This window comes from Aythya fuligula, chromosome 26 (genome assembly GCF_009819795.1).
Source record: "Aythya fuligula isolate bAytFul2 chromosome 26, bAytFul2.pri, whole genome shotgun sequence".
NCBI classification, from domain to species: Eukaryota; Metazoa; Chordata; class Aves; order Anseriformes; family Anatidae; genus Aythya; species Aythya fuligula.
The window spans coordinates 4,791,852-4,913,747 of NC_045584.1; the positions used below are offsets into that span (position 1 = coordinate 4,791,852).

Genomic DNA, 121,896 nt, shown 5'->3' on the forward strand with positions numbered 1-121,896 from the left:
ACTGGGCGGAAACACCCCCGCACCGTGGCCAGATCCAGCCCAGGAAAGCCTCTGGGGGCTTCCCAGACATGCCCAGGCCGTAAATCTCCTTCCACAGACTGCTTGCTCACCCTATTATTCCACCTGCCTGCTGCTTTGATCCAACCCCATGGGAAAATGCAGCATCCCTGTCCCCATCCCAGTCCCTGTCCCCATCCCGGTCCAGGAAAACCCCAAATCTTCCCCTGTGCCCAGCAGCCAAGAAAGGAAAAAAGTGTTCTTAGATGGGGGCTCCCCCCTCTCCCCAGGGTCCACAGGGACAGACGCAGCCCCCAGTAGAGCACCCACCAGCCACAAGCCCCCCGGCACCCATCCAGTGCCGGCAGCACCCATGGGTAGGTGCCCAGGGCAGGCAGGATGAAGGGGGGTTCAAGGGGAGAAGAATAGGGAAAAAGCAGAAGGAGAGGCTGTGCCACACTCCCCCAGGCTCCCCCGTACCTGCACCGATCCTGCCCGTGGCCCTGCTGCCAGCTGTGGCTGCCACTGCCCTGCCCACCGGGGCCGTGGGACAGCCCCCGCCACACCTCCGGTGCTGGGCTCCCTGGGGACCCGCCTGGCCCTGGCACAGATCCAGTCTGCACAGCTTGGCCCCAGCACCTCCTGCTCCAGGGAAGCGTCAGCACCCTCCAAACCACAGCCGAGGATGCAAGGGCAAAGCACGGGGGTGTTCGGGCAGCGAGCATGCAGGGGGGGCAGGATGGCACTGGACTGGGGAGACTGGTTTCACTGGGAGTGCCCCAGTCCCTCCGAGACCCCAGGTTTGGCACCGGCTCCACTGCTCCATGAAGAGTGGGGAAGAAGCAGGGGCCAGGCATGACCCTGGGGGTGGGAGGTGGAGTTTCAGATCCCTGGAAGAGGGGAGAGGATAAAAATCAGCTCTCTGGGGCAGCTCAGTAGCACCAACCCCAGAGAGCATCCCCGAGGGGAGAGCCAGTCCCATAGATCTCATGCCCCCACCCCTCCCCCTGCCCCACACGTGTCTCCCACCACACTCCTCCTGCATCACCAACATCCTTGAAGCCTCATCCTGGGGCTGGGGCTGGTTCTCCAGCACACCAACAGAAATACCCCACTGTGGTGGTCCTACATTAGCCATCATTAGATTAATTGCTCGCTGCAATTAACCACAGAAACCTGGAGGTGATTAAGCAAGTGCTAGGCTAGCAGTCCATAAAGCATTTATAGTGCAGCCACGAATAACTTGTCTGAGGTCCATAAACAACACATCCACACTGTCCCTGTGTCCCCATATCCCTGCCGTGCACTGGGTGACACAGCCCGGCACCCAGCCTGCGTGGCCAGGGCTAATTTGGGTGCATCCCTGTCTGGGGTGACATAAACCCATCCCGATGCTCCTCACCTGCTGGAAAGGGAGGGGAAAGGCTCACCAAATGACTGCTGTGAGCTGAGCCAAATTAACAGCTTATTGTCATTTCCCACCCAAATTTGGTGAGTATCATCACGCAGCATTTAGAAATAAAACCACGGGGCTGTCCCGGTGCTGCAAAAAAACAGGTCAGGCACCATAGCAGTGGGCAGGGAAGTGGCGGTGAGCGTCTGGCACCACTCCGGCATGGTGCAGGGCCGGTGATTCACACTTCCTAGGAGCTGCTCCGCTCTCAGACCTCTTCTCCCAGCCCCTCTGTGCGGGCACAGCCTGGCCCCTTCCCAGCACCGCTGACTGAATGCAGTGAGGCAACCCCAGCGTGATTCATGCTCCGTGCCAACAGGGTTTGCTGAGCTTGGGGGTGAAGCCATGCTGCATAAAACCATGGGTGAGCGTGCCTGGCCATGCCTTCCCGTGTTACACGTGCTGTTTAACACACCCCAGCACAGCAGCATCCTCTTGCCCCCCCCAAGGCTGCTCTCCTGCCTGAGCGAGGCTGGCGATGGGCACGGTCCCTGAGCTGCTTGGACTGGGCCCCATGGGGAAGGAACACAGCAGCAGCCGGCAGGAGGGGAAATTGTGGTTGGGTGTTGCAAAAAGCATCAGTTTCAGGAGCATTCTGAGGGGCAATCTCCATCCTTGGAGGTGCTCAACCCTCGATGAGATGCAGCTGGCCCAGCCAGGAGAGATTTTGGGCAGTTCTGCAGCCCTGAACATTCACCACTAGCACATAACCAGCCTCTCTCCACAATCAGGAAGGAATTTCTCCCTTCCTGCCCCCCAGGCCTATCACTTGCCTTCGCACCCGCTCTCACCAGCAGCTCCTCCTGCATCGCAGCCATTTCTGGTGGCTCCCAAGGCCCTGGAGCAGCACCCAAGACAAAATTCAGCATTTCAGCCCTTTTCTGCAGTCCCCCATCTGCTGCCCTGTCCCTGCCACTCTCCTTTCACCCCAGGACTCTCTCATTTGCCCACGCGCTGACTGCACTGCATGGCCCCGCTCCGAAGCAACCTCCCTGTGACAGCTCCCTGCTTGCTCTCTTAACCCCACCCAAAAAAATCTGCATTTTTCCCCCCCATGCAGCCTCCCTTTCTCACCGGCTCAAGGCTCAGAGCTGGCGCTCCCACCTGCAGCTCAGCACCAGGGCGCACACAGCTCCGGAGACCCAAAAGAGCCACTGCTGGGACAGGCCAGTGGCCACGGGGACATGGTGGGGACAAGCCTGTCCCTAAGCCTCCGCGTCCCCCCCAGTTTTCACCCTTGCTTCCAGCCGCAGTGGGCAGAATCCAGAGGTAGGAAAGGGCTTTCCACATCCTGCCCTGACACCCTCTGCAGGGACACGTGGCAGGTGATTTCGCGCCACCACGGGCACCAATAGCGCCGAGGGACAACAGCCGAGGTCACCCTAGTAACAGCAGCTGGCAAAGATGACATTTTTACCAATCAATCACTCCCTGCAATTAGCTGGACCCCCCCCCCAGAAGCAATTAAGCAAGTGCTGGGAGGCTGCGCACAGCGCAGTGCTGGGGTACAGGGACACCCGTGCGCTGCGGTCACCCTCCCGGTGCGTCCCCCCCACTGGGCACAGGGGACCCCCCATCCCCAGGGCTGCCCTGCAGTGGCAGTAACCCGTGCCTGGGCAGAGGGGAGCTGAAGCTTCAAGCCTTGTTCTTACCTTCACTCGTGGTTGCCTCGGGCAGACTGAGCAGCTCCGGGTGCACTTCTCCAAACGGCTGAGCAGCTGCCAGGCCCCGTTTGCACGGAGAAAATAATTTAGGGAAGTTCCCCTGTGGCACAGGGGTTGTTCCTCAGCCTAGAACAGCCTCAAGTCAGCACCTGCCCAGGCTCTGGTTAACGCAGATCCTGCCCCAAACTTCAGTTCTGATTCAACCCCCAGCAGCTGTGCCCATGGGGGCCGTCACCGTGTGATGGCATCGCGGCACCGGCCCTGGGCACGGCTGCGTCCAGCCCCCGCCACGGCCCTCCAGAGTTTGAGGGCACCGGGGCTGCCCCATGCAGGGCGGTGGCAGGAGCACGCGACACCTGCGGCACCCAGCAACCGCCTGCACCACCCAAAATCTCCCCCTCAAACCTGCACAACCTGTCGGCAGCACCCTCCTTCCGGCACGGTGCCCGCACCCTCCTCTTCCTCCTCCTCCTCCACTCCCGGCCACAGCAACAGCAGGGCAGGAGGTGACCCGGTTCCTCGGCCACCACCAGCCCCTGCTGCCCCGATCCCTGCAGTGACATCGGTGTCACCCTACCTGGCTCTGGATTTAGGGCTGAGAACAGGGACCCCTGTGCCTGGGCACTGCAGGGCACTTTGGGGGGTCCGGGCCATACGGGGGTGACTGTCCCCACGCAGACCTGCACCACGAGCTGTGACACTGGAGAGCTGGAGCCAGGAGAGTCCTGGCAAATCTGGGCCCCAGAGCTCCCGGGGAAAGCAGGAAAATCCATTTATTGAGCTGCGGGAGAGGAGAGGCTGCAGCATCGGCCCAAAGCCCCCCCCAGGCCATACCCCCAGCCCTTGGGGAGGGGACACGGGGGAGCAGGACTGGGGTTGTCACTGCCCTTCCTGCCCCCACAACCCCACTTTGGCCCTGTTTGAGCCCTATTTAAGAGGCAGCAGCAGCCACCCCCCCACACCCCCTTGCACCAAAGGCTGGATTCAGGATTTGGGTCTCTTCCTCTGTAAAGGGATTTGTAGGAGTGGCCCTGAGCAGGTGTCACTGTCACCACCCAGGCTCTTCTGTGCCTCAGTTTCCCCAGCACCATCCCCACCTCCTCCACCTTCTGGCTACAGAGGCAAAGCTCCCCCAAAGAGCAAAAAATAGCAAGACCGACCCTCACTCTGTGGTTTCTTTGGGTCATGAACAGTTCTGGCAGTGTCCCCTGGGGCACACGGCCTTCCAGGGAAAGATGAGGTGGTTGAGACCAACAGGACAGCCATCAAACACACACCTGCACCACCAGTGTCCGTCTGTCCAACTGCACATCCATCTGCATGCCCGAGGCTGGGTGAGCTGTGCTTTCCTGGGACCAGCGCTCTTGCAGCCCTAAAATCCTGCTTGGCTCCAACTTTTGCAGTTTCCCCAAGGTGAGACTCGGCCCCTTCCATCCGCTGAGCTCCGTAACAGCAGCTCCGGGCACCACAGGGAGTTCCCCTTGGGGCCGATGACGGGGCTCACCCCAAGGCATCCGTCCCCTTCCAGCCCCCCCCCCCCCAGGTGTCCTTCAGGAGGGGGACATCACAGAGGGACAGAGACCCCATATGGGATCACACCAGAGGAGGAGACACCAGAGCTCAGCACCTCACAGGCCCATAGAGGTGGCTGAGAACACGGCTGAGCCGTGACTTTGACAGCATCCTAAGTAACCGCTGCCATCGCCAAGCCATCACCAGCACGTTAAATAAAACACATTGCCAGTGAGGTCATCTAATAGCCTATTATTTTTTTATTTGAACTTTTTACCTTCACCTCTTCCTCCGTGCTGAATCAGCTCCTTCACTTGGCACTTTAATTCCTGCCCCATTTGTGAGATTGATAGGGGCTCTCCCGAGGAGCTTGGTCAGGCGGCAAGAGCAGCAGGGCAGGCGCCAGCTCCCCGGGCTCTCGCCCCAGCTCGGGGGCAGAGGTGGGATCTGGGACCTGCCCCGCTCGGGGCTCCACGGGCACCACCTCGTCTCGGGCACCACCTCGCAGCCCCAGGGGCGCCCGGACTTCTGCAGCAGCCGAGGGGCAGGGATCGCTCAGAGCCACAAAGCTTGTAAAAGGATGGCAGAGCCACATCGGGAGGACATGGAGGGAGTGACGGTGGCATCAGGTTCAAGGGATGCTCCAGGGAAGCCTGTCCAAGCTCCCCCACCTCTGGGCTGGCTCCAGCTTCCCTCCCAGCCCAGCTGCAGGTAAAGCAGAGCCAGACTCAGGAGCATGCATCTAGTCAACACCCTTTTATTAAAAACAATTACAAAAAAAGTTACAGGTTACAATATTTATATACAACCCAAAAACCTCTCACCAACCACAAACCTATTTTACAGTGTTACAGCGCCCAGGGGTGTGGGGGTTCAGGGGCTGCCCATCATCACGCTACGGGGAGGCAGTGACAGCACACGCGGCTCTGACACTTGCTCTGACCCACACCAGCAGCGCTCGTCTCCTTTCCCACTAACGTGCCATGGAAGGGGCAACCTCCCCCCATGGCATCCCACCCTGAAAGCCTCATTTTAGGGCATCTCAGCTGAACCGTGGGTAGACAAAGGGGAAATGACCGCGAGCCCTCCTGCCTGCACTGCGCTGCAGAGACACTCTGCCTTCCCCGAGCCCAGACGCTGGGATAAAGCTGGGGAAACGGCTCCCCAGCAGGACGCAGAGCACGTCCTCGTCAGGAACAAGGGTGCTGGCTCTGCTGGGGAAGGCAGCTGCTTGGGAAGAGGGGAGCTGGGCCTGCATGCCCGGTACCTGGGGAACCTGGAGGCTTTGAAATCAGTGGGCTGCTACAGACAGGCACCATCGCTGTGGCCAGGGGTGAAGATAAACGCGGGGATAAACCAGGGAAAGAGGCAAAAGCAGGAAAAAAGCTTCCTTCCCTGGTAAAGAAGCTCTGAACTGTCCCTCTGTCTCTCCCATGGCCTGGACAGAGACAGCATCGTTCCCTGCAACTCGCAGCCTGCAAGGGCAGCCAGATGTGACACGGCCTGCAAAGCTCTGGGGAAGCAGCAGGAGCTGCATGGCCTCTGCTTTGGGCAAAGAAGAGGCTGGGATGCCAAGCCACTGCCCACCAGTGGAAACAGAGCAGGGATCCCAGCAACAGGAGCTGGAGGCATCCCACCTGTATGCAAAGGGACCACAGCAGCCAGCGCTGGGAACAGATGCTGTCCTGGGAGGGGATGGGGCGATCGCTGCTCTCACACCTGCTGTCACAGTGCTGAAAGACCTCACCTACCAGGGAAATCAGCGCTGTTGTCCGCCACGAAAACATTTAAGCCTTGGCAGAGAGAGACTGCCAGCACCTCTGAGTCTGCCCAAGCTGCTGCAAGCACAGCAGACACTCAAGAATTGCTTTTGTCAGGGGAGCCAGACAGACAACAAGTGGCTCTTCTGCTCTCATTAAAACTCCCAACATGTAAACTAGTTTAAAAGAGTATTTTCACCTATTGCTTTTGGTCTGACCTGCATCAAGTCCCTGCTATCAGGGACAGACTGGTGAGTAGCTCTGCACACCTGTAGATTGTTGGGGCCATGGAGTACAGTCTTAGCTGTCCCCACGTCCCCCCAGAACTTTGATCCCTACACACGAGCTCGCGGGGGATGCTCTGGAAGCTCAGGGTGAGAGGGAGGACGGCTCATCCTGACCTGCAAAGCTGCAGCGCCTGCTTTCACTGCTGTCCTCCTCTGCACAGCTCCTGCCCTGGAAGGCTGCACGTCCCTCCTGGGCACAGTGAGCCCAGCTCATCACAGCCCCGCTGTCCCTCACCTCCCTGAGGTCCGGGCAAGGTCTGAGGCTTGTGACTTCTCCCTCGTCCAGCTCCTGCAGAACCGGGACGCCAGCACTCACCGATCACCTGGGTCACAGCAGCTGGGCACAACCCTGACCCAGGCTCGTTCCTCAGACCTGCTGCTCCACACACGCTCTCTGGAGCTGCCTCCCTCTCTCGCAGCTCTTTCTCCTCCACGGTGGGTCTGCATTAGGATCTCTTTCAAGATGGCTTGGTCCTCTGCTCTCTCCACACCTCGCTCGCCATTCACACACCAGCTACATAATCCACTCACTTCACAGCTTCCTGCCAAACCTTATTCCATTTCCCTCCCTCTCCAAACCCTGCAGGAAGCTAACTGCTTTGAAGTACAGAGGCAATTTAAGTTACATTTGAAAAAAAATAAAAATCTACCTTTAACTGAACCAGAAAGATCCTTCTGCATGTATCCAACCTACCTCTAAAAGCTTCTCCTAAGAAACAAGGAGTTCTCTCTGGTCGTGCTACTCAAAACCACCTTGCCATGCCTACAAGGCAACTGCTGTACCACAGAGAACCCCTCGGGCAGAGTAAAGAGGATCTGAGAGCCACTACCTGGACACAGGGACCGGCAAGCAGTGAGCTGGTGCCGTTCAGCTGCACCAGCAGCAGTCCTTAAGTCCTGTAGATACCTGCAAGTGCACGGGGAGTCTGGGGTAGCATGCTGCTGCGTACAGGTGGACAGTGTAACTCTGAGCATTTATTGCACTGCTTCAAAGAGGTGGAGGAGGAACAGGAGAGAGAGAAAGCGCAAGTCATCGTTTCACTTTAGCATCTTCTTTGATCTTCCAGACCATCAGCTCCATGCAAGCTCTGGCATCCTCGCTGGAGTCGTGCCCTTCCACTGGGGACAGAAAGACAAGGACAGCAGTTACGTCCCCTGCTGCACGGGGCTGCTGGCAGCACAAAGCCCAGAGGAAGGTTTCCCCAGAGCGGGTCCTGCCCAACACGGCCGGCCCAGCTGCTCACTGCCCTTCGCCACAGCAGGCACAAGTGCATCTGTGATCGCTGTAAACTACAGATGCATTTGGAAGTGGAAGAGTTTTCACTAAACACACTTTTGCTGGACTTCAGCCTTGCACCATTCTCGTTTAATTAAGGGCTGAAGTGCTGCTACTCTGTAGGCCCCGAGGCTACTGGCCAGTGAGGCCTCAAGCTGCCCAGCAGTATGGCTACAGCGTGCTTGGTGAAGGCTGAAGGGAACACTCCATGCTTCAAACGGAAAGGTCAGTCCCACTTTGCCAGAAAGATCACAACATGGCCTTGACAGAGCTGCCTCTGGCCCTCTCACCCCAGTCCCCTGGTCCCCTCTTAGGGCAGACAGGGAAGAAGCAAGTGCTGCTGGCCCTCAGACCAGGGTTCAAACAAACTGGCAGGGCATGCACACGCTGGCCAATTAACAGCTACAGGCAGGCACTGCACAGAGGGAAGTTCAGGAGCAAGAGAACAGGGCCGGGGGAGAGCAGGGAGGGAGGCAGGTCCAAGGAACTGCATCCAGGGGGGACGGGATGGCAAACCCTCACTCTCAGCTCCGCCTCAGCCTCACCGTTGTCCTGGATGATGCGCTTGAGGTAGTCTGCCATCAGCGTCCGGAGAGCCCGTTTGTAAGGTAAACCCAGCCGGTGGGGAAAGACAATCGCAGTATCCACCACTGTGCCATGGATAAGCTGGAGAGGGAACAGGAAAGAAACGTGTTTATTTTCCCAATCCCACAGGGATGGGCGCTCCTCAGGATTAACCACGCTAACGCAACCTTCCGGTCAGCCTTCCAGGCCCTGCGCAATGCCCTGCCGAGCTGCAACACAACCAGTTCTGCAAGAGGCTCTGGCTGAATCAAAGATGACTCCCCCTTAAAGGCTGCGTGCAAACCAGCTTCCCAGTGCTCTGCCAGCCAATGTACGTGCCCTCAAAGGCCTGCCTACCCACGCGTTCAAAACAGCAGAAATTCAGGGCTGCTTCAGTTCACGCAACTCAAATTCAGGACAGGTTACTCCTTAATACCCTGGCCTGGAGAAGCTGGCAGACCTCCAAGGTTGTCTTTTGCAATGAAAAAGCCAAGGAACCAGTTGACCCCACAATGCTTGTTACTACGCTTGTAGCCTTCCAACTGGTTCTCAAGATGTGAACCGAAGCAGGAAGGATGTCCAAATGGTACCCAGTCCATTGTGTATCACACTGCTTCTAGAGGAAAGGCTTAATCTTCAAGGTGCACACCCGCCTGAAAATTTCCAGTCTGTCAGCAATGAAGGTCAACAGGAAGTTTTTAACCAGCACAGCTGAGCAAGGCTGTAATGGGACAAGTACATCTTGTACTCCTGGGCATACAAATATACAGTAGATGGGAGGGAGGCCCTGGGCAGCCCCATGTTCAGGTCCAACTGCCTGGGGCACGCAGGGAAGACAAGAGGCTTTCTGTCCTCTAGGGTACGAAGTGTCATCACTCATCACGCTTCGCGAGGAACTGAGGATGCTGAACAGGTCAACACACTGCCTTACGCTGCACTTTGGGTGCCAGTGGAAGACCTAAAACCCACATCTGACAGACACCATAAACATACAGTAAGCTGATTTTTTTTTTTAATATGAATTTCTTACTCTCAGGCTAAGACAAGATTAATCCTCTGTTGACCAAAAACGTACGCTCAGTGACAGCTAAAGGAACCTGCATGCAAGCAGTTCCACATAACGAGTACAGGAGCAAAACACGAGGTCCAAGAGATAAATTTATATGCCTGACCAAAAGAAAGCTCTATAAGGCTCAGCACAGCGTGACTCAGACAGGACCCCGATAATCCAGTCTCCTCATCTGCCTCAACTCTTCCTAGGCACCAGCTAATGTTGCGTGACAATTCCTAACTTCGTCATTAATAGTTTCATAGCCCAGCTCCATAAATGCCTGAAAACAGCTGCAGTTTAACAGAAACAACCTGCTACGCTCTTTGGAGTGTAAAACTGCCAACATTATGGATAATCTCTCCTAGACTGCAGTCAAGTTTGGCACCCACCCAGGCACAATGATAATTACTTATGTAGATCAGGAAGACTGAGGAAACGGGATAATATAGCTTTAAATAAAAATTGAAATGCTATCACCATTTGGAGCTTGCCATGGCCATTAGCGAGATGTCGACTTTACTGCCACAGCCTTCAAACATTATGACTTGACATGCCACTGCCTGTCACACTCTGCTATATTGCTCTTGGGTTCGTTCTCTTGGCAGCGTCTGCGATGCTAAGAGAAAATCATGCTTCTAAGAGGCCAACAGTCATTTTGTACTGATAAAACTGTAAATAATTTTTTTTATGATGATGACGAACTCTCTTAGAGGCTGGGATAAAGGGTGCCATGGAGAGGTAAAGCGCTTTGCAGACATTAAAACCCCCTGCTTCCAAACCACTGCCGTGAGTTGGCAGCTCCAACTTCTTCATCAAAGAAGCTGCATGACAAAGAACGGCTGGAGGAAATTCTGGCTTGTGAGCACAGACTGAAGCCTTGGCTCCTGCCAGCCACATGCTTTCTCGGTGACCCTAGCCAAACCCCCTGGGACCCGTGTTCAGAAGGCAGCCCTCCCTCCAGGACAGCAGAGATGGCTGAGAGATGCACAGAGCAGGCTGACGCAGGCCAGGCAGGAAACAAGACTGCTGAAAGGTCAAAATAGCTTGATCAGAATAATGCCACAAATCACAGCAAACAAGGCTGAGAACCTCAAGGACAGTTTACAGTTAAAAGAAAAAAGGCAGTTATCTCCAGTGCAGAGGCAGAGAGACTTGTCCTGTTCCTCCAGCAGTTACTGTGGACATCCAGAGGGCACAGGAGACCCCTGAGCCTACCCTGCTCATGCCCTGATCCTGGCTGAGCACACCTTCAGGCCAGTCAAAGGATGCTGACACCACTGGAGGATACTTGACTATGTACACAGGTGAACAGCAAATGATTCCAGATCAGTCTTTCCAGCCAGCCCTGATCTACTCACCCCTCCCAGTCACCCCAGAGATCTGTCCCCCAGGGCAGCACCAGTCACTAAAAGCTGGGGGGAGATCAGAAGTGATGCACACACCCCACTCCTCTACTCTTCCGTCTTCCCACTGCCTCAGAGACAAGAGAGACCCATTGTGTCCTCCAGGTTCTTCCTACAAAAACACTTCCTAAATTAAAAGATGACATGTAACAGTCACCAGGGTGGGAAAGAACCAGAGAGAGATGCAAACACAAGACATGCGAATTACCTTTAGTGCAAATAAATCGCTTTCCAAGCTGTGCCCTATCAATATGGTATCTGCACTGAACATGTTCAATAGGACGGCTTGGACATCCCGCAGGGTGATACTAGTGTTCTCCAGGTCCTCTTCTGTCACACCTGAGAATCTGCAGTGTAAGAGCAGAGAGGAGGGCTTCCTTCACCAAAGGAACACCTCAAGACCCAAAAAAAGTTCCAGCTGTTAGGAAGTAGGGCTCACTGGAGTTTCAACAAGTTCTTCCAGAAATTCCTCCTAAGTTCTTGATGCTGACCACAGAGCTCTAACCCAAGGAAGGCTGTCCTTACCTGGTGTTATAGTCCACCACCTTGGTGTCCGGTTTGACGAAGGTGTCATAAACCACTTTCAGGTCAGAGTTGATCACAGTTACTCTTGTCAACTCCAGTCCTTGCTTAGTGTAGCACTGCAAGTGACAAAGCAGACATGACGACAAATGCATGCCGACCACAGCATGGTACCTACAGGACTGTTCACCAAAGCACTGCAGATCCCAAAATGCAGTTGGTCCTTTGCAGCAAAGCCAGCCAACAATCGCTGCTCAATACAGGCCAACTAGCTACTGCTTTTCAAAGTTAGATGTGGTCCCCAAATGAAGCACACAATGCCCCGACTAATTAAATCTACATTTCAATTAGCTCTTATTAATGTAAATGTCTGTGGTTTAGAGTCCACAGCAGGAAGGAAAGAAGATGGTAGGGAAAGAGTTGCCCTTCAGACACAGCCTTCCTCAAAAAGCATCATTTTGCTTGTGCATTGCCCCTCTGATTAGGAACCCACCATTTCACAGTCTAATGCGTAGATTCCGGGGTAACCATCAGTCGTAGGCAACTTCTCAAAAGTCTTCACAAAGCCATCAAGGTTCTCTTTCCGCCCGTCATGGACATGTTGCTTAAAGGAAAAAAAAGGAAAATGATTTGTTGATGGAAGGGACAAGAAACCCAAAACTCCATTTCAACAGAACCACTCACTTGAACAAAACAAAATTTTAAATAATTTATAAAGGCTAACAAGAAATAAGACTTGCCTACTAGTTGGTCTGAGAAGTCCACCACAAAAGCAATGTAGCAGCCATGTGTGAACCCAATTCCAAAGTAGGATCAGAACTAGAGGCACTGTATTAACAGTTCACTTAGTAGCAATGCATCACATATCTAAGGACTAGAATCATAGAATCATAGAATCATAGAATATCCTGAGTTGGAAGGGACCCTTAAGGATCATCAAGTCCAACTCTTGACACCGCACAGGTCTACCCAAAAGTTCAGACCATGTGCCTAAGTTCACAGTCCAATCTCTTCTTAAATTCAGACAGGCTCGGTGCAGTGACCACTTCCCTGGGGAGCCTGTTCCAGTGTGCAACCACCCTCTCTGTGAAGAACCCCCTCCTGACGTCCAGCCTAAATTTCCCCTGCCTCAGCTTAACCCCGTTCCCGCGGGTCCTGTCACTGGTGTTAATGGAGAAAAGGTCTCCTGCCTCTCGATACCCCCTTACGAGGAAGTTGTAGACTGTGATGAGGTCTCCCCTCAGCCTCCTCTTCTCCAGGCTGAACAGGCCCAGTGACCTCAGCCGTTCCTCGTACGTCTTCCCCTCAAGGCCTTTCACCATCTTCGTAGTCCTCCTCTGGACACTTTCCAACAGTTTCATGTCCTTTTTATACTGTGGTGCCCAGAACTGCACACAGTACTCGAGGTGAGGCCGCACCAGCGCAGAGTAGAGCGGGACAATCACCTCCCTTGACCTACTAGCGATGCCGTTCTTGATGCACCCCAGGACACGGTTGGCCCTCCTGGCTGCCAGGGCACACTGCTGGCTCATATTCAACTTGCTGTCTACCACGACCCCCAGATCCCTCTCTTCTAGGCTGCTCTCCAGCGTCTCATCGCCCAGTCTGTACGTGCAGCCAGGGTTTCCCCGTCCCAGGTGCAGGACCCGGCACTTGCTCTTATTGAACTTCATGCGGTTGGTGATCGCCCAGCTCTCCAACCTGTCCAGATCCCTCTGCAAGGCCTTTACGCCCTCATTTGAGTCCACAACTCCTCCAAGTTTGGTGTCATCAGCAAACTTGCTCAAAATACCCTCTATTCCTACATCCAGATCGTTTATAAAAATATTGAAAAGTACCGGCCCTAAAATGGAGCCTTGAGGGACCCCACTGGTGACCGCCCAAAGACGGACTAGGAGATGGCCGTCTCAGGTAGCTTCCAACGTTCAATTCAGAGTAGAATTACTCAGAAAGGCTCACTCAGTGGTCTTACATGGATCTACTCCAGCTGCTGGTTTCTGGATTTGCCTGTGACTGAGACATGCCCAGCTGCAGGATTCTAATGTCAAACATTGCTCTCTGAGCTTTAGTATCAAGTGTATCACAGCCCACAGATGACACGAGAAGCTAGTGTAATGAAGCAGCAGAAAATGTCAGTGTGTACAGACAAATAAGAGCCACTATATTCCAAAACCAGACAGTTCACAAACATGAGCTTACTGCCTTACCAGCACTTGAGGCAAAAAATGGAAACCATTTCCAGCCTCTCCTCATCATCCCCAGCTAAAGCTCTAGAGTCAACAATATTCAGCGCAGAAAAGCTCCCCAAGCTAGCAGGAAAACTCAGGGAGTGTTTCCATGAGTGGCATAAGCCAACGCAAGACTAAGCCACTGTTGCAAGAGGCACTCCCACTCTCCTTTCCTCCACAGCCACAGACCCCACCCTGCCTGCCCTGGTAGTATTCAGTCAGCCTCAAAGCCTTCTTCTCTGGGGTGTTTTGAAGTGGATCATTGCACTGAGCCAGTTACCTTCATCACTGTGCCTGCAAGGAAGCAGGAACACAGAGGGCAAAGCAGAGGTGGTGACTGCCCACTAGCATGGTTTTAGGTCAAATTAAATTGCTGCACCACACCCAGAGGTGACATGCTCTCTCCCTTAGTTCCCAGTGGTTTCCTTTGTTTAAGTTTTGTTTATCCCTCAATCTCAACATATTTGTGCATAATCACAGCAGTCTGCATCCAGCCTCCGTCATGCTTCTGACAAATCTCACCCTACAAGGAATCAGTCTGCACATGGCATCATCTCAGAACAGAAAGGCTAGAGGACAAACCCAGGCAGTTGTAGAACTGAAATATGTAGGCAGAGCAGGGATTTACATAATTTCCTTCACCAGTCATTACTGTGGGTAATACAGTACATAATAATAAAACCAGCCAGAGTAGAGAGAACTGCATCATTTGAAGTTAACCAGGCGGCTGGGCCAATACCGAGCCTGACCTCTCCCTGCATCCAAAGCCAGCACTGCTCAAAGGCTGCATGGTTCAATTCCCAGGAGCAAGAGGCCACACTTGTCAATTCTGCATCTATGCCCATGACTCTGATTGTTTTGCTAAAGAAATGAGTAGAACAGACTACCAGGCCAACAAATAGTAAAAATTCTCTCCCATTCAGCTTGATCCTATCCCTTCTCTGCTATGCAACATAACTGAGCAGTGAAGGAAAAACAAATGAGGTGTTTTCCTACAACAGCTGATGTTCTACAACTGTCCAATTCTTCCTCGCTGAGAAGGAAGCAGAAAAGTTGTTTTGTTTTTTCAGATCCAAGAAAGAAGCGAGCAGACTCAGCTGTCACAAAGAACAGAGCAGCTCGACTGGTCCGCTCCTGAGGAGCTGTAGCTCCATGCACAGCTCCACCCTGCCACCTCCTGCCACAGGCGCTAACTGCAGCATGATCCAAACACGCACATCCCAAATGCGTTTGGAAGGAAAAGGCACAGCAATGCTTTTCTAACCAGCTATGTGCCCAGTTACTTAGAATAGTTTATAATAAATATTTGCTATTTTCAATGCCTTCAAAGCTGAAAGACGCTGTGCTCCCCAGTAGCCCAAACATCCCCAAATCCCATTGCATATTCTCATCCTGAGCAGACTGGGGACTCTGACCTTAAATTTACCAAAAAATTCATCTGGATGAAAAAAGCAAGAAAGCCAGAATGTAGTGATCTGTAGCAGCACAACTAGGAGGCAGATGTGAAAGGATGCCTGAGCCCTGGAGCACTGGCAGCATGCTTCATTGAGTAAGAGGCTATTAGAGAAATTGTATGTTTCTTAAAAGGCCATGAGGTTTTATGGTCTACAACAGCCACGTAAAAACATGCAGAGAAGTCATGTTTTTATAGCCCCATCAATTTCTCCCGACTTCCCTGCTGGATGTTTTTTTGGAACACTGATTAAAAAAGAGATCCTGATATCAAATGAAAAAGAAATAGGAGAAGCAGCCACATGCCTGATCCCATCCATGCTTCAGACTGGGCAGGACAGGCTTTTAGAGTTCATGTGCTGACAGTTCTAGTTCTGCCCATCTTGATAAGCCTTAAATTTTGCCCCAGAATTCACTTCCTAGTTCTAGCTTTTGGCCAGAATAACGATGGCACACACCTCTCCAGAACTCTGCTGGCTCTGTATCACCTGAGCACTTTCAAACAGCAAGACAATAAGATGCCCTACAATAAATAGCTGTGGGAGCCCCTTCTACTGGACATGACCCTTTTAGATCATTTGGTTCTAAACCATCTCTCTCTGCATGGCAGCTGCAAAATGTAAAAATGCCACTGAAACAAGTGACCAGGAGAATCCCTAGACCTTGGGCAGAGGCCAGAGACAGATTGTTCCCTTCAGTCAATGGATTGAGAACGAGGGGTGCCTGGCTGTTGCGCAAGGAAACAAGAAAAAGCACCTGTACAAAGGTATCCCAGACATCATTCAGCTCGACCAAAGGGCCAAAGCTCAATTCCTGAGCAGGTTTTAGATTCTGCTTTCTACTGATGTGATCCTTTCCCCACCCTCCTCAAGAGGAAGCAATATTTATGGGTTACAACACACTCCTTGGGAAGGTTCCTCCCCTTAATAAAACAAAGGACGTGTAATAAATGGAAAACTAAGAGAGGATTTGGCCTACAGCAGAAGATACCTTAGCACAGGCATCTAAGAATAAAATAAAAAAAAATGGGAAAAAAGGTTTGGCCACTGTTGTCAAGGCCCTGAGCATGCTTCTTAAAAGGAATTTCCTTTTTTCTCGCTTTTTCAGTGTTTCCCTAAAGAAGACTATATCCAAGTTTTTGCTGGGCAACTTAACCCGCTGTCATTTGCTTAGAAAAAGTGCTTACATCTTGCTTAGAAAAATGTTAAAAAATTTGCATCTGCAAAATAGAAACCACTTCAACTCCAAACATTTGAGATTCTTCCTTCTTGCCAAACACTGAATTTTCTTACCTTTGCATAGCAAAAGGCATTTAAGAAGTACTTGCTTTTTCTCCCCAGGGGAACCCACCATTCTTCTAAAGGCTCACACAGCCACCACCATTGCAAGCAGAGGACAAATGTCATTGAGAATAAAAAGGTGTTGCTCAATAACTTACTTTAGCAACCTGGCAGCCTGGTGAACCCACAGCTCCTGAGCAGCAGCTGTAATGAGTTTCCCATCCACCTGGCACTGAAAGAGCAAGAGTTAAGAGTCAGAGAGAAGAGACCTAAACTTCAGCTGACAAGTGCAGAGATGTCCTGAATGAACACAGCAACAATAATTTGCAAGCAAAGGGGAAAAAATAGAGATTCATAAGTCTCTCATATTTAAACTGCAGAAGCCACCTACCAGCAATAACACATATGAGCAAAGCAGTTTGACTTATTTAACCAGCACAGCTGATTCACTGATCATGGATGCATTAGCAGAAAACTACAGAGTTCCAATTAGGCTACTATCTTGCTGCAAATGAGTTTAACCAAGACCGGTAAACTCACTCAGGCAGCAGAGGTCTATTGTTCCTAAGTCTCCTAAAAGAATGATCTTTGAAAATGTACAAGATGGTTTGTGCCTTTTACCTTTTTTTTTTTTTTTTTTTTTTTTTTTTTTTACACCAAAAAGATGAACCACCTCAGTTCCAGACACGTTTTCGTATTTTAGGGACTGTACCGCTGCTCCCCAGCAGCTCTTTACAAGGCTATGCCACCCAGTGACAAAACTAGGAACTGCCACAATCTGCGAGCGTGACAAGTCCCAAAGCCACAAAATGTTTCGCAGCAACTCCAATCCAACACAGACTCTGTTTTCAGATCTAGAGTATGTCTAACACGTAACCAAGCCCTCTTTGAAGAGATGTACCTCTCTGCTTGCGTAGCCTTCCCCAGTGATGGACACACTCCTCCTTGCGAATGCAGTTTCCAGAGGCTGAGACCATGTACTCAGTGCCACAGCGACAACAAATCCTGCAGGAGGCTTTAAGAGAAGAAAGAAGTAAGGGTCAGGCCTCTCTAAGTCCTGTTCCCGCTAAACGTGGCCAAAGCACAGGGAAATCAATCTCATTTAAAGCCCCAAACACTGCTGAAATCGGCAAACAACAGTTCCTGTTAAGGGATGGTAAATTTCTTTTCAAACTCTCACAAAGACAAAGCAATCCCTTTGAAAATGGCAGTCTTAATCATAGAATCAAAGAACATCCTGAGTTGGAAGGGACTCATAACTCCTGGGTCCCCAAAGGACCACCCAAGAATCAGACCATGTTCCTGAGAGCAATGTCCAAACGCTTCTTGAGCTCCAGCAGGCTCGGGGCTGTGCCCACTGCCCTGGGCAGCCTGTCCCTGTGCCCAATCACCTCTGGGTGCAGAACCTTTCCCTAACACCCAGCCTGACCCTCCCCTGTCCCAGCTCCATCCCTCGGGTCCTGTCGCTGTCCGCAGAGAGCAGAGCTCAGCACCTGCCCCTCCGCTCCCCTCATGAGGGAGCTGCAGGCCGCCATGAGGCCTCCCCTCAGCCTGCCCTGCTCTGGGCTGAACAAACCAAGGGACCTCAGCTGCTCATCACGTCTTCCCCATCTTTGTAGCCCTCTTTTGGACACATGCTAACAATTTTATAACTTTCTTCACCCAAAACTGCACATAGTTGCAGCATTTACTCCAAATCACTTCTCAGAGGCAAACATAAAACTCCCTGCTGGTCTCGGTGTGCGGCTCCAACTCTGACTGTTCACATTTGCTTTGCTGTTTCTCCATCCACAGCAAATTATGTTGTTATTTTATGGTTATTTTAAGAAACAGGAGAAGTCATTCTTCGGACATAGGAGCTAACGAGGCCTGGTTTCCAGGGGGTCTGTGACTTGACACTTCCAAGTGACATTCGAGTTCTTCCTGGGCACAGCTCTTCTGCAAGGGTTCCCTGGTATTTAAAATAGGAAACACTTACAGCACAGCCTGGCCCTCCAAGAGGCAGTCAGGGACTTCTCCATCCTGTCCCCTGTGCCCTCAGTAACGACAAAAATTCAGAGACAGGAGATGCAGAAAAACACAGAAAAGGAGCTGACTGTCACACACCTGCTCTCCTAGCAATTCCCTGAGTTCCAGTGTGAGCATTTAAACTGCTAACACATTGTCAGGTCCCTGACAGCTTGGCATAACACCAGTCCAGTCCATTTTCATCCACTGACCACAGTCACAGCATCAGCAGACTGACAAGAGATTTTTTCAAACAAGAACAAACTCAAAGATCAAAACGCATCTGCAGAAAACTACAGATGAAGAACCAGCAACACAGTCTTGGATCCCCTAATGGAGCTGGCTGGGTAACCGAAGAAAAGGGCTCTAACAAATACAGTACTTAACAGTGTTAATGCAAGAGAGCTTTCGTACAGGTTGCTTCAGCAACCATGGGACAAATGTAGACACAAGGTGTTAACACGGATGAGCACTTAACACACTTTAGCAAGGTCTCTCCAAAGAGATGCTCGGAGGAGTGTGGCAAAGCACCTTAAAACATACCACAAGTACACATTTTATCCCTACTGCACCACAGTCTGCTCTATTCAGCATTTGAGAAGCATAAAACCTACCACAGGATACCAAAAAATTCAAGGAGGGGAGGACCCTACCCTTTTCCAGAGGAAACCTGAGGGATTGTTTTGTCCAGCTGCAAAAAGGGCTGTTGGAAACTACTTTGCACAATGCCATCAAGTGACCAAGCCAACACCTGCGTGGTCCAAACCAGCACAGCACAGCCCACTGCAAAACCAGCCTGGCTCTGGTTCAGTCACTATCACACCATAACAGCAATTTGTACGCAGAGACCCCAAAGAATCCTTCCCCTGGGAGAGGGAAGCATCACCAGATACTGAACAGGAGCTTCTCTACGCATTTCCCTGCGCCAGCAGCAGCCAACCTCCTGGCTGGTGTAATGTGCCTGGGGTTTGTCTAAGTCCTGAAGCCTGCACTGAGTGAGCAACTGCAAAACGTGCCCTCACAGGGGATGGCCAAAGGCAACTTGCTGAGGGAGACAACCTGACCGACTCAGTCTTCGGCAGCGATTAGAAACCTCAGAGCCCCACACACCAGAAACTATAAACCTTGTGGCAAAACTAACATTCTCGTGGCATGCTAACTGAAGAAACTCATCCTTCAGAAAAGCAGCAGGCTCCTGCAGCCATGCTCCTCTCCTCCACAGCCGGCTGGCCTGCACATGTCTCAGCCAAGGAGACCCATCACAACAAGAGCACCATGCTGAAACCAGTAAAGTCTTTATGCAAAAAGACCAGTTGCAAGCAGGACAGGCATCTTCACCTGTAATGTATCTAGCAAAGACTGCAGAATGAAATAGCCGGCAGAGCTTACAGTCAGTGGTTTTCTTCTCCTCTGCTGTGAAGAGGATGGCACGTCCTGGCTTCTCTGGGTGAGGCATTGGGTAACCATTTTCCTTTAGCTGCTCCTCGGTCATGAGATATTCCTTCAGTCGCCGGTACAAGGCAGCTCCTGCACGTTTCAAAGACAATGCTGAAGCCAAACCACAGAAACGGGTGCTGTTTCTCTTACTATTTTCTGCTTTGTCAAGCCACCTGGCAGAAACTCCCTCTATTTTCAACTTGCTTTCACTGCCTTTGTTCAGTATCGAGAGGGAAATAGGTATGGGGTTGCACTTTTCACATCTGGTCATCGGTGTACAAGCTTATTATTAACTTCTCCAACAACCAGCATTAGGTTAGTAAGTCTGGAAGACGCAACTGAAACAGAATTCTTCCACAGGGCCCACCTTCAGGCCTTCTTGTTAAAATGGGGGAAGTCTCACTCTAGTAATGTTTAAAATGCTTCAACAGATCATTTGTAACACAGCCCAAAGAATACCCCTCAAAAGCCACCCACAGTGAGCTAAAAAATTCCTTATCAGAAGCTTCTTCCCGCTGTTGATTTTATTTTTTCGTTCCATAGAATAATTATAACTTCTTGCACTCTGCTCAATATCTCTTCTTTCACTGCTATGCTAAACTCTTCCAATATTGCCGTGCACCCTTTGATGTTGTTTAGCTGAGCTATACAAGCCCTTTTAAGCTTTCTTCATGTCAATTCCTTCTGCTCTGTGGCATCTCCATCTCTTCTCTGATCTCCTCAACAATTTGCCTGTATCTCTTGGCAACCTGAATACCCATAACCGATTTGACCCCACGTAAATAATGCTCATGGCACAATCCTTTGGCTGTGATATGACCTTACTATGACATTCCTCAATGTGAAAATGAGCCCTGCAGAGCAGATGGAGATATCAGCATGTTTGTCTTGAATGTGACAGACACGTTGTAAAGTACTCCTTCAGGGCAAGAAAATTAAAGTAAAATCCAGACAGAAGAAAGCCTAAAAGTCAGCAATATCCAAAACACAAGAGGCAGTTCTGAACAGCTATTGATGCTACATCAAAGCCACATGGAGTACATCAGTGAACTCAGCCCAAAGCAGGGAAAGCAAGGAAGGTGCTAATCGGTGTGGCATATCGTTTACTGAGCAAGTCTGCAGCACCGTACCGCAGCTGGGTAATAACTCATAACATTATCCACAGATAAATCACAGCACTTCATACATCAGCAAGATCCTGCTCTACCCAGTCAGTCTGTTATACCTCCAGCTACAATTGACAGGTTACAACCTCATGGGAGCAGGGTCTTACCTGTTAAATCCTCTGCTCTCAAGCTCCCTGACCGGTTTAGGGTAAAGCTGGTCTTCGCAGCAAGCTTCCCACCCAGCACAGCTTCATGGGACACCACTTTCTTGTTACTTGTCTCTGCAGTGAGAAGAGGGAAGAAGCAAAACAGGACAGAGATCAAGTACCCAGGTGTAATCCTGGAAGAATAAGAGAATTCAGTCCTAGAGTTTGGGGCACTACACATGGGCAAAAGGAGAACTGCATTTATCTTCTTGAATTCTTGCTCTGCTCCAGAAATTGGTACACGTACAGTGGTGGCCTATTCCTAGCATTTCATTCCAGCGCTACAGGGACCTTTCTTTTCACACTGTTAGCCAACAGCAACTTTTTAAGGACATACAAGGACATTTTTACAGTTTCCCCAGAGACTTAGGGAGCTCTACCTGCTTACTCTGCACACCGAGCCCCCAGACAAAGAGAGGACTGAACACAGAAGCAACTCGACCCAGTCAGGTGCTGCACGGTGGGATCATCCATCCCCAGCGAGCAGCTTTGTTGTTAGGTCCCCGCAGACCACACTCCCACACTGAATCTTTCAACTTGCTTTAGAAAGGCCTTCTGAGCTCTAGAATATGCTCAGCACATCAGATAATGGCAGATAGGTGTTTTTTACTAATCATTAACTGGCAGCCCTCTCCTAAAGGCCAGCCTCCCAAGTTCAGCCGCTCTGACTAATGGCCATGAAGGTAATGAAGACAGAGGGGAGAAAAAGGAAGAGACCAGGAAAAAAAAAATCACAAGAACAGCACAAATTGATTGTTTAATGTACCCTCTCGAGAGCCAATAATGAAATGTCTTAACCCTCTTCGTTTCTCTCTTGAAGCTTAATGTGTGTAACAGATTTCTGTGGTGATGGACGAGTCTATCACTTTGAAGGCATCATGTGAAAGTTACTCCATTAGCGGGGCTTTTCATTTTAAAGAACTTGTGCTAAAAAAAAAAATCCATGTGGCATTATCTCCATTTAGGCTCAGACAGCCAACAAAGCATTGCAGGACTTGCCTCTTGAAGGCCCATTAAAGCTTGCCAGACTATAAAAAGCTAACTGGAGTTGTTTGCCTTTCAGCATAATGCTTCTGAGAAATGGGTCTGTCTTTTCAACAAGTTCCTCTCCGTGGCTTCTAATCCAAGCAGGGCTCCAATTATTAAACCACAAGCGTGGTACGTACTGTTCGTACTGGACGGGGAATTGGGCACTAGACTTCGGAGCTTCTTTAAGGTGTTCACTGCCACATTCAGGTAGATGTTGCGACTGGTGCTGCGTTCATAAGCTACCTTCTCTTCTGCCAGAGCCTGCAAACAATGCAATTCATTACCACTCTTTCCACTGCTGCTTTTGGAGAAAAGAAACATTGCATCTTAAAACACAGAATCCAAGTAAAATAGCAAAAAAAAAAAAAAATAGTGTCAAGTAATAAACTGGAGCACGGTACAAATATATCCTGGTTCTTGGGCCTGCTTAGGTGAGTCAGAGAAAAAACACATTTTGAACTAAGCACTGGAAACATTTTCACGCTAAATCTTCCCTGACAGGTTAACACAGCAGTTCTGGAACTGCCTTGGAAAGGCTGTTTTCCTCGCTTCAGTGGCAGCACAAGGGAAAAGCAAAGCTCCAAAATGCTCTAGAAAAAGAAGACTGGCAAACAACCACTCCTTGAGTGCAATAGGAACATCGTCCCTAAGGAGCAGTGAAAGTGAAATAACACAAAACGTCCTCTTAGCATTTTTTTCGGCTACAAAACATGTTGTGATGTCCCATATTTAACCAATGAACATTAATGCCAAAGTTTTCTAATAAAACACGTGAGATTCTCAACTCTGCTTTTGGAAATCCTACTGTAATATTCCCTACTGTTAAAAGGCTCCTTAAATGCTGCACAGCTCATAAGCAGCAACTTTTGCCAATTACATCTATCTTACATCTACTGCGTGCTCAGATTCCTGGAGGTGTTTGCTATTCTACTAGAGCAAAGGGACTTTTGTCTACCTTGAACATAACATGCATCCCCCTAAGCCCCTCTTCTGGGCTCATTAAAAACAGCATGCATGCTCTCCTAATGAAGAGAAAGATGGTTTTTTTCTACTGGAAACCTCCACTGGAATTTTATCTTCTGTTGTCCAGTCTGGAATTATTTAGTGCCTGTCTCCTCTACAGACACGCGTGGATAGGAGAGTTTTCTGGGTTTGCTGCAATTCTGGAAGGTTTTGGCCAACGCAGAGGACTTTACACTCTACTGCAGATTTTATTCATAAGAAGCAAGCACCGGTACAGACCTTGTCAAATGCTTCCTGGGAGGAGGAACAGAATTTCAAGCACTCATCAATGAAGAGATTGAGGTATCTTTGACGAATGTTTGTTGGGACTTTAGCACCAAATTCTGTGGGAATAACAGGCCTCTGTAAGCTGGTGCTCTAGAGATGAGACAGAGAGAGAAAGAGGCTATTCGGGGTTCCAGAAGCATGTTGCTTCAAGACTGACATTTTCTGTTATGTTACTAACAGCAGCATGACTTTCTTTCTCAAAACCTGCTCAAAGCTGAGCATAACATGCAGCATTTTGGTTCTAAAAACACTGCTTGAAGCTTTTGTGCTCCCCCACCCCCCTTCAATATTTGAACTACTTCAAAAAGCAACCACATTTCTTTATGCAACTCATCCAGCAGCCCAGGAGTCCCAGCAGCATTAGTCACAACACAACATTTGCATACACAAGCATCCCAGGCCATGAAAATGACGACATTTCCATTAAGAGAGTCAAGATTAGCACAGTACCAAGCACCACAATTTGAGCTGAAGGCATGAACACACACCACCAGTTAAGTGCATGACAAACATGTTTTTTCTTGCCAGTACTCTAGTCGTAACAAGAGAACAGAGGCTCACTTCTGGCAGGCTGGCAGCCAGCTAAGTCATCACGCTTTCTATGGGATTCCTGTAACTTTTCTGAAGTGTTTTTGTCTTCCTTTTTACTGCCAGTCATGATGTTCCTGAAAGGATTTTCCCTTGCATGACACGTTCTTTGTGTACAAAAACTGCATGTTGCAATGAGCTATGACCTACCACTGTAGTTTTCCCATTTAACACCAGTTTATCTTCCAGATTACACACTCTACCTCTTTTTTTTTTTTTTTTGAGAAGAAACTGTATGTTCACCTCTAAAGCACCCAATTGTTTTGTCAATTTTTCTTCACCCCACCCAGGAGACGTACATTAACTAAACCACCTGCTGCAAGCTGTAATAAACATAGCTCTAAGGAAGATTCAGGCCTGCTCAAAGGGGAGCAACAGGACGTAGCTCAACGGGAAGAGTGCTCGTTTTCTTCATGAGTCTTCTGCTTCCATTTATCTCTTTCTATTCCTTTATCTTGTTTAAACCTGTTCAAGGGGTTTGGTCCTTTTCATTATATATGTACAAACATTTTCTCAGCCTCTAACATGACACTCTTAAGAACCTCTGTAACAATGGCAAGTATTTTATGCTTTCAGTTCTTTTATTTTTCTTTAGCTTCAGCTTACACGTCGCTATCAAAAGTATGCTAAGGTTGGGCTGGTATCAAAAAAAAAGGGGAGAGAAAGAGAGAGAGCTTTTTCCCCATATATTAACTTCAGCATGAAGTTTACACGATCACATTTTAACTACAGATGTTACTGTGGGACATTATTCATAAACACCTTCCTGAGTCTGACCCACAAAGGCTGGGAGGGCCTTTAATCCAGCCACGCCATTCGAACACGAGACTCCAACTCCCTGATACAAACAGCTACAAACCTAGCCAGACAGCACAACAGAAGACTCAAACTGAAAATGAGCGATCAATATTCAAAGAGATCAGAGCAGCACTTAAGTATTTCTATCTTTCTAAGCTCCTACCCCTCAAGTGTTTAATTTTTTATACAATGCTATCGAGGAAAACCACAGGAAGAGAGAAACCCATTTAATCAACCTAATCAAATCACCACTTCTCAGAGTGCTAAGTTTGGAACAGCATGGTTAAACATAGCACTCTCAATGGGGAATGACCAGAATAGAAGCTGCAAAGGCAGATGTCATATCTCTTTTACCTGTAAGGAGGGAATGTGAGCTATCCTTTTCTGCACAGTGGTGCTGGTGGTCTTTGAAGCCATCCCAGCTAAGGTGCAAGACTTCAGAGAAAGGGTGGGTGCTTCAGAGTCATTGGAAGGTGTGACACTCCTGCCAGCAACAGCCTTCTTGCTGCTCACGAGGCCTGCAAGGAACAGAAAACATATTTAAGTAGAAATCCTACCACTAGGCATCAAGTTGTGATCATGAACTTACTGTGCTGCAAGCTGAGATTTTCAAATGGAAACCTCCCAAGGGATAAAAATCGGGTAATTTTACCTCCTTCCAGGCAAGGATGAAGGAACCTTCTGCCAGGAAACATGCCTTGTTTTTTTGTTGTTGTTGTTTTGGGGCAACTGAGTCAGTCGAGTTTAAAGAGTTAACCCTGTCACCTACGATGCACTACCTGCCCATCAGGTCAGTGCTGAGGCCTTCCGACCACAAAGGGATGCTGATGAGCATAAATTAGTACTTCCCTCTGCGGAAGCACAAATGAGGAGCAAACACACTCCAAAGATGAAACAGGAAAGAGATGCACACTTAGCCTGTTGCTTTTCAGAAAAGGACAGCACTTGTCAGTGGAAAGGCCTTCCACTGGTCCCCAAAAGCAACAATTAAAATTGTGGCTAGTACTACACCTCTTCTGATAGTTTAGCATCTGTATCCTGGGAAAAATTTAAGCAGAAGGCGGTGCCTTTTCAACAGCAGGGAGGACAGGATAGGGATCACAAGTATTGCTGCTGGCTTACTTTGTTTGACTGCTGCAGAAATGGCTACATTTGGCACGTGAGCAATCCTCCTCTTTTCTCCTGGCAAAGAGAGAGACGCCTTTTGAACTGCCACAGCCAGCTGCGCTGCCTGCTGCTGAGCCAGCTGGATCCTCTGGTAGCAGACCTCCTGAGCGGTGGGTGGACGGTACGGCCGGACTACGGGCTTGCTCGGGACCTCTGCCTGCACAGACAAAAAGGTTTCTACAGCCACCAGTCCCCACCCTTTAGCTTTCATCCACCCAAGCAAGGTCTCTATTCCCTGACCCTTCTATGTTAGCAAATACGGGTTTTTGAGAGAAGACCCCAGCCATCTCCCAGAACAACTTAGTCACCCACCAAAGTGCAGCATTAATGAGTTGCCCTCTGGCAAGACCTCTCATCGCTGTGGGATCTTCCTAAATCAGTAGGTGGTATTTGAATTGCTTGTTTAATGGCCAGGGTGCCTGTTCTCCATCACGGTGCCTAGCCCACTTCTGGGCTCCATGGCCACTCTCAGCTCTACATCTCACACTGGAAAAATCAATCTGGCCCCGTGCTCCTGAGCACCCCTGTGCGCTTCTTTACTTTACACTGTGAGGAAAAAGCAGCCAACTATTCTTTCCTCTTTGCTACACGATGGGAGAGGTTTGCAGCTCACTCCCTCTCCTCCTTCACTGTCTTCCCCACGCTGAATTACCAGTGTCATCCACCCTTGCAGCAGTTCCCCACCTCCCAACAGCTTTGTTTTAACACTCCAGTTCCTATAGCTAGCTACAAGCTGCACATGCGCGCATTTATGGGATCAGACCACTACATAAACTGAGCGCTGAATTTTGAGCAGCCTCTGCCCCTGCCTGCTTGTGAAGGCATTTCACCCTGCAGCCGTTACTGGCACAACCCCATTACACATGTATTTCCTTTGATGTCCAAATTCAGGTTGCAGGAAAGGTGCCAAACATTATGTCAACAAAGAGAGAGAAGTTTTCTGGTAGCAGAAATACAAGAGAAGCAGCAGTAGTACAAACTTCCCCATGTTACTTAACAACCTCTCAGGTCTGAGCAGTGGGCCTTCCCTCCTGAAACGCCTTCAGGGAACAGCGCGCCTGCTCAGCCCGCGTGTACCACGGCATTTCCGAGACCACAAATCGGGGGCAAGCTGGCTCCTCCTGCATTCCTGGCCTCTGATGCTGACAACAGCTTCTGGAAACCAAACTGAGCGCAGCCAGCCATTAAATGATAATTACAGACTTCCTAGCAGGACAGGACACTCATTTTCTGCCTCACCTTCAATTCCTTTGACCCACCATTCCCCCCTGAAAATTAAACTCAAACGCAGGCAGAACAGAATCACAGAACAGCTTGGGTTGGAAAGGACCTCAAAGAACATGTAATTCCCACCTCCCTGCCGTGGGCAGGGACACCAGCTCGGCTCCCTCCCCTTCAGGCTGCTCAGTTTTTGAGCTATAAATCACAAGCAAGGCTGAGCAAATATTAAACTTGGAGGGACGTGGCAAAGCACGAGCCTCAACTCTGCACGCAAAAGCAGCACTTCGAGTCTTGCAGCACCTCCTGAACAGACTTGGCAGCAGCAGCGCTGAGCTGAGATACTCCAGGGCAGGCACGTCCTGGTGCATGTGCACAGCAGCTGCTGCTGAGCACACCAGATCGGCTCTGTTTGCCCATGCAATGACTGCACTGGTGCTCACATCTTTGGAAAGCGTTTTGGGATCAGTTGTCACATTAAGAAAATGTATTTAAAGATTTGTACATGTCTAAAAGGCACCCATTTGCAATAAATATTTGAGTTAATGAATTTCCAACCCATTTGTTTCAGTCTCTTATCTCTTCACTTGGAAGAAAGGGTCCTTATCAAAGCACATAGACTGGCTGAAGATATGTAGTTAAATAAACAGCATTGTATTGACCTCAGGGCTTCAAGTTATTAAAAGCAAAGAAACCTTTTTCAGGCAGAGCAGAAAGGAAGAACAATTAATTTGGGCTTCCCAACTCAAATCAGTGCTTAAGCTTCCGTTCTTATCCTGCTGGAACATAAAACTGACTATCTGTACTCAGCACCTGGAGGGAAACACATTAAACCCTCAGAGAAAAAACATGAATTAAAATCCCAGTGAGAAAGAAAGAAAAAAAATCAGAATATCTTTTTTTTTTTCTCCTCTGTACTTAAACTATTTTCACAATTGCAAAAGAACGGTATCAAACAAGACCCTGTTGGTATCTTTCTTGAATCTGAACAGATATAAATGTAGTAAAGGTTTTCAACATCTGACAAGATTCTTACAGCTATCTTTTAGTTCCACGAGATAAGAAGTACTATCAGACTCAGACTGACCTTGTGTAGATTTAATTATTTAATCTTAATGATTGAATAAAGTTATACTGTAGAAAAATGAATTCCCCCAACGAGTTACAAGGTGCACTTACTCTTCCTCAGCTTGTACTTGTTTTTATGAGAGCTCATGAGAGTTCTGCTGCTGTTTGTAGCAGATGCCTAACCATGTTTTTCAGAAATAAGAAAGGGGAAGAAAGACATCTGATGTAAGAGGATTCCAGTGCAAACAGTTCGTACGCTACCATCACAGTGGGGGGGTTGAAACTATATGATCTTTCATGTCCCTTCCAACCCAAGCTGTTGTACAAATCTGGGACTACACCCTTTTCCAGTGTCATAACAGGACAGAAAATCCTCACTTTAGACATCTAAACTTTTGCTCCTGAGAGCTGCACTTACATTTCCTTGTTTGACAAGATGAGAGATCCTTCTTTTTTGGCCAGGAAATAAGGTAGTTAAATTATCTTCTGTTTTTTCTTCACTTACTTCCTCTTTCGACAGCTGGAAAACAAAACAACAAGCTTCCAAAATTGAACAGACTCGAAGATCCCTCCCAAAAAGAGCTGAAAAGCCTCCTTTTGGGCTAACAGAAAGACCTTGCAGGTGGCAGGTGAAAACAACACGTGGTCAGCTGCCGAACTACAGAAATAAGACTTGTTTGGAAGCCCGGAGCCGCCAGTGAAGCCAAGGAACAACAGCACCACTGCTCCCACCCGGGCAGCCGGCCGTGAGCTGGGCAGCTCTGGCACCACGCAGCACAGCCCCTGCCTGCCCCAGAGACAGGAGCTCCCTTCCCTGCCAGCCGCTCACACCTCACCTTTCACAGCATGCTTAAAATCCAGGATGTTTTGTTGCTTAGTTTTGGGGGTGGCTTTTTTTTTTTTTTTTTTTGAAGAACTTCTGAGCTGACTCATTTTCCCGTGGCACAGCGTGCTCCCGGAGCAGGTCCTGAAAGTGTGCCCAACACCAAACCACCCTGCTCTCACGCCACGTTTAGGGGAACCCTTCTCTGCAGTTTTATCTGTGGCCATATCCACAGAACGACTGCGGTGACAAATGCCCAGGTGATAGGTCTGAATGGCCAGAAACCCAGGAGGACGTCAGAGCACCTCTCTAGCTAAAGCAACTTCTGAGCTAACGTCTCCGGCTTACCCCCAGGGGAGAAGAGAAAGAACAAACAAAAAACAAACTTTAACATCTTCTTTGGATTTGACTGGGCTGTTCATTTATATAAACACACTTCACGGGTTTATTTCTCAAAACTCTAGCTGCTCTCCTCTCAATCTCGCTTTCAGTTTTCCAGTGCAGCCTCTGGGGAGGCTCTGAGCCGAGGCAAGGCCGGCAGCCCTCCAAAAATCAGGGACAGAGCCGAGGGCGGCTTCGGGATGAGCTCAGGCACCTCAGCAGAGCTGTGCTCGTCACCACGAGGGCATCCTGCAGGACTCACGCTGAATCACTTAGCTCTCGAGGAACTTGCTAGGCCTGTCAGTTCGGTCGCATCCCGAACAAACTCACAAAGTTATCCTTCCAAGTGGAAAAGTACCACGCTGCTCGTAGGGACCTTCCCTCCAGACTAGCACACGTGGCTGAGACCAGACCACAGGGGCTCCAGCTACAAATGATTCAGGAAACAAAACCAAATCCCCAAATCCCCAGTGACCGGTGCCCCCCTCCCAAAAAGCAGCAGGGAAGCAGGTAACCACCAGCAAGCACCCCCCCAAAGAGCACCTCCCCACTGCAGCACGTGTTCCTCCCCTCCAGAAGAGCACAAAATTAAGCTTTGGTGCAGGAATATAGGGAAACAGGCGTGGAAAGGCTGGTTGAAATGGGAAACGCAGGTGGCTGCTGACAGCTGGGCATTGCCACCAGATGCCCGGAATAACTGCTCGAAGAGTACCGCAGCCCCCGGGTCGGTGCTTTCTGAATCCAGCCCATTTCGAGTCTTCTCACATTTGGAAAGCCCTAAATGAATAACTGTTTCCCCTCTATAGATGGCGTGCCCTTAAAATATTCTCGCTTAAGTTGGGCAATTTGAAGAAACAAATCCAAAAATAAAGCTCTCTTTCCTAGCTGAGAATTACCCTGAACTGAAAAAGAAGAGCAGCTGAATTTTAAACAAGCAAAATCGAGTAATGCTGATAGCTCGGAAGAAAATTGTTGTAGTAAGAACTGCTTTATACTAAGGCACTTCGTATTAGTGTAAAAAAGGTCTTTAGCAGTCAGCAGGACAGAAGAAGCTTGAGTGCTTCAGCTTCTCCCCTCCCCACGCCGCAGATCCCAGCTCACTTCATCCTCCACATCCAGAGTCGTGGCTGGGAGAATTTTGTTCACGGCCACTTCACCCACCCAACTACCAAAAGCCTCAAAACCAGCAAGTTTCTGATGTCGTTTTCAGAGAGAATAAAACTCAACAAACAAACCCACTGGGAGAAATAGGTTTTCAGCCACGCAGTCGTGTGGCTCCTGCTGCAGTCTCCCTGCCCCTCTTCCAGATCAATGACCCCAAAGGGAACCTTGCTGGGCTTGAAGGGCTCTGAACTGGAACTCACTGGAAGCCCCGGTGGAGTCCCAGTACCCCCACTATCTTTTGGATGCGGGACAGATGCAACTGAAGCTGCTGAGCCATTCCTAGTCACTTGGAAGCACTCGTCCTTCTGTGCCCCGTGTCCCCCAGCACATCCCCTGCCTTTGCCAGCTGCCCCCATTGAGCCTCCTGGGGGACACAGCTGGCTCAGCCACCTCGGTACCTGCGGGCTGCAGGCAGATGTGCCAGCTGATAACACTCGAAACACATCTGGGCTGTGTGCTCAACAGAGCCAAATTTGTCACTTTTCTTTTTTTAAAGCTCTTTTCACTCCAACTCCACGAACACCTGCTGTGCGTGCAAGCACAACCAGAAAACCTGGGCTCGACAGCAAGTCCCAGCCCTGCCCGTGCCCCCCCAGGACGGAGACTTTGCTCTTGCTGCCCGGCTGAACTCGGATGTCAGAAGATGAAGGATGAGTTTTGTCTGCTCCTACTTCCATCTCTCAGAGGCTGGCCGAGGATCGCTGCCAGCAGCTGCTTTCCAGCCTTTTTTACTTGCTCAGTTCTGTTTTAAACCTTGGCAAGTGAGGGCTCCCCATCCTCTGGGGACCACCTCACAATGACAGAAACCTTTTTAGGTAAAGGCTGTCTTTTTACCTCCTTCTTCCAAAACCCCCTTCTACCTTTTGAAGCAGTTTTAAAGCTAATTTCTTACTTACAGCCTCTGTGAGGTACCCAGAGATCCCGACACAGTAACTGCAGCACGCATTTAGAGCAGGGAGCAGCGGTTTGGGGAGTCTGAAGCCCAAAGCTTCTTCTCCAGCCAGCCACAGATCTTAGGCCAAATGGAGACAGAAGCACCTGACAACCCTGAAAGGTAAAGGCCTCCCACACAAAGGGCAGTTGAATCCTTACATTTCCCAATGGCCTTCAATCCAGCAGGTAAATTCAGGTGCAAGTTCTTCAAAGCATTCATTCAGGACAAGGATGAGATTCGTCCAACATATGGAATCTCCCTCCGTAGCCCTCTTCAGCTACTTGAAATAAGCAACACCACTAAACTAAACCATAATCCTCTCCCATTTAGATATGAGACAACCAAGCATTACCTGCTTCCCCAGCCTCCCCTTGTCTTCAGTTTTCACATCTGTAGATTCATTAAAAATCCTGAGACACTCTTCCATTGGGTCTGACTCTAAGTCCAAGTCTTTCTCAAGGACGGAATAATCAATGTCATCGGATGTTGAGGAAGAAGATGACGACTTTGACAATTTAGACCGTTTCACTTTCTTTGTCCCTTCATTTTCACTCTGAGAGCTTGAACCACAGTCATCACCATCCGAATCTGAGCTCACGTCAAGTAAAGTGGATGCCATCGGTTTGCCTTTGTCATCATCGTCCCCACTCTCATCTCCAAACAGATCAACGTGACTCAGGCTCTGCTGCTTCCGACTCTTCTTCGGCTCTCCTTTTTCTGCAGAGCTGACCTTTTCTTTCTTTCGTTCCAGTGCTGGGGTCTTGGTCCCTTTGTCTTTGTTTTTACGACCAGAGGTTTCCTTACCATTTTTCACATCGGCCGTTTTCAGTTTGGAATCTTTCTTGCTGCTGCCCAGCTTTTCCGTGCTAGAGCCTTTGGTGACACCCTCACTCTTGCTTTTCCCCGAACTACTGCTGGCAGACTTGGATTTGTCTTTCTTAAGCCCATCCACTTTTTCTGACTTCTGTTTTTCAGATTTCTTTAAATTCCCATCAGTTTTCACTTTGATGCTTTTATCTTTGCAGTTTTTCTCCTCGTTCTTTGTTTTTAATTTTTCTTCCTTCTTGAGTATTTTGTCTTTTTCCATATTTTTACTTTTCTCTTTCTTACCAACCTCGCTGAGGCTAGGCACTTTACTAACATCTGATTTCCTCCTCTTTGTTTTGTCTTTCAAGTCTTTGTTTTTATTTTCAGTTTCCTGGTCATTCCTACCAGAACACGATTTCACTGCTTTTGCATTCTTGTCTGATAAGTTTTTGGCAAGGTTTTTCTGTGAACCTGAAAGGTCCTCCATGCCATACTGTGCTGCCATTTCTTTGCTATCCTGAGAAGCAAAGTCGTCCAGTCTGGTGCTCCGCTCTTTGCTGGAGATTCCATCATTTGATTCACTTTCAGAACCAGCTTTTGACTGTGAACTAACAGAAGTTGGCTTATATTCTGCATCAGCCTCATCTTCAGAGGAGGAGAACCTGGCATAGACTTCATATTCATCAGGTATTTCACACAGCTTCTTTCTTGAAGGAGAGTAAGACTCCTCATAACTAGGGACCCTACCTCTTTTAGACCCCTTTGACTCCTTTGTTGTAGCTTTGCTCAGAAGCCTGGCTGAGTAGTTTGAAAGTGGGTCATATTCCAAGTCTGTAGAAGGCTTAGAGTCATCGATCACGTATTTATTGTTAGTAACAGTGCTACTGTATTTTTTACTCTGTGCTACGGCCTTGGGAACATATTCCAGTGAGCTACCTTTAGATCGCGCAGTATCCAAAGTATATTTACTTGACTGGCTAGCAGCAGCGAGAGGAGTAGGATTGTAGTCTGGGTTATTATTAAAGTTGTAGCTACCTGGATTATACTCTAAGGAGGTAAATGAATCATTTTGTGTCACAGCAGTTGACACAGGTGCTTTGGAAATGAGCGAGGAGGCCTCTGAAGCACTGAGCTCCTTTGTCGTTTCCAGCAGCTCCTCATACTTTTTCTGTTCTCTCTCAACTTCATTTTTGACTGCCTCGATGGCCTTGTTGACCAGCTCCAGCTCCAGAATGCCAGGTGGCATGTCTGTAACGTCTCCCAGAGCATCATCCTCCGCCTCCAGCGAGGGCCTTGGAAGCTCTGGGTTGTAGGGATCATAGCCCCGTTCTGTAAAAGAGAAGGGAAAAATAACTTATCTGAACTGCTGGCAGTAAAACTTTCTCTGCAGTAAATTTTGAAAAGGTCTTTTCTACGGTTTACTCTCATCAAAACCCAATACTGACAGACAATACAGAGAGCCGTGCTCTCCCTACTACACAATACACATTTGATAGTGAAAGCCACCAGTGACATTCCCCAGCCAGTGGCAGGTACATGGCTAGACGAGGTTCCCCAAACTTCCTGGGCCTTAAGGACCGCAGATCTGTTAACAAAGTGCTGTTATTACTCATGGAAAAGCTCTGTAAGTGAAATATTCTTTGGGGCATTAAAGGATAATCACTGTATTAGGACCAAGAGGAGCCGAGTATGCGCAGAATTATCTGCTTAATTCAATGAAGTGAGCAAAGAAGGACAGAGGATTCCAGTACGAGAACTGGGGATTAGGTTCTCATTTATCGATGGCAATGCCCAAAGCTCACTGAAAAGCCTCCAATATTCCTCGAAGCTCAGCGTTTCTCACAGCAGCAGCAGGAAAACGAGTCTTACTTGGACCGACAAATCAAGTGCTGATACAAAGAAAAAAAATGCAGGTACAGAGGGGACACCAGAACTCAACGGCCAAGATCCACCACCGAGATGTGCAGGTTAAACACTCCCGTTTCCCTTTTCACACGAGCCCTTAGGCATTCTGCCTTACCCAGGCACTTCCAGGACTGCAAGCCGCGGGTACCAGAGCACACAGCAGCTCCGCAGTCACCGCTCATCACCAGGCCTGCCACGCACCTGCTGTTTTCTCTTTTACTGACGAGCAGAGAAGAGCTGCTGAGAAAGGATCCACCCCTCGGTGTTCTGGTGTCCCTTGCGAGCTTGTTTATCGAAGTGGCAGTGACTCTGCCTTCAAAGGAAGTGCGGCAGAACCCAGCAGGTCAGAAACTCCCCGCATAGCTTCACGAGTTCCCAATGCCTGGAGAGCAAATTGCACTCCCCTTCTCCCCCCTATCTCTTTTTCCCCTCGCCAATCTCTCCTTGCTCTCATGATTTTGCTGCCCTCCGCTCCCCTCCTGCAGCCCCCAGCTCTCTCCCCCGTGCGGGGTGGCTAACCCCACGCCGAACGTCACAACCCCTTGCAAGAAAGCTGAGCTGTCAGCTGGGACAGCGCTGCACCCAGGGCACACATTTCCATAGCAATTAGGTGATCAGCAAGCAACCACCATGGGGTATTAGAGTGGTATTAGCAGAAGCTCTCGCAGGAATTCCCAATTACCACTTGATTCAGGAATATGGCACGGGCTGCTTACCCCTGTGCATATCTAAGAAACAAATAAAAGCTCTACATCACAACAAGTCTCACGAAACCCTGACGGTCATCTGAAATACTTGATGCTTTATAGTGAAAGCAAAGTGCATTTCAGAAGAAAAACAGAAGAGCTTGCTCACGTTCAGAAAGCTAGAGCTCTGCAGGATGAAACCCATTGTGTTTGCATGTGGCTGGCTCAGCAAGGACAGCAAAAAAAATAAAATAATAATAATACCACAACAGGAATTGGGGTGTGCACCAGGCATCTAGTTTCGTCTCTGCTATGGGCTAAAAATTGGGCTGCAGTATGTCCTATTGTCATAGCACAGGTTTATTGCTTACAATCAACAATAAAACACAAAATGCAGACCACCCCACGGCAAGAAGCTCTAAAAGCTAAAGCTGTCACCCTAAACTAGCAGCCGCAGCTACCTCTGTTCTGGCTGACTAAGGACTATGGAGAGAGCACAGAAGAAAATGCTGAAGAGGGGGCTCCCCTGAAGCCCCAGAGGCCAGGACACGCTCTGGCCCTTCCAACCCCAGCTCCACAGCAGAGCTTTCAGCAAGCAACAGCCCACCCTAGGGAACTAGCCTGAAAATGCTAAAGCAACCCATCCATGGGATGACTTACACCTGGAGGGGCTGTTAAAGCTCGTCCTGCAACGTTCTTCTTGACGAGGAGATGGAAGCAGCTCACAGGTATAAATGCTCTCTGTGCTCCACCACGCTGTCCCAAACTTTCCCACCTACCTTTCCAACTTGTGGTGAAAAGGAAGGGCTGGAGCATCTCATGTCAATGTGCAGAGCAACTGGAATCTGCCTGCCACAGGACAGGCAGGGGAGTAACTTCACCTGGAAGGAACCCAGCAATGAAGTTGTCTGCATTTAGCCAGTTATCGGCAGCTAACTACTGCTTTTTGACTTTGAACAGTTTGCAACACCAGTTTTATCACAGTGCCTGAGTGCTACTATTCCAGAACATTGTGTTCCTTGCTAGAAAGACAGTAGTAAAACTGGCTCACCAACATGAATATGTAAAAGAACTGAACAATAAACAGCGTGATGAAAGATAGGAAAAAACCCTCTCAGGTCTAACAGGGATGAGAGAATGTCTTCCAACAGCCAGAATTAACAGTGTTTACAGGAGTTGTTTCTACCACTCTCACAAGACTGAGGCTTTTCCTGATTTTTTTTTTTGACAGCTCAGCTCCCTTTGACAGTAAAAAAAAAAAAAAAAAAAAAAAAAAAAAAAAAAAAAAAAAGAGAGAGAGAGAGAGAGAACAGTAGAGACCAGGTTAAAATAAAGGCTCTGGTTTCATAAAATACTTTCCACCCCCTTGGGTTTGCAAAGTTCTTTTTGCAAGCCAATTAGCTCCTGGTTGAGCAGGGACTGGGCAACCACCGCAGGTTGTGATCACCTTCCAAGTGACAGCCAGAGCTGGGCTCAGGACCAGGAAGGTGGGAAAAAGGAGCGAGGCAGTGTATTTGTATAACCACCCACTGCAAAGCGCTTTACAACCAAGACACAAAGAGGATTCCCAAAGCACAGTCCTCACAGGCACCGTGGACTGAACTCTTCCTTTCCTCCTGGCTCAGTTGTGCAGGGATCTGAAACCACCACCTCCACCTGCTCTGCGGAGGAGGAACTGCTCCCTGCTGTCCCCATTGCAACACCCTGCACAAATCCCCAGGAACACACTCACTGCCTGGGGAGAGAGGGAGGGACAAGGTGGCAACCCTGAACGTCTCAGGGGATGGATGACACACGGCAGGCAGAGCAATACCCGGAGCCTGCTGAGAAGAAACCATGAAGAAACACGGACAAGAGAAAAACAGGAACAAAAGTAGATGCAAACAGCATCGTCACTGAGGCAAGCATATATAAACAGAACATCAAAGTAGTTAGGTATAAATATTAGCTTTGTCAGCTAAATATCAGCTGACAAAGAACTGGGAGCCCTCCAGACCCCCACTTCATTTCCCACCAGCTGTTCCGTGGTAGACCAGCGCAGTGACGTCTGGAGGAAGCAGCTCTGACCCCTCGCTCAGGGTGGGGACCTGAAGTTTAGTGAAAGAGTTGTTAGAGGAGCAACAGAGAGCCTGGTAATTTGTTCAGTGTTAAGTATTTGGTGCCCTGTAAACAAAGGTGAGAACGCAGTCTGGATCTAACGATTTGCTCACAAAACAAACAAACAAACAAAAAGAAAAACTACTCTATGAACAGCATTTTCTCCACACAGAAAGCAAAAACTGTTTTAAATATGTCAGAATACAGAGAAAGTCAAAGACAATCTGACTCTGGTGCCCTGAGAGGGAAGCATGCCCAGCAGAACGGCTCGGTACATAAATGAGAATAAACACCACCAGCACAGCTGCATCCCTGCCAGGAACTCTCCCAACCAAACTAAACTAGAGGTCAGCTGCAATTGCTTTCCTGCTGTACCCCGACATACATCAGGATACGTCCCTACATCAGGTTTTCCAAACAAACTGGCTGATTCTGTCATTCATCTAGGGTATAAAACTCACACCTTGTCTTTCAGTGGAACAACCAGGTGTAAAAACACATTACAAACTCTGAGAATGCCAGCGGGCTTTGAGATACCGTCATGAAAGAGCTCTTTTGTAGGTGTGTAGGAGGCCTGATGGATTACCCCAGCCACGCTGATCAAAGGCTACCTTTTCCATGAAAGCCACTTGTGTAAGCGGGCCCCACAGCACTAATCAGGACCGTCACCTTTGGCCACGATGCATTTGCAGATAATGTGGAAACGCACGCAGAAGGAAATTCTGTACATATGGAAAGCCACACAGACATCCAGGCAGGTCCCCAAAGTCAGAGGGATTAAAAACGCTATCTGAAATCAGGCCACCTTTTTAAGATGCTTAATTACACTCCTGGGAAGCCAGGAGAGGAAAGGGCTGGGGGGAGGGCTGAGCCTCATGCTGCACAGGCAGGCAGCCCCGCACGCACAGCCCTTCCCGCAGCCAGGGTGCACACTCAGAGGAGTTTTCACCGGGTTTTGCATTTATTGCTTTCCGTTCCGAACACTAATAGATCCACATGGTCACAGTAAGGAAAATTACTAAAAATTGAACTCTGTTGTTCTTGCTGTTCCGATACACGCGATGCCTGCTGCAGAGAAATGAGTAAGTGAGAAGCACTTTGCAAAACGACTTTTTGGAGGATGTAGAACTGAGAGTCTGCACTCTCCTGAGAGTCACGAGATAATGAGCCTTGCGATGACAGCTCCTTGTAGGACTGGGAGCTGAACTGTGATCGGGACACTCTAAAATGCAAACTATTTTAATAAATTAATGTACCTCAGAAATACGGAATAGTCCCTCTGAGACACAGGAAGGTGAAGTTAACATCAACACTATAAAAACCAAGTTATTAAGAATTTACATAGCACCTCGGGGAACAATTTATTTAAACCAGACGACAGCTTTAGAAGACACCGAAACGAATCACATTAAAATCACCTGGTTTGGCAAAGAGTACGCAGAAGCATAAAAGAAGATCCTTCTGTAAACCCAGGGTTGCTTGTTTCCCCAGATATGGCTGTTTTGGTGCTAGAAAACGAGGCCTCTGTTCTGAGGCAGGGGGGTTCTTACAGACCTCCTCCAGGCCAGCGACTCCTTGCTGTGCCCTGGCCCTTCTGGGCCTTGCAGCCAGCGAAGGCAGCAAACAAAGGCTGGCATCACAGGGAGAATTGGAGGCATCCAGTACAAGGTCACCTGTTTGATGTGAAAACTTATTTTACAGTGAATCATTCTGCAGAAAAATACGTCTTTTTTATTTTTTTTTTTTTTTAAACCAAGCACCCTGGCAGAGCGCATATTTCAGATGCTTTAAATACATAAGAGCCCGAAAGTACAACGTGTGCCAGTCACTGCAAGCCTGCAGGTTTGGGGAGAGGAGCGAAGCTCGGCACGCACGTGGGCCGCGGACAACAACGCCTTCACTCCGGACACATCACCAGCCGGAGCTGCTGAGCAGCAGCAGCTGCTGCTAAACGAAACAGAGATGAAAATTAGAAGCGTTCACATCGATGGCAATCCCGATCTCAAAACGGACAAACTGGCACAGGCCAGACAGCAAACACTGCCCGTCACCCATCTCCCTGAGTCACTGGGAGCTGGCGACAAAAGGTGCATTCAACAGGAGATGGGGAAGGTGGAAACTGTTGGGAGACCTCCTTGGAAAAAATATATATATATATTTTATTTTAATGTTGTCTGAACAGCCTTGTTAGCTTAACAGCTTGCCTGTGTTTACCGTGCCGGTACTTAGCAAACGGCCAACCTCTACGATTACAGAAAAATTATCACCGTTGGAAAATTATTTAAAGCTTTTCATCCTCAGCCTCCCAGAAAAGACAGTAGTTTCACAAGAACAAAACGTTTCAAAAGAGCTTTGCCAGCAGGCCGAGCTTTTGCTATTCTTCGCTATTAAGCGGTGCAAAAGAAATGGCAGTTTTTTGGCGCAGACCTCATTTGCAAGTACCCATAGCAAATTTTCAACAATTAACAATATCCAACTACTTGGAAATAATTAATGTTGAAATTTAAAATAGCACATTTCAAACAAGTATTCAGAGTAAACGGGCTGGGAGGGCAGGTGAGAGGAACTAAGAGAAATGTTTATTCCTCTTTCAACATAAACACGGTCCTAATGATTTCTCACGCCTTCTCTCTAAATATTAGCTTTAGTTATTAACATTAAATAATAAAAATGTAGGTAACTTTGTACCAGTCTACGGAGAGCAGGGTAGGAGAGGTATTATTGCCAGTCCAGTCAAAGCTGGCCTCTCCCCGTGCGCCCCACTCCCTGCGTCTGTTACTCCGTACGAGGGATCGATGCCAGAGCTACAAACTTATTATGAACCCAAGCGATCATTTCTTCAGTAGAAAAAAAGGAAGCAAACACAAGAAAAGAAAGTCTTATATTAGCAAGGCCGAAAAAAGGTTGAACAGTCATCCATCACGCTGTGGTATTTTTAAACCAGCTCGTGACAAAGCCCGGGGATGGTTTCACCAGATGGTGCCAGCCTCCGAAGGGCCGTCTCAGTGCACCGAGCTGGCCGGAGGTCCCACGACCAGCATCGGGACGGGTGGCTCATGCCAGGGGGTCGAGAGCAGCTGGGGACGATGGTCCCAGCACACGCAGCAGCACGCTGCCGAGCAGAGAGGAGGCGCAGCACGGCCGTGTCAAAGCTGAGCCAGCGGCACTCACTGCGGTGGCGCGCTCGCACCAGGAGGGACACGGTGGGGCACGGCGTGCACGGCAGCCCGCAAGGCAGGACGCAGCTCCTGCTTTCATTCAAGAAAATGCGACTGTGCAGAGATTTGCCTGCAGTGCAGCAGAATATGGCACCAGGTAGGTCCTCATGCCTACTGCGGGTGATGCTGCAGCCTCCTGACAGCCTCGCCGGCAGTCCCGGAGGAAGTCTGGGACCTCCACTGCTTGCCCCGGTGACGGCAGCTAACTCTAGGATGCAGAAGCCAGAACAGGATACTCTGGTCTATGCAAAAGCCATCGCTCACGCTCCTCTACTGCCGCAGTGATTTACAGTGCCGTCCGCTCGGGTGCTACAACAGGCAAAGAGCACCAGAGGCACGTCGATATCTGTGCTAAACGGAACGTTTTCCGAAGGGGAAACAGCACGCCAGCACGTTTCTCCCCTAGCCTCGGACAGAACTCGAGCAGTAAGCAGTGTGTTACCAGGGCTGGCACCCGAAGTATCGCGATTGTTCCCCGGGCTGCACCCGACCGGCAGCGCGGCACCATGCGGGCTCGAAGGCGTCTCGCTGCTTTAAAACCAACGGGACACGAATCTGGACAGCATTCAGGTTCTTTGGAGAACTTTCCATTCCCCTTCTCATTTTTGCTTTAAAGTTAGTTCTCAATATGCAAGAAAAGTTGAAATTCTATTTGGAAAATAAAAAAATAACAGACTTCTTCTGTTTCCGATAAAGAGACAGACCGGAAAATATTTCCACCTCTCTTGTACAAGCACAAGGTACAAATAAGCATCTGCTTCACTATTTCAACAGCAGAGCAACTCTCCTTTCAAAGAATGAAGAGAAAAAGAAATACCTCCAAGTATTCCGGTGACCAGCATGGTCACAAGCAGTAATTCTACCCCTGACCCTCCACTCCCTCCATTTTCCAGCCTTTCTCTGACTTGCTCAAGATAAGTTATCGTCTCAGCACCTCTCTTACTTCTTTAACTATTTCAAGGGAAGAACTCCCATTTAAGAGAAAAAAAGAAAAAAAAAAAAAAAGAAAAAAAAACCTATTTCAATACAGTCACAACTGGACGCTTTGAAAAACAAAGTGAAAAACTAAAGAAAAAAACCTTTTAGGCTATACAACATTTAAAAGCTTCAGCTGTGACCTACAAAGAGCTAACACCAAAATATAAACTGGTTTTAAAACCCGTCCAGCTTTAGTTACCTCAAAAGCCTAAATTAAAACTCTGCAGCTCCTTTACGACGCCGACACCTGTGGCTCCCCGGGCTCTTTTAGCCAACACACTCCCTGGTTCTCAGCACGAATCCTCTCTCAATACAAAGGCAAGCTCTCACCGGGAAACTAAAATCCTCGTGCAAGCAAACTTGCCAGAGCAAGGCTGAGTTTTTGCATAGTCTGTAGATTTTAAACACAAGCACAATGCCAAGGAGCGAGGTCTCATGTTAAATGAATGGCTAACAGGGGAAGCCTCTCTGGAGAAGTCGCCTCTCCGGCAGGTGCTTCACATCCTGCAACCCACACAAAACCCAAGTTCACTTCCCAGGATGTCCAAAACTTCAAAGAATTACCTGAGCTCCCCGCGGTTAATAGGTATTGCAGATATTTGTTCATGCTGTACTCGAGGCTTTGAATATCTGCCTGGCACAGCTGAGGCTCCGGCACAGGCTTATGGCACACCACGCTGACCATGTGCTGACACAGCACTTTCTGGGCTGCAGAGATAATTAGGGCAGGACTTCCCACCCCAAAGTCCCGCCTTCACCCTCATTTACTCCAAAGTCAGATTGGTTTTTACTCGAGTTTCTGCAGGGGCTTTTTGACTCTTTCTTTCTTTCCTAGTACTGTGACTGTCACCCTGGGGACTTCGTGGCATCTCCTTCCCCCCCCCCTCCTACCGTACAAGTCACTTTTTACTCTGTTTAAGCAACACAAGGTGGCAAGCAGGGTGCTTTCCCAAGCTGCCGGCTTGGGGTAGTGCTGAGCAGCCCCACAGGGCCGCCCTGAGCCCAACACCACCCCCGTGCTCCCAGTGGGGAAGGAGCTGTGGGGCAGGGAGCGGGCCTGGCACGTCTCCTCGCCGCGTGCCGGGCTGTGCCCAGCGCTGCTGCCTCTCTGGGTGCCGGCACGTCCCAGCCGCTTCGCCCACCATGGGGCTCCCACGGAGAGGTTTGGGAGATCCGGGATTTAGAATCTGGCTTTGTGCTTCTCCAGCACTAAGGCAGCACCACAGCGCTTGACTCGATGAATGAAACCAGAGGAAGTGTTTAAATGTCAAGGAAGGTATTTCATGCTGGAGAAATAAATCCTTCAGGATTTCCCGTCAGCGCGCAGAGGGGAGCCCGGGGAGTTTGCAAACCCCGGTGCCTCCGGGAGGCCCCTGCACCTTTATCGTTCACCATCCTTCTGGTTTTGTGAGGCCGCTGCACCTCCAGCATTCACCACCCTTCTGGTTCTGCTCCCACCTCCCCGCTGCTGCTTTCCACGCTGGACAGGGGAAGAGCTGAGCACAGCTCATGGCCAAGGGGACGCCGCTGAGCAGCTCTGCCCCCTGTAGCTGCCCTTCCGAGTCAGCAGCATTGCCCCACAAAAACCCCACACAAAATCGCAGCACGCAGAGCAGCTGTGCCTGCCCGCAAAGTTAACCTGCCCCAAGCACAGTTCAGTAAATTACAAGAGATCTCCCACTGCTGGAAGGCTGTCGCTCGGATTTACATGAGAAGACCCGTCCTGACCTCACCAAGTGGGTTTTTTCTTCTTCATTTCAGAACTCTTAGAAAACACCCACCAGCAACAATCTGGTAATTACTGTCCTAAACGCAACCGAGGAAAAACCTTAGCGAGGTCCCCACACAACCCGCGAGGGTGCACCCGGCCCTGAACCACACGACCTCTCCTCAGAAACACCGAACGCTGTCGGCAGCTTGCCCCACTTCTGCTCGTTCCATTTCCCTTTTAGCAAACGTACCAACAACAGCGCTTTCCTACAAGAAGCTGATCTCACACAGCCACCACAGGAAGGAAAACACGTTACAGACTTGTCATCCTTCACGCGGCACCAACCTGCACGGCGCGATACGTGGCACCGGGGCACTCACAGGGCACAGAGGCTGCTCCCACCCAGCAGCGCTGGGGTCGTCACGCAGCCCCACGTCGCGCTGAACAAGGCTCCTGACACCTGGAGACTCTTCTACGGCCTCGGTCCTACAGCGACGCGTGGGCTGAGGATGGTTAAAGTCAGGTTTTAAAGCTTACAGAGCCACTTTAGGTTTTATCAAGCATCATTTTGCACAGCATGTCACATACAAGCCATGGCCACCCCGTACAGTTGTATTTTTTTGGCTGAAGGGAGAGCTGCAGTGTCTCGCTGCACCGGTGGCAGGACCAACAGAACCCAGGAGACGAGCCCAGGGACTTGTCAGCACCTGACAGGAACCAGACGGCGTTGGTACAGCACCTCGCTTGGGGGCTGGGTGGCATAAATCACCCGGAGGGGAAAAGCTCTGTAGGACAGTGCCACAGAAACCTGCCCGGACACCTTTCGAAGGTGCCATCCAGAGCTGATCTGCAGAGCTTTGCCCATCCGGATGGCAAATCTGCACAAGGAAAGCTTTGGGTCATAGGGGAGGGCTGCCACGCGCTCGTCACCACGCGCTGCTCGAGGCTCAAGTGCTTCAGGGCAGGGTGCTGAAAGCCTCGCTCCCCCACCAGGATCAGAGCAAAGAGAAACTGGCACCTCCAGACCCAGCTGCTGCTTTCTGCTCTGCGCTCAGAACGCATCCACCTCTCAAGCATCTCCTGCCAGCTACTTCCAAAGCCACCAAACCAGAGCTGGGTTTCCTTCGGATGTTTGTGAAGAGATGCATTCTGCTTCTTTCATGTCTTTCGGCATACTCAGGACCTAGACTTTAAAGAGAGACCCATTTTTCTCCTCCACAGCTCTTGAAGAGACGCTTTTAGGACTGAAGGCAGTTCTCCCCTCCTACTTAGGCAGCACGCTTTCAAGGCACTTCACACACATTCAATAATCTTTTCATCCCGCTCTGAAGCAGGTGGGTTTCAGTCATTTGGTAGATGGAAAAAGCACTTCAGCCAAGTCAGGATTAGAATTTACAACCCCCGGGTTCCCAGCCCTGCACAGGCTCACGTCCCGTCTCTCAGCCCACCACCAGCACCGTGGAAATCCCACGGCGCTGAGGCCTCAGCTCCCAGCCAGTACTGCATTTCCACGAGCCTCGGGGAGCCACAGCCACCTGCAAAGACACGGGAACAGGCTTCACACGAAGCACTCGCACAGCTCAAAGCCCCACTCAGCCGTGCCCCGTGCACCACTCTCGTCGCACCGCTGCCCTCCTCACCTGCCAAGTTTGCATTTACCGAGCTGCTTTTGGAGGGGAAGGAAAGTGAACACCTGCCCCATGCAAACAGCAGCACAAAGGGGGCAGCGAGCTCCGTCCTCCCGCTGGAGATGGTCCCCACCAGGCACAGAGGCCCCTTCACTGCTCTCTCAGCACTGCAGAAGAAACGAGGATCACCTACTGCCAACACCACGCTCCTCAGGAAGTCTGCAACAGCAACAAGGAGGTGGGGGACAGGGCTGCACCCCACTAATTCCTCTCCTCCCCTCCTCTCCGCTCCCCCCAGCACACGTCCCCAGCCTCCTCCACCACAGCCGATCCCCTCCCCAGTTTTCAAAAGCTACTTCAAAGCCCCAGAAGTCCTACTAGGAGTTTTGGGGTTGTTGCCAGTCCTAAGGTGATCCTCAAACATCAAAGTGAGCACCAGCCTCGAATCAATATGCTTCGCAGGCCGGTTCTTTAGATGTTCTTTTTTTTTTTTTTTTTTTTCTAGGCTCTATCCCAGAAAACACAGATCTACACTGGAACTCTTGGTGCAGGAACCACCTGTTTGGCAAAAAAAAAAAAAAAAAAAAAAGGAAAAAAAAAGTTTTTAAAGCTCATGTATTAAGCATTGCAATTAAATAGGTCAAAAATGCCTGTTATGAGGCTGCTTTAAAACCAGACAGGCAGCTTCGCTGACCAGGAGCAACTTGTGCTGGATGGAGAGCCTGCTTGCAAGAAGATGGTTGCCTGCTTGCAGCTACACTACTGCACCCTCTAGTGTAAGTCTCCAGCACATCCTTCCAGGCTCGGTGGCTTCAGCAGAAGGGCAGGAGCACCGCATCTGAAGCCATCAGATGAAGCTAAGCCTTGGCACTGCTTAAAAATAACAGCAGAAGCATCCTCTGCTCCCACAGACGCTCCAGCACCTTACACAGCACCCTTCTAAAGGTCAGCGCTCTGCAGCGGGTTCCTCGCGTATTTTCCATTTCTCAGTCTAAATTAACACAAAAAAAAGACCGAAGTCCAGCTCTAGGTGGAGGCAGAACGTGCAGGGCCGTGGCTGTGACAGCCGCGCAGAGATGCCAAGGGGCTGGGGATGAGGCAGAGCAGGCACCGAGAGGCAGACACTTCACCTGAGAAAACTAAACCACTACAGCTTTTATTTTTCAAAAAGCTGAAGCTTCTCTAAGAGCCATAACACAACCAACAAACCTCTCTCCCTCCCTAAAACACGGACTTCTCCTGGGTCACCAATGGAGCCGAGCCAGGCCCAGCAGGAGCAGGACCGGGATCACTTCTACCAGCAGCTCCGCTCCCGCTCAGCTCTCACGTGAACGCTTTCGACCACCATCAGAAGCTGCACAAACTGTCCAGGTGCCATGAAAGGTTTTGCTAGACACCAACCTTTGCTTCCCCATTTTGTAAGCAAAAACTTGAAGCTTTTCAAAAAGCAAAACCAGCACCAGGTTTATTTAGTACAGCAGCAGCTGTTTCAGGTGGGAGCCCAAAACGGGCAAACCTTGCTCTCAAACTGACAGTCTGCAGATATTTAAAGGCACTGAAAGGTAACTGAAACATTAAGCACACCTAAAGGGCCCCACAGAGCTTTTCAAATTCAACAGAGCACTGAAAGAGGCAGGAGTTTTTGGTTTTATAATAGTGTATGTGTCTGACTGTGACTGCCTTGAACATGCTTATTTATTTTTAATTTGACAACTGTCGTGGTAAGACGAGCTGGTGATCAGGGGACACACAGAATTATTAATTTCTCAAGTTTACGAATAAGCCAACATAAAGCAAGCATAATTTAAAAAAAAAAAAAATAAGCTGTGGTTTATTTTGACAACTTTGGCCTGAGGTCATTAGACCACACACACGAGCACGTATGGCCTAGCAGAATAACCGCTTTACCAAGAAGAAAGCGAGCAGCAGCCTTCTGGGGGGAAGAACGAAGGCTTTCCTCTGCCAGTAGAATAAGCAGACCAGCAAATAATGACTAAGTAAAATGACGAGAGCTGCTGGAAGAACCGAGCAGAACAACAGCAATCCTTCCCGTAGCCAAGCTTCTTTCTGAGAGAGCTGGCGTTGCTCCACGCCTCGCTGAAGTCCTGCTGGGGCTTCCCGCAGCCCCACCGGCAGGACCAGCAGCTGCTGGCGCGGCTCCTGCATCACCTCCAGGCCCACAGACAGCACGGCAGGTCAGAAGGCCGCCCCAACAGCTCACTGCTGTGTGAGTTTGGCTGCCTGGGGGCACAGGGAAAGGGCTGAGCACAGAGCTGTCCTCCAGCAGCCTGGCGACAGGAGGAGGCTGTCCTCGGGCGATCGGTTATTGCAGGAAGCTGCTCCCCACCTCACGGTCGGGAGGTGCCTGCAGGATCCTGCCGGTGACCAGGGGATGGTTTGGGTTGGAAGGGATCCTCGAAGATCACGGCCTTCTCCAGAGCAGGGGGCTCAGAATCACAGCACGGCTGAGGCTGGAGGGGGGCCTCTGAGGATCAGCCAGGCCAGAGCACCCAGAGCACGTCACGCAGGACGCCACCCAGGTGGGTTTTGGCCATCTCCAGAGAAGGAGCCTCCAGCACAGCCACTCTGGGCAGCCTGTCCCAGCGCTCTGTCCCCTTCACAGCACAGAAGTGCCCCCTCGTAACCAGCCGGAGCCTCCCGTGCTTCAGTTTGTGCCCGCTGCCTCTCGTCCTGTCACCGGGCACAAACCGCAGAGCCCGGCTCCATCCTCTTGCACCCTCCCATACCGACTGAGGAGATCGAAGCCCTGGGCTCACCCTCTCCAAGGATCACGGAATCATTACGGTTGGAAAAGGCCCCCAATATCACCAGCTCCAACCCCCGAGCCGTGTCGCCAAGCACCTCGCCCAGCCCCTCCTCGAGCACCCCCAGTGCCGGTGACCCCAGCAGCTCCCCGGGCTCTGTCCCAGCACTGCCAGCGATGTCTCCCCGCTCCCAGCCGGGCCCCCCTCGAGGCCGTTCCCTCTGCTGCGGGCAGAGCCCGGCCCCAGCTCCCCACAGCCCCCAGGGAGCGGGGAGGGCCCCCTGAGCCTGCTGCAGCCCCAGCCCCCCTCAGCTCCCTCACCACAGGGCCCGTGCGGAGCCTCCCCCCTCCCCTCACCTCACGAGGCCAGACCCCCCCCCCCCCGAGGCCCGGTTTCTCTCCGCACACCGAGCGGCCCCGGGGGCTCCCCCTCCCCCCGGGGCGGCGCAGTTTTGTGCCCGGGGAGGCCCCGGGGAGGCCCCGGGCCGGCAGAAGGGAGGCGGGGAGGGGGACGAAGGCCGCGGCCGGGGCCGTACCTGCGCCGTGGCCCAACGCGGCGGCGGCGGCGGCCGCACCGGGGGCTCCGCAGCGCGCCGCCACCGGGGGGTGTCGGAAATGGCAGTAGGGCCGGCGGCAGGGGGGGCCCCCGGCCGGCCCCGACCCCCCGGAGCCGAGGAAGGGGCAGTCGATGCCGCGGAAGTAGCCGCTGGAGCGCAGCATGGCGGCACCGGGCGGCTCCGGGCCCCGCGCTCCCGCCTCAGCGCCCCGGGCCCGCCGCCATCTTGGGAGCGCCGCGGCCCGGCCCGCGAGGTCCCCCCCGCGAAGCCGCTGCCAGCACCGGGCTGCCCGCGGCGCGCCTGAGCGGGAGGGGACGGGAAATGGCGGGCGGGGCCCCGGCGGGAAGGGGGGCGGGGGGAAAATGGCGGCCGGGCCGCGTGAGGCGGGGAGGGCGCGGGAGGGCTGGGGGCCGTCCGCTGAGGACCGTGGGGGTCTGCGGCTCCCTCAGGACGGGAGCGGGGCGCTGCTCGCTGGGGACAGCGGCAGGGCGAGGACGGGGAAGGGGCGGGGCGGGTGTCGGGGCACCCAGAGGTGCTCGGGCACGGAGCTGCTGCAGTTCAGGGAGCGTTGGGACGCGGCTCTCGGCCGCGCGGTGCGGTTCTGGGGTGGTCCTTTGGGGTCCCAGGGGTTGTGCCCGGTGATCCCAGCTCCCCGCAGCCCCCAAAACGGCCTCGGCTTTGAGGTCTTGGAGGAGGGAGCCTGCCCGCATCCCGCCCTGGGACCGCTGCATCCCCAGCAAAGGAGGCCGGGCTGGGACAACAGCAAGAAACGAAGCAAGAAATGAAGGGATTTCCAGGAGAAATCCCACCAGGTGTAGGCAGGAGCCACAGCTCAGAGACGAGGGATGAACCAGGAGAGTCTCGTCCCATGTGAAAGCGAGGACAGGAGACAGGGTGGAAAGTACTGGGGAGGTGCAGGGAGCCAGCTGGATGACTTAGAGAAAGGTACTCAGCTGGTGGGAGGAGGAATTCATGGCCCCAAGGAAGGACAAATGAAGGATGACAGAATTTATGTTTCATAGGCATCTTAAAGAAACAAAAAAACTTTTATTTTCAATGATCCTTCCTGTATGTTACCCCCCCCCACCCAGTATCCCAGCAGAGCAAACCCAGAGGCTGAAGGTGAGGGAGGAACCCACCTCCTGCTGCTGCCCAAAGCACGGGGAGAATTGAGCAAGAGACCAGTGCCCCAGCACTGCCAGGGCTTTGGAAAACCTGAATGATCAATGAAAAGCATCGCTAAAGCTCCTCCCAGCAGAAGGAAGCACACGTGCACTACCACATACCTCATTCCCTTTCAGACTCTTCAGTTACAGTCAAAAAACGTGGGGTTGAGATTTTCCAGAAGTTTAGCACAGATGGTTCATTTAGAAAATGATTTCTGACCCCCAAACCTGGTTATTTTTGGCAGCAAGGAATCCTTTCTGGTAATCCCCATCCCTTGCTGCTGGAGCAAGTGGCACTCATTAGGAAAAGTCACACAAGCACATGTGGGCTGAGGGCTCCTCTCAGCACTGCTTCAGACAAACACAACAACTGCATAGACATATTTTTTAAACCAGGAGGGTGGAAACACCGGGGGATAGCAGCTTGCCTCGGGCAGAAACATGCCACCAACACAAAGTGCTTTACGAGGTACCAGGCAGTGCTCACACCAAGCATCCCCACGCACACTCCTGCCAGCCAGCTCTCTGCCTCCCACGAGCACTAAAAAAGAAAGCTGTTCTTCCCCCCCCCCCCCAAAGAAAAAGACAGCATTTTTATTTTTATGAGAAAGAAATTTATTTTATATAACATCAGCTCTAATAGAGAAGACCATATAGGAACATCGCATATGCAGACACACTGAATAATGTTGTTTCCCTGCCTTATAATTCTTGCCCCAAGTTTACTCAACTCAGAAGCTGACAAAATAATATAAAATACTATAAGGTAAACCATTTCTGCCCAGACCTGCAGGATCCCATGTGGAAAAACTACCCCAAATCGATTCAGGCTGTCTCTTCCCTCACTTGTGTACGTGATGGTGCTGGTTCAGCTCCTCTGAGTGCGCAAACGCTGCAGTCAGACCAGGTACAGGGAAACGGGCACTCGCCTTCAGGGCAGAGGGAGAGGGGGGCAAGCACCTTTTGGGGGGGTTCAGCACCCCAGAAGAGTTCCTCCAACGCTGCTGAGGGATTCCCAGATCAACTACTGGGTTCCCAAGAGTGACCCCATCTCCCCCCCCAGTGCTCCCACCTCTTCACAAAATACCCTGATTTGATTTAATTTAAATAAGGAACAGGGCTGGGACAGACAGACCTATGTGTGTGCCAGCTTTTAAACTGAAAGCCTTGCTGCAAAACTAGAAGTACTGGCTTAAAAATGACACGTGAAGGGGTTTCACACCTTTTCACTACCCTTTTTCTCAAGGAAGGTTGCTGCTTGCATTTTCCCAATCCCATTTCAACCCTCTTTTAAAAAAGAGTGTACTGCAAAGCTGCGAGCCTCGAGCCCTGTAAGACATGCCCTGCAGAGGAAAAAGCTGCCAAAAAGCCATCCCTGGCTCTCCAAATCCCCCCTTTTCTATTTTCCTGGCTTGGCCCAGGGGATTTGCAGGGGAGGCCAAGGCACCGGGCAGCCTCCGCAGCCACGCCACCTCCAGGGAAAAGAGATGGGGTGCACAGGGTGCCCACAAATGACTCAGCACCTACTGGGATGGGAAGAGGGAACCTGGGTGCCAGAGCTGCACCCTCCAATTTGGGCTCCCCAAACTCAGTCCCAGGTTTTCATCCCATTACAAAGCCTGGGCTGCCCCGTTGTGGGGATGGCGCGGGGTCAGCCCTGCCAGTGGGGCCTCGGGACGAGCCTCCCCAGGCCACCGGGGCCAGGTCCCCCCCTGGAACCCAGTCCCAGTCCTCTGCCACACTCAGCCCCACAGCATGGGGCTGGACCATGGGTGCCAGCACCCAAAACACCTCCCGCAAGGAGAGGGTCTCTGGGGCCCCAGCAGGCACTTGGTCCCCCGTTTCCACCCTATTTCTTACCCAAAATAATCTCATTTTCAGGAGCAGAGTGAATTTTGTGAAGTTTTTGAGGGAAAAAGACCAAAAAAGTATCAAACAGAAATCTTCGTATTTTGGTCACTGAATGCTTCTCGTGTTGCAGATCTCCATGTGTCGCATGTTACTGCATGTCACCACAAACATGTAACTGCCAGGGCAGGTTTCTGCTCCACATCGCAAGTTTGTCACCTTTTCTCCACATCCACATGAAAAATTCCCTGTTGTCCCAACGCAGGCCCTGACACCCAGTGAAATGTGTCACCAAAGACTTTATAAAGTTTAAAAAATAAAAATTAAAAAAGAAGAAGAAGAAAATAAAAAAATAATAATAATAAAAGGCGATTTCTCAGAGCTGCTAAAACTTCCTCCTGCAGGGTCGTCTCTTCGCAGGGACCAGCTTTTCGGTGTGTGGGGCGATGCCTGTCCCGTCCCCCCCATCCTGGCACCCCCCGCCCTGCATCCCCCCAACCCCAGGGGTGCTCCAGCCCCCCAAGGACGCCCCCAGCCCTTCAGGAGATTCTCCAGCCCCCAGGGTGCTCCCAGCCCCGCCGGCTCCCTGGTCCCGCATGCACCGTGTCCAGGCATCGTCGCGGCAGGGCTGTGGCAGCCCGTGGGCCTCCCTTCACCGTCCCAGCCTCCAGGCATCGCTCAGGCATAGGATGACAAAGGGAAGCTCACAGGGGGCGAGGGGCCACCGGCCCCGCAATCCTCCAGGGATGGGACGCGCTCCTGCAGAGGGAGGAGAGAAGTGAGCCGGGAGGGGAGGAAAGCAGGCAGGAGCCTTGGGGAGCCGATGGATCCCCAAACCCATGGCCATGGGAAGCAGCAACCAGCCCATGGCCAGTGCCAGCCAACGGCCCCAGCGCTGCTTCTACCCGGGGGGCGGTTTGGGGTGCGGGCAGGGGGACGCGCACATGGGCAGTGCCGTGTGCCGGGGGTGTAACCTCAATGTGTGGGTGTGCACGGAGGGGGTGAGGAGTGTGCCTCTGAAAAAGGCAGCGTGGGGACTGTGTGTGTGTGTGTGTGTGCCACTGTGCTCACCTGCCTGTGCACACACGGATGCATGTGCACACGTCTGCAGGCACACAGAGCACACACGTGAGTGTGCCCAGCTGTGCGGGTACCCCCCATGGGTGCACACCCGCAGAGGCCCGGCCCAGGCACAACCCGCCACAGGGGGACCCCAGGGACCCCCCAGACCCCACCAGCCCCTGCAGCGTGGGCTGGGGGTGCCTGGGCTGCACCCCGAGCTCCCTCCTGCCCAGGACATGATGCTGTCGCCGCCGCCTCTCCCCAGGGCCAGTCTCCGCTCCAGGATGCTCGCAGCAGCGCTGCTGCCCTGGGGCAGGTGGGCCCTGCTCCCCCAGAGCCACCGCTGTCCCCATCCCCTGCTGTCCCCGCCAGCCCCCAGCTCGCTGCCTCACTCACCTGGTGGGGCAGAGCCAGGCGCTGCTGCCAGAGCATTGTGTCCTCTCCTCTCCTCGTCCTTCCCTTCCCTTTCCCCTTCCCTCCATCTTAGCCGGCGCCGCGCAGAGCCCCTCGCCCCGGCTTCCCTGCTCCAACGCCCTCCTGAGTCCCCAGCCCCAGCGCAGATGGGACCCTTCCCCGCTGCCCTTTTATACCGTCTTTGTTCATATGACAAGCACGTGAAAAACCAGAGCAGAGCTTGGAAAAAAGCTCCTTAAGACGCTTGAATTCAGTTTCCTGGATCCCATGACTGAGCTCGGGCTGTGAGCGGGGTCTCATGACTGTGGCACACAGGCCCCGGCCATCAAAAGGCTCCTTTATGTCCCAAAAGACTTAAACCCCTCTTGGCCGGTCACTCAGCGAGCCACAGGTCCTCCGTACCCAGCCTGGGCCACAGCCCCATCGGCACCGGCATCGTGCCCCTGCCAGGGGCACCCCAGCGGGGCCATCCTTGTCCCCCGAGGAGCTTCAAGGTATCCGGGGTGTCCCCTCCCACAGCCACTGCACACACAGGTACAGACACACACACAGGTACAGACACACAGATGTACACACGAGTACAGACACACACGTGTACAGATGTACACACTCCCCAGCCCAGCTGTGTGCCCGTGACTGCAGCAATGGGAGCAGGAGCTGCATTTGCTTCCAGGCTGGGGGCTTCCAGGTGGCCCAGGGGGACCCCTGCCCTGTCCCCTCTTCTGTGCTGAGGTGGCAGGAGGGAACCTGGGCACTTGGAGGCCTGACTCTGCCCTTTGCCTCCTCCACACTCTGCAGGTTTTGGCTGGGTCCCCCAGCAGCACCCCTGGGCACCAGACCCCGTCCCACCACTTCCCTCCCCTCGCGGTGTTCCCAACCTGCGGCACCAGCAGCAGGGACAGAAGTGACATCCCAGTGGTTCCCAGCCCAGTGTGGCCCCAGTGGTGGGGGACACCGGGCCCAGGACCCCTGAGGTGGGTCTGGCTCAGGCATTCTGGGGTCTCTGCAGCTCCCTCCTTGGGCCTGTGTAAGGACCGAGCCCTCTCGACCAGGACCAGCAAAGGGTCCGGCCCCAGAAAGCCCCAATCTCAACCCACAGGGGAGCCCCCACTGGGTCTAAACTTTATGGATTGAGCTGAACTTTTCTGCCTTTTTGCTTTTTTCTTAACTGAGATGCAGTAAATACAACCGCAGGCTGCCCTCATGTCCCCCCAAACCCCACCGCCAGCTGCGAGACGTCCCGCCAGCGATGCAGAGCCGCTCCAAAGCATCTGCGGCTCAACAGGAAACAGGCGGCAGTAAGAGGATAAAAATACACCCGGTGTGAACAAAATGCCTCTGTGCTGGGATTAGGGCACTGTGGGCTGCTCCAGCCCCGCTAATCGGGGTTGGGGCTGGTGGCACTGCCGGGTGCTGGGGGCAGCGGGGCTGGGCGACCGCAGTGGCTTCCAGTACACGTGTGAGCCCGAGGCTGTTGCAGCCACACAGCGAGGTGAAGGCTGGGGGATGCTCAGGGAGAGCCCGGGCATCCCAGCTGCCAAAATCCCCCAGAAGGGGAGAGACAACCTGAAGCTGCCCCCCAAATCCTCCTCTAGTGCCTGCAGAGTCCCACTGCCAAGGAAGGGTCCCCCCACCTCCATGGCACTGCAGAGGGGTCGTGGCTTTGGATGCCACAGGGGTGCTGGGGGCAGCCAAGGGGTGTGTGGGGAGCAGGGCCCCCTGTACCCTCCGTCCCAAACAATGGGGGCATTTGAGTGCTCCGAGTGTGGGCTCACAGCAAGGCCCCACCACGAGGCCCCTCTGAGTGCAGCTTAAGGAGATTATCGCTCCTCACATGAGCGACAGAAGGGGACAGGAGGGGGACAGGGACACAGCAGGGAAATGGCACCCAGGAGGCCCCCGAGTCCCCGCTGGCAGCAGAAGAGCCCGAGCGGTGCGTTGTGGTTTGAGCCAGCGACGAGGGATGTGCAGGAACACCCTCAGCCACTTCCACCAGCTCATCCCGAGGTGATCTCAGAGCAGGCTCGCACCCCAAAAGCACAAACCTGAGTGCCATGTCCTTGTGTGGGGCAAAACAGCCCCATCCCCAGGCAGGAGGGAGGGGGACATCCCACACACCCATTCCCATGGCCAGTGCACACCCCCGCAGCCCCTCGCTGTACCTGGAATCAGAGGGGTCCCCGTGCAGTCAGCGGCACGGCTGGGAGCAGAGCCCGTCACAAACAAGATTTGCCCCCGCTTTCCCTCACAGACCTGAGGGTGGTCCCAGGAAGGGGTCCACAACAGCCCCCCACCCTGGGGACACGTCCAGGCACAACCCAGGTGAGGCATCGGCTGCTGGGGAAAGGAGAGGGGCTGGAACCGTGAGGCTGGGGCAGGGGGAGCAGCCCCAGGAGGCCCCAGAAGGGTGCACACAGGTAAAATGTTAAACCTCAGCTCTTTATTTGGTGCCCGGTTTCCTCACCCCGCTCCCCGAGGGAACTGAGAGCGAGGGGCAGGGGAGAAGTGTCAGAGGGGGAGACCTGAACGCAGGGAACACTCCGAGAAGGCAGAGCAGGGCCAGAGCTGAGGGGGCAAGGCAGAGGGCACCCCTCCATGCATCCTCAGCCTCCCCTGGGGAGGCAGCTCTGTCCAGCCAGAGCCAAGCACCAGGCACCCTGCTGCCATCACCAGCTCCAGTCCCAGAAGCTCCCTCGGGAGCAGGAGCTGCCACCTCCTCCGTCCTGCAGCGGGGCACACAGCACGTAGCGACGCTGGAGCGGGGGGGACAGGCACCCGCCCTGCTGCTGCCTCCGGCCCAGCCCCTCTCCAACTCGCCTTATTGCTATAGTCAGAGCAGCAGAGCAGCCAGGAGTAATCGGAGAGTTTGTTGTTTTAGGAGAGGGGACAAGGACGTGTCCGAAGCCGAGGATTCGCCATCAGGAGGGTGGGCTCTCGTCTGGCCAGGGAGGGGGGAAGGAGCGAGCTGCCGTCTCTTGCCAGCCCGGCCGGTGGTGCCAGCAGCGCCGGGGCTGACGCAGGGAGGGAGGAGAGCTGAGCCCACGTCCCGCAGGAAACGTGCCGTCTGCTCAAGCCACCTCCCGAGGCTGAGGCTGGACAAACTCACTGCACCTCCAGCAGAAGGGACCGGGGGGCGCTGGGAGAACGGACGTGCACGCAGAAACCCCCACCCCGCCCCGCTCCCTGCCCCGCAGCTAGTTGCGTTGGCTGGCCAGCTCCTGGGAGATGAATTTCCGAAGGCGCTCGAGGTACTGGCTGTACAGTTCAATGTCATTGTGCCCGGCCCCATCCACCCACAGCGGCTCCACGGCCTTGGGGCAGCGTTCAAAGAGCGCCAGGCCATGGGAGAAGTCGATGACTTCGTCCTCCGTGCCGTGGATGATGAGGACGGGAGAGGTGATTTTGGAGATCTTCTCAATGCTGTCAAGAAGGGGGGTGGGGAAGAGACAAGAGACAGGGTAAGCACAAGGATCAAGGCACCCCTGTTCCTTCTGTCCCCTGAAACAGCCCCTCAGGGAAAGGCACCAGGAAATGCTCTCTGATCACAGCAGAGTGCAGGGATGCGGAGCCGCTGCTAACGCTCCGGGACAAGATCCCCGCCAGCGTGACAGCTGAGGACCAGACAGCAGTGACAACAGCCCCACGGGACCCAGGCAGGGCTGAGGGAAACCACTCTGGGACAGCGGGATCCTGCAGCGGGATCGGCTGTGCCGTGCTGCAGGGCAGGGAAGTGAGGCTGTTCTCAGCCTGGCCCCCGAGGCCCAGAACACAAAGGCCGAGCGAGGCCGTCGGGACGTGGAGCGTGGGCTGGTGGCTCCCAGCCACAGCTTCCAGCTCAGGGACAGTCCCTCGGGCCCCGCTGGCCTGGCTGCAAGGAAGAGGCAAAGCAAGAGCTTGTTCTGCCTGGAAACACCACCCCAGCCCTCCTCAGAGCAGGGGAAGGAGCCCAAAATACTGCCCTTGAGGGAGAGACAGGTCCCAGAGACCCCGCAGGGACTTGCGATATGCAGCAAGGAGCCAGGGGGATGGCCCCAGTGCTGACGGGCAAAGATACTGGGACAGGGTGGCTGGGAGGGGATGCCACCAGGGGATGTGGGGTGGACACACGGCGTGGTCCTCAGGAGGTGGCACAGCAACTGCGGAAAGGGTCACCAATCCCCCTGAGGGGCCTAAATGCAAGGCAGGAGGATCCTGATGGACACGTTTAGGGCTATCCTAGGAAACGGGTCCCCAATTCTCCCCATAACCCCTTTGTGGCCAGGGCTGGTGTTGAGGACAGAGCTGGTCCGGGCACTGCCCCTCCCGAGGCAAACCCGTGCCCCAGTCCCTCGCCCTCAGGCCACCTACTTGGGGAAGGCATCGAACCAGTAGGTCTTCTTGGTCTCGGGGAAGGCGACTCTCATGCCAGAGGTGAGCGGGGAGTGGAGCACGATGGCAGCGCACTCGTAGCGGGAAGCCAGATCAACCGTGGGCACGGTGCCGATGCTTTGTCCATACAAAATGATGTTCTCTGGGCTGATCCCGTACCTAGGAGAGGGGAGGGCAGGTCAGTGCCCACGCGGCAGGCAGCGGAGTCACGTCGCCAGAAGCCGCCTGCTCTGGCCACAGCACACACAGGGTGCGAAACGAGGGAAGGCTGCGGGGCCAGCCCCAACTCCTCCAGGCTGTGCCCAAAGCAGCTGCCCTGCATCCCCAGCTGCCTGCTAATGCTGTAGCAATTAGCGCTAATTAAGAGCTGCACACAGCTTCCCCAGCTGGAGCACCAACCCGGGGATAATCCTGTCTGGGAGGTGGAGGGGCTGTCCCCACCACGGACCCAGAGCTGCCTGGGCTGAGCAGCCGGGTGAGCTGTGGGGGTGTCAGGGCTCAGCCTCGCTGGCAGCAGGATGCAGGGGGGGGTCACAGCCCCCCAGGGCAGCAGCCAGACCTCGGGCAAGCTGCAAGCCAGGCCCAGCTCCCACCAGGGCTTGGCACAGGCACGGCAGAGCACGGCCTGTGCCAGCAGTGGGAACCACTGCATCCCTGTGAGCCTCAAGGCAGCCACCCAGAGCAAGGCCAGACCCCGCAGCATCCCCACAGCTCTGGGTGCCCCCGCCCGCAGGCTTTCCGCTCCCCCCTCTCCCATTCCAAGCAGCCTGGGCCCCTCTCAAGGAGATTTCCTGTTTTCCACAGCTCCAGCCCGCAGGGTTTTCCTGGCGGCCTCGGCAGCTGCACGTACCCCCACCAGGGACACCTCAGCGCTCGTCACCGCAGCGCGGCGGTGGCAGACGGCGATCACAGGCCGCCCACGCGCACCGGGGAGCCTGGAGACACGGCGCAAGCACGGTGCTAAACCCAGCGCCCTGCACTGCCTCCCGTCCCGAGCCCGCTTCATCCTGCCCTCCCCGGCCCCGCTCACCGCGTCCGCAGCGCCTGCCACGCGGCGTCGATGTCGGAGTAGAGGTTCCTCTCCGAGGGCTTGCCCGTGCTGGCGCCGTAGCCCGAGTAGTCGTAGGAGAAGATGTTGCAGTTGATGCGGGTGCCCAGCCCGATGTAGAAGCTGCTCATCTGCCCCAGGTCCACGGCGTTGCCGTGCGAGAAGAGCACCGTGTACCTGCAGCGCCGGGGCGAGACGGGCACGGAGGGTTAATTGGGGACGCTGCTGGGGTGCCCAGGACACCCCCTGTGGAGACCGAAAGCCAAACCCCAGCACCCAGAGGGCCACAAGAAGGTCCCTGCGACAGCCCCGGCCCAAGCCCAGAGACGCCCCTGACCTCCCTCACCGCCTGGGGCTCGCTACCAGTGGAAACAGGCAGCCCACGGGCAGGATGCTTTTGTTGAAGTTTTTGAGCCTATTTTTGGTAGAAAGCTCAGGATTTGGGGCCATTTGCCCAATGGGGATTTAAAGTAAGGATTCTGACAGCAGCTTTTTTTCTCTCCTGAGCCTGGCAAGATACCAGACCTTGGGAGAGAAGTGAATTGTGGGAGTGACAAGACGCAAAAAATTTCCACCATAAGGGGAAAAACAATGTTAATCATAAAAATTAACACTAATAGCGTGCTGATGGAAGCCCAGCTCTCTCCTGCTGGGGGGGAGACTCCTTGCTGAGCCCTCGCAGCCAGTGAGGGATGCCTGCGGCCAGGTCAGACCCTCACATCCCAGCCCAACCACCCCGGTTTGGCTCCTCTGAGCAACGCCCGATGGCCGGTGACCTTGCCAGGGCAGGAGCAGGGGGACAAACAGCACAACGGCACGGAGAGGAGAGCAAGGGCAGGACGCAAGGCCTCTCTTCTGCTTTTAGATGATTGAGCAACAACGAGCTCCCGTTTGGCTTTGCACCCTCCAGACCGGGCTGTGAGCACTTAAACTTAGCGGCCTCACGTCGGGGGGCAGCACACAGCACACCTCAGTGCTGCCACGCCAGCAGCCAAGGCTCCCCAGGGAATCCAACCCCTCCACCCAGGAATGGAAACTAAAAAAAAGATAAAAAATGCTTGAAATCCACCAGAGCTAAACCATGGCAACAGAGGGCTCGGGGAGCCCCAGGAACCAGGCGTGCTGCTCAGCCCGAGCCACTGGGTGCTGGAGGAGCAGCCCCGACGTGGGGACAAAGCCGGCCCCGGCCCCTTCCCTGCAGCCCCGCGCCGAGCGCCACTTCCGCGGGCTGGGGGGACGGCGCCAAAGCCCGGATGCGCAGGCAGAGCAATCCTGCCGCCGGCTTCCTCCCTCTGGGGACCTGCGAGATGACGGGGCTGGAGCAGACATCCCCGCGAGGCAGCCACCCCACCTGAACCCGCCCCGCAGCCCCGCGGTGCCACCAGCTCGGGGAGCAGCTGCCACGCGCCCAGCCCGGCCGGGGGGTCTCCATCCCCACCCCACGTCCGCGCTGCCCCCCGCCAGCTGTCCAAGCGGATCCCAGGAAGCTGCTGTGAATTCCTGGAGGCCCTGCCCGAGGCGTTTGGCTCTGCCGCCTGCAGGGAGACCCCCAGCCCCTCGGCAGCTCCATGAGGGGGAGGTGTGGGGGGCTGACCCCAGGCCATCAGAAATGGCCACTGTGCACGGACAGGGGCATCACGAGCACAGTCACGTCCTCCCTCCCCGATGGAGCAACTGCACATCGAGCTCTTCCCAGCTCACGGACGTGCAGGGCAACGTGGGGCAGGTCGTGCCTAAATCCCTCCTGGCTTTCACCCCTATTGCTCTTCTCTTTGCAAAATCAAACATGCCCAGCAAATTAGACCAAACGTGCAAACAGCCTGCAAACAGCACGCTGACGCCCTGCTCTCAGTGCAATCCTCACGCCGAGGCTGGGCACGCACCCAGAGCGTTGTGTCAGCGGCGTGACATCAGGAGGACACCTCTTTCTGCCTAGGGAACGCCAGCATCCAGGAGGGGACGCCGAGGTCCCCGTGGCCTTCGGCTGTGCCTCGACTCGCTCCCTCGACCTGCTCAGTGCCATTCCCAGTTCAGCCACAAGCCAAACAGGTTCTGAGAGCTGAGCTCACCCGTGCCGTCAGATGCCTCCGAAGCCCCGCGGCAGGGCCAGCTCCCTCGGCAAGGCGCCGGGTCAGGCTGGGGCAGGGAGGCTGCCACCTGAGCAGGACGGCCCCGAGCCCTCCAGCACCGCCGCAGCCCAATGTCCATCGGGCTGGGGTCAGACCGACGGCAGCTCCAGGCCGGCACCTCCACCACCACTCACCTGGCGCCCGGCACGCAGCGGACGTACATGCAGCCGATGCGGTTCCCTCGGCTGCTCTTGGTGACAAACACCTCGATGTTGTCCAGCTCCCGCTGGGAGTACTGGAAATCCGCCCGGTCCTTCAAGTGCAGCTTCCACCGCCCCGCGGCGCCGCCTCGCAGGGACCCGGTGCTGGTGCTGCCGACGGGCTCTGGCTCGGGGACCACGGCGTAGGTGGGCTCCGGGGGCAGGAAGGCCAGCTTGGCGGCGATGCGGCTGGGGCACGGGGGGCAGCAGAAGAGGCAGCAGAGCTGGCTGATCGACAGCCCGTTCATGACGGCGGCTTGGAAGCCGAGCGTGCCGGCAGCGAGGGAGGATGCGAGCTGGACAGGGGCTGGCGGCGGCCGGCAGAGGCCCCGTCCTCGTCACAGCTGCCAGCAGCACGGGGCGGCCGGCAGTCCTTGGAGCGCCGTGGGTATGGGGGGGGCGGCCGCCATCCGTCTGTCCGCTGGCAGCCTGCAGGAGGGACAGACAGACAGCAGTGAGGGGCTCGCGGTGCGCTCACACACAACCACAACCAAACCCGGCCCCCATGAGCCCCTCACCCACACAGCGCACCACCACGTGTAACACCCTCCTGCCCCGCGCTGGTGCTGAGCCCCCCGCACCCAAAACCCCCCCCCCCCCCCCCCGGTGCTTTCTGAGCATCCCCCATCGCACACCGCAACCCCCGCAGGGATCTGCGGCGTCCTCGCGCCAGCCCACGCCGGGGAGGCGAGGACAGGAGGCCAGCAGCGCGGGATCGCACGCCTGGTGCCACGAAGGACGCGGTCCCTTGGTGTCCTCCCCGGGTGCTGGCACGCGTGTGTGGCTGGAGGGCAAAACTCCTGAATAAAGCAGGGAAAGAAGGGGGGGAAAGCAACTATTTTCTGCAAGTTCGGGCACAGGCTTGCGGCTGAGGAATGTCAAAGCAGCCCACACCCCGAGGAATTCGCTCCATCTGCTTCCGAAGGGCTGGGAAAGAGGAGGAAAGGGTGGAGGGGGTGGCTGCAGCCTGGGGGGGGAGGCACACACGGAAATATTCGGAGGAGAAGGACGCCGCTGCCTGGAGCCCCGCGCTGGGAGCTGGACTCGGGTCCCCCCCATCCTGCACACCGCAGCCCCACGCTGGGCACGCCGCGGGGGGGGTGCTGAGCACCTCGGTGGCCACCAACGGGGGGTGCCCGGTGGCCACGCAGGCAGGCGGCGGCGCCCACGGCCGTGCCCTCACCTGTGTCACCACAGCTGGGGGGGGGGACACGCTGTGCCCGGGGTCGTGGGGGGGGGGGGGGGGGGGGGGGGGGGCCTGTGAGGTGGCCGCAGACGCAGCCGGACCCCCCCCAACCCCGCGTGGTGCTGCGGGGGGGCTGGGAAGGCCCTGAGCAGGACCCGGCCCCGCACCCCCAGCCCCCCCCGTGCCCTCTCCCCACACAGCCCCCAGGCTGAGGGGGGAAAATGGGGAGGGGGGGGAGGGGGCTGTCACTGGGCCCCCGGCTTCTCCTGGAGCACGCAGCGGCCCCGGGCCCCCCGGTAACCCCCAGGGCCCCCCCTTGAACCCCAGGGCCCCCCCTCAGCCCCACGACCCCCCCCCTTCAGCCCCTGAGCCCCCCCCTCAGCTCCAGGCCCCCCCCTCAAGTCCCCCCCGGCCCCCGCTACCTGCACACGCCAGGGCTCCGCCGCAGCGCAGGCCGGGCTCCAGGCTCCAGGCTCCAGGCTCCGGGCTCGGCTCAGCCCAGCTCGGGGCTCCCCCCGGGGCCGCCTCCTCCGGGCCGGGCGAGCTCGGGCCGGGCCGGCCGCTGCGGGCCGCCGAGGCGGGGGCGGCGCTGCATGGCGGCCCGCCCCCCTTCCCGGCCCCGCCCGCCGCCGCCACTGCCGCCGCCGCCGCGCGGCGGAAGTGACGCCCCCGCCCCGCCCACGCCGCCCGCGCGCCCGTTGCCAGGGCAGCGCCGCGCGCCCGCGCTGCAACCGCGGCGTGCAACCGGGGCTGTGCTGCCAGCGGGCTGCGTGCAAGCGGTTCCTGCAGCCGCTGCGGTGCAACCGGGCTGCGTGCAAACACTGCGTGCAACCGGCCTGCAGTGCAGCTGCTGCATGCAGCCAGGCTGCGTGCAACCGCTGTGTGCAAACGCTGCACGCAACCGAGCTGCAGTGCAACCACTGCGTTGCTGCATTTCTCCCTGCAGGGCTCACGCCTTCCCAGTGCCGCACGGTTGCTTCCCCGCAGCAGTTGCAGGGCCCCCCCTGGACGTTGCACTGTCCTGTCCCTCGTGGGGGTGCTGCACACCCCGCTGCTTGTGCTGCAGTAGGGAGGCCCTGGCAAGATGGGGTTGCGCCCCACAGAGCGTGCAGGGAGGGGTCCTGCCATTCCTGGGCACCATGCAGGCAAAGGGTGCTCCTGGGGCCAAGAAACCAACCCTGGGGGTTTCCTCGCAGCGTGTGGCCTCGTCCCCAGACTGCAGCATCACCCAGGACCCCGTCTCCAAGCCCCGCAGCACGAGGCCCTGCACAACCCCGCTGCTTCTACCAGGGCTGCTGCTTGAACCGCCCCCCACTTGCTGCTGGAGGTGGAGAAACTGAGGCACGGCGTGTCGAGGGCAGGCACACGGCCACGGTGCCCCCACTGCCCCAAAGAGCCCCGAGCCACCCCAGGTGGAACCCCCCGCCCACAGAGAATCTCGCACAGCATCCAAGCAAATGAGGCCGTATTCGTATTCATAGATCCGGGCTCGTACTTTCTACACGGAAGGAAATAGAAAAAGGGAGGTGGGGGGAAGCTGGTGTCTGCCCTGCTGCCCCAGGGCCTTCCCTGTCCCCTCCACAGCCGCGTTCCCTCCCCAGGGGCACACAAACTTTGTGCAAATGTGACCCGAGGGGTGGTGGCGATACCTGGTGCTTGGTGCAGGCAGGGGAGCCAAGCTGTGCTTCCCCCCGCCCACTGTCAGGCCCTTCTGAGATCTCCACACCGCACTGAGATCTGTGAAATTCTGAAATCTCCACACGCACAAATGAGGCAGGATTCCCGTGGGGCTCACTCAGTGCCAAGGCTCGTTCCCAACCAGCACGACACCAAACCCCAGGGCACGGAGCCAGGCTGGCAGCCCTGACACATCCCAGCACTAAAACGTGCCACCGCTCACACGCCCTGGTAAAGTAAAACCTGAGGAAAACGTTGGCAAGGGGCAGCTGAAGCGGGGCAGAGGCTGCTGTTGCCCCTGGGACCCATCAGGATGTCAGTGCTGGTGAGACAGCTGGAAGCTGGCAGTCCCAGCCCCACTTTCCCCAAAAGCGGAGCCCTGGGGTCCCCCCTGCCGCTTCCTTGCCCCCCCCCCCGAACCCTCTGTGTGTGTTTTGGTGTTCCCCAGATGCTGCCATGTGTGGTTCTGAGCTCCCCAGAGCCCCCTGGGTGCCCTTCTGTGTTCCCCAGGGCTCTCCACGTGCTTTCTGGAAAGCCCCGGAGCCTCTCTATGCACTTCTGGGCACCCCAGAACCCTCCCTGTGACTTTGTGCCTGCCCCAGAGCCCTCTGCATGCCCTTCCCCACGTGGAGCAGTGCTTGCTTCCACGTCCTGACCTGTGGCTGGAGGGTGTCTGTGTCACGGCAAGCCACAAAATAACTTTACTGTGCCACACTCTGCAGCTTAAGGATGCAGTTGCTTCAACAACAGCTTCTGAAAGGGAAGGGAGGGGTTTAGGAGGCATTAAACTACAGAATCCGCTTTTCTGCGTCTGAGACCAAACACCGCTCGGCGGGCAGGGGTGGGACGGCTGCTGGGAACCCTCAGCTTCCCCTTCTGCGTCCTGCAAGAGCAGACGGTGGGGCAGAGGGAGGGAAGTCCGGGGGCAGCTCAGGGGCTCCAGCCACGAGTCCCGGGCAGTTTGCAGGGCCCGGAGCCGCGGGCTGGAGGGACGGGCTGGCTGAGCGCTGCTGCCTGTGCCCACGCGCTGCCCCGGCAGAAGATGAGCGCCAAGGTGGCACGTGGAGCACGGGAGGGCCGTCATCCTCGTGGGAGCTGGGCAGAAATGGATTGGCTGAGCCCTGCAGGACTGCGGGGAGAGGAGGAACACCATGCTTCTGCCAAGGAGGTGCAAGGAGCCACCCTGCCCAGGTGCTGGTTTGTGTGTGCTGCTGGATCCCCATGTCCACTGGTGGGGCTGGGAGGAGGAGGGAGGCCGGGAGGCCGGGGGGAGCACCAGGCCACCAGGCTGTAGTTCGCGCCGCTCAGCCCCGTTCACAGCTTCTGGATCTTCTCAGCTACGACAACGGGGTTCTCCTTCCGGATCTTCTCAGCGGCTTCTGCCTTGTAGTCATAGGGGCAGGCGTGCATGTCTGAGTACCGGTGAATGGCACAGAACAGGTTCCCGCAGCGGCAGTCAAAGCCTGTGGGGAAGAAGAGCAGAGACAAAACCACATCAGTCACCACCCAGCAGGGTCCAGCCCTCTCCTGCTACACCGTGAAGCTCCCGTAACGCAGAAAGAGGAGGCCGAGCCAGTGAGGGGGGGTCTGTGTCCTCCCTGGGTGAAAGGGAGCTGGGGTAGGGCACGATCTTGGGCCACAGTTTTGGTCTCTTCTGGTTGAGCCGCTCTCAGGGCTGCTGTGAGCACACACGTGCTCCGGGCAGGGCCAGCTGTCACAGCAGTGGGAAAAGCTCCCCAAGCAGCTGCTCTCCTCCTTCCCCAGGGACAAGGAATATGCAGGAGACTGCAGAGAGCCTGATTTCTAGCCCAGGCCGTGAGCAGGCAGCCGCAGCCGAGCCCTCCAGAGCATCACAGCAGCAGCACCTGGACTGGCCAGCAGTGAGGTGGCGAGCAGCAAAACCTTGACCTCATCAGCATCACTTTCAAGCTGTTTAGGCCTTCAAAGTTTGTAATTTAGTCACTTCACTTAGACACAGTGCTGTCCAGAAGTGCGACCGTTATCACAGCACATGGGGAAACTGAGGCACTGAGAAGGGAAGGGATTTGCTTCAGCACAGATCAGCTCCCCACTGTGCCAGCAGTGAACCACGCTCTCCCTTGTAGCAACTACAGGCTGCACAGATCCTAAACACAAGGCTATGAGGTGCCAGTTTACACCTACTTGAGAAAACTCGTTTTATCCTAAATGCCTTGAATTCTCAGGAGTTTCCTGCAAGTTGATTCCTACAGGAGAAGTGACTTCTGAGCCTGAAGCTCTTAAGGAAACACCCATCCAGGAAATCTCTCCTCCCTGCAGATCTGAAGGGTAGGCACAGCCACAAAATAACTTCATTATGCCGTACTCTGCAGCTTGAGGATGCAGTTGCTTCAACAACAGCTTCTCAAAAGGAAGGAAAGGGTTTAGGGGGCACTAAAACTACAGAATCCACTTTCCTACATCTAACACCAAACATTGCCTTCCCTGCAGTCCCAGCCTTATAAACCTGCACTTATTCTATGACAGTGCCCTCAAATCTCCAAGCTCTGAAGTGCCAGGTGCTGGACAAACCTTCTGGGCCAGACTCTGCCAAAGCAGCTTACATCAATGAAAGCACAAGTGCAAGTGCAGCTGCTGACTGCTGAACGCACTAAGGAGGCTAAAGAGGAGAGAGCTCTGCTAGAACAGCGTGACCTGCACGGCGCTAAGGTTAACTTCTGCCAGGGAAAACTAAATGCCAAGAGTCAGTTTAGGGGAATTATGTTTTTATTAACAAATTGCAGGCAAGTTAACTGCTTCACCAATTTTCTTCCAGGGCCAGTTTTCCCAGTGATTCTACAATTGATACCAGCCACCCGACACCACTGCAGTACCTCTTGCTATTTGGCTTTACAGGCTCAATGCTCAGCGCCACCCTGCTCTAAGAAAGCTAATGGCACAAGTCAAGCAACTTGAACAAATAGGATGAGTCCTAGAGTGAGATTTTCAGTTTGACTCTAACTCCCTTCATATCAGTATCACCAAGGTTTTACTGCTGATTTGAATAGGAGCAGAATCAGATCGACAGCGAGCACTGCCTTTGCTTCTGCAAACAGCTTTTGCCAAGCAGCAGAAATAACCCCACAGACACTGCTCCATCCAGTTCTGCAACCCAGAATTCAAGGGCTGGCAGGGAAACTGTGACGAGCGTCAGATTCCCCACGCTACTGCCAGGGACAGCTCTGTTTGCAGATCAGAGTCCTCTTCCCACCTGCCCTATGGCACCACGTCTTGCAGATGTGAAATACTTTTGGGAGGGGTACCTCCAAGCACTGACCCGTGCCAGTCCTCTGAACTCAGGCAGCATCACAGCACGAAGTGATCTATTTGCGGGGCTACAAAACCCAACTGCTGAGGCTGCAGGCAGGTTTCCTCACAGTCAGGGTCTTACCAGTCAGCCCTATCTTCTTCCGGCACGTGAAGCAGCGATTCTTTTTCTGTTTTGGCTTTTCTGAAGATGTCTTGCTCTCAGCTGTGTTCTGAGATGTTTCGAGGAGAGTACCTGAAACAAAGACAAGGGTTTTGTTACCTGTCTTGATGAACTACACCACACATTCATTTTATTCCTGTAGCCACTTGATTCTGGGTCTGTGCCAGACAAACACCTCCACCTGCATATTCTGGCCTCGACAGTTAACAGCCTGCAGACATCGAACCCCTAACTGAGGTTTGTCTTCTTCCACAGACAGAGATCTGTGTGCCCCACGCAGCTTCACGTTCTTTCTCAGTTCCCTAAGTCCAAGACTCAGAAACACCACCAAGATATTAAGGTTTAGCTAAGGCATACATAGGGTAACGTGACGCTATTTAGCTCATGCTGAGAAAAGGTAATGCTAAGTAGAATTACCTGGTGCTTGCTGTGGGTTAAGAATGCACACAGACAGTCAGCTTAGCTGATGTTCAGTAATACAAGTGCACATCTGAGCCTGGAGTTAATCTTTGTTTTAAAAAAAAAAAAAAAAATTAACCCCTTGTAAGTACTAGTAATTATTTTTGTTGACTCTTATGTAAGTGTTCCTCGTATGTAGGTCTCAGAATGCTTTGCACAGATACTCATCACTGTCTCTAATCTACCAAAAGGAAAACTGAGCTCTGAAAGCCAGATTGTTAAAGGTCACTGATGCTTAGCAGGATTTCCTACAGCACCTAAGCAGGCTAGAGTCAACAGGAGGGAGGAGCTCCAGCTGCTAGAAGATACACACCTGCAGCGCACACGGCACTGAAAACCAGGCTAAGGAGACCAACAGAGGCAGAGACAGCTTTGTGGATCTGACCCTAAACAACTTTCTAGTAACCCCACAACCAGATGAGGGACAGGCTCTTTCAAGTCTCTCTTTGACTGAACAGTCTCTCACCTGCCTGTTGTAAACTGTCTCCTGGGCTTGCAAGCAAGGGATTACCAAACAAAAACTGCACAATCACACGCAGTGACTGGAGTCTTTGTTGCTTTTTTTTAAAAACAGCTAACAACCCTGTGTTGTTTTCTTTTAAGCTTTGTACACAAGCAAACTGTCAGTTTTAGCTAAAGGTGGGTGCCTCCAATGCAATGTCGCTTGGTCACAGCTGTGCTGCAGCATGAAGTCTTGCCTTGTAACAGATCAACCAGAGGATGTGTCCTGCTGGCCAGTGACACCCACACTGCTCTACCACTTCCCCGTATCCTCTCTGCAAACAGACTGACAGCGTTACATCCCTCTGAGGAGCAGGGATGCCTCCGATCACACAGCACGATGCTTGGGCCACCGGCTGCCCTTGGCCACCATCACAAACACTGCTCCAGGGTCTCAGCTCCTCTCCCAGCACTACACTGGATCCATCTCTGCTCCTCCCTCGAGAGCTGGCACAGCCCTGCAGCGTGCAGCTGACAGCAGCCATGCAGCAGGCTGTGGGACGCTCTGGGCTTCCTGCCATTCACTAAGATAGGCGTCATGGAAGATGATCCTCCTGCCAGCAAGCTGAGGGCTGGCAGACACTCAGCTCTCAGCCCACGAAGCAATCTCTCGGCCTGCCCTCAGGGGCAGTGTTTTCTCTCCCTGTTACCTTCACTGCCAGTGGCTAACAACCGTCCCCTGGCCAGTGTTGTGCTTGCTGCTGAAAATGACTTGCTAGATTGGTGTCAACTTGTGCAAGGCCAAACCAATCAGTCTACCTGATGAGGAAGATGCTGATGTGCCTTCCTCTGTCTTGATGAACCCTTCCGTCTCGCTGCTGTTTTCTTCTCTGGATATGCTCATGGCTGTCATCTGATGGGTCACAGGAGTCTGAGCACTGGGAGCATTTGCAACGAACAAACCATAGAGCAAACACAAATATTTTTCTTGATGAACAGTTAGGCGGGAGAGATCTTCAGCTCATAAACTTAGTTTCATTATACTTGGAGGGAGCTCAGGAGTACAGTAGGCCACATGCCCTTGAGACTTGGGATCAAAGTTTTTTATAGGCACAAATATGTGATAATCTCTGTTTCCTTTTCTACCCCACTGTATCTCAAAGCCAAGGTAGCAGCCCCAAAAACAAGACCAAGGCCATGGAAACAGAGTTATGAGTCATGACTGTAATGTAATGGGAGAGCTCAAAAAAGTAGTAGTAGTGTCTTCCTTCCTATCAAATATGACTGAGGTCCCTAATTCTGCTCTCACAGCTCCCAGACTGGATCATCACCAGGTGCCTTCACTTAGGACTGAGTTGAAACCGAGCAGTTTAACATAGCTAGTGATGGACACAGAGCACTGGCTGTAAGAGAACCAGTTTACTCCGGGATTTTAATTTACTACTGACCTCTGGTACCTGACTTTGAACCAGTAATCATCGTCAGGAACATCTCAGTCCTCCAGTTAAACCAGGGTCACAGTGACCTGTGTTTGATCCAGCCTGTTTTACAGATTTCTTTGGCCATGCAAAGGATGAGAGCCCACCCCTTGTGTCCCAGGGTTGGTTTGTATCACGGCTGTAGAGACCCCCCCAGACTACGCCCCTACCTGGCTTTCACATCCTCAGGTGTGGAGTCTCCTTCTGCATGCTGCCCTGCAATCGAGTCTGCTGCCATGGGGCTGCTGTTGGGACCACTGGCTGCTGAGAAACAAGATCACAATCTCAGAAAAGTTTTAGAAATGTTAGCAAGTTCCTCAGGTGCTAGGAGAAAGCAGGATGGAGCATTTCCAGCAGGCTTAAACCTCCTGCTCTCTACCAGGAGCTGGCAGGGCACAGCCAGGTTGGGATCACTCCCAGCTCCCCTATTCTTACACTCTCCCCTCCAAATTTGTGTGTAGGTCTCTGTGGGGACAGAACACCAGGCCAAATAGACCTCACCATGACCCGGTGCAGCTATTCTTACACTAGATCAGGAATGGCTCCTTAATCAGGATCAGAGCAACCTTCTGAAACGAGCTGCTCATCTTCCTGAGAGCCAAAGACCTCACTTATGGAGATCTGCTCAGCTCCTCAGGATCTGTTAGCTCCTTTTACGAGGGGTGAGTGTATATTTGCAGCAGTTATATGCTGTGTACCTTCCACTACTGTGTGTTTTTTTAACATCTGGTACAATCTGACTTCAGCCACCCATGACACCTCTGGCACTCTTTGATTTCCCTTCTTTTCCTTCAGCATTGCAAAGCAAATGCCACATCAGCAGCAGAATTCTCCTATGAGTATAAATAGAAGAGTTGTAGTACCAACATCCCTCCAATCCAGTGTTACTTCTCTTAAGTATAAGAACCAGATCCCTCTCTGCTGAAAAGAACTGGCCTCAATAGAACCGTGTTGGTTTATGTCATTCAAGGATCTAAACCAGGGTGTTTAGAAAAACCCTTTGTGATTAATCCTCTGTCAGCAAGAGCTGATATACATTTTGAGTGGGTAATTCAAGCAATGCCATTACTACGCTCAGGAACAAAACTAGAGATCTCCAGAAGGCATTTCTCACTGGTGTTGTGAAGTCAGTACAGGGGGCATCTGCACAGACTCTCAGCAAGAAAAAACCCTGCTGCTGATGCTAAGAGCACCCCTTCTGTGTGCCTAGTTTCTTCCCAACTCACTGATATGTCAGCTGTGCTTAGATGCCAGAAACAAAGCTTTTATTTCATTGGTTTTGCCTATCAAGCTTGTTGAGAAAATTATGCAAACTCAAAAAGGCCAAATAAAATCCTGTTTGTTTGGAGGGACCAAACAAATGGTTTGGAGGGTCATGGTTTCCAGCAGTCACCACAGAACTCAGGAGGAAGGTTATAGTTATAAATCTGGGCCACTGTTAGGGCAAGTGAAGTTTTACAGTTTACTGGAAGGTGCTGACTGAGACGGGGTTTCACAAACAGCTGGGTCTGGGAAGAGAACAACCAACCCTCTTACAAGGAACAGAGTTTTTTGGGGGTCAATCTGCCGGTGACTAATACCAGTATCAAGCTCTAACACAGTTTGCATCCAGGCACTTATTTAAGATAGATTTCTGGGACAAAAATGCTCTACCTGATGGGCTTATCCGGTCACTGCTCTGTTGCCTCTGCAGAAATTCCTTATAGCAAATGGAGCACATCCCATTGGTTCGGGGGCTGCCATAAAATCCACAGCCAGTGGTGCACAGCAGAGGCACCTGGGTTTGATTCGTCTCTTGAGCCATTCTTTCTCCCTCAAGACACCAAGCTAAAAACAGGAATGAAAATGAGACAGCTGTTACGGTCAAAGAACTAGTTCATTGTATACTGCAGCTGATCAGGAAGGAGCACAAAGGATCCCAAGAGTCTGGTTCCTGCATGCACACAACAATGCAATCCGAGCCCCCTGAGCTAAAGATACAGAGGGCTTGTAAGCAGCGACAGAATACACAACTCTGCTGCCACAAAGCCTGAAAAGTCAACAGGAGTCCCTCCGAACCACAGAGCTTGCTAAACTCTCTGTAAGATACACACATAAGGCCTGGACGATCCGCTCTCAAATGTAGCAAGTGCCATCACAGCATGACTAATGACTCCTGCAAACACCGGAGCAACAAATACAGGTCAAACGGCCAGCATCCAGGTTAATTAGTTACAGTCTGCGCTCAGCACCATTCATTTTCACGACCAGACAGTTTTAGTTTTTTAATTCTCAGGAAGATGATGCAAGTGATTCAAAAGAAACCTACTGACTCTCAAGTCTGACATATTAAAAGCGTTTCCTGACATATGCTGCTGGATAAGGAGAACCAGAGGTTTCTATATTTAGGCTGGAAATAAGAATAAGGCTTCTTTCCATCAATAAGGTGCGGTTCTGGAACACCTCCCTAAGAGGAACAATAGAAACCGTGATCCTACTTTCAAAATGAATCTTACTCTCTGCATCCCATGCTGTTGCCTACATACCCAGGAGCTGACCCCTTCCAGCCACACGTGGCACAGCATTTATATGGCCAGACTGCACTGCACTCTCTAAACCGTAAGCAGTAACTCCCAGCAATAAATAAAAATAAAAACAAATTCAGATGGAACAAAGAGATATAAAACATAAAACATCATCAGTAGCTGGAATTATGCACTGTTCTGCAGGCAAGATCCTGCTTCCAGGGTAGCACCGAGCAGTGCCCCAGCACTACAGATTTACACCAGACAAAAAGGAGCACAGCACCCAGCCCGAGTGGCAGGACGAGTTCTTTCAGCTGGGTGCCGGAGCTCTGCAGCAAGGATTTCCCCCTTCCGTCATCCGCATTTCCTCAGGAAGCAGAGCAGAGCCAGCTTCCCCGGCCTGGTCCCTTTGTGTGAACAACGTGGCCGTGGCCTGTCCAGCTTTGGCACAGGACAAGGGACGTGGACGTTCACAGGTGGCTCTCGCTTGGGAGTGCCCTAGCAAACACGAGGCGCTGCTCTGGGGAGCTCCCAGCAGCGTGCCTCCTTCTCCCAGCACAGCAGACACACAAAGCATCCACAGCTTCACAACTAACTCGGCCACTTTCTTTCACGCACCCACAAAACTTGCTCTGCAAAAGGAATAAGGTGACGGGATCACGAAATAACAACCCCCAGGAGCGCTCCTGTGGGAAGGAAGTGAATCAGCTCTGCTTTGTTCCTCCTTGTCCTCAGCTGTGCGATAGGAATCTCAGCTCTGCAACTGGGGTTTCCTTTGCAGAGCTCAGACCAGTGTTCCCGTTACCAGACCTGGGGTTCCTCAATTCAGACCAACCTCTCCTTCAGCACAAGCAGCCGCAGGAGCCTCCTCCGCACTCAGCTCCCCTGGCCAGGCTGCACAAAGGTTGTGGTTAGCACAGAGCAAACCTGAAAGGCTGAATCGCTGTGACTGCAACCAGGTGGCAACCACCACCACTCACAGAATGATTTTCATAAGTTGTTTCTAATTTTGAGTGACCCTAGAGACAGAAGTAGAGGATTGCTGCTACATTTGACAAGTTTAGCTACCCCTCAGCAGGCTGCCTTACCTAGCCATCCACGGGCAGCCCGCAGATGGTCACAAGCAGCACGTAGCCTTCCTGCAAAACCCACTGAAATACAGAACCCGAGGGGAGATCTGACCTCTTCCCCTTTTGCTGCTCCGTCCACGAGCCAGCCCCAGGCAGCCTGGAGGCGGCACCAGCTCAAGGCCGTCAGAAGCCAGGGCTAACACCGCTCCTGGGCCACCCAAAGCCCCCGTCCACTCACCCACCGGGCCTCCCGTCCGCCGCTCCGCTCAGAGAGGCGCCCCGAGGAAGCCGCCCCGCAGCTGAGCCGCTCCCTGCTCCAAGGCCAAGGCCGCCCCGAGCTGCCCGTGCGGGGCCGAGACCCCCACCTGAAAGAGAAACCCCAAACCCGAGTCACGGCCACGGCGCTCGGGACCCCTCCGGGACCCCAGCAGCTGCCGTTGGCGCGGGGCCCGCCGCGGGGAGGCCCCGCAGGGCGCTGTGGAGCCCCCGCGGCCTCGCCGGCCCGGGGGGTGGGCAGGGCAGGGCGGGGGGAGGCCCTCCCCGGAGCTCGCCCTCAGCCGGGGCCGGGCGCCCGCTCCCGGCTCGCCGCAGAAATCGAGGCCGAGGCTTCGCGGCCTACGCGGAGGCTGCGGGCAGGGCCGGGCCGGGCCGCACTCACCGGCGGAGGCGGGCGGCCGCCGGGCCGGGCCGGGCCGGGCAGGGCCGGGCCGGGCCGGGCCGGGGGCGGCCGCCGGGAGGCTCAGGCGGGCGGCGGGCAGGGCGGGCGGCCGCGAAACATGGCGGGCGCGGCGGAGGGACCGCGGCCCCCGAGCGCCCTCCCCCGGGGAGGGCCCGACCGGGCGGGACGGGACGGGACGGGGAGACGGGGCCGGAGGGGAGGGCTGGGGACCCCCGGGCACCGGGCTGGGGCCCCCCGGTTATCGGTTTGGGGACCTCCTGGCACCGGGCGTGGGTGATGCCCGCTATAGGGAAGGGCCCTGGGGCCGCCCCATCGGCACCCCGTTGCTCTGGCTGTGAGGGTCTGGGAAGCCCTGCTTCAGGGGCTGGTAGCGGGGCGATGGTTGGAGCAGGTGGTCTTGGAGGGCTTTTCCAGCCCTAATGATTCTGTGATGCAGTTGGACACAGACTATAGGAGAAGGGACTGGGACCTCTGTGCCCTAAAGCTATAGGGGCCAGGGCACAGCTGATGGCGCCCCAGCTGTAGGGGGAGAGCTGGGAGTGGGGAGCCCGCTGCACATCAACATTGTTAACACAAAGTTAATTCAGAGATCATTTAGTCCCAAACAGGCCGTGTCGCTGCTGCTTCACAGACAGACAGGGATGTCGGGGTGCTCTGAGGCCCAGCATGATGCTGCAGAGCCACGCTTCCATTGCACAGGGAGGCACAGGCCGTGGACCTGCCAGCCCCGGCAGCGGCTGCAATCAACCCCTCGGAGTTTGCCAGCCGCCACCTCCCACGTTTTGTTCTGCTTCGTCAGCAGAATGAAAAAGCAGCGGAGTAGGAGAGCTCTTCCCTCTGCAGGCACTGGGCAATGGTGGTCGAACCGCTCCTTAGTGAACTATGCAGAGCCGAGTTCTGGAGGTTTCCAGCTGGAAGGCAGGCTGTGCAGGCTGCAGATCATCCCTGCTGCTCTTCTCTGAACCTTTTTTTTTTCTTTTTTTTTTTTTTTTTTTTCTTAAACTCTGCTTGGGTATTGTCACGACATCTCACTATAAGGCTGGTCCATCTGTGAGCTGGTGCCCAAGGTGCAGCCTCCTCCCTAGCCATGCTCTTGTGTTCATGACTTTGTGGGTGCCTCCTGCAAATGACTGGACTTGGAAAAAGTGCCAGGCAGGGCGTTTGGGCAAGCAGTGGGGAGCAAAACCCCTGAGAAATCACCATTAAGGTCAGCTGCTGCCCAAAAGGCTGGTTGTCTTCCCTGTCCCAGGGGCTACAAAAATGTTAGTGGGTTATGTGGGCACTGGCACAGTGTTACTGCATTTCTTCAGTTAACCAAAGCCAGGCTTTGCCCTGGGGATGCTCTTGGGGCTCCGGGCACCCAGGAAACCTTAAGGGGCTGTTTCCTGCATCTGTGGGTACAGTTTGATTTTTTTTTTTTTTTTTAAGGGCTGAATAAGTCACGCTTTGTCCCTCATCTGCCTGTGCAAGCATTCCCAGCCATGTCCTGGGGTGCACCCCCCTGGACCCACACTGGCGTTGGGGTCTGCACAAGCATGAATCGAGCAGCCCCAGGCACCGACACGAGAGCAAGGGGCTGCGCCGGTTCCCTCCAGGAGCTGCTGGGGCTGCTGGAAGATGCTGGAGCGAGCAGCAAGTCTAGCAGCCGCCACCCCCTTCCTGGGACAGATTAGGGTGGGGGGCACCCGGGGCAGCACCCCGAGCCCCCACAGCTGCTGGGGGACCCGGGAAGAGGCCGAGGCCGAGGCAGAGGCCACGGCGAGGGCGTGCTGGCCACCAGGTGGCACCAGGCTCCCACGGAAAGGTGGGCACCCACGCACGGACACAGCCCCCACCCTCTCACCCCCTCCATCTCCCCTCCTGCCCTCAACCAACCCCCCCCAGCCCCCTGCTTCCAGCCTGGGGTGGAAGCAGGGGCCCCAAGGAGGGTGTAGGGGCACCTGGCCAGAGGGACAAGGGCAGAGAGCAAGGGGCATGGTGAGCAGAGCTGTTACATATTTCCTCATGATGCTATTTTCATATTCAAGGCCGCAGGGGGCTCCTGGTTGACCCAGCCTGGACCTGTCCCCTCCCTGCTCCTCTCTCCCCTCGTCCCCTGACCCGCTGTGGTCACCGCTGCGGCACCAACGGCACGGGGACACGCTGCTGGAGCATCACCCCCTGCCTGGCACTGCTGCTGTCTCTGCCCGCTGTCGGGTGGCATCAGCCCCCTCCAAGGCCAGTCTCGGGGTTACCTAATGACTGCGCAGAGCACAGAAATGTCACTCCACCTAAGGGAGCAAGGCGTGCAGGGAGGGGAGGGCTGGGAGAGACGGGGTGGCAGAATCGAGGAGCAAAAGAGTATCGATTTCTAGCCAATTATCACTGTTATCAAAGCAGCACAATGAAAGGACGAGGACAAATTTCCAATACCCAGCCTGCCTCTCTGAGGCCAGAAGCTCGGCTGCACAGCACACATAAGCACACACGCAAGCACTTACGTCTGCACATGTACGTGCTTGTAGCACACGCATGTGCGCGCGCACACACACACACACACACACTGTGCACGTATCCTCCGCTCGGCAGCATCTGCTGAGCTTGTTTTCCCAGCAGAGTTAATCTCCCCAGCCTGCTCCACTGCCTTGGCTTTCGGTGCTGCCAGGATGTGCCTCCATCTGGCTCCTGCTGAGCGCGGGGAGGGCGCGGGGCTCTGGGGATGGTGGCAAAGCTCTGCCCCATGAGGAGCCCGGGCCGTGGGACCGTGCCCCTTTCTTATCCCCAGGCTGCTCTGTGCAGCTTTCTCCCTCCTCCTCCCCGCTGCCCGCAGCTGGGTGCAGCCCTGCTGCACCCCAGGGCTCTCCCAGGCTGTCAGCTGAATGCTTGCCCTGCAGAGGTTTGGTTTCTCATCCCTCGCAGGATGGTTGTGGGGGTAACACAGCTCTGAATTATGTTGCTCTCATCTTGTTGGTGGCAGGCGGTGTTTGGGAGCAGCGGAGATGCCCGTGGGGACCAGAGCCTGGCTCAAAAAGCATGCAAGAGACCGGTGCAACACCACGTAACGCACAGGAGAATCCATGCAGAGTGTGCTGGGAGATCTGCTGGGGATTCTGCGTGTTCCTTTCTGGCACTGCTGCTTCCCAAAGCAAGGAGCAGGACCCAAACCTTCACCACCCACCCCAGACACTGCCACCACCTCCTCCACAGCCCCGCTGCCCAGGCTCTGATCTCGCACAGCTAACACATTGACCCAGAGCTGTGCTAGCCCCTCACCGCAACGTCCCGCGCTCCCTGCCAGCATGACACACATCTGGGGAAGAAGAAAGGTGTGGGGGGCATAAAAATCCTTTTAATAGGCTCAGTGGGTTAGAAACCCCCTTGCAATTACCACCTTCTCCTTGTCCGGTGCGTACAAAGGACTCGGTGGGGTGCCGGGCATGTTCCTGACAAACCCAGCGCAGCGGCGGGAGCTGGGAGGAAAGAGCAGACGCGGGAGCCCTTTCAGACTCTGCTATTTGGTTGCAAACTGCTTAATTTCCTGAACAGAATGATATTTTTGTTGTTGTTGTTGTTTTGATGGAAGGACGGCACTTTTTTGGCATGTTACAATCCCAGGGCTATTCATCCGTCGCCACAGCAACGAGCTCCATCAATGGCCATCCGAGATTGCGGATGATTAGAGACAACATGTAAAAGGTGGAAGATGCTGGGCACCTCGCAAACCTCATCTTCCCAAATGACTCGAATTATCCTCATTATTTCTCCCCGGCCAATTCTCTCCCCAGTCCACAGGAGACGTCGCCGTTATATAAACACGGGAAGAGCGGCGTTACGAGGGCTGGTGGAGGAGCAGGGAACGGTCTTTTCTGGTGGGGGCTGACCTGGAAAACTTGAGACATGGAGAATGAGACCCAGCAAGATGCTCAGGGAGCTGCGAGCAGCTTCTTGTGCCCAGGGTGGGCATTGATGGGGGCTATGGAGAAGCAAGGTTGCTCCCAGAGCATTACAGGGAGCCACAGCCCTCACTGCAACACCACTGCCTGTTTTGGGGATAAAACAGGGGGAAATGGGTCGCTGGAGTCTGGAGCATCCCGGCAGAGGGGCTTCCCGTGGTAGTGGTGTCCACGGGGCTGCGCCAAAGCGCGGCAGCCATGAAACTTTAATGCAGCCTGAAATATTCATGGAGCTTTCAACGCCGACACAGAAATCGCACTAAATGGCCTGAATATTTCATGGGTGGCTCCGCGTCGGGATGCTGGGGGGGTTCCTCAGCAGGGGACACCAGGGCCCCGCCGCAGCCCTGCACAGCCGTGGCCGGGCTGTGTCCCACACCGGCACTTGGCACCTCCCTTGGGTGGCAGGAGGGTGCCTGGCACCCACAGCGGAGGGGTGCAGCCCAGACACGCTTCGCCCTCCCCGAAGAATCTTTCACAACCTCCCCGCCCCAACACTGGTGGGTGCAGCTGGCCCCGACCCCACATGGGGCCACGCGGTGGCCTGGAAGGTGACTGCAGGTGAAGCTGGAGGGGTGGCTGGGATCCAGGTCAGATCTCCATCGCCTCTGGGAGCCTGGGAGCTCCCAGCCCGTGTCACCCGATACCTGCTCCCAACCGCATCGCTCAGGTCACCCGAGGTCCCCAAACCCCACAGCCACGGGGGGCAGCGAGGACACGGGGCTCTGGCTGTCATGGGAGGATGGGGCACGGGTGGGATCCCGATCCCCACGCAGGGACAGCTCCCGAGCCCCGAGCATGCTGCAGGGCAAGGCAGGAGCCGCGTCCTGCTCTGATCCCCTCTCTGTAAAGCTGCTGGGGCCCAATGCTGTCACCTCCAGGGGCATGAGGGACACCTTGGGGGCAGGGGCTGAGGGGAACATTCCTGCTCCCGGAGAGTGAATCCTGCACCGTCTGCCCACCCCACAGGCTGAGGACCCAGCTGCTGCTGCAGCTCTGCCACCGCCATCCCCCCCGCGCAGTGTCACATTGGATGTGAGAGGCTGACACCTCCGGGCTGTGACACCCGTGACATTGCGGGCACGTCCGCAGCCGATCGATCCCCGCCACATCCTGGAGCCCCTGCTCGGGGAGCAGCACCCGGTCCAAACCCCCAGCTAGGATGCTGACCCTGAGCTCCCGCCGTGCTCCCTATTTTGGGTGACATCGGCTCGCTGGGGGCACCCCTTCAGCACCGCAGTCCCCTACGTCCCCATCCCGTGTTTAGGGCTTCATGATGCAGGCCAGCAGCCGGTGCCTGCCTTCATCCCGCATCCTCAGAGGAGGAGGATGGGGACGCACCTGCGAGGGCAGAACTGAGTGACGGGGACGGAGAGGACCTCGCCCTGCAGTGCAGGGTGGGAGAAGGAGTTAATTCCTACACCGAAAAGCTCTTTGCCGGCATCTCGTCTCTAATGGAAGAGTCATGTCGGATTAGCGGGCGGCGGGCGAGGCGCCGCACGAGCGCCCTGCTTGCCGCAGCCGGCGTGGGGAGAGGCCGGGGAAGCCATGCGGAATGGCAGATCTGGGCCACTGTGCCAGCGCCGGCGGGGCTGCGCCACGCCGGGGACCTCCCGCTCCTCCTGTCCCCCCCGGCCGGCTGCGAGGGTGTGGGGCTTGGGCGAGCTTTTGTTCCCCATTGCGCTCCCGGGCTTGGTTGCTGCTGCCTCCCATCCTTCTGCAGTACCTGTCCTTCTGCAGCATCCATCCTTTCCTGGCACCCATCCTTCCCCGGCACCCATCTGTCCCCAGCACCTACCCATCCCCAGCACATCCTTCCCCAGCACCCATCCTTCTGCTGCACCCAGCTGTCCCCAGCACACCGACTTTGCAGTGTCCTCGCAGAGACCAAGGCTGGTTTTCCTCTCTTCCTTCCAGCCTGAACAATAATGGGGTTCACAGGAAAGGAAACCCCAAGCCCTGGTGGCCCCAGGGGCCATCTCTGCATCTCTCTCTGCGGTTCGGCGCACCGCTCACCGCTGCAATCCAATAACAGTGCCCGGGTGGCAGAAAGTGGGTCAGGCACATTGGACACCATGTGCTTCGCCTCCCCGTTCACACTCCTTATCGCAGCCCTGACGGTAAATAAACCAGCCGGTCTCCCCAGCAACCCGCGCTGTGCCGGGAGCGGAGTCCAAGGCGAGCCCAGCCAGCCGGGACCGAGCGGATGAGCGGGGACAATCGCAGGGCAAAAACCCTGAGCCCTTTGGCACGGCGTGGGGATCGGGCTCTGCACCACAGCCAGGAGTCCCTGCAGCCACCCCAGTGCCCACATCGCTCCGTCCGACACCCACCACTGGGTCCCAGTAGGGCTGGAGGGGTTTGAGACCCATTTCTGGGTGCGAGGCGGGCTCTGCAAAGGGCACTGCGTTCCCCAGAGCCACTCACTGGTTCAGGTAAAAACCAAGATGGGAAAACTCCGGAAAACTGCAATATTTCAAAACTGGTAAAAGCCCTCAATATACTGCTTTGTGATGGGACGTTTTAACCGATTCAGGGGGGATGCTCCCCCAGCTGAGCTCCTTGGAAGGGCTGCACCCATGGGCCCTGCCTGTTTGGGGAATCTTTAGGGCAACGAGGAGCCCACATGGCTCTTTCCCCACTCCCTACCAGAGGAAGCAATGTCTGAAAGCACCCCAGCATCCCTGACCCACTGACCCACAAAACCAAGCCCTCCCGGAGGGGCTGAGCGAGGGGCCGTGCCCCGATGCCCCCGCTGAGCATCCCCCCCGTGGGCAGCCCCAGTGGTCACCGGCCAGGCTGCCCCCCTGGCATCCCCCGCCCCACAAGACAAGCTGCTCAAAGATCAGCCCTTTGTTTTGTGCTTTCATATTATTTAATTCTCCTCTCCTCACTTGCACTTCAGGGGCAGTGGCTAAGCCCTGGGTTTTGCTAAGCTGGGATCGTATTAAAAGAACAGAGAGGAAAAGAGTTTCTCGTGATAAGCTGCTTGCGGTAACGGAGATGGATTTAAGGAAACTGCTCCCGTAGCAATATTATTGCCCAAATGCACCCAGAAAACGTGAAGCATCCAGGGGATGCGGGCAGGGAGCAGGGACGGCCCCAGGCTCATCCCAAGCAGGGGGACCAGGATCAGCCCCAGTTCCCACCGGGGCTGGGACCGGGGCCGGGGGCACGCCTGGGGCTGGGGCTGAGCCCGTTTGCTGGAGGCAGCGGGTGGCTCACCTGGGCTCCGGCGATATTAAGAGCTAAGTCCCCGGGCACGGCTTTTTCCAGAGTGGCAGCCAAAAAGGTGCTTACGGGGCCGCGGACGGAGGCTGCCAAGCCCTAATTAGAGGCGCTCAGCAGTGCAGTGTGCTAATACGCAACCTTTCGCCTCTGGAGGCTGGGATTTAAACCGCAGCAAAGGGGATGTGAGCACTGGAGCTGTTTGGTACAAGAAGGTGGAAACGTCCCTTCCCTCCCCAAACTGCTGCTGGGACTGGCTGGGGGGGGAAACATTGCAAACCGGGAGCTGCTGGCACTCCCTGGCTGGTTGGTGCTCAGCGTCCCCAAAATCACACCACAACCATGCAGCAGGGCCCCCAGATACACCCCCAGCCCTCCTTGGCAGGGAAAAGAAGGTGGAGGGGGCTGAAAACGGAACGAGCCCCCGCGTTCCTCCCTGCCTTGCCCAGCTCTTTCATTCTCCCTCTCTCCGCATTAACGCGTTAACTTTGGCCAGAAGCTTTTCCCACTGACCTACTGATCTTTCCTATTTTGGTCCCTGGAATTAAGGGATTGCTGGGATTAACTCACGCTAAAGCCTCCCGATCGGCTCTGGTGCGGGACACGCGGGTACCAACATAGCAGGCAGCTCTGCTGTGGGGAGGAGAAAGCCCAAAGGTGGCCGATGCTGCAGGCAGTGCCCGTGCATAGCCACCCTCAACCCCTCTAGCCCCTTTTCCTCCCATCCCTGGGTTTTCCCAGTTTTTTGTTTTGTTTTATTTTTTCTTTTTTCCTCCTCCTTTCCACCTGCAGACAGAGCTGCAGCAGCTCTGGAGCCTCTTCCCCCTGAACCACCCAGTTCCCAGACACAGCTCAGGCAGCCAGGAGGGAGCTCTTGGCCAAAAATTTGCCAGTTTGTGGCCAGTATGGAAATTCCCCCAAACACAGGCTGTCCGCCTCGGGGAACAGCCCCAAGGTGTCCCCATCCCGTGTCCCCTCGCTGCTTGTCCCCGGTGCAGGGACCAGGTCCCCATGTGTGCCTCCTGTGGTGGCAGGTCCCCAGGTCCCCGCTCGCTCGCCGCGGCATCACGTGAAACCTGCAAATTTTGTGGCTGGTGCTCGGAAGTTCAAAAAGATGGAGGTGGGGGGGGAGCAGGAACAAAACTGCTTTGAAGGTATCTGGAGATTAACTCAAGGCCAAGACGGAGGCACGGAGACTTTTACAGCAAAACCTCATTAACTGTGAGAGCAGGAGGGGGCTGGGGGGAGCAGGGAAATCTTCTAAGCAAGAGGAGAAATGTTTGATTCAGCAGAAACAAGTGGGAAAAAAGCCCCCTCGCATCCCCTCCTCTCCTCTTTTATCTGTCTCGGGAGGATCAGGGTGGAATATGCAATCTGCCCCTTTTCTCTTTCCTGTTTATCTCCTAATTACGACGCTGGAGATTCAGCGGTGCCGGGCGGGGGCTGTGCTGCCCGAGCTGGGGGGCGAGAGCCCAGGGGGGGCACCCTGGCACCGCATCCCCTCCGGGGCCGGCAGGAGCAGCATCACTCCTGCCACGAGCTGCATCGGGGCTCTGCGGGTTGGACGCAGCGTCCCACCAGGAGCGATGCTCCGATGCTCCGAGCGATGCCCGGGTGCAGGAAACATCACCCAGGGAGACGGGGGCCAGGAGGACCGGAGGCGATAACATCGGCGGCGGCGAGGGCTGCCGGGAGCCAGCGCCGGCTCCTCCGGAGTGAAAACAAAGCGGCGCCGCAGCGGTCTCCCGGCACCTCGGCCCACTAACCTACTTTGGGCATCGCCGCGCCGTGGGGACGGGGATGGGGACAGAGACTGGGACCAGAAGGGGCTGCAGCATCCCAAGCCTCGGCCACGCGCTGCCGTGTCCCCAGCACGGGGACGCGAGGGGACGTGGCCTGGCCGAGCGGTGGGGTGAGCCCCTAATGAAGGCTCAGCGGGCACTAATTGCTCAGGGCCCCCCTTAGGGTGCTGGGTGAGGCCAGGCGCCCCTTCCTTGGCCCACTGGTGGCTCTGCCTTCTAATTAGTCTCGTTATACTGCATCGCTGCTGATTAAGGGCCAGGTAATTGCTCCGGTGTTGGATGTCCCTTATAGCCACGCCGGTGCGGGTATTGCATAAGCGGCGGGCGTTACGTGAGCGGGTCAGGCCAGCCGGGGGGCTCCAGTTACACCCTGGCCCCGGATGGGCACAGGGATGGGGACAGGGACATCCCCCCTGGCCTCCAGTTACAGCCCTGGCCCCGGATGGGCACAGGGATGGGGACAGGGACATCCCCCTCTTGGGATGTGGCAGGGACCTCGCTGCTGCCTCAGTTTCCCCCTTTGCCTGGCCCACACTGGCTGCAGTGGCTGGGTCCAGGGGACAACCCCAGGCTCAGATCGCAGTGCAAAGGGGTCCCTGCGGGGGGGACAAAGCACTGCCCACCCCACCGCACCCAAGCGGCCCCCACCCCACCCCAGGGACCCCACCAGCCTTTGCATAATGAACGCTGCAGGGCAGTGACTCACGCAGCTTCGGCGGGGACACGTGCCCAGCACCGTGCAGGATTTGGCCGTCTATGGGGCTTGAAACTGAGTCACGGGGAGGTGAAGAGACCCGGCGGTGCTGATGGTGGCCAGCACCATGCCAGGGCTGGGTGAGCTCGGGGCAGCCCCGACGTGGGGCTGTGCGCATGGGGCTGCTCCCCGAGGCCGGGGCAAGGGGCTGCGGGTGCAGGAGGGGCGATGCTCGCAGGCGGGCGGAGGGGTTCGCCCCTCGCTGGGTGCGGTGCAAGCGAGAGCAAACAGTGATTAAGGAGGGGTGGTGTAATCCCAAATTCCTGCTCACCTTCAGGCCAGCCAGGGTGGAAGGAGCAGATCCTGGTGGCGGAGCTGTGCAGGCAGCTGCCGCTTCGGGATGCTGCAGGTACCATCTCCGCATGCATGGGCTGCTCGAGCCACCCACAAACAAGGCTTGGCATTGCACCAGACCCGACTGCATGGAGGGGAAAGGTTTTTGGAGGTTCAGTGCCTTCCAGTGATACCAGGTGCAAAACAGTGCTGTGGGGAGGGAGGGGGTAGTATCCCACTGGGAGCAAAATCACCCAGAGAGCCCAGCCAAGGCTTTGCCGAGACCAGGACTCAGTCATCTCAGGAATTAAATCCAGCCAAGTGCACAGGGCAACCACAGGACCCCTGCCCTACACCATCGAGGGCCCCAGTCGGGATAAAACGGGTCCCATTCCGGTGCAGCTCCACGCACACCCCAGGGGAGCAGCATCCCTCCGCCCAGCCAGAAGGGGCACGGCACAACGTCCACCCCCACAAGCGCCCACCTGGCACAGAGGTCAGCGCCGTGCACGAAGGGTTAAGGAGCCGTGGGGCGCGAGGTGCAGGCGGCGTGCGTGGGTCTGGCGTTGCTCACCACGAGGTGTGGTGCGCGCTTATGCAACCTCATAGTTTTGGGTTGCGCCGGGCACCTGGGGGATATTTTTGCTCTTGCTCTGGCGAGGTTCGGTGGCGACTGTCACAACAGCAGCAATCTCAGTGAGTGGCAAGCATCTGCCAAGAGAGGCGAGTATGCCAGGGCCAGACTCACGTGCCCTGGGCATTGCTCTGAGTCTCAGTTTCCCCATCTGTGAAACGGGGCTAATGATGGTGACCTCCTTTGGGCAGAACCTTTGACCTCCAGGGACGGCGGCAGCCTTGTGCTGGCACAGAGGAGACTCTGGCTGGGGTGGGATGTGCAGGGGGGGTGCTCACAGAGCCCGGCTGGAAGCAGAGGCTGCGAGCACCGAGGCCGCCCGTCACCCCGTGTCCCGTCCGCGTGCCCAGCCATGCGGAGCGCGGTGGGGAGGAGGGACGGAGCCGGGAGGAAGGAGTGAATCGGAGCGGCGAGAGCAGTGAACCCGCTCCCAATCGCCATCAGCACGATCACATCAGGCAGCTGCACTGGAGCGCAGCAGCAGCTCAGCCCCCGCCCTGCTGCTTGCATCCCCCTCCCTGGCCGCAGCCCCTCTACAAAGTGCCACCGCTGCCACCTGCCCTCACTGGTGCAGGGGACAAGTGCCAGGGGTGGCCTGGGAGGGTGCAGCGATGCCACGTGTGTGGCCACAGCAGTGGCTGCATCTGTGCCTGTGGCTGATGTTACCTCCATGCCCTTGTCATGGTGGGTGCCATCTCTGCACACAGCGGGTCCTCAGGCCAGTGCCACCATCCCAAGGCCCTGGGTGTCCCTGGGCACTGCTGAGCACCGTGTCCCTTACACCCTGAGCCCGGCTCCAGCTGTGGCATGGATCGATCGCCTCCAGCCCTGGGATGTGGCACCCTGGGGACTCTGGTCACCTGGCACAAGAGTGGCATTGCAAGCCCCATGCCAACACCTCTGACGCTGCACCACAGCCACCTGGCCCAGAGCCATCTCTTTGCACTTATTACAGCAGCACCTTGGAGCACCTCATGGTCCTGGGCACAACCCTGACCCCAAAATCCTTGGCATGCACTGAAGCAGGAAGAAGGAGGATGCACGGTGGGAACAGCTCATTGCCCCCAGAGGTTTTGCAGCTCTCCCAGCCAGGACGTCCCCTTGGACCATGGCATCTGCAGCATGGTGGCACAGAGACACTGAGGTGCCCATGCTTTCTACATCACCCACAAAGGGACGCAGCAGCAGTGCCTGATGCCAGCACCTGCTTTGGGGAGCCCGCCTGGAGGTGCGCGTCCCTGTGCCAAACGGGGCCGGGCAGAGAATGGTGCAAAGGGCCGCGGTGCAGTGACTCAGCGGGACACGCAGACGTCCTCGTGCCTGGGCGAGCCGGGCCAGGCATGGCCCTCCCATGGGCGGGCAGCACTGAGCACCCAGCGCACAGCACCCAACATGCAGCACCCCACGTGCAGCAAGCACCTGATGTGCACAAACCAATGTGCAGCACCAGGTGTGCAGCACCCAGCGTGCAATGCCCAGCGTGCAGCACCCAGCGCACAGCACCCGATGTGCGTCCACCACCGTGCAGCACCCGATGTACAGCACCCAGCGTGCAATGCCCAGCATGCAGCACCCGACGTGCAGCGCCCTGTGTGCAACGCCCTGTGTGCAATGCCCAGCGTGCAATGTCCAGTGTGCAATGCCCAGTGTGCAGCACCCGACATGCAGCGCCCTGTATGCAGCGCCCTGTGTGCAGCACCCTGTGTGCAGCACCCGACGTGCAGCACCCGATGCGCAGCACCCAGCGTGCAATGCCCAGCGTGCAGCACCCGACGCGCAGCGCCGAGCGCACGGCGGCGGGGCGAAAGAGGAGGAGGAGGAGGAGGAGGAAGGGCAGGAGGTGGGGCTTGAAGTGAAACCGATTTGGGGGGGCGGTGCCGTGCGGGCTCGTCATGTGAACGGCCACATGCTCGGGCAGAAGTGGGTCAGCGGCGCCGCGGAGGGGCAGGTGCCAGAGCCTCCGGTGCCTCCCGGTGCCTCCCGGTGCCGCCGCGCTCCGCAGCCACCGGCCCCGGCCCGGGACCCCATCGCCGCCCCATGCGCCCCCCGGCGCGCCCCTGAGCGCTGCCGGCCACGATGCGAGGTGAGCCCGGGGCTGGGAGGGGGCGGCGGCGGCGCGGGGGGGGACACGGGACAACGGCAAAAGTTGGCCCCGGGAGGGAGGGGACCGGGACGCCCCGCGTCAGCCCCGCCGGAGCGCAGCGGGGCGCAGGGGGCCGCCGGCGTTTGCCCCGTCGGGGGCACGGGGGGACGTCGGGGAGCACAGGGGAGCACGGGGGTGAGGGCACCCGGGACCCTCCGGGGCCGCTCCCGCTGCTCCCCAGCTCCTCTCCTTGCCGGCGGTAAAATCCTTGTTTATTTCGCTTCGTTTCCCGACGCCGGCTCAGCCCCGCGCTTAAGCTTTTCCTCGCCCTAAAGCCCCTTAATCTCCCCGGCAAGATGTTGTTCCCACCGGGGCTCGGGTTAGTCCGGCCCCCCCTGGCTCCCCGCAGCCCGCTCTGGGTGCCCTCGACCCGGCAGCGGCTTTCTCCCCCCCCCGCATCCACTGTCCCGCACAATTCCTTCTCTCGCTCAGTTCCTCCTCTCACCCTTTCCTTTGCAAAGCTGGGAGGAGGAGGATGGAGGGGAGGAAGGCTCTGGCGGGATGGACGGTGCCCAGGGAGGTGACGGTGACGCAGTGGTGGCCAGACCTGATGGGAGCGTGGCTGTGCCACGACACCCTTCAATAGGATTTTTTATTTTCCCCTGGTTTTCCACCACCACTGGGACTTGTCTGAAGTTGTGCCGTGTGTGGATTTGTGTCTGCTGTCTTTGTGCCTGCGGGGACGTGTGTCTTTGAGCTCCTCAAATTGGTTTTCCTTCCTCTGCGGTCTTGTGTAACGGAGCGCGTGGGGCTGGCGAGGACAGGGCGAGCCCCCCGCGTCCCCTTCCTGCCCCGCCACATCCCAGGATTTCACCTTTATTAGCACAGAGAGAAGCATCAGCACCCGCCTAATTGATAACAGTACTGGGCTCTTACGTAGCGCTGGCACAGCCAGAGCCAGGCTTAATTAGCAGCTAGGTGAACTTTTCCTTTTTTTCCTTTTTGCCCCCCAATTACTGCGTGTTGGCCCTAATTAAGGGCCAACCCCATGAAGTCAGTGTTTCCCCCATCAGGCGTTTTTCCCGCATCCCTGTTGGGCACGGGGTCCCTGCCTCTTGCTGAAGCCCGCATGGCGACGCTGACTTGATTCAATCTCCATTTCCTTCCCCGAAGCCGCCGCTCTGCCCCTTTCCCCGGGGCTTACGGCAGCTCCTCGCCTCGGTCCTTCCCGCACCGCGGCTGCGCCAGAGGCTTTGCCTTGTATAATCCTATAGGGTTTCCAGCTCTCCCGATCGCTTGTTTTGCAAGCGGCATGGCTCGGAGCGTGCGGTGGCTCGGCAGCCTTTCCAACTTGTCCTAGTGACCTAGATCTGTCATTGGAAAATCAGCGAGGGCGGAGGAGGAGCCTCCCTGCCCGCTCGGGCAGCGTGCGCACGCTGGCATGGGCAAGGACGGCGGCACCCGATGGCCTTCCATGCGACGGCTGCACCCGCGCCAGGCGGGATCACCCTGCCCTTCGCCATCCAAAAATAAGGCGGGTGGGGAAGGCGGCTGCTGGCAGCTCATCATCCTGCGGGATGGGTTTTGGGATCCTCGGGTGCCGGATGTCCCCGCAAGGTGCAGGAGAAGAACCCTGGTGGGTTTGTGTTAGTGATGCTGTGGGGATGAATCACTGGGATGGGGCCATGCCCCATGTCTGTATGGCACCAGCGAGTGCTTCGTCCCAAGGGTTTTGTCCCCAAGAGCTGACCAGGCCCCAAAGTGGCTCTTGGGCATTGAAGCAAAACAGAGAGGTGGTGGGGATGGAGGCACCTGGGACCCTGGCACTGGGGTGGGCGAGTCCCCGATAACCCCAGGGAGCAGCGGCAGTGGTGCCCGGAGGGAGAAAGCGCAGGGACGGAGCCACTCATCCCCGCAGCGGCGGGTGGCAGCGGATGGCAGCGGGTTAACCCCGCGGCATCCCCACCTCCCCGCCGGGTTTAACTTTGGACTCTGCAGCGGCTATTTAAAGAGCTGCTAAGGTCTAAATCTTGCCCTGTTTATTGGATGCACCAGCTCTCTCCACCTTTATTTAGCCCCACGGAGATAAATCCCCCTCAATTTAGCTGCAGGGCTGGAGGGGGGGCTCCCCCGCCCCAGCCTGGTGTCCCCCACCCGGGGCGGTGGCAGCGTGGGTCCCGTTCAGATGTGGGTCCTGCTCAGATGCAGCAGCAATGCCACCGCCTGCACCAGCCAAGGTGCAAAGTGCTGAGCCCGTGGGGTTGGGCTTGCAGCAGGGCCGGCACCGTGCCGGTGTTAGCGAGCCCACCGGCTGTGCAGCTGCGATGAAGGCACCGGGGTCGCCCCGAAGGCAGAGAAGCACATCCGAACCCTGCTTTGCCCCCTCCCAGGACCTCCTGCCGCCGAAAGTTTCCACGAAATCTCTGCTAATCGGTTAAGAAACCCGTTCCCACCTCCAGCCTCACAGTCGGCGCAGCGCCAGGGTTGCGTAACTTGAGTTTTCCTTATTGAGCCGGATCAGTCGGCCGCGCGGTGATGGTGGTGGTGACCCCGCGGCCCGGAGCCCACACTTTGCTCAGCGTGATGGGGCTGTGCCAGGCGGGTGCTCTGAACCACCCCAGCCCATTTGGGGTCAACCACAGTATAGGGATGCTGATGGCCAAAATGTTTCATTTTATTTCCTTTTGCCGGGATGCTGAAGGTGCTGGGTGCCGCAGCTTTGTTTACAAACAAAGCACTCGGCAGATCTGAGCAGGTGATAATTCCCTGCATTTATTTTTTCCGACACTCCTGCCCAAGGCCGCCTTCACCTGATGCAATCAAGGCTAATTACTCAGGGAAGCTCAGCAGCATCCAGCGCTTGGCCCTGGGGGCAGTGCTGGGGTTGGAGGACAAACTGGGGACCGCGTTGGTCCAGGGGTCCCCCGTGTCCCCATGGAGGGAAGGAGCCGCTGCGTCCCTGTGCTCTCAGTGGGGATGGGGGGAGCTGCTAATTACCACTCGCTTCCCCTGCCCGGAGGTGCCCCGACCAGCGCATCACATCGATCGTGGCAGCGGTATGGGGCACAGACCTACTTTCCCAGCAGGTTCACTGGGTAATGAGCCCGGCGCTGCAGAGGCCGCGTGCCCCACACGCGGTGCTGGAAAACAAGGGGGTATCTGGGGCAGGGGCAGAGCCACCCCCAAAATGCCTGGAGCCACCACCCAGCCATCAAGGGACACCCGTGCTCTGGTGCTGGGTTTGCTGCCATCACTTCATTTGGACCATCTGGGGAGAGCGGCCACATCCTGGCCCCTTGCTGTGGGTTGAAGGATGCGCTGGGCTCACCCTGGGTACCAGGGCATCTTCAGGCTCCTCTTGTGGGGGTTGCAAAGACCCCCCCAGTACGCCCAGGAGCCCTCGCTCCCCAGCCACAACCATCCCTCATTGATCTGACTTGAGGGGGGGCAGCTCCAAAAAGGCTCCAGGTCTCGGTGCGGTGCTGAGCTTCTTGTGGTGCCCCCACCCCGGCAGGGAGAAAATAGAGGAGAGGGGAGGGGAGGGATGGGGCCACCGTGGCCGGGTCCTGCCACACGCGCCGTGGGGCCAGCCTGGATTTAGGGTGCGATGCCCGCCCCAGGGCGGAGGAGAGGGCGGGTGGTGCTGGCACGGGGTGGAAGCCGAATCCTGCCCCGGGGAGGGCGGCTCCGGCTCTGCCGAAACCGTGGGAGCCGCCTGCCCGGGAGGGGACACGGGTGACGCGGGGCATTGGCCATGGGGACCGTGCAAGGCGTCCGCTGCAGGGACGGGGAGGTGGCACCCGCGGGGTGCTGCAGCTCAAAGATCCTGTGTGAAGTGGCAGCGGGTCACAGCCCACCATGGGCACAAAGTGTCCACCTCGCTGCCACCCCGGTGCTGCCGCGGTCCCCAGCCTGCAGGAAGGGTTAATGGCCGCGGCCGGCGGCGTTACACAAGCGCGGTACAGGAGCAGAAAGTGTGTCAGTGGGACAGGAGGACTCCAGCAGCGTGGGCTCGAGGGATGGACGCGGGGCCAATTGCCACCGTGTGGCTGAGCCCGATGGCCGGGTGGTGGCACTTACATAAGGGACAGCCGGTGGCAGCGGGCCTGGAGTTGGGCAAGAAATATTTACAGTGGGAGGAGAGCAAATACCGCGGCTGGGACATTTTAATTGCCAGCTGGGAAATTTTCTTTTTAACCCTTTTTTGCTTTTTGGCCCCCTTTTAGCTTTTAGCCCACGCAGCCCGCTGTGTTGCTGCCTGGGCAGGAAGTTTGCTCGCCCCCACCCCAATAAATCCCTCTCTAGCCCAGCCTGGCCGGGGCGTGCTTGGTGCCAGGGCTGGGGAGGAGGAGCTGGCATGGCCCTCGATGGGGAAACTGAGGCATGAGGGGGGGGCGGGCTGTGGTGATTCAGCCAGGGGTTACAAACAGAACAGCAATTAAAAGCTGTTCTCAGATTTAATTGCCATCACGCCGGAGTTACGGCTGCATCTCCACGTCAGTTATTTGGGCCTAACGTCCCATTAGAGGGTCAGGTGCTCGCTGTGAGCACACGGGTGTAATTAGCAGGATGCCGTATTCTCGATTACAGCCTGAAGATGCTCGTCACAGCCATAATCGCTGGCGGTTTCTCCTTTAGGACCATTTGGAAAATTTGGGGTCAGGAGGTGATGCTTGGCCTGGGGAGAGCCCGGAGCACATCATCCCCTCTGCCTCATCCCACTAACGCCGGAGCTGCCGTTCTCGGAGGCTGCATTTTTCAGTTTTGGTGTGCAGACAGGGCTTGGGGCCAGGGTTTAGCTGACACCATCCCACAAAAGGAGAGCATTTCTGCCAGCAGGGAGATGCTGGGGCTGGCAGCGAGGGCTCCCCGAGCAGCACCCAGTGGCCACGGGCACTTGGGCTCTGCCCTGTGGGCTCAAGGACCACCCTGAGCCCGGTTGTCCCAGTGGGCACACGGTGCCGAAATCGCTGAGGGCCGGGTATCGGCTGCGGGCGTGAGGGCGAGGCGAGATGGAGGATGCATCACCCGGGCGCTCCCGGCGGCTGCAATTAACGTTGCATAATGAACGCCGCTTCCTGCCGGGGGTGGCACCACCTCTGTCTGTCCCCCCGGCCACGGTGGTGGCACCGCCTCTGCCCCCTGTGACGCTCTTGGGGTGTCGGGGCAGAACAGGGTCCCTGTGGTTTGCACATCGCAGCGTTGCAGGAGTGGAGGCAGTGGTGGTTTGTTGGGCACAGGTTGCAGCAGAAGATGGGAAATTTGGGGTTGTCTCGGTCACTGGAGGCCACCTGCGGTGGTGGCCGCGTGTCACCATCCAGGTGCTTCAGTCAAAGGGGGTGATGCCATGGGGTTACCATAGGGTCCCAGGGGTTACAATGGCAGTGAAGAGGTTGAGGGGGCTGGGACTGGGCGCCTCACACCGCACCTGCCTGCACATCATCCCTTTTGGGAAAAGCCCTAAAATCACCCTGTGCCTTTGGGGCAGGATCTGACCAGAGCACTCGAGGTCAACGGATGGGGGCCAGCATCAGCCCGGCTGCCCCACTCTAGGGGGAGGGCTGTGCTGACCAAGCCCAGCCTCACCCAAACCATTGAGAGAAACTGGGACATCTCTGGCCTCCGGGTCACTGGGTGAAGGAGGCAACGGGCAGGAACACCAGCAGCAGGGCTGTCACCCGCGGAGGCATAGCACAGCACGGGGACGAGCCCAATGCCTCACAGGAGTGTGGGGACACGATCCTGCACGGACACAGGGGTGAGACCCCGCTGTGCCTCATCCCAGCCTCCAGCCCAGCGGTGGCCCATCAGCAGGCGAGCGGCGCTCCTGAAACCCCAGCGCAAGCCCAGCGAGCACAAAGTCAGGCGGTGCCGTGGGGATGTAACCAGCCACGTGCAGCCCCGCACCAAAACACAGCCTCCCGCAGGCTGGACTGGGGTGGCTGTCGGGAGCCACCCCCGAAACGCAGCCCTCGATGAGAAATGGTTGCTCGGAGGGTTGGAGAGAGGCAGAAGGGAATTACCCACACTGGGGATTTGCACAGGCCCAGGAGATTTTAAATACCCATAATCTGGCCGCGGGGTTTATTTTGGCGCGGCGGCGGCTGCACAGCACCCTCGGGGGCGCGGGGGCCGGAGCGGGGATTAGAGGGTGCAGCGATGCCGGGAGGCACGTAGGAGAGCTGGGGGGGCAGCGCCAGCCCGGATCTGGGGCAGCTGGAAAATGAGGAGGATGAAGCCTATTAGCAGCTCAGTGCCAGCGAAGCAGAAGAGGGGAGGGAAGCGGATTTACGGGGGGAAGGGGCTGGGACCTTGAGCCAGCGGTTGCTATATCGGTCCTCGAGCTGCCGGGGGGGTCTGGGTGGGGAGCCAGGTCCTCTGCTTGGGCCGGACCCCCGGGCAGAGGGGTGCCTGTGGCTGCAGGGATGGGGATGCTCCCTGTGCCTGGGGTGTCCTTGGTGCTCCCTGCCCCCCCCAGCATGCACACATCAGGCAAGAAATAAGGGGAATGATCCCAAAACTGAGCTCAGGGAGGGCTGGTGTACAAGTACTCTGTGCTAGGAAAGCCAGAAAAAGCTTTTCTGCCCATCTCCTGTTGTTGGAGAAGACGGAGGACCCCATGGGAGTACCCATGCCCTGGGTGGGCCTTTTTTGGGGTTCTTTCCAAGATGTGAGCATCACTGCAGGCTCATCCAGGAAGGGGCAACCTGTTGTTGGGTCCGGCCCTCGGATGACACGGCTTTGCCTCAGTTTCCCCAGCAGCCACAGAGCTGTGGCCGTCACAGGGGTGGGCGGTCTCCTTGGTTCAGTGTCTGCCGTCATTAACCCCGTGGTTTTCCCCCCCCACTTTCCTCCACCGCAGCCCAAATCGAGGTGATCCCGTGCAAGATCTGCGGGGACAAGTCCTCGGGGATTCACTACGGCGTTATCACCTGCGAAGGCTGCAAGGTGAGCACGGCTCGGGCCGGGCGGGTGCTGCCGTCCCACCGGGCACCTTCCCAACCCGTTCCCGTCCCTTGCAGGGTTTTTTTCGGCGCAGCCAGCAGAACAATGCCAGCTACTCCTGCTCGCGGCAGAGGAACTGCCTGATCGACCGCACCAACCGCAACCGCTGCCAGCACTGCCGCCTGCAGAAATGCCTGGCACTGGGCATGTCCCGCGACGGTGAGTCGCGCCCGGGGCTGTCCCCATTACTCCTGTGGAGGCTCGAGGCTGCCAGGGCTGGAGGAGAGGGCATGTGGAAATGGGGAGCGAGAAATGCTTTGGCATTTCCTAAGGGGACAATTCCAACTGTTGCTGTTTGCTTTAAGCCTTGGTTTGGGGCAGGGGATGCATCCAGTGGGGCCCCCGTGCCAGTCAGGGCTTCTAAACCCTGCATGGTGAGCTGGGACCTGTCCTGCCCTGATGTGGTGACAGTGCCCTAACGTGGTGGCATTTTCCTCCCCATCAGCGGTGAAGTTCGGCCGCATGTCCAAGAAGCAGCGGGACAGCCTCTATGCCGAGGTGCAGAAGCACCAGCAGAGCCAGGAGCAGAGCGGTGGTGCCAAGGATGAGCCCGAGCCCCTGAGCCGCGTCTACACCACCAGCGTGAGCAGCGGCCTCTCAGACCTGGACGACATCTCCACGCTGTCGGACGGGCTCCTCTTTGACTTCCCCCTCACCCCCGATGGCAGCAGCACCTACTACAACCTCGACCTCCTGGCCTCGGCACAGCCCTCGCCCGACCAGTCCAGCCTGGATGTGGCTGAGGCCACGCTCATCAAGCAGGAGTCCCTCTACGAGCTGATGCTGGAGCCGGCGCTCTTCGCGCACGGTGCGCTGGAGGGCGGCCAGCTGGCTGCTGACATCTCTGTCCTTGAGATCGGTGAGTGTTTGCCCAGCCCCGGCACGGCACCGGGCATGCACAGAGCTTGCAGCCCCGGCATGATGCTCAGCACGGCGTGTGCGGCACCGTGCTCAGCACTGCACTGGCAGGACGCATCCAGCCTGGGGTGCAGCGCTGGGCACGCACGGTGCTGGGCACGCTTGCAGCAAGGGGCAGACCCAGCCAGAGTGGCCCCGGGTGCTTCTTTCATCAGGCTGAGCACTGATGGAGCTCGGTGCAGCTGAAGTCATGCAGAGCATCCCCTCCTCTGCCCCTCGGACACCCAATCTGTCCTCAAATCCTCATGCATGAGCCCCCTCTCCCCCTCCAGCCTTCAGCTCCAGCAGCTCCCGGGAGATGCCCAGGCTGGGCTGGGAGGGAACAGCACCAGCACACAGGGACAGCAGGGTTGGCGGTGTCCCCATGGCTCACCACCCGCTGCCACCTCTTTGCAGACCGAATTGCCCAAAACGTGGTGAAGTCTCACCTGGAGACCTGCCAGTACACAGCGGAGGAGCTGAAGCGCCTGGCGTGGACGCTGTACTCCCCAGAGGAAGTCCGCGCCTTGCAGAGCAAGGTGGGCACCACGCTGTGAGCGGGTCCTGTCCCGGCTGTCCTAGTGCCACCTCTGCCCGTGGGTGGCACTGCACCAGGGAGCACCCCGGGGTCCCTTCCCTGCCCCGTGCGGTTGGGAGGTGGGAGGACAGGGGTCCAGGGCGGCAGCGAGCCCTAAAGGATGTCCCCGCTGTGCCCACAGAGCTGCGAGGCCATGTGGCAGCAGTGCTCGCTGCAGATCTCCAACGCCATCCAGTACGTGGTGGAGTTCGCCAAGCGCATCGACGGCTTCATGGAGCTCTGCCAGAACGACCAAATCATCCTCCTCAAAGCCGGTAAGAGCCGGGCCCCCGGCCGTCCCCAGCGCCTCCCCCAAGCAGCAGCCGCCGTGCTGAGGGCAGATCCTGTCTCTTTTCTCAGCTGATGCTTTCCTCTCGTGCTGTCTCCTCCCAAGCTTTCCTGAGCCCCCAGCCTCGCTGCTCCGGTTGCCCCCGGGCTTGGCTCAGGGGGGTCAGCAGCATCCCTGTGCCAGGAGGGGTCTGCACATGGCACCGGGGAGGGAGGCTCCCGGGAAGCCTGTGCAAGACATGACCTCCTCCAGGAAAACCCGAAACCTTCGGGAGGAGAGCATTGCAGAAACCAGAAATGGGATGGTTGGGCTTTTTTTTGTGTGTGTGTGCGGTTTTTGCCAGTTTTCATAGGAGCACAGCAGTTTCTTCCCCAGGAAAAGGGGTACCAAACACAAAATGAAGCAGGGAGAGAGAAAAGGAGAAGATTGGATTCTTCTCCCAGCAAGGGACTGGCAGGGTGCCACACTGCAAGGCTCAGACCTGGCCATGCCCAACACATGGGAGTTTTAACTCATTTCTTCATTTCTTCCTTCCATTTTTTTTTCTTTTTATTTTGTTTTCACCCTCTTCTCTCTTGGTGCTCCACCATGACATTGATCAATCCCTGTTTCTGACTGCTGAATGACTGGATAATATTTCCCTTTGGTGAAATATTGTGGTCACAATTGAAAACCAAAATAAAAAAAATATGGGGGAAAAAAAACAATAAACCAACAACCAAACCCAAACCAACAACCCAAACCCAAACTGGATTTATTGGAATAACCATTGTGCTCTTGGAAATGAACAATCCGGACCGCAAACTTGCACTGGGGGCTTTTCTCTTTCTTTCATTTGGTCCTGGGATGATGGAACCCCCCCTGCCCTCCCCTCCCTCGTCTGCTGTCTCTCTGCCTATGTCAGGTTGCCTCGAGGTGCTCCTGATCCGCATGATCCGCGCGTTCAACCCCTTAAACAACACAGTGCTCTTCGAGGGGAAATTCGGCAGCATGCAGATGTTCAAGTCACTCGGTAAGACATGCTTTGCTGCCTCTCTTTCGGGGCTTTCCTGTCCATTTGACGCCCAGATGGGGCTTGTCACCACGTGAAACTGGGACAGATCCCAGCAGGGCTCAGGAGCAAACTGAGGTGCCGTGGGGACAGGAGGGGATGAACACCCCTGCGTTTGCTTCTGGTGCCCACCGTGGCTGGTACCTGCTTCCCATCCTATCCCAAAGCCCAGCGATGTGGGCGATCCTCCACCCAGGGACCATCTCCTCTCCAAAAGCTTTCTGAAAGGTGGGCTGAGGGGTTGGGGGCTACGCAGAGCCGTGACACCCGCTTCTTCCCCCATTAGGCTGCGACGACCTCATTGGCGCCGTCTTCGAGCTGGGGAGGACCCTGTGCCGCCTGCAGCTGTCGGACGAGGAGCTCGCCCTCTTCACAGCCGCCGTCCTGCTGTCCCCGGGTGCGTGGGGACGTGGGGGGGACGCCGCAGCCGGGACCGGCCGGGGGTTTCATGCCAGAGCTGGGGAGAGCTGACCCTTAAATGCTGGTGTTGCTTCCTTGGTGGATGATTGGGGAAAAAAAAGGGCATCTAGAAATGATTAAATAAAATGATTGGGAGAAAAAAAAAAAAAAGACATCTAAAAAGGTGTCTGCCAGGCCAGGTCTCCTTGGTGGATGGCAGAGCTGCACTGCCTGTGCTGCGGGGGGCATGGGGAGGGGCTGCGGGGTTGTCCCACCATCCCCAAAGCCACCCCGAGGAGCAGGAAAGGCAGAATGAGCAAGAGGTGCAGGCGCCATGCGGGGTGGGGACTGGCTCATGGCACTGACCCGGCCATGTCCCACAGATCGCCCTTGGCTGACGGAGTCCAAGAAGGTGCAGAAGCTCCAGGACAAGATCTACGTGGCCCTGCAGCACGAGATCCAGAAGAAACACTCCGCCGAGGACAAGCTCTCGAAGGTAGCGGTGCCAACGGCGTGGGGAGCCCTGCTGGGCTGGCGAGCGGCCATTTTCTGTGGGGATAACACGGCCCCAAGGGAGGGGGAACAGCAGTGTGCGGGGTGCTGGCTGGGAACCCTGTGTTCACCGGCTCCTTCTTTCCCTGCAGATGGTTTCCAAGCTGCCCCTGATGAAGACCATTTGCAACCTGCACTTGGACAAGCTGGAATTTTTCCGTCTCCTGCACCCGGAGACGGCCATGAACTTCCCACCCCTCTATAAGGAGGTTTTCAACTCGGAGCTTCAGTACAGCGACCCGCGGGAGAGCTAAGGCTGGGAGCCACCAGCCGCCTCCTCACTCCCCAAATCTGTGGACGAACTGAACTTCAGAGGTTTGGGGCGGTTTGTTTAAGTCAAGTAATCAAACCCAAGACAACCTGGGGGGGCGGGGTATCTCCCCAGCTCCGTTTCCTTGCTGTGGATTGCAATAGCTCTTGAATGTAAAGCACCTTGAAGGAAAAGCAAACTGACTTTGCCATACTAATGAAATGAATGTGAAATCTCCGCTCGGGAGAGGAGATGCTCCTGTAAGTGGCAAGGCACCGACTCCTCCCTGTGGTGCATGGATCCGGGGGAGCGCACTCCACAAGCACGCTGTTGTGCTCGTGGCACGGTCCCTCCCGCGGTTCCAGCTGCACTCTGTCACTGATATTATTTTTTTAATTATTTTTTAATTTTTTTTTTTAACCCAAACACAAGGCATGGGATGAAGAAGGGGCAATGCAGACTCATCGGGACAGGGGTGAGCCAGGCGGCTGAGGGCAGCAGCCGGCTCCCAGCTGGACCTGAAGAGAGGGCGCAGGCAGAGGCTTCACTTTAGTCCTTCTCCCATGGGTGCAGCCTAAGGAGCTCAGCCCAGAAAGACCCAGCCATGGCTGGGGGGGTTCAGCACAGGATTTTGTTGCAGAGCAGGCTGCTTGGAGGGAAAGGAGGCCCAGCGCAGTGGGGGAGAAGTTTTGCAGGGTCTCCATGCCCTCCATCGAGGTGTTTGCCCAAAGGCTGGGGCTGGGTGGCTGAGCTGCCCCCTCCCCGGTCTGGATGGCTTTTCAGAGCACATTTTTTTGAGCACCCGAGAGGGGCTTTGCCCTTGTGATTGTGGCCAAATCTCGGCTCCTGGCTGCTGCACCCCAGAGGCAGCCACGTGCCGCTCCCTGCGTGATGCCGTGAGTGGCGGCTCTTTCAGGTCCTGGCTGTCAATTTGAGTTTTCTTATTGAGACCTTTCCAAATTCCCTGTGGCTCAGCACCTAGAGCAGGTTCTGTGGCCTTTCGTCCTCCTCCCAGTCTGGAGCTGGAGTCCTGCTGCCGTGTCCGCAAGGAGCGCTGCCTCTGCCACGGGTCAAGCTGCACCCAGGGATTTCCCCCTGGGAGCTCTCTAGAACTGTTTATTCTCTGCTTAGCAGAACCTGAGGGCTTTTTCGGGGCGAAATCTGTCTTCGGGGACAGAGGGAAGCAAAAGATCCTTATTTTTTTCCTGGGAAGCTGTGCTGCTCCGAGCTTGGGAGGCCCAAAAGGCAAAGAAGGGACAGTTTTGTGGTGTGATGCCGGCAGGGTCACTTGAGGGGCTCTCTGGCCAGGCTCTGCGTGTGGTTTTTTCAGTCCCTGTTCCTGCTCCTCCTGCAGTGAATGCCAAAAGCAACAAGAGAAAAACCTGCTACAAGGCAGCCCTGTTTTCTGCTGACAAAGGGCTAAAATCCCAAGCTCCTTCTCGCTTCCTATTGATTTCTCATGCGTCCAACCACATCCTCTGGCAGTTTGGATCATCACCGAGTGTGAGCCGAAGACCTTCATTTCTGTAACTGCACACCCTAAACCAAACGAGCAGCTTTCTTAGTGATGTAGGGGATATTCATGCTTTTAGTTAAAAGACCTCCTAGGGAAGAACATGGACCAAACTCGATCAGGGAAGACTCGCCAGGAAGGCGAAGGGATTTCTGCTTCTGTGTGAGGCCAAGACAAACTTGGGACTGTGCTATTCCCCGGCAGCTGCCATCCACCACCCACAGCTGTGCGCTTTCTGGTTTTGTTAACCACCGTCTGAGCTGATTTTTGGAGCGCGTTGGAGTTCATCAGCCTCGTTTCTCTCCCTGATGTCAGTAGACCCCACGTCTCCAGTGAAGGCTGCCGAGCGTCCCAGCGGCCCCATGCAGTGCTGAGTGCCAATGCGCTGTTCTCCAGCGCGGTGTTAGCAGGGGTGGGGATGTGCCGTGCTTGTTTCCTGCCCTCTCGGATCCTAAAGCTTGACAGAAGTGAGAAGTCAGTATTGCCTTTTTCGTCTAGAGGGTTGTGCCTTTTTTGAAAAATCATTTCCGACAGCACTGTTCGCTTCCTGGCTCCTCTCTCCGGGGAAGGCAGGCCTTAGGGAAAAGCACTCGAGAAAATGAATGTGCTTTGCAGAGGGGTCTCTGCCCTGCTGCAGAAACAGAGGGCAGGCGATCCCTTTCTCAGAGGAAATAGCTGCGGATGTTTTGAAATGTTTGGGAAAAAAAGCACACACCCTTCTTCACGTCCTTGGTACTTGTCAGCCAACATGCACGACTGGTCAATGTCACCGTTTTCATTTCATCGGCAAAGAAACCAAGAAAGCACCTTAAATCAGGAAAAGACTGAGCCCTCGCCACGAGGTGTGTTTTTCCTGCTTTCAGCATCTATCTAATGGGAGAGATTTGGGATTCTGAGCAATAAAAGCTGACGTGGGAGTCTAGGGAAGCCTGGAAGTATTATAACACTAGTAACTCAACCTGCCAAACTGCGGGAACCTGCACTTTTATGTTCTTTTTAAACGAGCCCCCTCATCGACTAAATTATTCCTTGGGAGAGGATCAACTGTTGTTTCACAAGAAGGGGAGTTTGGGCCCTGGTGCCCATTGTGCCACCATCCGAGAGCTGAACAAGTGCCCAGGGATCTGGGCAGGTGCCCTGGGGCAGGCGATATGCGTCGAAAGGGATGGTAGCTGCACACCGAAGCCCCTGTGGCACCTGTGCTGGCCGCAGCCCCTGCTTTCGGCTCGCTCCTCTGTATTTGCCCAGATAAACAGGGCCATGGTCACTGTGCTGAGGTCCCTCGTGCTCCCCTCTGTGCCACCAACAGACAGCGGCTTGGCATCGCGAGGAATTGAGCTTTAAGGGGAAGGGAGAACAAAAAAGCCTGGGTAGAAATGCCTGGAAAAGGGAGACTTGCGTGGTCCCTTGCACCGGTGTTGCATGTGAGAAGTGGAGAGGCTGCGTTGGAGCCCTGAGACCCCAGACTTGCTCAGCCCTCAGCGTCTTGGAGAAATGTTTCCATCCCACCAGCAGCCAGACGTTTTGCCGCTTCATTTTCAAAAAGACCTGAGAAATGGTTCCCTTTAGCAGGGTGACCTCAGCTGCGAGGGATTGCTCTTTTCCAGATGAAGATTAATTTTGTGTTTGTTTGTTTGCTATGGCAATTTAGCTGAGTGTGCATTTCCACCTCCAGAACCCTCACACTGTGTATAAAAATGGATAAAATATATATAATATATATTCTTGTGAATGTTGGTGCAAAAGAGAAAATATATAAAGTTTCAGTCGGCTTTATGTTATTTTTTATCTATATGAATGAAAGGAAGAAATGGAAAATTATTTTTTTCCATTTAACACCCTCCACACATACCTACCTGTAGATACCAACAGGTTTTATGGAAATGTTTTACTTTTTAGATTTAGGAACATGCTTCTGTTCTCATTGAATGTCTGTCTTGTAAGATTGTAATTTCTATTTTTTTAAAGAAAAGAAAATAATTAAATAAAACTTCCTCTTTCAGACCAGTCAGCTAGGAAGGGAGGGCAAAGGAGGGAGAAATGTTTATTTAAGGACAAAAGCTTTGTCTGATTTTTTCATGACATTAAATAAAAAGTAATATAATGTATGGACGAAAAACTTTTTATTGAGGTGTATTCTATAGGTATATACGTGTATATTGCACAAAATTTACAGGAAGAAAAATAAAGTCTGTTTTACAAGGTAAAAATAGTAACGTTGGAAATAGTGTGATTCTAAATTTTAGCAAATGCTGAGGCTGGAAGCAAACCCCTCGAAGTCATGAACTAGCCTTTAATTGTTCAGCTGGCTCAGGACCAAGCTGTAATAGACACCACGATCCAGCACGCTGTTTGGAAACAAAGCTAAACAGTAGAGGTTTTCAGGTGTTATTTATTCACTTCAAACCAGGCATGCACTTCAGTGAGCCAGGGAAAAATTTGGATTTGTCTCCTACGTGTGCGCTGGGTTTGGAGCCCTCAAGAGCATTTCCCACGTTGCTGAGCATCCTCTATCCCGTGCACTCAAAGCAGGAACAGAGCTTGGGAAGAGGGCTTGGCATGGGAAACCTGTCCAGGTAACACCCAGCTGAGTACAGTAATCTCACCCTGCAGTACGGGAGACAAGTTTCAAGACAGGCAGGACATGGATTTGTTTTCAAATAGTACCCACGCTAAGAGGGAAGAAAGGAAGACACCTGCCTTGAATACAGCAAGGATACAAGGACCTGGGTGCAAGGATACTTCTCCATCAGGATGCAGTGGATAAGAGGTATTGCATGCAAAACAACCCTTTTCTCCCTTGAAATCCTCACCCGGCAGTGAGCTCCCTGCTCACTCCCTTTGCAGACACAGAGCCATTGTGTCCCCAGGCAGCCACGGTGGAGCTCAGGGAGCTGTGGAGCAGAGCGAAAACATGAACGAGGATCTCACCTCACCTGCTCCGCAGCCAATACTGCCTTGCTGCTCCCAGGAGGCAGCATGTGTCCTCCTTCGCTGTTCTCACCCACAGAGTTATATATTGCACAGTAAAACCTGGCTGCTACGGAGAGCCGGGAACAGCCAGAAATAGGGCATGGCTCGTGGGGACGCAGGGAAGGAATCATCCAGTTTGGACAGGGAGGTTGCAGAGATGGGGCACCTGGCACCGTAGAGAACTGCCGCACCTGGGGCAGCATGCAGAGCAGCTGCAGCTCTGGCAGCTGTGCGGGTGTAAAGCCCACAACCCTTCTGAGCAGCTGTGTGCTAACACCTTTATTTGGTTTTCATCTTTAAATAGCTCCCTTTTTTTTTTTTTTTTTTTCTTCTTCCAGAGGAATCACAAGCTGGGCTCTGCCACCCTGTGTCCCATCAAGCCTTCTCCCAGTAAGCAGTCTTGTCCCTCTTGCTGGTGGCCCAGTATCTCCGGTAGCACTGGATTTACTGGGGCGGAGTGACCTCTACTGGTTTATAGCTAAAATAATCTCTACATTTTTGCGATCCTTGCAGATAGATGGGGTGATAGGAGGCCTGATCCTTCCCTCCCAGAAAATATTTGCCCACCTGGCAAATACTGCAGTCAGTGGCATTGCCTGTGCCCTCTGGGGAGCAAAGCAATGCTTGGCAGCCTGCCCAGAGCAGGGGCCAACCACAAGCAGTGAACCCCAAGACCTGTATTTTACGGAAACTTTGCCTAACTGCAGATAAGAGATGTGAAGGCCTCAGCATTTGCTTAGTTAAGTACTAGAGGGATGAGTCTGAATCATGTAGCCTGGGGTTGGAGTACACTGTTTACAGAAACCACAGCCTCGGGGGTTGTAAATATTTTTGAAGTAGAGTGGGTTTTATATGCTACCAAATTAACAGCATTTACATAGCACTGGTACCTTGGAGACTGATCGGTACTTATGTTAATAAGACTAATGCAGTGGAAAGGAAGAGTTAAGGAGCTATAGGCCCACATTAAAATATATAAACCCAGAATGTTATAAATCCAGGTATTGGCGAGGCTGGGTGAGGGCTTCCCAGTACACCATTCTCAGGCTGCATCATCACAAAGATTTTGGAGTAATTTGTCTGCTAAATCCTCACTACCCTGTTTTGCTGAAGCTTAAATTCTGCAGAAGGAGGTAAGTCACGCAAGCACTGGGCCCTGGGCAAGCGCATTGGTTGTTGCTTGTGCTGATTTAGCTGACTTATTCAGAAGTGAAATCAGCATTTAATGGCAGATGTTATAAATAGCAGTCTCCTGAGCGACTGCACAGCCCAGGGTCCTGAATCCAGCTATCACCTATACACGGTGTAACTAATCCAGGAAATAAAACGTGGCGTTCGCCATTAGTCAGCCCAGCCAATCTAACTAAAAAATCAGGCTACTGAAGTTACATGATTAACTTCCACCGAGCTTCTGGTTTCTGTCAGCATGAGCGAGAAGCAAAACCCTTTGGATTTTGGAGTCTGAACCTGTGCGGACTGGGCTGCACCACAGGGCCTGATCCCCAAAGGCTCGGAGGGGCTGAGCTCCCCGCAGGATTTGGGCGCGCCGAGGACGCTGCTGCGGGTGCCGCCGAGGCAGCGCCGGTGCTGCCGTGTCCTGGGCACGGCGCAGCCACCTGGGACACGACGCCTGTCCCAAACCAGCTCAGTTCACGTGAAAATGAAACGTTTCTGCTGCGCAGCGGGTGTTTAATGGGGGACTGGGTGGCGATGCTGTGGACGGAGAGGTGCTCCCGGTGCTTCTGCCCACAGCTGGCGGCCACAACTCGCGCGGGGCCTCGCCGTAGGGACAGGGACAGGGACAGGGACGGGGGGTGAGGGGTGAGCAGTGAGGGACCCCCCCAGCAACGCCCCCCCCTTTGCAATTTCGTCCCTCTCGCTTCCCCGTAGCGCAGCCAGCCTCGCCTCAGCCCCCGCCCCGGCCCCGGCTCTGGCTCTCCCCCTCACGTGACGGGCGCGGCGCGGGGCGTGCTGGGAGTTGTAGTCCGCGGCGCCGCTGAGCGCCATGGCGGCGGCGCCCGGCGGGACTCTCCTTCCCAGCGCGCCCCGCGGAGCCCAAGGAGGGCTCGGGGGAGCTGGCCCGGGCCGCGCCTGGAGGGGGGCACGGTGAGAGCCGGGACGGGGAGAGGGGGACAGGGACGGGAGGGGGGGGGTGGGGACGTGAAGGGGGGGCCAGGAGGGGGGCGAGCTGCAGGGGCCGTGTGGGAGGGGAGCGGGTTGGGGCCGGCTGAGGGGGGCAGCCCCGCGCGGGGCGTTTTTTCCTCTCTGGATTTTGGTTGTCGGGAGCGTTGCCCAGCTCGGGGAGCTCTGGCGGGGGCTGTGGCGCGGGGCGGTGCCTCAGGCGCTCGGCAGGTGCCCGGGGCGCTGTGTCCCGGGGCCGCCCCGCGTTGTGCCCCCCCTGGGTGCTGCCCTCACCTCAGCTCCTGGCAAATCCCCGCGGCCCCCGGGGGCTCCCTCGCTCGGAGCCCGATCCTTCAGCGGGCCTCGTGTGTCTGCCCTGCAGCAGCGCTGCCAGAAGCAGTTTCCCCGCTCCCACTGGTGCTGGGTGGCCTTTGGGGTGAGGTTTGTAGCTGGATTTGTTCCCCCCTATCCCACGCGAGGCTGTGGACGCGGGGCTGGCAGCGCTGGAGGGGAGGGGACGTGGAGCCGAGCAGGAGCTGTGGCAGATGCACGGGGTCTGCCTTTGTGAAGCTGGGCCTTGCAGGGTGACGCTCTGAGAAAAGCCTTTTCTCTTAAAAACCAGGGCAGAGCCCCCCCCTTTTTCTTAAACGCAGCTGGGAAGGGATGGGAACGAGGCACTTGCCTGTCTCAGGATCCCGGTGTTGGTTCCTTCCCTAGCCTGGGGGTCTCTGCGGGGTGCCCTTGCTTTTAGATCCTGGCTCTTCTGAGCTGGCTGGGGGCTGCTGGCTTGCAGCATGAGGTGGCTTCAGGAAGCCTGGTGCCAGGTCACAGCCTTGCTCACCGCAGTAAGCCCGAAGCATTTTAAGGAGACACGCATTGTACCTAAGTTTCCTCAGCCTGAACTCCACCTGTGAAGCCCGCTTACTCTGCGGAGTAACCACGTTATGAGGGAGCATCAGCGAGTTCTGGTGCCACTGTTACACAGGGACCCTGCCACTTGCTTTGCTTCGGGTTAAACTCTTGGGTACGGGTCTGCGGAGAAGCTCGCGTGTCATCAAATCAGGAAGAAAACAAAGCGGTCCAGAGAATGTCCGACAGCAGGGCTCCATCAGCTGGCAAATATTCCTAGAGAAAGCCTGGGATGCGAGGCACTTCGGGGTTTGTCTGGGACATGTGCAGATGGCTGGAGAGGAGCCAGGGTCCTGCAGTGAGTCTGGTCCCGGTGGCTCGCTGCAGCTCACCTGGGGTTGGGGCAAGCAGGAACCCAGGTCAGCTCTCCCACCGCCCGGCCAGCACCCTTCTTCTGGCCTCCCCCTTATTTATTTCCCTTATCCCTCTTCTCTCCTTTTAGAGAAAGAAGCAAATAATGGGGAATAAAAAAACCTTTTAGAACCAGTTACTGTAATATAGGCAGAATAAATGTTATGTCAAACCACGGGCTGGAACAGAAATAGACCTGCAGTCAGGTAACGTGCCTCAAACAGGAACCCCGGGGGTTCCTGCACCACGCTTTCCCTTACCAGAGATGATGATTCCTATTTTGATATCGGGGTGACCTTGGAGTGTGCTTCCTAAAAAACTGGCGCTGCTCGCATACGTGTCTTGGTGTAAAAGGAAAATGCCGCCTGCTGGAGTGACAGTGGGCATTTTTGTCTCTGAAATACAGATGAAGAAAAGCTCCGACGGGCCTTTGAGAGTCATGTGAGCCAGTCTGTAAACTTGGGAGCTATTCATTGACTGTGTATGAGCACAGTGGAAAAAGGAAGTTCACTTCACACCACGGTTTCCTTAGTGTGTTTTTTTTCCTCCCACAAATAGATTTTGTGTGAAGAAATCACTGCGGCAGAGCGCAGGACATAGATTTTTATCTATTTCCAATTAAATTGAAAGCACTTCTGTGAATAGAAAGCTCGTTTGTATGTGCTATCTTCCACAAGAAATTCACGGGCGGTTGGATAATCCTTGTGTATCTGTACCTGTTTATCTGTTTCCTTGTGCGTGGCTCTTGCAACTGGAGCTTGTCTTGAGGATATTGAGGCTGCGCAGTGAAATTTTCCATCTAAGTCAGTCACTGGCCGTCAGAGTCGAGCACTGTCCTCCCTTGGCAAACACAAGACTTCTTCCCTGACTGTGACTCTGAGGCCTGTTATCCCAAGACCCTGCAATCCTGTTTGCAGAAATCCTGCCAAAATTAACTGCTAAGCTGGGGAAATGGGAAAAATGTGACTCGTGTGCAAGCGGATCTCAGCCACGTTGTTGGGTTGGATCTTGAGGTCTGAGTCCATGCCCGGGGAAGGTTTGAGCTTGCTGCCATGGGTGTCCATGGGGGAAAACTCCCTCCTCCCAGGGCAGCAGCACCAGCGATTCCTTTCTCTTCGTGTGTTGGCATAACTGGTGTTTGTCTGTAATTTGCTCTTCCCCCAGAATTTACGGATCTCAGCTGGGAGCAGCTGCAGCTGGGTGGGGTGAAGCCCTAATTGTGCTCCGAACTGTCCTCGTATTTATTTTCTATTCACACATTTAAAAAAAAATAATGAAAAAGGAGGCAAAGCCTTTCTAAATCATTTTCGAAGTTACAAAACGCCTGCCAGACTCTGGATGGTGGCTGTTTGTATTGTGGGAAAGCCCGGAGGCTTCGGCTGCGCTGGGGCCCCATTGTGCAAGCCTCTAGCGAGGGGCTCCCAGCCCAACAGGCTCGTGATTTACGCAGCCTTCCTGTCCCCACGCTGTTGCTTTCTTTAGACTGCACGGGCAGAGAAAAATGTTTTCCTCGACGTTGACATAACTGAGATAGCGCGTACCTGCAGCCCGTGTGCAGGAGGAGTCGGCGTCCCGTGCAGGTCCTGTTCTGTTTCAGTGCTGCTGTCCCCACTGAGGGCTGTGCTACAGTAGGTAAAATAAAGAGGAAACGGATTGCAGCCCCCACAAAATAATTGCACCCATGTGAAATCCACACCCTCTGGAGCACGAACACGGGAGGACAGCACGGAGGTGCAGAGAAGGGGAAGGAGCTGCTGGAAATCCCGAGAGCTCTGGCTCCGGCGCAGCTGTGCTGGCCCCAGTGCCCTTTGCTGTGTTTTTGGAGGGGCGGTTGTTAGTCTGTACTGTCTTTGTTCTTGAGAGTTGTTCACAGACCCCGAAATACCCGTTTGGAGGGTTGTTCTGCCATGTGCCTTGTTGTCAGCCTGGAATTTGCAGGTGTGGGCACACGGTGGTTGTCCTGAAATGAGGAGAAGCGAAGGGGCTGCTCAGTGCAGAGCCGTCTGTGGCTTCTGTCTGTGCCATCAGCACTGCCGACATCAGCAAAGCGCCTGGCATGGAGCAAACTTCACAGGATTTGATTTCTGCCATAATCACGGTCGTGTTCAGTGGTGTGGTAACAGGAAGACTAAATCTGCCTCACAATACGGGCGTGCGGAATTATCACGGTAAGGAAGGATGTCAGGCCGCGCGTACCAGCTGATGTGCCGAGCACCAGCAGTTTACTTCCCAGCTAACAGCAATCATCCGGTTGTTTCAGGAGCTGGGACGATCCGCGGGGAGCCGGGAGCCAACAAATCATCTCAGCACCTAAATGAGGCGTTAAGTCTGGTGAGTTGGTACCTGTTTCTCTTCCAGCACGTGCGCTTTGCTGGGTCCCAACCAGACCTGTCTGCCTCAGCTGGAAGGTGCACGTGTCCTGGCAGCGGCCGTCTGTGCAGCCTCAGCCTTTGCCAGGTACCCTCGGAGCACGTTTGTTTGCTGCTGAATAAGACAAGCACCAAAACCGTTGACAGTTTTGTACAGGATGAGTTGCTTCCAGGGGAGCTCCGTACAAACAAGGAGAAGCCAGGAGCCTTTCTGTAAGGTTCCAGCGTGCCAAATTTGTGCAGTCTGTAGTGGTTTGTAGTGGGAACCCTGGGCTTACAGTGTGTCAAGCACTGTGCAGAGATGCTCCTAATTTTAATAGCTTTTTTGGGTGCTGGTTAGTGATATATGCTGGCCTGATTTTTTTTTTATTTTATTTTTTCCTTTCTCTCTTTGTTTTTTGTTTTTCCTTCCATAGATCTCTTGCTGTCTGTCTGAAACTTCGCCAGGGAGCACTTAACAGAAATGGCAGGTAAGGGCACCTCAAACTATGGCAATGGAGAGAGAAAAATGGTTTCAGATAATGTTTTTTAGTATGCCATGATGGCTGCAATTCATTAGTAATTCATTCACATGCACTTTGCTTTCTGAGATCTTAGTGATCCCTAAAGGTCTTTAGCTTCTTCTTTTTTTCCCCCCTGCTCATGTTCCTTTTTGTGTAGGTTTGCTAGCAGAGGTTACTGGTCTAGCATTAAAGACTTAGGTGTGACTTTTTTGAAAGTTTGATGAGGATGGAATTTAATAATAAAACGAGAGCAGTTCCTTCCTTTCAGAGGCTAAACAACTTTCCATAGTGTTCCTAGCTGTGCTGTCAGTTTTGATACAGCTTAATTTTACTTGTAGTTAAACTAGTAACAAGATTCCTCCTAACTTTTTTAAAATAAGCCAAAGTCCAGGACTTGCACCCAGCTGCTGTTCATTGGTAATAAGGTTTAGTTTTTGAAAGCATGGATTGTGCTTGCTTATGTAACGTGTTGATCCAAGCCTTGATATGAGTGCTGGAGCACTCCAAGTAACGCAGTCAGACATGAAAGTGGATATTTTCATTTGATTTCTTTGTCTTTTCTTGGGAATAACCCAGAACACTGGAAAACTACACGGGTCTTTGGATAGGAGAAAGCAGTCACCTGGCTTCTTGGAGCTGGGCAGCCACAAAGAGGTGTAATCCCAATACTTCTGTATCAAGCAAACTGGTATGGAAGTACTTTATGAGCTTGAAAATTGCAGCGGCTGGTGCCCAGAAGGCCAGCTGGTTTTTGCCCCATCATTTGGGGCCTTCTGCACTAGAGGCTGACAACAGCTTTATTGTCGGTGAGAGATCTGTACTGAAGGAGGGAGAAAATGGAGCAGAGATGAACCTAGCTCACTAGCTGCATCTCCTGTTGAAGAGGGACAGAACAAAATTTCCACATCCCTCCTAAAAAACATTGTTAAAGAATCCTCTCTTACTGTGGTCAGTTAACCTTGGTCTCGCTGACTTCCCTAGAGAGCTGACTCCTCAGCTTTATGAGCTGCACCCTCTTTGTTTCCCTTGATCCAGCACTGTTAGGTCCTTTTACGGACATCTGAGACAAATTGTCCAGGAGAAAGCCCACGAGGTGTTCATAACTTACCAAAAGTTAGCGCTAAAAAGTCCAAATTCCTATGGACTTTGAAAGCAGCCAGGGGAACTCAGTGCTCCGTGTGATGTGGTTAGCAGTAGGCGTTAACCAGTAACTAATGCCAGCCCGAGACGGCATCTGAATTAATGCAGGATGCGTTTAGAGGTGACGGGTGAGGAGGGGCAGCAGATGTAATGTTTGTTTTCATGAGGAAAGGTCTGAAAAATCAAGCTGGGCTGGTGACTTAAGAGATTCTTCCATACTTAATTGTTATGTACTCACAATGGGTGTTATCCCCACGGTATTTTCTGCATGAACATGTCTTTCCTTTGCGTGAAATAAAGCACTTTCTTTCCTAAAGCATGGCATACAGCTTTAGACGCTTCCCTGCCAACCTTCAAATGAAGTTAAGAAGCTGCTCCTGCAGAACGTCTTCTCACACAGAGATAATGGCAAGAGAAGGGGAACTCTTGTGCTGACAGTTCTTGTTCAGACATTTCCTCTCGTCTTCTGTGCCATTTGGAGGTTTTCCCAGGACATTCTTCATCTCTTCCTCTGGTTGTTTTTAATTCTGTTTACTGGGGCTGAAGTAGACTAGAGACAATTAGTCACAATGCCCTGGAATCAAACTTTAATCAAGACTTGAAGGCAAGAGCAAACATTCCCAAACATGTAGAAACTCGCATCCAGGCACACGTGTGCCTGGATGCACAGATGCACAGATGTGTCTGTGCATCTGTCTAGAAGCTGACAGCATCTTAAATACAGAGGATTTAGGCATTTAATTACTTGATTTTTAAAATGTAATTTCTTTCCAAGGTAAGTTCTTCACTGTGTTGCTTTTGTCAGCATTTGCTGATTTATGGTATCTGAATGCAAAGCTTTTTTTTTTTTTTCTTTTTTCTTTTTCCCCCCTCTGGGTCTTAACCTTGCATAAAAATTTGACTTAGAAAGAAAGAAGGGGACATTCATGAATCTCATAAAAGCAAAATCATCCCTGATATCTTGCCTTGCCTCAACTGGATGGCATCTGAGAACTGAATTCCAGTTAGGGAAGCCTTCTTTACAGTCACGAGCATGTATCTACCACAGGGCCTAAGCCTTGCCCCAGCAAGCCCACCCACTCAAAGCTTGTGTCTGCTTTTGTCTGGAAGACCACCAGTCTTTCCTCCTCCTTGGGTTTTCTGAGGGTTTCTAACTTAAAACCTCTGGGCAGTGTTGCCCCCAGGTGTTGCTGGCCAGCAGCTTAGCTGGCCTCTGCCCGCTTCCTGAGGAGCTTTGTCCCTGAACTTCTTTTAAGGTGTCTTTTGGTTTGTTTATTGATTGTCACGAATCCCGTCATACTCGGAGGGCTGTCCGGGAAGGTGTGGAGGATGTCACACTTGTTCAGCTGTGCCAGCTCGTTTCTGCATTCAGTTAATCTGTTCTGTGTTCTGTGTTGTAGAAAAGGTGAATAACTTCCCACCGCTCCCCAAGTTTATCCCTCTGAAGCCATGTTTCTACCAGAATTTTGCAGATGAAATACCCATCGATTATCAGGCCCTGGTGAAAAGAATCTACCACGTATGGATCTGTAAGTTGAATAAAAAACCTGCTCTGGAAGATTGTTTATGTGTAATAGAAAAACGTAGAATTTGATCATTTAAAAGCTTTAAGATTTTGGCTGCGATTAAGTGATAAGAAACAATGATTCCTCTTAGAATGCTATAATTTACCTGTATGACCAAATTTCAAGCTGCTGTACCTTGAATCTTTGTTGCAGAGCTGCTGCTGAAGAAAGGAGAGAGCATCAGTGCTAGAAAAGCCTATTAGTAAATTCGAGGAAGAGAAGAGCAGACTGTATCTGCTTTTTTTTCTAATGTCAAGTGATATTTCACCCCCCAAAATAGCCCTTTTAAAGTAATTCCTGATTCACCTAGAGTAAGAGGAATAGGAGAATTGAAGGCTAGAAGATTAACATGACCTGTATTGCTCGCTGCCCATCTCCCCACCTTGCTTTGTGAATGCTGCCCCCCAGTTTGTGCCAGCCAGGTTTCCCCTCCCCATCGAAGCAGCGCCTTCCAGCCTTACTCCATCTCTTCCCTTAGCCCCCAGAACGTTCCCAGCCCTGTTCTGAAGGGCGTTGATCCTCTTGGTCACAGCTGGTGATTTGCTGATATTCTGTAGGAGCAGAGCTGCTGGCTCTCTGGGCTGGCGTTGTCTGGCTCAGCGATTCAAAAGCCGGTAATGAAAATTGACCATTCTTCTCCAAGGAATAAAATCGGATGAAAAATGGTGTGGCAGGCCTAGGGAACCACAGGGAATGCTTTGGAAGATTAAAAATCTTTTTGCCTTGCTTATCTTTTTTTCCCAAAATGCTTGTCATCCCATTTACCCTTCTCACTGAAGGAAAGCTTGTTTTCTGCCAGATATGCATTTGGTAGCCTGGCTTTTATTCCAGATGTATAGGATGTGTGTATGAGAGAGATTTGTGTGCATAAATAATAGCATAATCTATCACTCCATTGTTCTTTCGTTATTTAGAGATGCTGAAATGAGCTCTGTAATTTTCTTGCCTGAAGAAACTGCTTGTCCCTTCAGACTAACTGGTTAAATGTTGCATGCTGCAAAGCTGCCTTTGTGTGGGACTCTCCTTAAACAAAGCACCCCTCAGTCAAGTTAATGGAAGGATGGAGAGGTGCCAGCCATTTAGGCAACTGGTCATATGCACGGCTGGGGAGACCTGGAATTTTCTCCATGAGTTTTAAATTTCCATCTGCTGCACAGCTTTTGGGGGTGTCTTCCTGACTTTTGGGGACGGGACAGAGAGCAAGAGACATGTACAGAGGGAAGGCAGTAAAGAAGAAAAGGCCAGTATTAAAAATAGAAACACAAAAGTCGTTGCTAGAAGGTTGAACGCTCATTACTTTAATTGGATGTGAACATTTTATTAAGATGGATGGTGGCTTGGGGGAAAACTGTACCAGAGCTCCCACTGCTGGCGAACAAACTCCTGCCTGACACGTAGGGAGAACCAGAAGCTCCTTCCAATGTTGTAGGTGCTCTCGACTTGGTATGTTTTTGGTTTTGTTTTCTCACTCGATAACTTTTGGAAAACAATTGACTTCTGGAAATAATAATTCTGAGAAGTACAGCTAATTGTTACGTAAATGAAATTTAAATAATTAAAACTCTTTCCCCCTTGTAATAAGATACATCCAAACCATTGCATGTAAAGCCTTGTTGTTAGCTACTTAGAAGAGGGAGAACATTTATTTTTTGTAGAAGTGTTTTATTTTAGTTTTCATGTAACTTGTGTGTCAGAATAAGCAGCTGGGTTAGGATGTCTTACAAGATTCTCCTGGCTGTATTGTCGATATTATTTTGTGACCACACAATTTTGTAACTGTTTAGCAGCCCCTGAGATGAGTGAAGGCAGAGAAAAGAGTCACTGGAGGAAGAGGCAAGGCTGGCACCGAGCATCAGAAGACCAAGCCAGAGATGTGCAAGTGTGCTGCAGAGCCACAGCTTGTAGGAAAGAAAGGAATGGGCAGGGCACATTTGCTTACCACAGGGGAAGAGAAGCTGAGGGATTTATTTTTGACTTGGTAAATGAGAGTGGGGTCTAAAGCGATCCTACTGTGACCTCGTCCCCAGGCAGTACCAAAGGGTTCTTGGTGTTCGGACTGTCTGCCTTCTCGTTTCTCTTTGTCTGCTAATTGGTTCAGGTTACCCCCAAAAGATTTTATGAATTACCACCTGTTTTCCAAAATCTGAGCTTGTAATTGGGCTAAGCCTGCTAGACCCCGGCAGAGCATGGGAGATGCAGGGACAGCTGCAGGAGTCTGTCAAGTATTGGGGGAAGGCGGGGAGTCCCTGGCAAAGGGACTGAACTCAGCCTACAGAACCCAGGAAGCGCGCAGCCTCGCTGCAGCAGTAACATCAAGCTTCAGAGAAAGGGGGTGGCAAAGGCATTTCCTGCACAGTTATTGAGTGCGGCGCTGGTGCCCTCTGGGATCTGTTGTCAACTGTTCTTTTTTATCCAAGTGGCAGGGACAGGGATGTGAAAGGGCCTTTAAGCCACCCTTATGTTCACATGTTCTCAGCCTGATTGGAGTTTGCTTATTCCCTTGCTCAAGGCAGCACTTACAAGCCATGAAGCTGCTTCCAGACTTTCTCAGAGGCCCAGGGAAATGGGGAGAGACCCTGCAGGGCACTCTGCTAGCTCTAATAGCTCCTGAGGCAGCAAGCACAGAGACCAGAGCAATGGGATGCTGAGTGCACGGCAGATTTTTACACCACTCTGCTCTCATCAAGGGGTTATGCTACAAATGGGGGTGGCTCATTGTTCAAAACAGTCCTGGGCTGAGCCTTGTGCTGGTCGCACCAGTTGACACCCAGATATCCATCCTTTGGCAGGCCCCAGAGGAGTTTCCTCACCCTCTGGAAGGGGACGCGTGTCCGTGCTGCCGGCCCCTTGGCTCACAGCAGAAAGCTGTGACCCCCTCGGAGCGGTCGTGTTGTTGGGCAGGAGTTTCCCACCGTGGTGTGGATCCTTCCTATTATAATGCCGGGTGTTTGTTTATTTTATCTCCGATGTGAAACAGCACGAGTTCACGCTCTTTCCTGTGCTCTCTTTACAGTTTACTGCATCACGCTAGTAGTGAATATAATTGCGTGCCTGGCCTGGTGGATCGGAGGAGGCTCTGGGGTCAATTTTGGCTTGGCCATTCTCTGGCTTATTCTCTTCAGTCCCTGTGGCTACGTCTGCTGGTTCCGACCGGCGTACAAAGCCTTTCGGTAAGTGAGAGCACACGAGGCGGTTTGCTTCCTCTGGGAGAGAGATGTGTTGTTGCTGAGGAGTGCCTCTCTGGAGAGCTGGATAAAGGTGAAGGGTTTGATATCTGAACATCTCATTGTCTTTGGAATTGTTTTCAGTGAAGAATGTGGCAACTTTTAAATAGTAGATGAAGGGCTGAGGGTCACCTGCCTCCTCGGATTGGAGGTGAGTAGCACCGAGTAGTCTGCCACTTCTGTGAGGATGAAATTCATATCTCACACAAATATCTCAGGCTTAGCAGCACCCTCATAGCAGTATAACATCAGGGTGGATATTGATTTGGTAAAGCTTTGCTGCGGGCTGTTTTGGTGGAAGACTATTAAGTTATCAGGAGCCAAGTACTCTTCTGGATTTTGTCTCTAGACACCTGAGAACTTGGCTGCTTTGCTTTTTATAAAGAAGTGGTTCACTAGGGCGAGTCCTTCTGAAGCTCCACAGGTCTTTTAAAGCCATCCTGCATTTTTACTTTAATTAATAATTGTTTGCATTTGCTTGTGCTTCTCGTGTATCACGAGGCATTATTCGGATATTAACACATAAAGCTCATCAGAGCTGTGAAGGTCCCAAGCATTTTCCAGTCTCGTGTAGGGAGGGGTGGCACAGAGGGGAGGTGGCACGCAGTGTGACCACACTGTGGTCGTCAGCAGACCCCACACTGGAGTCAGGGATTTGGACTCTGAAAGGGAAGCTCTTTCTGGTTCCCCACTACCAGAATCCTCTGGATTTTGATCATTTACCAGATTCTGTGATGAGTTACTTTAGATAGCAGCAAAAGCAGCTGACAGATACGAGAGTTGGCAAATGGGGTCCTGTCTGTTTAACACATGCTAGGTTAGTTGCTTAAATGCTCTTCTGAATTTACACTTCGTGTACTAACAACACAGGGCAGCTAATGCACCCGAGGTGCTTAAATATCAGTGACTACATGGGGGAGTACAGGGAGGATTATTTCTGACTGAAAGGGAAGGCCACTGCGTTGGATTCATCTGAAAGTTTTAAAAGATGTGGAAATACCAGCTCTGAACTCTTGCCCTCTGGGTCTGGGGTTTTGTCCCCATCTCTAGTTCAGAAGCCCGAGAGCCTCCAAGTGCCGACTGGAGCTCTGTTCAAAGAGCATTTTCCGTTCTGAAGTCTGGGAAAAATTACTCTTCTTCATTGACCTCCTCTGGGCTTACAAGGACCGTTTCTAATTATTTCTTTAATGTTGTTTGTATGTGTTTATGCAACTGAATACGGAAAGGTCCCTGAGGTTACTCTGTATAAAGACTTCCACAGTTTAAAAAAAGAATAAGCCCTAGAGACAGACTGGCAAGCCCAGAGATCGTCAACTTTGATGTCCGTCGTAGAAGAGGCTTGAAAAACACTGCAGTGGGGCAGCGCGGGTAGTTTTGGGGCTGCAGGTAGTCCTGGTTCTGGAAAGCCAGGTCAGGTCCACTCGCTGTGGCATTTGGGAAGACGCAGCCCTTCCACACTGGCATCGTGTGCTCTGAAGATGCTTTCGTAAAACCTTCGTCATGCAGCTGCATCCAAAATTAAATTAGCTGCAGAGCTTTGGCGCTAGGGCAAAGCTGTTGCAAATCTGCACCAGAAAGCTGGATCAGAAATCACCTTTTCTGTGTATCCTCACTAATTCCCAGAGATCCTTTCAAGTGAAGACTCCTCCAGCCCTTTCAGGTCTTAGTTGCAAGAATCTGTTTGAAGGCTCAGCCTGGAGCCTAATCCTTTGTTAATTGGATTATGACAGGCACTACTGTGAACAGTCCATGTTTGAAGTATTTCTTCCACATTGCTGTACTCTGAGGTGCTGCTGTTTGAAAGGTAGGATCACGAGGATTCTCAGGGATGGTTTCATTCTCTCACAGCATCTCTCTAGCCATCTCTTTGGGAGATGGAAGATAATGTTATCAGCACGTGAGGAGCAGCCGGGCTCTGGCTGGAGGTTTTCCCACTTGTGTCAGAGTAGGCAGGGTTCGTGGCTTTGACTTGGCCGGAGCCTGTTGTCCTGCCTCCCTCAGCTTTTGACATTATGGGCTAGAACTATGGAGACCATTACAATACATGTACTTCCAGTGTTTGAGCAGAGGCTGGGAATGACTGAAGCTCTTTTGTAAAGTCCCTACTGCACCAAATTGCTGCTTTAGCTCCTGAAATGTTTTTGTAAACCTGTTCTGTAGATCATGGGCCCTTTGGGTTCCTGAGAGAGTGGGAATAACTCATATCATAAAAAATGATAGGTCAGCTGGCTTGGAGGGTTTCAGAGCTGTGCCTGGGCTTACAGTGGAAGGCAGGCTCATCGACACAGCTGATTTAATAGGACAAAGATGTCCTGTGGCAGAACAGCGCTGTGCCCCAGTGCACCCAGAATGGAGAGACCATGAACAGATCTGGGACCATTTTCCTATTTGGGATTATACTCACACTGCCTATTTCACCTGCATAAATTAAAAGGACCTCACGTAGTCAGAACCCTGTCAGTGTACACGTTCTGAAGATGTGGAGTCTGTGCAGATGCCAAAGCACACTTCTGTGTTTTCCCTAAGCAGCATACCACCCTCTTCTCTTGGGGCTATTTTTCCTCCTGTTCTGTCCCAGTGCTGGGTTATTAACTGTAGGCGTGTAAGCTTCATGACAAGCAGGCACTGAGACTTTCCCAGCTGGGCTCTCGTGCTCAGGGGTCACTTTTAGCACATGGGCAAACTGCCTCTGGTGTCTGGGCTCTCTTGTGCCTGCTTGCTGGTGGCCAAGCTGCGCAGGTATCCGGTAGCACTGACTTCAGACATTCGGTCAGAGAAATGATTTGGGCACTCTGTGTTCTGCAGGAGACTGCCTTTCCTCGTGTGTCATCATATATGTAATTACCTCGGTAGAGCAATTGCAGGAGCCAGGCGTATTGGAAGAGATTAGGCACTGATGATTCATGGATCTGTGCGCTTTCACTGCCAGGGAAAGAGGAGTTGTCCTCAAAGTTCATAGCTGTTGAGGGACCTTTTCTGAGATAGCACACTTGAGCGTGTGCGTGTGATGGGGTCAAACGTTAACAAGAAGCAATGCAGGGTGCCAGTGTCCCCCTAACTGCCTCTTTCTCCTTCCTTCGCAGGTCAGACAGCTCGTTTAATTTTATGGCTTTTTTCTTCATCTTCGGCGCACAGTTTGTTCTCACGGTCCTGCAGGCGATCGGTTTCTCTGGATGGGGAGCTTGGTAAGCAGGACACGCCTGGAGCCTTACAGCTGAGCCCTCAGCTCCAGTGCCTGAGAGTTTCAGCCTATGGGCTGTTTCCCTGAGCATTAGAGGAGCTGGTGGGAGTCTGTACAGGGTGGGGTGGAAGAAGCTTTCTGATTTCCTCTGTGGCATAATTATATCTGCTCTTGGAGTACACAATTCTGTCTATTCCCATTGCTGGCTATCGCAAAAGTTCCTGTATTGGCAGAAGTCAGATATCTTCACCTGCCTGTTGTTTTTTTTTTTGTTTGTTTGTTTGTTTGGTTTTTTTAGCACCTTCCTGTAAAGTCCTTCCTTTCTGCTGTTTAACCAGAGAGTTTCAAGATTGATCTGATCCTCTCTTAGCATTGCCCTCAAAGTATTTGCAGCACATGTTGAACAGTGCATGATGACTCACTGTTGGCCTATAGAGCAAGTATTGTGAGAGCTGTCCTAAAATAAATGGAAGCATTTTAGTGTCTGTCCCTGGTTATGTTATAATTATTTGGCATTTTAACTTTCTGTCTCTGGAGACTTGTGAGCAATTCCTGCTGAAGCTGCAAATAATAGAAAGTCCTAGACTCTGCACAGCATTTAGTTTTAACTGCTGATGCTCTCAAGTTGCCCTGTCTGGTTGTTGCCATCAAAGGGAATAGAGATGCATTACAGATGGGAGGACCCTGATGTTCCATGTTTCCAGGTCTGTTCTCTGGTTGCACAACCTCTGCACTGTCAAAAGCATCCTGGGAATAAATCTTCTCTCCCTGAAACCTCACTGTGCAGCTGGCTGTCCCCTAAAGGTCTGAGACTGGATTAGCAAGGGATGCTGGCAAGTCAGACTTGAGATCTAGAGGAAATACCTGTCTGAGCTGCATTTAGCTCTGACCATCCTCTTCACTTTTTTTTTCTTTTCTTCGATTTCAGGAGCTTTAAGGCTGCCTTGTAACTTCTGTGTGTGCGTAAACCATCTTTCTGGTAACAATTGTGCTTAAAAAAGAGAGCAGTAATGATACTGTTTCTTTGTTTCTTGCAGCGGGTGGTTGGCAGCAATTACTTTCTTTAGCACCAACGTTGCATCTGCTGTGTTCATGCTGTTTCCTGCCATTATGTTTACAATGTCAGCGGTCACAATGCTCATCTGCATTTTAAGGGTAGGTGCTTTAGGTGTCTCTCTGACTTGGAATATCTGTGTTTCGTATTGCAGTAACGTGAACAGACAGCCACTGTGAACCATCACTGCCTCTATAGGTTTTGTAGTGTAGCTGGTGTATCTCAGACTATTTAGAGGACTGATGCAGATAATGCAGGACAGCTTGAGCTGGATGCGTTCACCATTCCGTGTTCCTTTATGTCACTTAAGCCAAGGGACTGTAAAGGTGAAGCATCTCAAGATGTCCGCAGCAGGGACAGGGTGGCAGGATGGCAAGTGGTCCTCGGTTGTCTGCAGAACACTGGATTTGGATATAAGACCTTCTGGAAAGCTTCAGAATACTGATGGCATGGGACGACAGAAGATAGAAGGGAAAGAGGACAGGCAATTAGCCCAACAAAACCCTGTCTCAGAGTAGTTGCCATCATGGAGATTGCCACAGGTTCATGGCAGCGTTTTGCCCCCTGTCACTGCCCTGTGCCATCAGGCATTGCCTGGTGGTGTGACATTTAAACCAGGTCTTTTGTGCCCCTGGATTCCTGGTGTAGGTTTTTTCATGTGCCGCAGCTGAGTCCTTCAGCCTCAGCCCCACTGAAGCAGCAGTGACAGTTTTATGGGGTTTTCAGCCCACTAACCTGGGCTAGCTGCCTTGCTGCATGGACTGGTGCTGTGGGATCCCCAGCCTAAATCCCAGGTGTATGGCTAAGACAAGTTCAAGCCTTGCATTGATACTATCTATTTGCACCTCTTTTCATTATGTGATTATATTTTTTTGTGCTTTTTTTTTTTTCCCTTGGAAAAACAGCTGTTTGCAGAGAGAGAGAAACAAACGCAGTACCAAATGACGATAGGACTTCTCAGGAAGAGGTGTAGGTACCCACTGCTGATTTTTCCTCTTGTTTTACTCCGTTAGGTTCACAAGATCTACCGAGGGGCTGGTGGAAGCTTTCAGAAAGCTCAGGACGAGTGGAACAGCGGTGCATGGAGGAACCCCCCCAGCAGGGAGGCCCAGTACAGCAATTTTTCCGGGAACAGCCTGCCGGAGTATCCCACAGTGCCCAACTATCCCCCGGGAAACCAATGGCCTTAAGCAGCAACAGCTGCAAATTGCCTGGATTCTCTTCTTTTTTGGTCCTTTTATTATTGTTATTTGAAAAGATCATTTGCATTCCCCTACACGTACCCCGGTCTTCATGGGGACTTTCTTGTTTTTTTGTCTCCTCATCACTGCAGAAGATGTGTGCTGTCAGCCCACGCCACCTCAGGAGCTCTGCACGGCCTTATCAGAAGGATAGTTTTTGTTTGTTTCTGTTGTTACCAGTATTTGCCTTGTTGCAGACTGAGGAACCAACCGTTCACTGCCCTTGCTTAAGGACTGCTCTCATGACCATATGTGCAGAAGGCTGGCTTCCCGGTGACGGTGAACACTACCAGAACTGCTCCTTCTCCTGCCTCCCTGCTTAGTTTTCATCACATGCACAGCACACCGCCAAATCGTCTGTAGTTGTAACAAACACAATCAGAGCATTAGTAGCAACCGGTGTTTGCTCTCCCGGATGAATGATCTGGAATTCTTCAATCTAAGGGAAATGCAACACCTGAATTATCTGGTACTAGTGATATTGAAGGTATTTGTAAAATCTACAGCTTCATTTGCTTGCGCTCTCTGGTGAAGAATCCTTTAGATAACAGCGCTTGCTTCGGGTGAGTGCTGTTCAGATACTAAGTCCACAAGAGTCCTCATTTGCCTGGCTATAGAACTATTGTTATGATAGAAGTCTTGCTTTCCCTGCCTCCAAAAGTTTTTGCTAGATCCGTGTGCTGCAGAGATGCAAATTCATCTCATTTTGTTACTGATTGCTCACTAAAAGCCTGATTCAAAGCCCACTGGAAACTATTGAAAAGCTGACTGCTGTTGGGCTTTGGACCTGGCTGCCTGGGTGACGTTCACCCCTTTCCAGGCAGGCAGCGCAAGATCTCTGTGCCATCTAAATTCCAGGTACGTGGCGTCAGGATTTTTGTGCTGACCCAATACATGCCGTACTGGACACGCCTTGTCCTGTTGGGACACCTTTTTTTTTCTGGGCTCCTGGCCAGTAGCTGGGTGCCAGCTAACTATTGATCTCAGTGCTGGGGCCCCAGCGTGGTTTGGGAGTAATTCCATTACAACTGATAAATTGAATTCTGCCTTCTACCGACGCAGTTAAAATCCAACCGCTCTGCAGTGAGTTGTCTCAGAAAGCTCGTTAGTCCTCGTAGCTGACGCTAGCTGTGCAGAGCTGGTACGTGGCTGCGTCGCCAGCAGTGATTTCCTTCCCTGTATGAGCAGGGGGAGAGAGGTTCTTGCCTTTCCCCAGGAATCAGCTGAAGAGAGGATAAAGCTGTTGGGAGGGTTTGTTTCCCCTGAGAGCTAGCATTAGTCTCATCGCTCATCTTCATCTCATGCATGTACATCAGGACTCCTGGAGCCTGAGCCATCCAATTCCCCTGTGTCCTAAAACGATCCAAGCAGCAAAGGCTGCAGTCTTTTCCTTTCCTTCAACAGCCTGCTATGAACTTTCTCAAACCTGTTAGAACTGGGAGGTCGGTTCCCAATATTTTATTAGGGAGTTGAGTGTTCAATGTTTGCAGCTCTGGGAATTTCAACGGACAGCGAAGGGCAGAGTGCTCCAGTTTGGAGACTTGAGAGGTGTGGGGCACCCTGAGAGTCAGGCCCAGAGCCTGGCCAGTTGTAGGAAGTGACGCCAGAGGTGTTACACTGGAAGTGGAGTCACTCCATGTCCACACTAAATAACTGGAAAGCAAAATTGGCTCCTGGAAAGGGGCAGGGAGGTTGTCCTTGCTAGGTGGAACTGATTTGCAAGTGATCTTTTGAAAACTGTCTCTACATGTGCCTTATCTAATAAAATGTTAGTTCGTGAAGGAGAACTTTTCCTTCCCCATCCCCCAGGCAAAACTTCCCATTCACTCTATTAACTTTTCCCGTGTCATACTGTAAATACTAAGTGAAGTACAGCTTGGAGTCTGCATGACACCTTTGTTACTAGGGCCAAAGCAAAAGCAAACATTAATGGGAGGTCAGAGCCTCCTCGAACTTCAGTTTACAAGCAGCACTGACCCCCTGCTGCAGAGCCAGCCTTTTGCTGGCTCTGGCTCATGCTCCAAACACAAGGTTGTTTTTTTCTTGTGAGTGTGCAATGTGCTTGTAAGTACAAATGCTTGATGCCTTCATTAATAGAATACGACTCAGTCATGCTGTCAAGCTTTTAGGTGCCTTTGTCTTGTGTCAAGTGAAATTTTAAGTGTTCTTTGTCGCTTGCCATCAGAGAGTGATAAAAGAACTTCCTGTCGAAGAACTCCCTGGAAATACGATTTCACTGCAGGGGAGCAAGGTGAGGTGAATGGGGCCGCACTCGAGGGTGGCCATGCTGGGGGCCCAGACATGGGGTGCCTGTGCAACGTGCTCCTCTGGCTCTGACCCCTGCCATCCTCAGCCTTTTGCCAAATTTTTTTCAGCAGTAGTTGTAGTCTTTTTTTTTTTTTTTTTTTTTTTTGAACCAAGAGGAGAAGCGTTGCCAGGGGACTCTTGAGTCCAGCTTCTCTTTCTCCCCTTGGATAACCCAGGGGTCTCTTTTAAAGCACCCATCCTCACATCTCCAACCTTCTTGATGCAGTGAGGGGTGTGTACTTAGGAGCCTGCAAACCAAAATGGTTGGAGGCAGACACCAATGTCATGATCCATTAGCAAACACTGCCTGAGATTTCTAAAGAGCTTAAATGAAACCTCCCAGGACGGGAGCTGCCATCTCCAAGCACATCGCCCCCCTCCATCCTCTTAGATGCCAGAAACCGTAATTCCAGAAAGTTGACTCAACACACTGCCTGAACTGCTGTGGCTTTTTTTTTTTTTTTTCCGACTCCTCTGTATGTTTTTTAATGTTTACATTAGATTTCTAAGACTCTTTAACACCATT

At 54.0% G+C, this 121,896-nt stretch overlaps 5 protein-coding genes across 8 annotated transcripts; 2 read left to right on the forward strand and 3 right to left on the reverse strand.

Annotated features, from left to right (window-relative positions):
- Positions 1 to 5,382: 5,382 nt before the first annotated feature.
- REXO1 (RNA exonuclease 1 homolog) lies at positions 5,383 to 48,194 on the reverse strand. Its single transcript, XM_032203677.1, has 16 exons — positions 47,996 to 48,194; positions 32,018 to 33,801; positions 28,782 to 28,883; positions 26,033 to 26,234; positions 25,265 to 25,428; positions 23,477 to 23,614; positions 22,372 to 22,495; positions 21,167 to 21,280; positions 19,846 to 19,983; positions 17,351 to 17,464; positions 16,608 to 16,681; positions 11,983 to 12,093; positions 11,493 to 11,608; positions 11,176 to 11,314; positions 8,495 to 8,615; positions 5,383 to 7,792 (listed from the first exon to the last, which is right to left on the reverse strand). The coding sequence occupies exons 1-16, from the start codon at positions 48,177 to 48,179 to the stop codon at positions 7,704 to 7,706; spliced, it is 3,714 nt and encodes a 1,237-aa protein (XP_032059568.1). The 5' UTR covers positions 48,180 to 48,194; the 3' UTR covers positions 5,383 to 7,703.
- A 6,730-nt stretch (positions 48,195 to 54,924) lies between these two features.
- On the reverse strand, positions 54,925 to 61,963 carry ABHD17A (abhydrolase domain containing 17A, depalmitoylase). Its single transcript, XM_032203680.1, has 5 exons — positions 61,860 to 61,963; positions 60,186 to 60,680; positions 57,905 to 58,099; positions 56,854 to 57,033; positions 54,925 to 55,926 (listed from the first exon to the last, which is right to left on the reverse strand). Exons 2-5 carry the CDS (start codon positions 60,497 to 60,499, stop codon positions 55,701 to 55,703), a joined length of 915 nt encoding a protein of 304 aa, XP_032059571.1. The 5' UTR covers positions 60,500 to 60,680; positions 61,860 to 61,963; the 3' UTR covers positions 54,925 to 55,700.
- A 1,829-nt stretch (positions 61,964 to 63,792) lies between these two features.
- Positions 63,793 to 72,879, reverse strand: LOC116499074 (AN1-type zinc finger protein 5-like). Of its 3 annotated transcripts, none has more exons than XM_032203682.1 (6): positions 72,757 to 72,879; positions 70,594 to 70,767; positions 69,111 to 69,204; positions 68,282 to 68,400; positions 66,524 to 66,634; positions 63,793 to 64,577 (listed from the first exon to the last, which is right to left on the reverse strand). In XM_032203682.1, the coding sequence occupies exons 2-6, from the start codon at positions 70,742 to 70,744 to the stop codon at positions 64,429 to 64,431; spliced, it is 624 nt and encodes a 207-aa protein (XP_032059573.1). In that variant the 5' UTR covers positions 70,745 to 70,767; positions 72,757 to 72,879; the 3' UTR covers positions 63,793 to 64,428. The 3 variants fall into 3 exon arrangements, with proteins under 3 accessions (XP_032059573.1, XP_032059574.1, XP_032059572.1); XM_032203683.1 differs by having other exon boundaries at positions 69,111 to 69,201; positions 72,753 to 72,879; XM_032203681.1 differs by having other exon boundaries at positions 72,753 to 72,879.
- Positions 72,880 to 85,892: 13,013 nt separating this feature from the next.
- Positions 85,893 to 96,923, forward strand: LOC116499270 (nuclear receptor ROR-beta-like). Its single transcript, XM_032203952.1, has 10 exons — positions 85,893 to 85,899; positions 92,762 to 92,847; positions 92,922 to 93,063; positions 93,350 to 93,763; positions 94,219 to 94,340; positions 94,521 to 94,653; positions 95,572 to 95,679; positions 96,005 to 96,115; positions 96,501 to 96,613; positions 96,762 to 96,923. The coding sequence occupies exons 1-10, from the start codon at positions 85,893 to 85,895 to the stop codon at positions 96,921 to 96,923; spliced, it is 1,398 nt and encodes a 465-aa protein (XP_032059843.1).
- A 6,489-nt stretch (positions 96,924 to 103,412) lies between these two features.
- SCAMP4 (secretory carrier membrane protein 4) lies at positions 103,413 to 119,583 on the forward strand. Of its 2 annotated transcripts, none has more exons than XM_032203605.1 (8): positions 103,413 to 103,511; positions 107,047 to 107,117; positions 107,572 to 107,625; positions 110,199 to 110,327; positions 113,377 to 113,533; positions 116,671 to 116,772; positions 117,806 to 117,923; positions 118,836 to 119,583. In XM_032203605.1, exons 3-8 carry the CDS (start codon positions 107,619 to 107,621, stop codon positions 119,010 to 119,012), a joined length of 690 nt encoding a protein of 229 aa, XP_032059496.1. In that variant the 5' UTR covers positions 103,413 to 103,511; positions 107,047 to 107,117; positions 107,572 to 107,618; the 3' UTR covers positions 119,013 to 119,583. The 2 variants fall into 2 exon arrangements, with proteins under 2 accessions (XP_032059496.1, XP_032059497.1); XM_032203606.1 differs by lacking the exon at positions 103,413 to 103,511 and adding an exon at positions 106,277 to 106,954.
- Positions 119,584 to 121,896: the final 2,313 nt, after the last annotated feature.

Bases quoted from the DNA above. Each gene is read 5' to 3' on its own strand.
- LOC116499270 (XM_032203952.1), top strand. The intron at 93,764-94,218 runs GTGAGTGTTTGC...ACCTCTTTGCAG, and splicing joins CATCTCTGTCCTTGAGATCG to ACCGAATTGCCCAAAACGTG. The intron at 96,614-96,761 runs GTAGCGGTGCCA...CTTTCCCTGCAG, and splicing joins CCGAGGACAAGCTCTCGAAG to ATGGTTTCCAAGCTGCCCCT.
- REXO1 (XM_032203677.1), bottom strand. From the start codon at position 48,179: ATGCTGCGCTCCAGCGGCTACTTCCGCGGCATCGACTGCCCCTTCCTC. The intron at 33,802-47,995 runs GTACGGCCCCGG...TCTCTTTTACAG, and splicing joins CGCGTTGGGCCACGGCGCAG to AACGGGGCTATGATCCCTAC. The intron at 17,465-19,845 runs GTAAGCTCTGCC...CTTCTCTTAAAG, and splicing joins GGAGAAGAAAACCACTGACT to CCTCCTGCAGGATTTGTTGT.
- LOC116499074 (XM_032203682.1), bottom strand. From the start codon at position 70,744: ATGGCTCAAGAGACGAATCAAACCCAGGTGCCTCTGCTGTGCACCACT. The intron at 69,205-70,593 runs GTAGAGCATTTT...CTTGTTTCTCAG, and splicing joins TGACCGGATAAGCCCATCAG to CAGCCAGTGGTCCCAACAGC. The intron at 64,578-66,523 runs GTAAGACCCTGA...TCTTCCCCACAG, and splicing joins GAAGAAGATAGGGCTGACTG to GCTTTGACTGCCGCTGCGGG.
- ABHD17A (XM_032203680.1), bottom strand. From the start codon at position 60,499: ATGAACGGGCTGTCGATCAGCCAGCTCTGCTGCCTCTTCTGCTGCCCC. The intron at 58,100-60,185 runs GTGAGTGGTGGT...CCGGCGCTGCAG, and splicing joins CGCTGCGTGCCGGGCGCCAG to GTACACGGTGCTCTTCTCGC. The intron at 55,927-56,853 runs GTAGGTGGCCTG...CCTTCTTGACAG, and splicing joins TGGTTCGATGCCTTCCCCAA to CATTGAGAAGATCTCCAAAA.
- SCAMP4 (XM_032203605.1), top strand. The intron at 116,773-117,805 runs GTAAGCAGGACA...TGTTTCTTGCAG, and splicing joins TTCTCTGGATGGGGAGCTTG to CGGGTGGTTGGCAGCAATTA. The intron at 117,924-118,835 runs GTAGGTGCTTTA...TTACTCCGTTAG, and splicing joins TGCTCATCTGCATTTTAAGG to GTTCACAAGATCTACCGAGG.